The sequence below is a fragment of the Ruditapes philippinarum genome, unplaced genomic scaffold, assembly GCF_026571515.1.
Source record: "Ruditapes philippinarum isolate M1 unplaced genomic scaffold, ASM2657151v2 ctg1732_1_1_1_1, whole genome shotgun sequence".
Taxonomy (NCBI): domain Eukaryota; kingdom Metazoa; phylum Mollusca; class Bivalvia; order Venerida; family Veneridae; genus Ruditapes; species Ruditapes philippinarum.
In genome coordinates, this window is record NW_026853257.1 from 1 (window position 1) to 118,416 (window position 118,416).

At 33.5% G+C, this 118,416-nt stretch overlaps 3 protein-coding genes and 1 long non-coding RNA gene across 5 annotated transcripts; 3 read left to right on the plus strand and 1 right to left on the minus strand.

The window, feature by feature from the left end:
- The first annotated feature begins 26 nt into the window (after positions 1 to 26).
- On the plus strand, positions 27 to 10,217 carry LOC132736304 (uncharacterized). The gene is made up of 3 exons (XM_060723408.1): positions 27 to 500; positions 6,484 to 6,603; positions 7,188 to 10,217. Exons 1-3 carry the CDS (start codon positions 225 to 227, stop codon positions 7,353 to 7,355), a joined length of 564 nt encoding a protein of 187 aa, XP_060579391.1. The 5' UTR covers positions 27 to 224; the 3' UTR covers positions 7,356 to 10,217.
- A 7,748-nt stretch (positions 10,218 to 17,965) lies between these two features.
- Positions 17,966 to 89,810, plus strand: LOC132736306 (sacsin-like). The gene is made up of 13 exons (XM_060723409.1): positions 17,966 to 18,102; positions 38,229 to 38,828; positions 41,495 to 41,557; positions 44,571 to 44,981; positions 47,814 to 48,044; positions 53,516 to 53,602; positions 55,173 to 55,300; positions 55,709 to 55,834; positions 57,938 to 58,085; positions 61,517 to 63,091; positions 69,312 to 80,245; positions 81,836 to 81,955; positions 86,720 to 89,810. Exons 2-13 carry the CDS (start codon positions 38,240 to 38,242, stop codon positions 86,888 to 86,890), a joined length of 14,583 nt encoding a protein of 4,860 aa, XP_060579392.1. The 5' UTR covers positions 17,966 to 18,102; positions 38,229 to 38,239; the 3' UTR covers positions 86,891 to 89,810.
- LOC132736305 (uncharacterized) lies at positions 29,191 to 30,030 on the minus strand. Its single transcript, XR_009626563.1, has 2 exons — positions 29,601 to 30,030; positions 29,191 to 29,546 (listed from the first exon to the last, which is right to left on the minus strand). It is a non-coding gene; the product is annotated as an uncharacterized LOC132736305 (long non-coding RNA).
- A 13,580-nt stretch (positions 89,811 to 103,390) lies between the features above and the next one.
- On the plus strand, positions 103,391 to 116,815 carry LOC132736303 (uncharacterized). Of its 2 annotated transcripts, XM_060723406.1 has the most exons (5): positions 103,391 to 103,448; positions 103,843 to 104,253; positions 111,672 to 111,896; positions 115,822 to 115,911; positions 116,625 to 116,815. In XM_060723406.1, the coding sequence occupies exons 1-5, from the start codon at positions 103,409 to 103,411 to the stop codon at positions 116,735 to 116,737; spliced, it is 879 nt and encodes a 292-aa protein (XP_060579389.1). In that variant the 5' UTR covers positions 103,391 to 103,408; the 3' UTR covers positions 116,738 to 116,815. The 2 variants fall into 2 exon arrangements, with proteins under 2 accessions (XP_060579389.1, XP_060579390.1); XM_060723407.1 differs by lacking the exon at positions 115,822 to 115,911 and having other exon boundaries at positions 116,625 to 116,814.
- The last annotated feature ends 1,601 nt before the right edge of the window (positions 116,816 to 118,416 follow it).

Here is a 118,416-nt window from a genome sequence, read left to right on the forward strand (position 1 = left end):
GGGGGGGGTGGGGGGGGGGGGAAGCATGGCAAACCACAACTGAAACAGAGCGAAAAAGAATAATCAGACGCTTGCTGCATCGATGGCATCCTGATAGAAACAGCACTCAAAGAAATTATGCAGAACGAGTCTTTAATTACATAAATCAGATCGTTTTAAAACTAGAGAAAAATGAGACCATTGATGACACTGTAAATGATGACACAGGGAGGACAAGACCAGATATGTCTGGTTCATCATTTGGAGCAGAAATTTTATCTGCTTTTTCACGCGGTCAAATGTATGCTGCAGCATTTCGTGATAATATGCAAGAATACAACAGATCAACTCGAACCGGTAATTATTCTCACTCTCGAGCAGAAAAGGCTAGTGTTCGTCATATTGGTGAAGCAAAACGCTGGTATCGGCAAGCAATGTTTGATTTTATGGCGGCTGAGAATAATGTAGTCACAGGGGACAAAGACAAAAGTTTTAATTGGGTGTGTTATAAATGCCACCAGGTCAGTTTTTGTTTAATTTTGATTGTCAATATAATTCTCTTTTTTATGGTATAACAAATGTAAATGTTACTTCAAGACCAAAACTGTCGCAAACATTTGAGACTAATCAGCATATCGGTCACTACGGGGAATCAGACTTTATTAACTTTAACTGCAATTCAAACTGCTTTATTATTTTCATGCCCCAAATGACGGCATATTGTGATTGCACTGTCCATCCGCCGGTAATCTTTTCAGCGCTGCATCTCCAAAACCACTAGGGGAAATTCAGTAAAACTTCACAGGAGTTATCAGTACCATCACTAGTTGTGCATTTCACTGCACGTTTTGCTCAGTTACACAAAATGGCCGCCAGAGCAATATATTGGAAAATCTTGTCTGCGCTTTATCTCCAAAGCCGCTGGGGGGGGGGGAAACTCAGTAAAAACAAAGAAGTGATCAGACACATCTCTAAATGTGCATATGGCCTGCACGTTCCGCTCCACAGCACAAAATGGCCGCCAGAGCTATAAATAGAAAAAAATGTCCGTGCTTCATATCCAAAACCGCTAGGTGAAATTCAGTGAAACTTTGCAAGAGTGATCAGTACCATTCCTAGTTGTGCATATCGCAGGCAAGTTCTGCTCCGTTGCACAAAAAAATAGCGGCCAGAGCTATAAATAGTTACATCTTTTTTTAGTTAACTTTGTTTAGAATATTTTCCTACACTTCTAATGGAATAAGTGAAATTTTGGAATAATATTATCAAAGGGGGTCGGGTGTATATAACCGGTATTGTGGCATATATTGTGGATCTTATATCAAAGCTTCCTTTCGGGGGCATAAGTCACTCTTTTTCTATAGCTCACCTGTCACAAAAAGACTAGGTGAGCTTTTGTGATCAAAATTCATCCGGCGTCCGTCCATCCGTCGTCTGTTCGTCCGTAAACTTTAAACGACATCTCGTCATAAACTACTTTGCTAATTCATCCAAACTTCACAGGAATGTTCCTTTGGTGGGCACCTTAAAATTTGTTCAAAGAATTTAATTCCATGCAGAACTGTGGTTGTGATGGCAACCGAAAGATGAAACTTTAAAAAATCTTCTTTTAAAAAGCTTAAAGAGCTAGAGCTTGAAACATCTTCTAGTAAGTGGCTACCAAGTTTTTTTCAAATTAAAGCCCAATGTTCAAAATTGGCACCGCCCGGGGTTGTCATTGATTTTTCTTATATATATATATATATATATCCAAAATGTAAAGTTTAAAACAATACGGATAAAAATAGCGGGAAAAAAAGAATGAAGTGATGCCTTTTCCAGTTTACATTGCAATTGTTTATTAACAAAACTGTAATAAATAATTGAAGAGAAATATCAACCGGTTTCACCCGTTAAAGGGATCTTCAAGATAATGACGTTAATAACGTCGCTTGGTAACGACGTCAAAACAGTGTAAAGGGACGTTACTCTTATAACGTTTTAAAGGGACATAATAATAAGCTATAATATTATTGTTATATATATATCAAAGTTATTTTGAATTCAATTCTGGTTTAAGAACGTTTATTAAAACAGTTTCTTTCATTCTTCTTTTGAATGTGTCTGGTTCTCGCATTTTATAGATTGGCATTATATTAAACTTTGGAGTGATGTCTTTTGCGCAAATGGCAATGTGTCGACTGACTGGTAATAATGCATTGTCTGGATTTCGTATATGTTGGTTGTGTAATGTTACTCGATTTCTTAAATTTGAAGTTTCTCCAATATAATCTTTGGAACAACCATTACATTTCAATGCATAAATTACATTTCTAATGTCGCATGATCCTGAGAATTTTACTTTAAATTCGCGGCCATTCTTGAAATGGTATGTATTTCCTTCTATAATGTGTTTGCACAGGCCCGCATTTTAAACTGCTGCATCTTTTTATTTTATTCTTTCTCAGTGTTGAAGAAAATCGTGCCCTGGTCAAAAGTTTTTTCTAGATTAGCCGGTTGTCTTTTACTTTTAATTATATGGCTTCTGTCAATAATTCCTTTCATTATTTCATCATTTTTGTAATATTGGTAGATTTTCTTGTATTACTGTGAAAAATTCGGTATTCCTTGGATTATGTGTTGACACGTATGGTATAACTTTCTCGTCCGTCTTTAGTTTGTCTTCCGTAGTTCGGATTGTTCTATTGCTAAAGCTCTCTGGATGCCGTTTTCTATAAGTTTCTGAGGATATTTTAAAGAAGCCAGGAATTTGTTTAATTCATTTAATCTGAGATGTAATACGTCTCTATTTGATATAATTGTACAAAGTCGTCTAGCTAGTGAGAATGGGATGTTTTGTTTTGTGTGTTTTGGATGACAAGAGTTGAATAAAAGATATTGTTTACTGTCAGTAGGTTTATAGTAGATATCTGTTTCTATTTGGTCACCTTTTAATTTAACTAAAACATCCAGAAACGGCAATTTCTCTATATTGTTTTCCATTGTGAATTTTAAATCTTTATGAAGGTTATTCAGTAGAATGTTAAAGCAATTCAATTCGTGCTTAGATTTAGGCCATAAAATAAACACATCGTCTAGAAAGCGTTTCCAGTAATTGATGATATAAATTTTAAATTCGGTATTATAAATTTCTGCAATTTTGGGATAAAGCAGGTCCTCCTCCACATAGCCTAATACAAGTGTTGCATACACTGGAGCAAATTTTGTGCCCATGGCAGTGCCTTTTATTTGTCTGAAAAACTTATCATTAAAAAAGAATGTATTATCTTTAAGATGAATTCTGTGGCTGAAATGATGAAATTCTTTGTAAATCTAGTATGTATCACGTCCAAATGATTTTCAACCCAAAATTCTATTGATTTAAGGCCTAGTTCATGCGAAATGTTTGAGTATAAAGATTCAACATCAAAACTTGTTAAGATGATATCCTTTTCCACAGTGCCTGGCAATGAGTTTAAAAAATCTGTGCTGTCTTTTATGTTGCTTCTTACGAATTTGGTTAATGGTCGTAGAAGAATGTCTAAAAGGTTGCTTAATCTATGAGTTTGGCAGCTAGGACCTGCAACGATAGGCCTTACTTTCAAATCGGTGACATTTGAAATATTAATTATTGTTGATGATTGTTGTATCAAACACTTCTCATTTATCTGTTTACTTTTATGAATTTTAGGTAAACAAAGAAACTTTTATGGTTTACCTAAAATTCATATATATATATATTAAACTTAAAAATATTTTTTTAAACCAAATAGCTAGAGCTTAGATATTAAGCATGAAACCTCTTCTAATAAGTGTCTTCCAAGATTGTTCAAATAAAAGCTCTGGGGTCAAAATTGGCCTGCCCCCTGGGTCATTGATTTTCCTTATATGTATATAGTAGAAACTTAAAAGACATCTTTTGAAAAGCACAAGGTGCTAGAGCTTAGATTTTAAGCACGAAACATCTTCTAATGAATATCTACTAATTGTGTTCAAATAAAAGCTCTGGAGTCAAAATGGGCACAGCCAGGAGGCGCTCATTGATTTTCCTTATATGTATGTATATAGCTGAAAGTTTAAAAATCTTTTCTTAAAAATCCCAAAGCGCTAGAGCTTAAATATTCAGCATGAAACGTCTTCTCGTGAGTGTATACCAAGTTTGTTCAAATAAAATATGATAAACAAGATCGACAAGGAAAGACGGCATTCAATGAACGCAGCCCCCACCCGACCCAGCAACAAGCGCCAGCGGCAAGGAGCCCAGGAGGACCCCAAAGAAAAACAGGACAGGGCACAAGGCAGAGTACGGGCAGGCAAACCACTACATCAGAATACATAATAAGTAACTTATAAGGAAATAAAACAAAACAAATAAATGATTTAATATAAGGCCCATAATGTCAAAAGGCACATGGGAAGGGGACATGAGACACGGGGAAGGGGGTGGGAATAAATTAAATAAAAACTAGGGACAAAGGGAAGACACTTACCGTAGACGAGAAACAACAAGAGACACGAGCAAAAGTGTCACCAAAACAGTATAAAACAACAAAGACATACATCTGAGGAACACAGAGGGGCGCCGCCTTGGAACGGTCAGCAGCATAATAATGACTACTGGGGAGTTTAAACCGGTTAATGGTGCACCAAACCTCGCTCTTAGCCCCACCATGTTCCTATAAACGAGACAGTGTAAATAAAATGAATCCCCGCCAAGTGAAATTCTAACAGTTGTTATGGTTACAAAAGGTTAAATAAGTAAAACACCAAAAATGATCATGTAGAAACATATAAAAGTAAACCCAATGACCATAACAAAAGTACTCGATGTCTTAAAGGAAGACAGAGCAACAAGAAAATCACCTACAAGGGCCCGACGAAGCAAGACAGAAGACAAACATTAAGGCAATTCAGTCCCAAAGGGCTTTAAGAACTGTCCATCATATAGTCTCCCACTTGGCCCGTCAGATGTAATCAAAAGAGGAAAGCGTAGTGTCCAACTGTAAATGGGTTGAACACTAAGCATGCGGTATGTCTTAAAATAGTAGGGTCATAACCCCTTTTAATAAAACGTTTTATAATTTTAGTAAACACAACAGAAAAATTACAATGACCCAAGATCTTACGAAGTTTGTAAACAACATCACCGTAAAAATCAGGCTGGCTAATCCCTTGTCGCAGAAGTGTTTTTAGATCACTATTGAATTTTGAAAATTAAATCAAAGTTACGATTGTAGAATTTTGTAAAATATTTACGTAATTTATAATAGCGGTAGCCCTTTTTAGAAGCTTACCGGTAATGAAAATATTTCGCTCGTTAAAATCCTTTACGTTGCTACAAGCTCTAGCAAATCTAATTAACTGAGATATATAAACCCCGTAAGATGTTGCGTGCGGTACGTCTCCATCCAAATGAGGATAATTTACTATACTAAAATCAAAGTCATCTCTTTTATCATAAATTTTCGTGTGAATCGAATTGTTTTTTGATAGTGATATGAAGATCCAAAAATGATGTAGTTAAATTTCAAGAATTCGTTTTATAAGTTGTAGCTCCGTAGGATAAATATTAGACACACCATTTGATCAAAAAAAGAATTGTCTAAATTAAAAATGTCATCAAGATATCTGGAAGTGTTATTAAATGCTGATATAACATCTTGTTGTGTATTTTCAGAGAGACTTAACATAAAATCTCTTTCATAGCAATACAAAAACAAATCGGCGACCAGGGGTGCACAATTAGTACCCATAGGAATTCCTATGATTTGTTTGAAGCCATGGGGCCAATATAAGCCCTGTCCGGGGTGGTCATTGTTTTTCCTTGAAAATATTCTACAAGGAATGCTGATAAAATCTCATTATAATACACGTTGACATTCAAGAGATATTTAAACAGTCCACAAAGTTTTGTATAACCCCTCGTATCTTCTTTTAAAAAACCAATAGAGCTAGAACTTAGATATTAAGCATGTAATATCTAGTGATTGTCTACCTAGTTTGTTCCAATACAAGCCCTGGGGATAAAATTTGCCCCCTGGGGGTCATTTATTTTCCTTATATGTACACATCCTTTGGAACTGTTGTTTTCCTTTAGCAATGGCAACCAGTAATGTTTTTACACTTGCACTATTTCAGACACATATATGAACTTTGTGATATCAGTTTAAGATTTAAATTTTATATCTGCTTTTGTTTGTAGTTTACAATATTACTTGTTTCTTGTCATTGACAGTTCTCTATTCAAGTGAGCGATTTCATGGTTGTCATGGCCCCCTTGTAAATGATTAAGCTGATTGAGCTTCTGAACCATAAATATGAGTATTTATATATGTTCAAAAAAAACAGTTGTATAAAGAATCTTTATTTCTAGGAGTTCTTTCATTGTAAAATGATCTAAATTGTTTTCAATTCTTTTAAACTAAAATGATTAAATAATTATTTTTTTTATCAATCAGTATCAACCTGTTTGCAATTATTCCAAATCATTTTTTTAATTTATACAAATTTACTCTATTTTTGTAGGCTTCTGAAAAGGCACTTAAGGCAGCTTGGTTTGCAAAAAATGCAAATAAGGCAAGGCAAAAAGAACATTCTCTAACAGCTATTGCTATCGGACTTGATGAGGGATCTTTGTTCGATGAGGTATGATAGATCAATGATATTGCCTTTTATAATGTGATAGTTTATGTCTATAGAGAGACATTTATTGCCGAACCCAACCAAAAATAAATTTATAAATATTTCTAGCTCAAATTATTTGATGAAAAATATTAGCACTATTTTACGTTGCTGTTGCCAATGCAGTTGTTGTCGGACTTTCATGTTGGTCATATTTTTTGAAGATTGTTTTGAAGAAAAAAAGAGGTATTGTTACAGTCATGGGGTTGTTGCCGTTGTCGTTACTGTTCGCGAACTTTATTATAACTTTTAAAGTTTTTCGTGTATTGTTTTCATACTTGGCCAAACCAACCGTTATTGAAATTTTTGAATAAATTGTCAAACTAACAACACAACACTGTTTAAGATTAGACCTTAATATTTAGCAGACAGACCTTGACTTTCACTCATTAATGACTGTGTATGTCATATTATTTAAATTTTCTTGTGACCAAACGGACACGTTGAATAATTTAGATATGACCTTGACCTTTAAATAACCTAGACCGTCATGTACAAATGATTGAATTTTGCTTTTTTTAATGTTTTGTTTTTTACTGTTTGCGTAGGCACAAAATTTGGAAAGCCTGACAGGAAATTACTCATATTTGCGATATCCTGATGCTGTTGCTGGATGTACTCGGATACCTGCAGAATTATTTGGATCTGATAAGGCCACGAATGCTATTGACATTACAAAGCGCATACTCGACATGACATCAGACATCATTCATTAATTATCTTTACCTTAACATTCTGTTGTGAAAACACATTTTTTGATGTTTGTTCTTTTCCTTTCAATTACGAGCTATGCAGCTAATGTGTTTGTACAAGTTATTTTGTTTTGTTTAAATGACATTATTGTTTTATCAAACAAATGTGTATGTGTTATCATATTAAAATAACTGTCATTGACCTATGAGAGATGTGCATGAATTTAATGTACGAAAGGAAATACACATATATATATACATGGTTCCAAAGGCTTTGTATAGTTATGAAGTAACATTTATGTTTAATCATTTTAAAATTGTCATGTGACCTTTGCAGGGTTGGTAAATGAAAAAAAGAAAAAAAAGAAAAAAAAAAAGTTAATTTTATGTTGAAATTTTACTTATATAAATAACATTTATATTTTGTTTTTGCATCAAATTTATTTATGCATTTTCTTCGCACATTGGTGTATATACATACATGTATTTTCTTTGTACAATTAGAAAACATTTTTCATTTCAACTGCTATTTCTATTATATTTATGTTGTATTTGTTTTTTTTTATTTACTTGAAAGCTTTTGTTTTTATCATAAGATATTTAAGTCAAGCATGCTTATTTGTATGAAGCATATATATGATAAAAAGGTCATGTAAGCATTTACTATTGATAAGATTCAAACAGTTGAATTATTTATTTAATATGTTTTAGTATTGTGCAAAAGGAAAATTATCCTATATTTCTTGTATCTATATTTGTTAATGTTTCACTATAACTATACATGCCTCCATGACTTGATATGATTTAAATGTTTCTGATTTTGATTAATTTTATTTGCTGCTATTCAACTATGAGTGCCCCACAGAAAATGAGATGCTGCTTTTTTACATTTTAAGTTGTGTAAATTAGTTTTTTTTTGTGTGTGTAAATATGTCAAGTGGGGATAATTTGATATATTTTTGTGATATTTTGTTAAGTTCTTTTGTTATGTTTGAGTGTAATAAAAGACGGTTATTACATTATGGGTGAGTTTAATGTTTTAAAGGAGTAAAGATAAATGTACATAATTGCACTCAAAGTAATGTAATTTTTGTTTTGTGATATACGGCTGTGTTTTAAAGCATAATATGCCTGTATGATTCTAGCCATGTGACATAGAGTCTGCATAGTCATTTTAAAGTAATGCACGGATTTAAAAAAAACCTTCTGCCTTTATACTAGATTGATGGTAATGATAAAACCATTCAAAATTTGTATATGCATGCATGATTTACTTTTTAAGGTTTTTTTGTTTCACGATGATTTTATACATGTAATGTATTAATCCTTCATTGTCTTTTCATTCAAGAACAAAGAATTTTGTTTTTAGCCACTTTTTGATAATGTCTTTTTGATTACTTTTCATAATGTTAAAGTTTTAAACTACCCTTTTGTAAATAGATTGTATTTTGTATTTTTAGCTTGAATTTTCAAAAACTATCGACACCGGACTTTGGTGTTTGCGTCTGCATCGGCATTGGTCAGGTTCTTTTGACCACTCCACTTTTCTTGTAGAATAGGTCATTGACAAAATAAACAACATAGAATCCTACAATTCTGAACTTTTTTTCCACTTTTTACGACTTCCTTTTAAATGAGTTTTTTTTATGAACTAACTCCCTATGTATGACAATACTGTCGGGTCTTTGCATAACATAACTATTCAATTTGGTTTTGAATTTTTTAAAGACCTTCTCTTTTCATGCTATCAGACACTGAAAGAAGTCCTGAAGACTGCTCTTGAAAAAATATGCCCAAACTTAGTATACTACAGGAGTGTAGTATTTTATCATCATTTTAGTATGTACCAAATATTATGTTTATTGTTAAATTTTAATGCAAATATTTAAAACTAATACAGACTAGGACTTATAAAAATATTAGCTTACAATGTTTTAACGAAAGACTGATTTTTTTGTATATACATGTATATATATCATCAAGCTTGTCGACAATCTTTTCTTTATAGAAGACACTTAATAGCCTTAAGGCAATAAGTGAGTATAGGCTAAGTTACAGTATTAATCTTTTGTATGGCCCTTTAAGAATAATTTGCTGAAATTATTTTTCATCATTATGATTATCATTCTTTTTCGAGGGATATACTTTATTATTGAAAAGGCGAGCCCTTTAACGGTTTTCTTGTTTGGTCATTTTTGGAAGGAACTCTTTCACACTTTAAATAGTTATTTTAATCATTTTGATTATTATTATAACATTTTAAACAATTTTTTTATACTTTATTACTGCATTTTGTATTAAGGGTGAACCCTTAAATTCATCGAAATGTATATGTTGATGAAAAAATATTTGCATCTTATACTTAATATTTTTCTATACATATATATATATTTCAAGGGATATACTTTATTATTGTAAAGGCGAGCCCTTTAACGGTTTACTAAATGTCTGGTTATTTTCAGATGGAACTCTTTAAATAGTCCGGTATTTAAAGCTTTAAAATTAAGTTCAAGGGATACACTTTTATTGTTAAGTTTTATTATTATCATGACAAGGGATACACTTTTTTATAACATTATATAATAAGGGCGAGCCCTCTAATTCATTGAAATATAATCTAATAATTTATAATTTTCTACACATATTTTTCGAGGGATATACTTTATACTTGTAAAGGCGAGCCCTTTAACAATTTACATTTTTTGTCATTTTCATAAAGAACATTTTTAATTTTAACACTTTGATTTAAATTTAATTTCAAGGGATACACTTTATTTTCTAAAGGCGAGCCCTTTCCACACTTAATCAAACTAATTATTTGGTCTTTATAAATGTTTTGAAAATTTTGTTGTACATAATTTCTACTAATAAATTTGGAATACTGAACCTTACGTTAGTTTCTTTTCATTTGACTGTATAATAAAATCCACTGTTTTAAAAAAATAAATTTGTATTAAATTTGTAAAACAGTATTTGCTTTGAATTGCAAAGTATTCGCAATTAAGTCTTAAGTTAAAGCTCACAATGTATCAATTGAAATCCAAGAATATGTTTTTGGCAACGCCTGATAGGGTTTCGTCTCCTTAGGAAGTTATGGTCACCAAAGTGCATTGTAATAGCATGTTACGATCCAATAATATGACACAGTTAAGCCGAGTTTTCAGCAGTCATTTTTGTACGGATTATTTATCAAAAATAATCAACTGGATTTCAGCGAAAACTCATACGAATCGTTGCAGGCAATAGAAACTGTGCATATTAGCAGAATTTTCCTGTTCATTGATGCTCCGTAGCCTTTTGCCTTTGACAGTTTTGTCATCTTGTGTTGAAAACACAGCTCAAGAGCTATTCTGGATATTTTGATGAATATTTTCTTAATGGCAAACATTGTTTAAAATGTTCTCTTCTTGATGAAAATATTTAAAGGGTTGACAATATGCAAGAAAAATAACTATGTTAAACTACTTTTAAATTATCTCTCTTCAAAAAAAGTTAAGGTGTTGCTGGCAAATATAACGGTGTGTTTTTTAAGTTTTTTTAAGTTAGGGAAATGACAGATAGGAAGCACAAAACTCAAAGCTGCATTGATATCACCCGTCCAAAAATTCTATTCAGGAAAAACATTTGTTGTGAAATTGATTTATACATTACTAGCCATCTTCGTAATCATACCAATCACTTTGGAAGGATTTTGATTGAGTGCTGCTTTACGTTTTTGACCTCATTTGGCCAAAAGTGAGTCACAGAGACACTTAAATGTAAATTCCATGTCACATCAGTCACGTAAGAAATAAAATTTTAAATAATGGCAACCAAAGGTTATTGAACTTCGTAGAGACAAATTGCCTATGGCTGGCCTGTAGGAGACCCATATTGTTATGAGTTTGTTAGGTTAATGTCACAGTGATAGTAATTAGTTCATTAGGTCAATGTCACAGTGATAGTAATTAGTTCATTAGGTCAATGTCACAGTGATAGTAATGAGTTCATTAGGTCAATGTCACAGTGATAGTAAACTATCTTAAAACCTACTACTTCTAAACCACAGCTAAAGATGTAGCATGACGCATCACCTAGGACTTGCGGTCTTTCGCTCATTTGACCAAACATGATCTTTTTTCTTGAATTGAAAGACCCTGGATCAAATTAGACTTTCTCTAGTGGTCAAGAAGTCTATGTAGACTCGTATAAGAAAATACATGCAAGACTTGTTTGCCTGCAGCTTCGGTATGTTGCATCTAGCATAACCTGGAGGACCTTGCAAAGGTTATAAATTGCATACCCCGGGCGTCAGAAAATACCCTTCCTCTTAGTTAACACAAATATCTTAAACATTTGTTTCTCATTACCTTCAGTGCCCCGGGAAAAATATTTTAAATATACGCAAAACGTTCAAGTCTGCTAAACAAGAAGGCGCGAAAAGCCAAAACACTAAACATTTATTTTCTATAGTTGCTTAGGGGACAACACATAGTTTTCACAGTTTATCGGCAAACTATTGTTATCAGACACCTAAAATAAATGCATTTCATATTCTAATAAAATCATCAAGCGAAGGGCGACATTCAATGAACGCTTCCTCTTTCAAAGCCATCAACAAAGCACCATCGGCAAAGAGCCCAGCTAGGCACCAGAAGACACACTTTGTAAAGATGTATTAAACCTTACCCTAGGTCCCAACATGTTCCTGTTATATCAAACAGTCTAAATGAAATGAATTCCGCTCAGTAAACTTCTGAAAGTTATTATAAATTACAATTCATATGGTATTGACATTGTTAATGCATATATTTTGTGAAGTGGTCTGCATAAGGCAAGTTTTCCAAAAGTATTTCAAATATGGAGGAAACACTAAATAATGGTATCATTAGAATATTCATAGAAACTATTGCTTGATAGCACGAAATAATGTTGAATCTGTTCTTAATGATTTAATATGGACATTTTTATGATGGATAATGCTTTTTTGTTCTAGAAAAAAATATTATATGCTAAATAATTATATGAAATATATGATCATTTATCTCAAACATGCCAACAGCATCCATGTATAATTCTTTCATGGTTTGTCGTTATATGTGATAATGATTATTATCAACAACATTATAATTGTATTACAGACCTCCCATTCTTGGATATAAGAATGTTGTTTCCGTTAGATTAACCTTGCCGGAAATGTCATCTGTCATGGAAGGTGCCAGATGAGTCGCGTGCTATACAATGACGTTCATTTAGCGCATTTTATAAATATACCGCGTTAAAATGACGCAATCTCGTCGTTTTTAAGAATGAAACTGCATGCTTAGGATAGCGTCATTCCGCCGTTATATTAGTTCATACGCTGTTTTAAGAAAATAGTTACAGATGAAATGAAATAAATTTCCATGAAAAATGTTTTATATCAGACCAATACTCATGTCTGGTTTATGCTGATGAATTGGTTTAAAGGAGGACTGTAAAATTGTAAATCCACCATTTAATACACTCCTTGTTTCCGTCAGAAATATATATGACTGAAAAATTCCCTTTATTACATGCCACGTGCACGCTAATGCGGCTAGTAGATATGCGTTCGTGGGAAATTTTAGTCTTATGTTTATTTATTTTGTTTTAGCAACATTTCACTGCTTTCAGATTCTCTAACAATAATAGTTTTTCTGATGAAGAGCATGTCACCGAGTTTTAAGGAATTAAATGAACATTATCTCAAGTAAAAGTGCCATATCTGAGTATCATATTCTTTTTATTTTTATCTTTTTTTATTTATCTAATAAAAAAGTTGAGCCAGTCTATATACTAATGACGCGATCCAAATTTGGACAGGCAACCAGGGGTATGACTAAAATAGCAACGGAGATATTTTTGGCGCAACAGGCGCCACGGACATTGTTTTCTAAAAAAGGCACAACGTATGTTTATTCGTGATAATAATTATCATTTAAGAAATAAAAAAAGTTAAACTGAGTGAAAAAGTTAGTTTGTTTCAAAATGTATCACACATATTTACAAAGTTGTTTTGAAGGATTCTATGCTGGCAAATGGCCGCAAAATGGATATATTCTTGGTGCAACGTAGATACTTTTCTATAAAGGGAACAATGTTTGGTTATAAATAACAATTAAAAAGTAAACTAAATTACATTTATTAAATGTAGTATCAATATAAAAGTCTGTTGTTAATTTCAATAGAAAAAAAATCAATTTAATGTTTTTGAGGGCTAAACATTTCTGCAAAATGGACTTATTTGGATTTCAGCGCAACAGAGATAATTTTGTTTGAAGAACACAATGAATGTTTGTAAATCACAATTATCAAACTAAAAATATTTTATATATTGAATATAATGTCATAATGGAAGAATTAATACCGTGGAGTCATAACATTATGTCTCCCCTATACGTAGACAAATGACCTTCACACACTTGTCAGAATAGTGACTCCTGTAGAATAAAGACCCCCAACCTAAACTATAAAAATCCCTTACTGGTCACTTTCAAAAATACACTGTCAATATGTCACTTGTCTTTGCGTGCGTCCGTGCAACAATTTGATCAAATCTTTTCCCTGATATTGGACGGACTTGTTTAAAACTCTCGGGGATAGATATTATAACCGAAAGCTATTAAGCCTAGCCTCAGTCTGAAGGAAAATATAGATAGATTTGATATATACATAAAGAGTTATAGAATTGTCTAAAAACATGAATCTTAATGGTCACAAAATATAAAGGACATAAAACAAAGTCCTTTTCCATGCCTCAATCGCCTTTAAATGAAATAGCTTAAATGCGACCATGAGCCACTTTTCATTAAAATTTCGGACCAGTTCGCCGTTTCCAGTTTCCGAATACTACATAACACTGCACACATGGTATACATATAAAGCTTATATACCCTCTTAATGAGGATGAAGGGAAAAACTTCCAAATATCAACAACAACAAAATCACCCGAAGGCAGTTTACCTGCATTTTAAAAGATGCGTTATGTTACCGCAATTCGAAGAACAGTGTATTAAGGTATTTTGCCAGACCGACGTTTAATAATTGAAAAATTAAAAATATATATTTTATATAAAACAATGATAGTATTCATAAACAGAGAGAATTTTCCTACATTTTGTGCGACTCAGATATTTTCTTTTTCTTTAAATAGCAAATGGCTTTCTGTACACGTTATGACACATTGAAGTATCTGGAGTAAAAAGGCTTATTTGCTTAGGGCATTAATTTCAAAAACAACATTCGAGAGCCCTTAACATAGAAATAAAAGTAACCTGAGTGTCTTGTAAGGTGGAAATGTCATTATCACGGACGTAAAATGGTTTTAAATGTGTGTGATTCTTCCAAGTTAAGAGAAGTACCATAGACGATTTATTGATGGAAAACTACTCACGACTTAAGCAGTTTTTTTTCGGGGGTGGGGGGTGGGGGTTGGCAAAATGAAAAAGTTCTTTAAAACTAGCCTTGATAGAATATCAACGTCATTCGAACTGTATTTTTTGTGTTCATTTCCTCTTTTAACAATATGTGTTCATGCATTAAGAGTTTCACAAATGTTAATTCTTTGCTTATTTGAATTGCAGCTTTGCAGGTTTGTATCTACACATAATGCATTTCTAAAAATTATGTCATCGCTAAGTATCAGTCATTAATCACCTTTAGCTGACTTGCATTATGCTGAATACAAACATATCAGTGTAAAAGTACATGTTCTCAAATAGCATTGTGTTAATGAAATATATCATTCATTAAATTAAAAGTAACTAAGAACAACAACTAAATATTTGATCGAACTGCTTTTCCGGGGAAACGAATGCTATATCACTGCGCAATTACGCACTTAGCATATTTAATTGACTAAGTGTGCAGCTCGTAAAAAGTCAGGTGATAGATGTATGCTTTATATGTTACTTTTAGTACTAAAATTAAAATACTTGGTTTAAACATATTTATTTAAGCTCGATTGTGAAACAAGTTCTTGCAACTTATATTAATTACTTTCGAGTCCGCTTCCTGGAATCAACCAGTACTGGTGTCGTATTGAGAAACATGGTCTTGACCCGAGTAGGGCTCGAACCCATGATCTCTGGGTTGAGAGGCAGATACAGTCCTTAACAACTAGGCCACCGCCCCCTTAAAGTACTAAAAGTAAAGTGATAAAGAACTGAGGTTTTTTTCTCAGTAAAAATACCTAATTACCTATAAAACAATGAAGGCCTATATAGCTGATTTGTATAAATGATGGCAAAGTATATAGATATATATAAAATAAATAAATAAAAATAAGATAGTCTCCTCTGGGCTTTGAACTCACACCTTACCCAAACTATGTGTTCTCACTAAAAATGTAGGAGAATTTGCATTAAGCCTTTAATACTTTATTTCATTTTTATAAAATGTACGCTTATTCTTAGCGGGACCTCTAAGTTTTGCCGTTGTTTTATTAGCTGTTGTCGCAGCAGTAGCAGTACCAGAAGCAGCCACAGGCACAACAACAAGTATATGAATTGCAATGTGTCGTTGACGTTAAAGAGTATGTTAGGTGGGGGTCAATATTTTACAGATAAAATAGGGGGTCATTATTTTATATACATTTATAAGTGGTCAGTATTTTATAGAAGGTGGTCACTATTGTCTATAAAATAATGACCGGGGGTCATTATTCTATGGGGGTTACTTTACAGCGTTACACCGGCTAAATGGACATATGCGACAAATTCAACGTTAAATAGCGTCACAAGTTTCATTCGAGTATGTAAAATCTTGCTACTTTATCTATAAAAATACGAAAGGGCGACACATGACTTAGAACAAATCTTGCATGTCATCAGGTGTCTTTTAACTGGCCCAGAAAGGACACCGTTATCCCATTATAAATTTTGAGGTGCATTACATTACTGTTTTAATTTACTTACATTTGTGCCGCGTCACGACAAAACCAACATAATGTGTTAGCGACCAGCATGGATCCAGACCAGCCTGCGCATCCGCGCAGTCTGATCAGGATCCATGCTGTTCGCTTACAGACCCTATAACAAGTAAACAAACCGATAGCGAACAGCATGGATCCTGATCAGACTGCGCGGATGCGCAGGCTGGTCTGGATCCATGCTGGTCGCAAACCCATCATGTTGGTTTTGTCGTGACGCGGCTCATTTTATATTTTTGTGAAGTTTTCGTTTTTGGCCGTTACACTTTCCGGGTTCCCATGATTCGCGTGTGGATATTGGTTCATGGCCATTTTCCTAAAACAAATCCCGATTATGGGTGGTTGACTTATACTGTGGATGGGGTTTCGTTTACACAAAAAGTAAACGGGATATTTTTGTCTGCGTGGGAATATCTATTTATTTTTTTGTTTTGATATGCTGTTTTATTCATTGAAAGTACATTAACATGTGATAAACATTTCTGCTACTTTTTTGTCATGGTTCACTGGTAGGCGTTTTCTTAACTATGGAAAGCCGTTTGCACCGTTATAAAGCTGTTTACGGCGTTAGTTAGGAAAGTTGTCAATTAATAAAGCAGTATATGATTTAAATAAATTCAAGGTTGAAAGCAACATTTGAAGAATTGTTGATACAGATTATAAGCAATATTTCTGATGTAAAGCTACAAGTTAATTTTGACATTTAGTGAAAGAAAATAAAGATAAACATTTTTGTGTGTGTGAGCTGTATAGAACATACACTTATTTTGATGTATAAGTAATATTTCATGTTTAACTATTGATCATTTCATATTTAACTCGGTTAATTAAAAGTTAACTCAACTAAGACGTCCTCTATTGTGTTGTGTTATTAATATGTGTAGCATTACAGAAAAATTTATTGTATTCTTATAAATAAAAAAATGATGAAATATGCGTATTTTCATTTTCCATATTTTCACTGTACACATTTATTTTTCACTGCAGTGAAACTTATTTTCCGTATTTTCACTGATGTCTGGCCGGACAACTTTCTTCTGATATCAGCCTATGCACAAATTATTAGGGGACGTCTGTCTAATTGTAGTGCAAAAAAGGAAAAGATATATAATAAACAGAAAAATTCAGTTTTTCACTAAAAATTCAGGATTTATTTTCATCTTGTTGTATGAGAATTAACATGCTTCACACGTTCAACCGCCATTCATGAACAATTCATATTCATACCACTCAATGAAAATAAATACCGTATTTATAGAAAAATACTTGAATATCCTCTATATATATTGATTAAAGACAGCGACGTCACATGCCTAGCAAGTGACAATATTACCTTTTGTATTTGAGCCGCGTCACGACAAAACCAACATAATGGGTTTGCGACCAGCATGGATCCAGACCAGCCTGCGCATCCGGGCAGTCTGATCAGGATCCATGCTGTTCGCTATCAGTTTCTCTACTTGTTATAGGGTTTGTAAGCCCTGATCAGACTGCGCGGATGCGCAGGCTGGTCTGGATCCATGCTGGTCGCAAACGCACTATGCTGGTTTTGTCGTAACGCGGCTCATTTTATGTTTCACATTGCCTATCATACCAAACAAATAACGCAGTAAACATAATTTAAACATACTAAAAAAAGTACGATAAGGTGTAAATCGACCCGTTTTAAAAATAGATATCGATTATAAACTCTATGAATTGACAGTTGTGCATATTGTATAACATGACGGGGTATATGTATTTTTAAAGCATTGTTAGCCGTTGATGAGGAATTATGTACAAATGTACGAATGGCTAGAGATAGAGATAATAGAGATGGAAATGCACTGTATATATTAGAAGGTAAATGAATTTCAAATTCCAGTTCTTTTAACTATCATTTTAGTGTGTATAGCGTTGTGAGGCACATATCCATGATGGCGGATATTTTTTTTCTGTGCGGCAATGTTCTGATGAAAATATATGTCGTAAATTTTGGCAAACATATCGGGAGAAGTATTAGATATTCATCTGAAATATAGGTACCATATTTTATATATGAATCAGCAAATTATTACCTTAAAATGGTATATGTTTATTATTTAAATATAAAAAAGATATAACACAAATTAGCAACACCCATAACCCAATGATAAATGAACAAATGTCACGTGATTATCACTCTGTAATCACGTGGTACGGAATAGAATTATTATTATCTTGATAACGTACAGTAAATATAACCTCCTTCCTAAAGTTATTTTATATATACCCATATAATAATATAAACATGCATCTATAATTTCACAAATAATTTCATTCATGAAAAAAAATACATAAACATTGACAATATTCTCTGCAGGCCTTGTTATGTAGTTTATACTGGCAAACGAAGGCATTCCAAACCTTTTTTCCAAGCTGACACATTTTCTAACCTAATGATCAGCTGGATTTATCTTTTTCATCATGTACAAGAATATATAATAACAATGGCCCATCAAGTTTCCATCTTCTACTCTAAATGAAAATGCTAAAAGTTAGATATTTGGCCTGAATTTGACTAACGGAGTGTTTCCAAAGTTGTTATAATCATGACCCTATAGGGTCAAAATCATTTAATGTACAAGGAAATATAAAACAAAGGCCCGGTCTGAGGGTCTTCTTCTCTAAAAGAAACAGGCTAAAATGAGATATTTGGCCTGAACGTTTTTAATCATTGCCCTAGTGTCAAAATTTGTCAAGACTCGGATTCATTTGTTTTGTATATTTATGCAAAAAGAAAATCAATTGTTATGGAAATCACTGTTGGGGCCAGTTACACAGATGGTCGGTCCCCAATCGGTCATTTAATTTTAAATTTACTCGCTGTTATGATCGGTTGTCATGCGTGATTTTATTTCTGGTTTTCTGTGTAAACGGCCATCAGTGACAGAAAGAAAATTCAAACGGGGTTGGATCGGTGATAAAAATGCTGAAATACTATCGGTTTTTATCGTTTTAAATCGGAGCTAAATCGGGCGTAACGATGATTAATCGGTGTTTGATAGCTAGTCGTCAGTGGTTAAACACTTTCCGTCAGATATGGCCGGAGATTCATATTTGGTTATCTTTGTCCGATCGGCGATATCGCTGATTAAGAGCTTGCATATCTCGTGATATAGGTTGCTGTCGGCTATTTGTAAAATATTTTCACCGATCGAGAATTTTAAACATGTTTAAAAATCTCTATCGGTATTTTTTCACCGATAAAACATATCTTTCCCCAATAGCAGTTGATAGGTAGAAAACAGGTGACCAATAGGTGATATCGGTGTTAAATACGTTGTCATCGATACACTCCATCATTTGGCTAAAAACAACCGATCAATCACCGATGGCTCTGTGTAACACCCCAGTTACACAGAGCCATCGGTGATTGATCGGTAGTTTTTTTAGCAAACAGTTGATATTGGAAAATGTTAAGGATAAAAATATAAATCTGCCTAAAATTTAAAAAGACTGCCCCACTCTTTTTATAAACTAAGCATTATACCTAAATTCTAATGGATATTTTCATAAATTTCGTTTGTATCTGTGCCTTATTTATTGTTTATGCAAACTTAATTATTATATTAAAAGGGATTATGGCAAAATGAAAACATATTTTGATCTTCACCCGTTCACTCACAATATACCATTGGATGGGCATAATGTCACATTAACCCTTTCACTGCCATAGGGACGGCTGTCCTTGTTATTTTCGGCGTATTTGCCATATGGACGGCTTTAGCCGTTTCTATAATAATAATAATAGTAATAATAATAATAAATTAATAATAATAAAAATAAAAATAATAATAAATATAAAGAAAATTATACCAACGACAATAATTATTATTATACTCACAGATTTGGAAACATATATAATTATTATAATACTAATAACAAATAATAATTATATTAATTAATAATATAGTAATTTCTTAGAAAACCCTCTGGCAAAAAGGTGATCAATAAAACAATAACCCTCTGGCAGCGAAAGGGTATATAAGATATTTAACCGTGTCGTTTTGATTAAATAAGGTCTTGAATATTTGTGATTAGATTTAGAAAATGTCTAGCCATTTAATATCTATACAAATTATGCTGTTAAACTTATTACTTTCTAAAAATGTTCTGAGTGACAAATAAATAATGTAAATCAAAGAATAGATAGAAAGAAAAATGAATACATAAGTGTATTTTTACCGACAGCAATCTGTTTCAGATGACATTTATTCAAGTGTATCGAAATACTCTTCAAAGTTAAGAAAATGCATAAAGGGGGTTATACAAATGTTGTATATAGAAAAAGGGAAATAACCTAATCACTTTTGTTATGAATAAATTGTCCTTATTAATGATTATTATTTGTGTAAGATGTTTCATGCTTTGTATGTATTAGCTATAATTATCTTTCTATAGATCTATCAAAACATTTGTTCAGGTGGAAATTAAAGTTATATTTTAGCATAGGATATACGATGATGCTATTAATATTTGCATATCCCATATATAGTTTCAATTGATCTACTCTCTACAATTAGAACAAATCCCAAAAACCGTGTCTACAACTTTTAAAAATGGCAACTTTTCCTCTCTATTAAAAAATCTAATTGAAGGACAAAAAAGAAAAAAAAAAAGAAAAAGAAAACGATAAAGAAAAAAATAGTAGACGGGTATTGTTTACAATAAAACTAACTTTTCTTTGCTTTTACAATGGGAGATGAGATTGAATTACATATTACAAAGTACATGTGTTTATGTATTCGTTCTGTTCCATTTGTAAAATTGAATGCTCTATGTTATATTTAATTATTTAATCTTTTTACGTCAAATAGAATGAGCTGTAATAAAAACAATCATTAACGACTGTCAGATACAAACTGTTGGCAGAGTCTGTTAAAATTAATAAATTAAACGAGACTTACCTGGAAGTTGAAGTTCAATTATTATTCTACTGCTACTGGACCACAGGGTTTAATGAGATGAACATATGATCTTATCAGATGACCAAGCAGACTTTCAGAGCATACATAATTATGCAAAATGCGACAATGGCTTATACATATGGGAGGGGTAACCGGGTGGGCATTAAACCCTGTGGTCCAGTAGCAGTAGAATAATAATTGAACTTCAACTTCCAGGTAAGTCTCGTTTAATTTATTAATTCTACTGCACTGGACCACCTAGGGTTAATGAGATTTTAGAGACCATGCTTGCATTTTGACAAGTCGTTAAAAATACATAACCAAGTAAAATGATTACGTATTCAATCTACGACTATTAACTTTTCAAAAACTGAAAATATAATGCACAAAATAAAGTATGCAATAGCCATATACATAAAATGCTGTAAAAGTAACAATCATTATAAAAGAATACTATTCCCTATTTCTACTGTGTGGAAAAGGTCATTATATGAGGCTTGACCCCTGCTGCAATATGTTACATTGCATAATTTATATTGCTTATTGTAAACAAGTTTGACATTAAATGGTATACACATATGCGTGTAGCATAAAATTCTTTCACATGTAGTGATATTCGAAGTTTTCTATGGTTTAAAAGCAACACATTGCTGTGCTTTTAATTATAATTTCTTTAGGCATGATTTATGATATCTTGCAAAATAAGTGTCAGTGTTTTGAAATTACTGATCTGCCCATTAAGCCTTAACCTGCCATTATTCGTTTATATTATTTACATTCCTTTTTTTTTTTTTTTTTTCTCACATTCTGTACTATATTTACTTCAGATTAAAGTTAGATTATAAGTAAATCACATGTTTTTAATGCATTATGACAACAGTATAAAATGCATTTTCCTCCTTTTTTAATGGAAATCACATGTGATTATTTCTGAGGCTTAATCTGTTTCTTTAAAAGAAAGAGGTATCACGGGTTTCCATCACAAATATCTAATAAAGATTAGAATACCATAAAAACCACATATGATTTGTCATGTTTGTGTGTGTGTGTGTGTAAAAAAACAAAAACCCTTTCAAACATCTCTCTCGCAATTATATAATGCGAAAGACGTATATATGTGAAGAACTCACATTACATGTTTTCTGTATGTGAGAAGTTAGCAGTTAACAGTGAGCTAAGCAAAAAGGCATTACGATTTATATAGGGAAATCAATGATCTGCTGTTATGCTCAGCTGGGTAAGCAATCTAGCAGAGCATTCCAAAATAAAGTGTAGAAATGCTTTGCTGGTATGCTCAGCTGGCTAAGCAATCTAGCAGGCCATTCCTAAATATAGTGTAAAAATGCTCTGCTGGTATGCTCAGCTGGCTAGGCAATCTAGCGGGGCATTCCAAAATATAGCGTAAAAATACTCTGCTGGTATGCTCAGCTGGCTAAGCAATCTAGCGGGGCATTCCAAAATATAGTGCAAAAAATGCTCTCCTGGTATGCTCAGCTGGCTGAGCAATCAAGCGGGGCATTCCAACATATAGTGTACAAAATGATCTGCTGGTATGCTCAGCTGGCTAGGCAATCTAGCAGGGCATTCCTAAATATAGTGTAAAAAATACTCTGCTGTTATACTCAGCTGGCTAAGCAATCTAACAGGGCATTCCAAAATATAATGTAAAAATGATCTGCTGTTATGCTCAGCTGGCTAAGCAATCAAGCGGGGCATTCCAAAATATAGTGTAAAAATGCTCTGCTGTTATGCTTATCTGGCTAAGTAATCTAGCAGGGCATTCCAAAATATAGTGTAAAAATGATCTGCTGTTATGCTCAGCTGGCTAAGCAATCTAGCGGGACATTCCAAAATATAGTGTTAACATGATCTGCTGGTATGCTCAGCTGGCTAGGCAATCTAGCAGGACATTCCTAAATATAGTGTAAAAATGCTCTGCTGTTATGCTTAGCTGGCTAAGTAATCTAGCAGGGTATTCCAAAATATAGTGTAAAAATGATCTGCTGTTATGCTCAGCTGGCTAGGCAATCTAGAGGGGCATTCCAAAATATAGTGTAAAATGCTCTGCTGTTATGTTCAGCTGGCTAAGCAATCTAGCGGGGCATTCCAAAATATAGTGTAAAATGCTCTGCTGTTATGCTCAGCTGGCTAAGCAATCTAGCGGGGCATTCCAAAATATAGTGTAAACATGATCTGCTGGTATGCTCAGCTGGCTAGGCAATCTAGCAGGACATTCCTAAATATAGTGTAAAAATGCTCTGCTGAATTGCTCATCTGGCTAGGCAATCTAGAAGGGCATTCCTAAATATAGTGTTAAAAATGCTCAGCTGGCTAGGCAATCCAGCAGAGCATTCCTAAATATAGTGTAAAAATGCTCTGCTGGTAAGCTCAGGTGGCTAAATATAAATTTTGTTGGTCTGCAACTGATTATTTGGCACTCGTAGACTTTCTGAAATATTTAGTGCCAATGCAGATAATTACATTTTTGACTTCTACGGGACCCTCAAGTGTCTATTTCTTTGGTCTCCTACTGATTCACGGACGATCGCAGACTTTCAGGAATTTTTGGTGTAAATACAGATAATGACATTTGTGTATTTTTAGGACCATCCAGAGTCCATTTCGTTGGTCTGCGAATGTTTCTGGAACACTCGCAGACTTTCAGAAATTTTTGGTGCCAATGGAGATAATGACATTTTTACTTCAAAAGGACCCTCCTGAGTCTATTTCGTTGGTCTGCGACTGATTCTGAGTCACTCGCAGACTTTCAGGAATTTTGGTGTCAATGCAGAAAATGATATTTCTGACTTAGTGGGACCTTCCTGAATCCATTTTAGATTTTTTCAGATAATGACATTTTAGAGTAAAAATGCTCTGCATATGACTAAGGGTCCTTAAAAGTGAAAAATGTCAGGATCTGCAATGGCACGTAACATCCTGAAAGTCTGCGAGTCTCAAAGAATCAGTCGCAGACCCAAGAAATGTACTCTGGCGGTTCCCTAGAAGTCAGAAATATCATTATCTCCATTGGCATCAAAATTCCTGAAAGTCTGCGAGTGTCCCAAAATCAGTCGCAGACCAGCGAAATGAGCTCTGGTGGGTCGCTAGAAGTCAAAAATGTCATTATCTCCATTGGCACCACAGATTCCTGAAAGTCTGCGAATGTCCCAGAATCAGTCGCAGACCATAAAAAATGGACTCTGACGGGTCCCTAGAAGTAAAAATTGCCATCATCTCTAATGGCACCAAACTTTCCTGAAAGTCTGCGAGTGTCCAAAAATACGCTGCAGGCCAATGAAATGGACTCTTAAAGGTCCCTTGAAGTCAAAAATATGATTATTTCCATTGGCACCAACCATTCCTGAAAGTCTGCGAGTGTCCGAGAATCAGTCGCAGACCAACAAAATGGACTCTTGAGGGTCCCTAGAAGTCTAAATTGTCAATATCAGCATTGGCACCAAAATTCCTGAAAGTCTGCGAGTGTCCATCAAAAAGTCGCAGGACAATGAAATAGTCTCTTAAAGGTCCTTAGAAGTCAAAAATATCATTATTTCTATTGGCACCAAAAATTCCTGAAAGTCTGCGAGTGCCTCAGAAGTGCCTAGAAGTCGAAAATGTCAATAAAACGTTGGCAACAATAAATCCTGGAACTCAGAATCAGTCTGCCAGCTGAGCATTCCAGCAGAGCTTATTAATACTATAATTCAGAATGCACCGCAAGATTGCTTATCCAACACAGCATTTTCACACTATTTTTCAGAATGTTCTGCTAGGTTGCCTAGCCAGCTTAGCATTCCAGCAGAGCATTTTTACACTATATTTAGTAATGCTCTGCTAGATTGCCAAGACAGCTGAGTATTGCAGCAGAGCAATTTTACACTTTATTTAGGAATGCCCTGCTAGATTGCTTAGCCAGCTTAGCATTCCAGCAGAGCATTTTTACACTATATTTAGTAATGCCCTGCTAGATTGCCTAGCCAGCTTAGCATTCCAGCAGAGCATTTTTACACTATATTTAGTAATGCCCTGCTAGATTGCCTAGCCAGCTGAGCATTCCACCAGAGCATTTTTTCTCTATATTAAGGAATGCTCTGCTATAGTGCCTAGCCAGCTGAGCATTCCTGCAGAGCATTTTAACACTATATATTGTAATGTCCTGCTTGATTGCCTAGCCAGCTTAACATTCCAGCAGAGCATTTTTACACTATATTTAGTAATGCACTGCTAGTTTGGCTATCCAGATTAGCATTCCAGCAGAGCATTTTAACACTATATTTAGGAATGCCCTGCTAGATTGCCTAGCAAGCTTAGCTTTCCAGCAGAGCATTTTTACCCTATATTTAGTAATGCACTGCTAAATTGCCTAGCCAGCTGAGCATTCAACCAGAGCACTTTTACATTTTATTTAGGAATGCCCTGCTAGATTGCTGAGCCAGCTTAGCATTCCAGCAGAGCATTTTTTCACTATATTTAGGAATGCCCTGCTAGATTGCCTGGCCAGCTTAGCATTCCACCAGAGCATTTTTACACTATATTTAGTAATGCCCTGCTAGATTGCCTACCCAGCTTAGCATTCCAGCAGAGCACTTTTACCCTATATTTAGTAACACCCTGCTAGATTGCCTAGCCAGCTAAGCATTCCAGCAGAGCCTTTTTTCACTATAACTAGGAATGCTCTGCTAGATTGCCTAGCCAGCTTAGCATTCCAGAATCGCATTTGTACACTATATTTAGTAATGCCCTGCTAGATTGCCTAGCCAGCAGAGCACTTTTACACTTTATTTAGTAATGCCTTGCTAGATTGCCTAGCCAGCTTAGCATTCCAGCAGAGCATTTTTACACTATATTTAGTAATGCCCTGCTAGATTGCCTAGCCAGCTTAGCATTCCAGCAGAGCATTTTTTTCACTATATTTAGTAATGCCCTGCTAGATTGCCTAGCCAGCTTAGCATTCCAGCAGAGCATTTTAACACAATATTTAGGAATGCCCTGCTAGATGCCCAAAACAGCTGAGCATTACAGCAGATCATTGACTTCCCTATATAAATAAAAATGCCTTTTTGCTTAGCTCACTGTTCACTGCTAACTTCTCACATACATGTTTTCTTCAATAAACACATGTATATTATTTTCAAAATCAGCTCTGTATTGCAGTTACAGTACATGTTTCTATGGTTCACGTTTTCGATTCCACTCGATACAGGATAGAATATAATGAAACAAACAAATGAATTTGTTCATATTTCCTGAATTATTAATATTATTATTTTTGTTCGGAATCAATCAATCAATTAATTGGTTAATTAAGTCATCAAATGATTTATTTATTTATTTCAAAAATGATAACGAAAACTACCAAAACAAATGGCTTCATCTCTTATCACCACTTACTTATTCAGTTGTTTGAAAACAAAACCCCAAACAAGTAATTCTATGACCATGCCATTTGGTAGAATAATCTGCTTAGTGTTTTCCTTTCCCCGGGCAATGACGAGTACTGTACCACATCTACATATAATGACATATTATTAACTTATCTGCCATTTCTTTTTCAAATTTTATAACATTTTTAGTTGACTAATTAACATGCAGACTACAAATATAAATGCGCTCATCAACCGTAGAAATGTTTCATAGTCTAAATAGCAGTTTTCATGATATAATTAATATTTTCATTGAAACTTGTTGTTTCATTCAGTACCCTTATTTTTTTTATTTTTTTTTTTAAATCAAAATTTTAATGACACTTTGACAGCCCTAGCACAATCAAGATTTTGTTGATAGGTCCGACACAAATCCCTCTCTGAGTGATTTATAGTGCCATGGATCATAACACAGTGAAGGTTAATTAGCAACCCCTCCTTGCAAACAAACAAATCAAATTAAGACATATGTTTGACCTACAAACCAGGCACGGCTATTAGTACCTGCTGTTTTCCCAGGGATAAGTCTGATGATAAACCCTAACAAAAACAATTCACTGAGAGGGTCCAGTGAGAGATTTATCTGAAGATGTACTACATGTATACAGTAAATCCCAAATTATCAACCTTATCTAAACCATCTAAAATACTGCACATTAGAGCTTTGTATAAACTATCATTATTGTAATGAATGGTAAAACATTGGTTTCGTAGGTTTGTCCAAAAGTGAAAGACAAGTGCAAATGATTACTAAGATTTTTTTTTCCCATCTTATTAGTTCATTAATTCATTTATTTATTTTCTATGTTTTACTGTAGTAAGCTTGAGCAAAAATTTCAATACATGCAAACTACATCAAACATGTATTTAATTATGCATTTAGCTATGTCTATATACACCTTTCAGTCGAAGAAAATTCTGGATAGAAAAATATTTGAGTGATTAAATGTTTATTATCTTCACTAAAAACTTTTCATATCTTATTTCATGTTCTTTCATTTCGAATGACATGTCATTTTCTTAGAAATAAAAGCAAGTACTTTACAATCGACATTGTCAGTGAGATATACAGGTAAAGAATTATTCAATATAAATTTCATTATTGAACTGTCATTGAAAGTTATCAACTTACAATGTTCAAGGTATTTCGAAGTGTTTCTAGAGTATTGTAAAAACAGTGCATACTCACATTCTGTTTTCTTTCTTGTATATGTACTCACTCCCTGCTTTTCTAACCCCTCACTATATACAACCAATGTTATTTAATATGTGCACATGTTTACTTTCCGTAAGGAAAGTAAACAATTCCTTCATAAGATCAGCTCCAAACGTGCGTTTTCCCAAGAGCAAATTTGGAGTCACAGTTTTTGACATTACTATGCAAAACTTTTTCCAGCATATTTGATCTTCCTATATAACAAATTTGGAGTATTCAGGTTTTGACAATCTATGCAAAATTTGCTTCTTTTATGACAAATTTGGAGTACTCGCGGGTTTTGACATTTTTATGCAAAACTTGCTCCAACATATTCCATCTTATATAACAAATTTGGAGAACTCAGGTTTTGATATTTATTGCAAAAATTTCTCTAGCATATTCACTTTTATATAGATAACTAATTTGTAGTACACGGTTTTGACATTTTATGCAAAACTAGCTCCAGCATATTCCCTCTTATATAACAAATTTGGAGTACAAAGTTCTTGACATTTCTATGCAAAACTAGCTCCAGCATATTCCCTCTTATATAACAAATTTGGAGTACACAGTTCTTGACATTTCTATGCAAAACTAGCTCCAGCATATTCCATCTTATATAACAAATTTGGAGTACACAGTTCTTGACATTTCTATGCAAAACTAGCTCCAGCATATTCCATCTTATATAACAAATTTGGAGTACACAGTTCTTGACATTTTTATGCAAAACTAGCTCCAAAATATTCCCTCTTATGTAACAAATTTGGAGTACACAGTTCTTGACATTTCTAGGCAAAACTTACTCCAGAATATTCCTCTTATATAAAACCATTTTTGTGTGCAAATAAAATCTCTACAATACGCCCAAAACAGCAAAACTGAAAATGTTGCAGGCTTGGTTTGAATGAGCCTGTTCAAAGATGATACTGTAAAATGCAAGTTACTGTTCATCCGCCCAAAAGCATGTTAAAGATATACTATACTCATCTGAGAGTAAAATATTTTTATCCCAGAAATTATTTGAAATCTATGTATTTTTTTCTAAATATGTCTAATTTTAATAAAAGAATGTACAAACTGTGTGTGGGAAGCTGCATGTCCTATTACAGGTCAAGTAAAGTTGATCCTTTCTTAAAAGAAAAAACTGCCAGTATTTTTTTACATCTAAATTGTGTATAGTTTAAGACATAAGATATCTTAAAACATGTTTATTTTATATTTAAAAAGAGACTGTGCAGCAATTATCAATATTTAAAAATACAAAATTTGAGCATATTATATCTTTAAATCAAATAATTGTTATTATAACTTATCATACAGTTACCCAACTAAACACAATTGGTATCATAGAATTATATTTTGTTAGCAAGAGCTGATATTTTCTTATATCAAGTAAGATTTAAAACAGTGAGATACTGCAGATCTTTTTCACTAATAGAATAAGAGTCTTATAAATTATAAGCTGTGACATGTGCATTTCGTTGGCCTAAGAAACATGAATTTGGTATGTTCGCGGCTCAAGAAATTAAATTGTTAAATAGTATATTATTAATTTTATGTCTTGTTAACTTCAAGTTAAAGCAATATTGTCTTTGTTGTTGTAGTAGTAGTTGTAGCATAAAACTTGGAAGGTCAATCATCTGTGTTGCAGATGGCCAAGGCTTCATACTGTTGTCCATCATTCCATGATGACGAAACAGATTTTCCTAATCTGTTGCAGAGTTAATATTGGACCTACTGTCCGCAAACTCTAGACTTTCCAATTTTTGTTGCAGAGTTATATTGGACCTACTGTCCGCAAACTCTGGGGTCGTCGCAGTACGCCTCAGTACCTACTGTACTGGTTATAGCGACTGTTGGGCTTCTTGAAAAGTGAAATTCCCTACTGGAACTGAACACTTTGCCCATTCTTGTAGCAATCCATGTGGAAAATATAAATGGATAATCAAATCAAAAGCAGAAGGCAATTGTTATATCCAAAACATTGCCACTTTAAATCAAATTACAAACAAATCCGGTATTTAATCCATTTTACAAAAGTTATTACGTAATTGTATTAATCCATTTAACAAGAATAATTGAATAAATCCTAATTCTAATAATTAACACATAAACACATAAATTAAGAGAAGTTAACTGCGGCCACTCTGATAGGATACTTTTAGCGTTCTGCTTGGTCATCTGATAAGATCATATGTTCATCTCATTAACCCTAGGTGGTCCAGTGCAGTAGAATACTGTTTAATAGTTGTCTTGATATAGAAGTATGTCTGTATATGAAACGATATTGAACACAAAAGAGAGAATAGATGCAATATTTGTATAGTCTGATTTTATTGACCTGTCAATAATGAATACATTATAGCACTCATTTAAATATTCGATCCCACTTCGGTTTTGTCCGTTTATTTTACGAGAATTAATATGGAGTATATCACTAACGTTTGGAAAACTCCCACTAACTTAATGAAGGTTCTCGTAACACCCACAATAGCACAGTCGGTTAAGTATTTACCTAATGTATGAGAGGTCCGAGGTTCGATCCCTTTTTAGCTCACCTGAGCTTGCTCAGGGTGAGCTTTTAGGATCGGTGAATGTCCGTCGTCCGTCGTCCGTCCGTCCGTCGTCCGTCGTCCGTCGTACGTCCACAATTGCTTGTGAACACTCTAGCGGTCGCATTTTTGCCTCAATCATCATCAAACTTGGTCAGGATGCTTATCTAGTTGAAAGCTCGGATGATTTCGAACATGGCTCATCTCGGATGAAAAACTAGGTCACAAGAGCTAAAAATAGAAAAACCTTGTGAACACTCTAGAGGTCACATTTTTGACCCAATCATCATCAAACTTGGTCAGGATGTTTGTCTAGGTGATAGCTCGGATGAGTTCGAACATGGGTCATCTCGAATGAAAAAGTAGGTCACCGGGGCTAAAAATAGAAAAACCTTGTGAACACTCTAGTGGTCACATTTTTGAACCAATCTTCATCAAAACTTGGTCAGATTGCTTGTCTAGTCAATTGCTTGGATAAGTTCGAACATGCGTCATCTCTGATGAAAAACTAGGTCACAGGAGCTAAAAATAGAAAAAACCTTGTGAACACTCTAGTGGTCACATTTTTTGACCCAATCATCATCAAACTTTGTCAGGATGCTTGTTTAGATAATAGCTCGGATGAGTTCGAATATGGGTCATCTCGGAATGAAAAAAACTAGGTCACCGGAGCTATAAATAGAAAAACCTTGTTAACACTCTAGCGGTCACATTTTTGCATCAATCATCATCAAACTTGGTCAGGATGCTTATCTAGTTGATAGCTTGGATGAGTTCGAACATGGGTCATCTCAGATGTAAAAGTAGGTCACCGGAGCTAAAAATAGAAAAACCTTGTAAACACTCTAGCGGTCACATTTTTGCATCAATCATCATCAACTTTGGTCAAGATGCTTGTCTAGGTGATAGCTCGGATGAGTTTGAACATGGGTCATCTCGGATGAAAAAGTAGGTCACTGGAGCTAGAAATAGAAAAACCTTGTTAACACTCTAGTGGTCACATTTTTGCATCAGTCATCATCAAACTTTGTCAAGATGTTTGTCTAGGTGACAGCTCGGATGAGTTTGAACATGGGTCATCTCCGATGAAAAAGTAGGTCACCGGAGCTAAAAATAGAAAAACCTTGTTAACACTCTAGCGGTCACATTTTTGTATCAATCATCATCAAACTTCATCAAGATGCTTGTCTAGGTGATAGCTCGGACGAGTTCGAACATGGGTCATCTCGGATGAAAAAATAGGTCACCAGAGCTAAAAATAGTAAAACCTTGTTAACACTCTAGTGGTCACAATTTTGACTCAATTGTCATTAAACTTGGTCAGGAAACTTGTCTAGGTCATTGCTGGGAATAAATCGAACATGGGACATCTCGGATGAAAAACTAGGTCACAGGAGCTAAAAATAGAAAAATCTTGTTAACACTCTAGTGGCTACTGTTGTGATCCAAATATTCTGTTAATTGGTCTGAAAGTTTGTTTTGATGATTTCTAAGTCAAGATCGAACATGGGTCATCTTGGATGAAAAACTAGGTCACACCGCCCAAATATGGAAAAACCTTGTTAACATTCTAGTGGTCACATTTTCGACTCAATTATCATCAAACTTGGTCAGGATGCTTGTCTAGGTAATTGCTTGGATGAGTTCGAAATCGCAGTTGAAACTAGGTCACCGGAGCTAAAAATAGAAAAATCTTGTTAACACTCTAGTTGCTACTGTTTTGATCCAAGTATCCTGGAAATTGGTCTGAAAGTTTGTTTTGATGATTTCTAGGTCAAGTTTGAATATGTGTCACCTGGGTAAAAAACTAGGTCGCACTGCTCAAATATGGATAATCCTTGTTAATACTGTAGTGGTCACATTTTTGACTCACCTGTCATGAGACTTGGTCAGAATGCTTGTCTAGGTAATTGTTTGGATGAGTTTGATAAGTCAGGTGAGCGATCTAGGGCCATCATGGCCCTCTTGTTTGACATTCTTTTTAGACGTATTCTCTCTTTATTTTATGTATATTTTAAAGAAAATTGTCAAGCGCTTGCAAAATTGTCTACACGGAATGAAACAACTAAGAAACACTGAATTGTCACATTTTGTAATGTATTTTACCGCACTGAAATTACATTTATTGATTATAATCCGAATGAATTTTCAGTATCAATTATATACAAAAATATAGTATTTACAAAAGAGTACAAAACATATTAAAAACAGAACAACCATAACTTCAAAAATTTTGAAATTAGATATGAAAAAGAAAAAAACATGGACATACACTGTCTCGATCTTACATGATGCAGGACATTTTGATATTATATACCCGTGGTTTACCCTATTGCGCTATAACGGTCAGTGTAACTAATTCATGGAAACTAGATGAATTTAATCACATCTTACTGCGTACCTCTCACGAAATTTACCGAACATTTATCGAATATTAATATATTCTATGCATTGACCGTATAATGAGTATGGAATTGACAGGTTAATAAAATCAAACAATATTCTTGTGCAAATATTGCGCCAGTTTGTTTACAAACACAACAAAAGTCTGTATCAGAATATCTTGATTATTGAGCGATATTTTTTTTTGTCAAGATGTTAAATCCAACGCATAATTACCTATTTTGTTAAAATTGGCATTTTTGATAATGACAATGATAGCGTTTTGATAATTATGAGTGGAAGCAAGTGAAGAAAACAATATTTGTTAACTAAAAGTATCTCGCAATGCATATGCAATATAGTAAAAAACAAACGGTATTATAGTGTTCATTCAAATATAAATAGATATTTCAATCGTCTGCACAAACACTACAATGCTCTTAAGTGGCATACGGTAAAATGATAATGCACAAATAAACAATGTGTGTAAAAATAGCAAAGTCACGGTGTACACTCAAGTGTCCGCTATAACTTCGGCTTGCGAATGACAAACCGCGGATTTAGACTGACTAATCCGTAAAAATATTATATTATTTTACTCAATCAGTGCAAAAACAGTTTTAGCAGCATTTAGCAACTTTACATGTATACGTTAGTTTAATAAACATAGATGGTAGGGTCTACTAGCAGGACATTATCAAGAACGGGTTTGATTTTTTTAAGTTGACGTTAACTACTCGAAGTATTATTTCAATATTCAGACTTTTTTTACAAGTTTCTAAATTGCTTAAATTTATATGTTCTTTATTTAATTTTACGACATGTAGATTCTTATTTGATACTCATTATTTTCATATTTTGGGCCTGGCGTACTATTAAATTTCAATGTTGAAGAAGGTACATCATATCTTGATGCTGGCATGTATATAAAGTATATATGTAGTCAGATGTTATAAATAATCTAAGTCATATATGTGGATTCAATCAATCAATCAATCAATCAATCAATCAATCAATCAGTCAATCATTCAATTAATCAATACGAATTTCTAGAGCTTCTATGCTATCAAATAATAAATAAATAAATGAACTAATTCACGAACGAGTGAACAAATGAACTTACGAACGAAAAAACATATGAACAAATGAAAGCAAACGAATGAATCGACGAACGAATGGGCGAGATTATGAATGAATATGTGTTTTTCTTGAACAAAAGAATACAGCAACGAAAAGGTTTGACTTAAATGTTGTAGGTGAAGGTGATAAATGCCATTTTGATGTTTTTATTATGTTCCCCGAAAAATTTCGGGGGAGCATATAGTCGTCCGGTTGTCCGTCCGTCCGTCAGTCCGTACAAACCAGAGCTACATTATGGGGTTTGGTCTATTGTTCTCATAACAATAGATGTTTTTGATGTCATTCATTCCGTTTCTCCTGCGGGGTTATTTTCTGCATTATGGGGTTAAAAAGAACAAAAAAAAACAAAACAAAAGAAAACCGCATAATGTAGCTCTGGTAAGAATGTCCGTCCGTCCGTCAGTCCTTCCGTACGTACGTCCCGAATTCGTGTCCGGTTTCCGATCAATAAGGCCTAGGAACTTCAAACTTGGTATGGTGATTGGTCATGGCCAGCAGATGACCCCTATTGATTTTGGGGTCAAGGGGTCAAAGGTCAAGGTCACATTGACCTTGTAGGTAAAAACGGTTTCCGATCAATAACTAAAGAACGCTTAGGCCTAGGAACTTCAAACTTGGTATGTTGATTGGTCATTGGAGCAAATAGTCGGCGGGTTGTCCGTCCGTTCGTCAGTCAGTCCTTCCGTCCGTCAGTCCGTCCGTACGTACGTCCCGAATTCGTGTCGGGCCCATAACTTTGTTATTTGAAGTCGGATTTTAAAACTATTTCACAGAAATTATTACCATATTTAGACGACGTGTCGCGCGCAACATTTGGGTCGCTACCTTGAAGGTCAAGGTCACAGCATGACCTTGCAGCAAAATCATGTCAGGCCCATAACTTCGTTATTTGAAGTCAGATTTTACAACTATTTCACAGAAATGATCACCATATTGAGACAATGTGTCGTGTGTCGCTCTTGTGTTAATCAGACGCCACCGCAAGGGAAAAATTGATTCAAATTCAGAAAGCAAGTTGAATTTAAACTCAAACTACAGGGATACATTCTATTAACAATTATTTTTACTACTATATTTTGTAAGCACTCTCCGTTGCCATTGATGTGCAAACGCCCTTGTTCAGTCGGAAGGCGAACATGCGACTATGTATTTAAGTGGAAAAGCGAAAACAGTTATGTGTAACTAAGTGCATCTGCTTGCATTTCCATTCAAGTCCAAAAAAACAACAACAAAAAAAAACGAGAAAATATAACATGATGTTTATATGTCGTCTGTAAACCAGCGACCTTAACCTTTGTCTTTCATATTTACACTGACCTTTCAGAGTATCAGAAGCTAAAAACAGTTTATAATCATTGTACAATTGTTGTTATATGGGATTTTCTATCTGGGAAGTCTATTTCCCAATGAGTTCTAATGTATTTTCAGTATTGTAAGACTTTTTTTAAATTTGTTATCCCTCGTAAATGGAATCCGAATGGGGGCATTGTTTGGCATTGTCCAACCATCTGTCCTTATTTCCGTCTGTCCGTATTCGTTTTCGCAATAGTTCTTGACAACTACTGACTGGATTTAATTGAAACTTTGGTGAAACATTCGATTTTATTAGGATTTGCCTGTCCTGGTGGAACCATTCAATTTTTAGTTATGGCCCCTGATTAGTTATTCAGTATGAATGCATGGTAATATTTGTTTCCCAGCTATTTCTATGCACTCGTTTACTGGATTTCAACAAAACGTTTTTTAAAAAAAGGTGTGTAACCAGAGTAACTTTTGTTTCCGCCCTATTTCTAATTAATTGATTGCCTGCTTCCAACAAAACTTGAAACCACCAATACGTAAAAGGATATGCACATGTCATTGTCATGTCCGGGTCAGACAATTTGTAATCAATAGGTCAATTTATAGTTTTTTTTTTAATTTTGCTTTAATTTGCTGTAATTATTTTGCAATCAATAAACGGTTTATCTTTGAATTGTGATTACAACTGGCTATAACTTTGTCATTTATTTGTAGGTTTCATTCATACCCTGAGAAAAGAAAGCGTGTTAATAAAACAGACATTTTGAATACCTCAAAAATGACCTTGACAAGGTCAAATAATTGTCTTATTTGCTTAAAATTTTATAACTTTGTTATGTACTGACGGATTTGATCCATACTTGCACAAAATCATGATTATCTTGCAATCACCATTGCCAAATAAATGGTAGTTTATATCAAAATTATACTCATTACTTGGATTAAATGAAGGTGAGCATAATTATGCATGCTTTACTGCACTTGAATCCTGTCATTGTAATTGTTAAACACTTAAACTTAAAGACCAAATTACGTTTCACAATTTCCTATCAGAACTATTTTATTACGGAATATCAGTTTGTTTTTGCGAACCTCATTTAGTAGTTTAGTCAGAATATTCAAAGAAGGGAAAACTTTTGTTCTCACCTAGGCGGCAGTTTCGGTTAAGCTTTGCATGCAAGATGGCATCTCCAAAATGTTTAAAGCGAAAGAAGGGAATGGGTTGATACCTCGCCCACTTACTTTAGAGCATAGTAGAAGGTCATTTTTAAGGACCATATCTCAAACGTGAATAAAATAGAGAAAAACAGAATCCCTAAAGAAAGTCCAACACAACAAAATTGAAAATGTTGCAGGCTCGGTTTGATTGAGCCTGTTCATGGACGGTACTGGAAAGTGCAAGTTACCGTCCATGCCCCCTAGCACCTGCTTAAGCAGAATTCAATATTCAATTCGAAATAGGTGAAATTTTGAATTTAAACATCCGCAGATGTGTTCATTTGGTGGTTATCATGGAACCTTCAATGTGACACAGTAGTGCTCATTCCATGAAAAGCTGCGTATGGTCCCCATGTAAAAGAATGTTTTTGCCCTACACGAAAAAATAATGGGCAAAACTAAATAAAAATGGAATTTTGAAAGGGGATCTGAGGTTATTAAGCCTGCATATCACAGATAAAGCGTCAAAAGACAAATTTAAAAAGCAGGAAACATATTCTAAGCGTGATTATACAGTATTCAAGTAGGAATACTGGAACCACCAAAGTTGATAATGCCCAAATAGAAGAAACTTAAAGTACCACATAACATGTATACACAACAATAATGTTGTGCTGAACGATCTTCAAGGGACGTATATTATGGTCCTTTTTGAATTTACAAGAGAATATATTGCTTGTACCATCAGTCTTATTACTTAAGGAATTCACTTGAAACATAAGAAAAGTCTTTTGGGTGATTATTTGAGGTCACAATCCGAGGCCAATAACTCTGCAGTGAATTTTTAACGACATAATGACACTTTTTTGAATTTCTTACTTTATAATTTGCATGCAACAGCGATCATAAAAACTACTGAACGTATTCACTACAAACTTTTTCTTCTATTTTGCATTCTTTATCTAAGGTTTATGACTCTTAAAAGGATTTTGATTAAATCATTGCCCTTCTTGACTTAGAAAATGTTAAAATTGTTAAAATCCATATCAATATCATGTGTCTTGTTTAGTGACCTCTGGTTATGATCGCGGCGACATGTATAAAGATCATGTAACTCATTTTTTATGTTTTAATATCATAAATATAATGCTCAAATATAGATTTATCAATATTGTAAGTTCCAAAATGCAGTATTTGTAAAGATATGACCGAATTTACATTTCATTTTAATAAAGAGAAGGTAATTAGAAATTTATTTTCTATAAAGTCTAAGTCAAATTTTTTAATAAGAAATGAATGCGTATATTTTAGTGATTACATATAATGTTACAAATATTTGCAGTGCATATTTTACATATTCTTTGATGTCTGAAATTGTTTTAGAAGCATAATTATATACATATTTAAAGTTTCACTTATGTATGGTAATAACATCAAATATAACATACAAGTTTAAGTTTCAATGTGCATTAAAAACTTAAATCCACAGTCATATACATTTGTATATGAATAAACCTGCTTTTAGAAAAGATCAAGTTGATCGAAATTCATTGCATTCATAAACTCAATATTGATCCTTTAATCAATAAAGCAAAACACAGTTTAATTTTCTTGTAGAAATGTGGAGATTGGATATTTCTATATAGAATCAATGACTAGAACTAATATGTTTTGAACGTTGCGTTTCATAGGGGCCATCTAGATTTATTCTGAAAATTATAGGTAAAAAATTACAAACTTTATAACTCACTTTAACATTTGACAATTGAAATTCTCTTCCATCAATGCATCTAAGATGAGCGCCACCATGGCCCTCGTATAAGTAATTTTTACGAATTTTCTAACTAGTTAGTGAGAATATGCACTTTTTCATGTATTTTAGACTAATCAACCATGGTGAAAGAAGACGAAAACTTTTTAAGAGTTTCCTTATTGCTGCTTAAAGGGGGTACATTGGTGTCAAAAGAAATACTGAATATAGAAGTGAATAAGTCTGGCAAAAACATTGACGATCTTCTAAAACCGTTCGAAAAGAAACTCTACTATAGAACTTTGAAAAAGCAAAGAGAAAAGTTGTTTCCTCAATATGGCACTGGAACTAATATAGAAGTATGGGACATAGCAATGCTTGTCACTGTCCTGCTAACAGTCTTCAAAAACTCTTTTGATGATGACCAGAAAGATCATTTAAAAACAATTAAGACTATTAGAGATGAAGTTTATGCTCACAATCCATCCTCTTCACTAAGCAACGATGATTATGATGATATACGCGGGCAGTTAGAGAAAGCATATTTGTCTTTGTCAAATTCGATAGGAAACGACAAGAAAAATGAATGTGATGACATTATAAAGGAATGCACTAACGATCCTTTCAGTCCTGAAGACCTAAAGAGACATTTAGAGAACCAAGAGGACCTTTTCCAAGTAGTGCTTGACAAGATGAACGAACATGAAAAAAGTATTCGCGAAATGAAAGATGGTAACATTTTTCTTTCTGTTCTTTTTTAAATTTTAAAGACTTAAAACTCATCTGTAATATCTATAAAGAAGATAATTTAAATTGGTCCAATTAATTGAAATATTTTTGTAAGTATGAAAGTGCTTTCAAATTAGAAATATGTATATCAGATATCAGTTAGAGTAATTTTATGCTCCTCGAAAAATTTCGGGGGAGCATAAAGTCGCAGCCTTGTCCGTCCGTCCGTCTGTCCGTACAAACCAGAGCTACATTATGGGTTTGGTCTATTGTTCTTATAACAATAGATGTCTTTGATGTCATTAATTCCGTTTCTCTAGTTGGGTTATTTTCTGCATTGGTGGGTTAAAAAGAACAAAAGAAATAACAAAAGAGAACCCCATAATGTAGCTCTGGTAAGAACGTCCGTCCGTCCGAGCAATAAGAACCGTAACTCTGCCTTGCCTAATTTGTGAATTATTCCCCTTTGTTTATTTTACACTTTGAACTTTGTCCTGGACACAACTCTAAAACTATAAGAGGTATTCACATGAAACTTTGTAGGTAGATAGATCTCATTGAGTTGGTATGCAGTGCTTAAGAACCGTAACTCTACCTTGCCTTATTTGTAAATTATCCCCCTTTGTTTATTTTACTTTTTGAACTTTGTCCGGGACATAACTATAAAACTATAAGAGGTATCAACATAAAACTTTGTAGGTAGATAGATTTCATTGAGTAGGTGTGCAGTGCACAAGAACCGTAACTCTGCTTTGCCTAATTTGTGAATTATTCCCCTTTGTTTATTGTACACTTTGAACTTTGTCCTGTACATAACTCTAAAACTATAAGAGGTATTAACATGAAACTTTGTAGGTAAATAGATCTCATTGGGTAGGTGTTGATTGGACAAGGACCGTAACTCTGCCTTGCTTAATTTTTGAATTATCCCCCTTTGTTTATTTTTACACTTTGAACTTTGTCCGGGACATAACTCTAAAACTAAAAGAGGTATCAACATGAAACTTTGTAGGTAGATAGATCTCATTGAGTAGGTGTACAGTGCACAAGAACCGTAACTCTGCTTTGCCTAATTTGTGAATTATTCCCCTTTGTTTATTTTCACACTTTGAACTTTGTCCGGGACATAACTATAAAACTATAAGAGGTATCAACTTGAAACTTTGTAGGTAGATAGATCTCATTAATTAGGTATGTACTGCACAAGAACCGTAATGCTGTCTTGCCTAATTTTGGAGTTATTGCCCTTTGTTCATTTTGACACTTTGAACTTTGTCTGGGACATTACTCTAAAATTATAAGAGAAATCAACATGAAACTTTGTAGATAGAGAAGTCTCATTGGGTAGAAGTGCAGTGCTAAAGAATCTTAACTCTGCCTTGCCTTATTTTGAAGTTATTGCCCCTTGTTTACTTTTACTTTTTGACTTTTGTCCGGGACATAACTCTAAAACTATTAGAGATATCAACATAAAACTTTGTAGGTAGATATATTTGATTAAGTAGGTGTGCAGTGCACAAGAACCATAACAGTGCTTTGCCTAATTTGTGAATTATTCCCCTTTGTTTATTGTACACTTTGAACTTTGTCCTGTACATAACTCTAAAACTATAAGAGGTATTAACATGAAACTTTGTTGGTAAATAGATCTCATTGGGTAGGTGTTGATTGGACAAGGACCGTAACTCTGCCTTGCTTAATTTTTGAATTACCCCCCCCCCTTTGTTTATTTTTTACACTTTGAACTTTGTCCGGGACATAACTCTAAATCTAAAAGAGGTATCAACATGAAACTTTGTAGATAGATAGATCTCATTGAGTAGGTGTACAGTGCACAAGAACCAAAACTCTGCTTTGCCTAATTTGTGAATTATTCCCCTTTGTTTATTTTCACACTTTAACTTTGTCCGGGACATAACTATAAAACTATAAGAGGTATCAACTTGAAACTTTGTAGGTAGATAGATCTCATTAATTAGGTGTGTAGTGCATAAGAACCGTAACTCTGTCTTGCCTAATTTTGGAGTTATTGCCCTTTGTTCATTTTGACACTTTGAACTTTGTCTTGGACATTACTCTAAAATTATAAGAGATCTCAACATGAAACTTTGTAGATAGAGAAGTCTCATTGGGTAGAAGTGCAGTGCTAAAGAATCTTAACTCTGCCTTGCCTTATTTTGAAGTTATTGCCCCTTGTTTACTTTTACTTTTTGACTTTTGTCCGGGACATAACTCTAAAACTATTAGAGATATCAACATGAAACTTTGTAGGTGGATCGATATCATTGGAAAGAACTGCAATGCTTAAAGAACCTAAACAAAGCCTTGTCTAATTTTGGAGTTATTGTCCTTTATTCACTTTTCGCCCTTTATTCACTTTTCACTTTGAATTTTACCCGGGACATAACTTTGAAACTATAAGAGATATCATCAGGAAACTTTAAAGATAGATAGATATCATTGAATAGAAGTGCAGTGCAAAAAAACATAACTCCGCCTTGCCTAATTTTGGAGTTTTTGCCCTTTGTTCATTTTTTTTATACTTTCCTGTGTCCAAAACCTTCGCGGGGAGCATCACCCGGTTCAACCGGTTCTTGTGTAATTTAAACAGAAAAGTGTCCATAAAAATAAAGAAATTATATATTATTCATATGTCATTATATTTACAGCTATATTGGCTAGACTTGACTCTATGGAGAGGAAGGAGGATAGAAGTATAAAGAAAATCAAAGGTACGACAATATAATGATATCTAAATTCATTAAACATTTGATATAAAACACTTAAAATAGCAATATTTGTATGTCTGTCCTAAAAGTTCGCATAATTATTCTGCAAAATTTAAAACATTTAATTATATATGGGTTTACAAAAAAAATAAGCAAAACATTTGTAATGATGCATAATGCGGAAACGATGCAAGTCATTTCTAAGTTAATTCCATGGCAGTCTCACTCGACATGTAGACATTGATATCATTCCTATTGTCCTTTGATGAATATTATGGGCACCCTGTGTTCAAAAAATGTATGTCAATATTATGTATGCATAACCTTTACGGATCCCTAATCTGTCCGATACGCAACACACTTTCGCCCTTCTGTCTCTTTCTAGTAAATCCTGAAAACTGAAATCACGATGCCGCTTTGATATTCCCGCTTTGAAATCGCCCACAAAACTTATTTTCACTGTTGATAAACGCTCGGGCCTTTGCAAACCGTATATATTGATCACATTGTCATTTCCTGGAACGTTTTAATAATTTTGATTGTTTCATTTGATGAGCTTTAAAGAGACACGCGAAACCTTGTCATATTCTGTTTTCGTAAACATCATATTCACCATTTTTATGTAAGTCATTTGTGGTGTTAGAACGCGTTGATGTATGATGTCAAAATTTAAAATTCACTTGTCAACGATTCGGGAAAACTCACGCTAGGTGCTTGTTTTTTTATCATTGTAAAACAAGAACATGTTTTGTCAACAGAATTGTTGAAATTTTGACTTGAGACGGTTGGCAAACTTTCGAATCTTAGAATAGCTATTTTAAAAAAATGTAATGATGTTTTTTCGTAAAATTTGTCGTATGGCTTAATATTTTAAAAGTAAACATATTTGTGTTCTCATAATAGTTCATTATGTTTTTTTTATTCGAATTTTTATCGAACCCTTGTAGGTATTTATATTTCTGAATAAATCAATATCTGTCTTTATCTTCATATCGGTCTTGATTCTATGTTAAATTTAGTCTTTAGGGAAATTATGAATTAGTTGTGAAATGAGTAGTGAATATCTAAACCTTCGATTCTTTATTGGTGACACAGCCAAAGTGACATTTTTTAAAATCATTTATAGATACTAGATATTTTAGGAATACATTTGTATTTTGTGAGATCATTTTTAGCTCCACTTTTTTAATGAAAAGATTCGAGCTATTGCTTCATTATTGACGTTTACGTTTCTGTTGCCGATGTCTTTTTCGTCACAAATGTTAATGTCGTGTATATGAGATAAAATTATAGACTGTTTACACCGATGCTAGAAAAACCTGTCTTACAATCCAAATGTGCTTAAACTGACTTCATTCCCACTAGCCTTTTATAAAAAAATTGTATTCTTCACAAACGTCATTCTGCCGTTAAGAACGAAGTTGTAAATTCATACACTTCTAAAAGAAAAAAAAAATTAAATTGAAATATTAGTTTTTTTTGTAATTTATATTCGGAATATCATTAATTTGTAATATGCAAGAAAAAGAATCAAACACCGGCTGTCGTCACAGACACGCATATTTAAATTTCGGGTTACTATTTAGCGGAAAACTCGGCTGAGCCTCGTTACCGCCATAACCAGTTACCCTCGAGCTAGATTTTACTGTCTGTATCGGTAACCGGTGTAAGATATTTAAAGATGGCCAAATATATTGTATTTCTTCACGGATTACCTTTATACATGGACACAAACGACTTTGGACAAGACCTGAAAATGCATCAGATTGAAATTGCCCTTCACTCAAAAATGACCTTGCCCTTCAAGTACAAATGGATGAATTTTGTTTCATTTTAGACACAGAATTCTTTGATACTTCAAGAAAACCTAAAATCTTAACTTGACCCTGACTCATGTATGACCTTTACTTTGAAGGTTAAATTATTGACAATTGTTAGAAATTTACTTTAGCAGGCTATTACTTTTTTATTAATGAATGGATTGTCTTCATACTTGGTATACACGTTTAGGTCGAGTGGTTAACGCATCTGACATGTAATCTAAGGGTTTCAGGCCGTGTTGATTCAATCCCGTCAGGTGCAAGCCGTTGTTTCTTTGAGAAAACTTTACAGTCATTGCTAAGAATAGGTTGGTTCCAGCAGCGCATTCAATGCTGTTTCAAGAAGCATATAGCTTCCAACACATCTGAACTAATATTAGTTCATATAAACTTAAAAAAACCCGTAAGGACATGTTCTTTAAAAAGATAAATATAACTTGACATTGACTAGCTATTTTTTGTATCTTCAAGAAAATCTCACTAAACATGACCCTAACATATAATAATGAATAGATTGTCTTCAGTTTTTGTCACAACAACATTAAGAGCAAGTTCTTTAAAATAAAACTAAACTGTATTTGACCTTGAATTTGAAACGACCTTGATCCTGAAGGTTGAATTATTTTGTTTCACAGCTTTTTTGTTAGAGTTGGCGATAACTTATAAATGTAAAAGGACAAGACTTTCAAGATGCTTTGAAAAAACTTGAACCTAACCTATATTTGACCTAAAAAGTCAAGGTCAAATTATTAAATTTCGTTACAATTGACTGTCACTTTTTTATTTTTAGGCATATCTTTCGTTTTTGGACGAAACCATACATGTGACCAGGCAAAAATCTTACAAAAATTCTAAAACATAATTTTTCTTTTAAATGACTTTGACCATCAAAGTCAAATCATTTATTTTTATGTACATGTTTTATCATACTCTAATGGCCATTAACAATTACATTCAAGTTTGACATTGATCTGTAATTGACTTTTATTGTCAAAACCAAATATGATTTTTTAATTTCAATTCTGTGTATATATTTTAAAACACTCTACTACAAAGTCTCCATGTCCTCTGATGTGTCCTCCTTTAGAAGTGAAAAAAGTCGGACCGACGTTGTTGATGTGCATGCATTTGCAAAATAAATGTGTTTTACATCATGCTAATATTGAATCTTTAATATTGATACATACTTGTTTTAGTGATAGATACAGAGTTAACTTTGAGTGGAGCTGTAAATGAAAAAGACGACATAGATTTCGCTGAGAGTATAGTCACAACAATTATCAATAAAGCAATAAGGAAAGCTGGTGGAGATAAAGACGATTACCCAAAGATTCGAAAAGTTGTTGAAAAGATGCTGGAAGATATTAAAGACTTGCCTGAAGTAGAAGTCCTTCAAGCAGTGCATAAGTGCATCATATTGAAATTTGAATGTAAAACATATGCCGGTTTACACAGTATCCTAGTATACTTGCACAGCGATGCATTTAAGAGTATCCTTAAAGAACTTGCCGTCTCTCTAAATACAATTCCAAAACTGAAGGGCAAACAAATAAAAATTGATGCGGACGTGACCTGGGAATGCCTAAAGAATATCTTTGATACACTAAGTAAGTCTGTACTATTTAATGTTTATTTAACTGTTTAACTAAAATTATTTTTTGATATATTTATTGCACTTTTACTTAATGCCCCGTTGAAAAAAAATCGGTAGGGGGTTACTTAAATTCGCGTGTCCCCGATGGTTTATGAGCTGAATTCCGTGACTTTATAATGCTTAAAAGATATTTCAGATACACTATGTAAGTCTTTACCATTTAATATTTATTTACTTTTTACTTAATTTTAATATTTGAATTATTATATATTTTACTTTACTTAACCCCTGCCGAAAAGAAAATTGGAAGGGGATGATAAAATAAACTTGTCTTTCGGGCTATCATCATATGTTCTGTGAGCTTAATTCCGTATAATCTTAGTTTTTTTCATTAACATTGGTTTGATTGTGGGAAATTGTTTATACTTACGGCATTTACAGAGCAAGTAGGTAAGCAAGCGTGCCCCGTAGACACCCCTTTATGAGGATTTTTGTCCATTTTGTTATCATTTGATATAAAAACTCTGTTTTGATTGGCCCAGGGGTCACAGAGATAGAAAAGCTTATTTTCATGCATTCATTCTTATTATAAATGGATATCTGTTTAAAAGATATTTTTGATTACTTTAAATTTTAATTACTTAATACAATTTTGCATTTGAGCGTATATTGCCACACCTATGCGGTTCTCTTGTAATAATATATTTTTTCTGATCATTCAGGATTATTGATTCTTTTAAGTGTTGAACATTGAGTACCACCATAGCCGGTGCTGGGGGGCGTTAGGGATGCTGCACGTTTTCATTAACCCTCATGTACTGACTCAGGCAAACCGAGTCTGCATTTTTCATGTAATTTTGTTGTGATTAATGCTTCAGTAGGATCACACTTTATCCAGAGATTTTTATCCAAAGTTTTTTGCCTGTTTCTGACTTATTTTGGCACATACGCTTAAAAGACACAAGAAAAATATGACGTATATCCCCTTAGTGGTACAAATGATAGATCAAACATCATTTAATAAGGTACCAGTCAAACTATTAAATTGTGTTTCTTATGAACAAATCTCGAACATGGACTCTAATGGTCATTTCTCTCGCACAGCTGGTTAAGATATCATGTTGAATTAGCAGTCCAATCAGAGAAATTATTAGCATATACTTGTTTGTTAACCAAGAAAGTGGATGGGTCAATCGTTGAGATATGATCAAAATATAAGAAGCAGAAAAAACAAACAATTAGAAACGAAACCCTTCATACCATTGTAGGAAAAGCTATTATTTATTATTTTTAACTCGACTACACAAAGTATATGGGAGGCTGTCAAATGCATTTCGAAGTGTGTGTCGATGCCCGCGTCCAGTTTACAGTAAACTTGTTTTTACAATAATTTCTTTATCTTTTATTTAAGGGATTAACTTCAAATTTCAAATATATGTTCCTGATCATCACGCACATCTTATGTTAGGATGTTATACCTTTAGCTTCAGTAATTCCAGAATTTTCTGCATACCCCTTTCCTTAAAAATGGTTATCTTTTACAATAACTCTATTATATTTGCTGTAAAACATATGTAGCCTATCATCACCCACATAAGGTATAAATGTGTCAAGAAATATTTGACTGTCAGCCCTCATATGATGTATGACAAGGTTCATAACTCTAGGATATTTTATTCACCAGTTATTTTCTCTTTTAACTTAGAATCCTGCTTTAAAAAAGTATTTTACTGTTCTCATTTTTGTTACTAAGAGGTTTATTTCACGTAACATTATTTGGCGGAAAACGTTAGACATATATAGTATTGGCTTGGTATTGATACAAATATATACATGTATATAAATACTATAACTGCTGTTTTCATAGTTTTGTTTTTGTTTTCTGTACTGGGTCCTGTATCTAATTAAATATCTGGAAAAAAGTAATCCCTCGGAAGCATTATAATCAGCAAGATAACATGAAAATTGCAATCTCGGTTTGATTGTGTCTGTACATGAGGTAAAATGAATAAGTGCAATATTCCTCACGACCCCTAGCACCGATTGGAGCGGTACTCAATTTTCAACACTTAAAAGAGCTCGAATCAATGATTCCGAAAGACCAGAAAAATATAGCAACACTGAAGCGGAGCACGTGCAACGTTTAACGGCTGCAACATGACACGAACTGTTGTGATGTTTAAATATCCGAAAGTGAGCCCTCGGAAGCATCAAAATCAACAAAAATACAAAAAATTGCAGACTCGGTTTGATCGAGTCTGTACATCAAGAGCAATGAAAAAGTGCAGCATCCCCCACATCCCTAGGACCGACTTGAGCGGTTCTCAATTTTAAACATTCTTAATGTAACAAACCATTGCTTATTATCATATTTTTTATATTTTAAGAACAACATCAAATTCAAATGGTTTTACACCACTTATTTAGGGAGGGAGAGAGATCGAAATTGTTATGGTTTCTTTTTGAAAAGTGATGTTAAATATTTATTTTTCTAATTATGTATACTCTAAATACCAAAATATTGTTACTCATACCTAAGAATGTAAAATATTTAAAAAGGGTTTGCGGGTGGTAAATGAGGCTGAGGGGAGGTTTTCGTAAAAGAAACAGATAGTAAGGAAAAAGACAAAATAAGTATACATATAATGACATGGTAAACGTCAGTCTTTTGGATATCCTGATTAATCTACAAATATTTGTTACTTTCAAATCAATCAATGTTTATCGGGAAGACGAATAATATCATAGGCATGGAATAGAATGGCCTTCCTACAAAAACTGGTAAAAGTAATTGAAAAATAATTTAAGAAAAATTTTTAATTAAAAAACTACTATTACATTGTAGACTCCGAAACATCAGATAGGGATAGAACTATTTATAAACGAACCATTCGGATGCCGATAGAAGTTAAAACGGAAGAAGGGAGAAGACATCTATGGTCAATGTTTGAAAATGGTGGAGCTACTAATAGATTAAATGAACTATCAGAAGCAGTTTTTGAAGAGTTACACACTCGAATTACAGTGACACCTTCCGTTGGTTCAAGGGAGATTGAAGATGCCGTAAGACAGACAGGTAAGTTCATTGATATTATGATATGAAGCATTGTAGTTTAACTTATTTTGCCCCACTTTGGGTCATAAGGTTACTGGCTTTTGGCTATTCGAGTCGATACTTACTGGATCATATGCTTGCCTTTAAACATGAAAAACACGGGATATTATGAATGCTAGGTGGTCATCGTTGTTGTTGTTGTCGACGACGTCTCCTTCCATGGATCCTTCCATGTGATGAAGCTATCCAGCTAGCTTACGGAACGTCGGTGGTTCTACTCAGGTGCCTGGTCGTGACTGAGATAATGCACGGAGGGGCTTCAACAGGTAGGCTGGAACAAAGAAAAAAAAAACATCGTTGACTCGAAAACATTTTTGTAGCCCATGAGTAAATCACATACATAAATCTTCGAATACCTGTTTATCATGATAAGTTGCAGCTGTAAGACAAGGATAATTATTATGAAAGCGATTTTCATGCCCCCATATAGGGATACAGTTTTACAGTGTTACGATAATAGGTTGGTAACCATCAATAGAAAAAGAAGGAAAAATACTATCGAACGCTTCCCAACAAAAGCTAGATATGCGCGCAGAGAAGACAAAACCTGCTTCCAGTTATACATATTTTTGATTCCATATGTATATTCATACAATAGTTAAAACAAATTTCATCTTAGTTGATAGTATCTCAGTCTATCAAGTCTAGGCCATACATAAATGTAATAACATATTCAATGTGTTTGATCGGTTGTGTTACCCTTAATTATTGACAAACAAATTTGCTCCAGTCGTAGATGAACACAATGCTCCAAACCCGAACCCGCAAGGTGTTCACTTGCGTGTTGATTCAAAACTTAAACCACCGAATCCGCCTATTGGGGTTGGTTTCTGTTAAGGAGCGTCTAAAAATATTTTGATATATTCGCAGTTAGGCGACCACTTGTGCGTCGTCTGATCTTGCCCAGGCGCTATATTTTACGTGAAATCTGAAACTATCGCACATGTTTCATTTTCCACTGTAGTACAATCCCACACTTGCCAGTTAGTAGTTATCCCTAACATTTGTTTCGGGTTGGTGTCAAACGTCTTAAGTCTATTTTCGTTATATTTCATACTTTTGTTTAAGCGTACACATTAATTGACGTTTATCTTGTTTATGCCGAAGCTTCGTAGGGTATTCATTTATATAATATTTCTTATTAGACGTTAACTACAAATCTGGAAAAAGTGTGATATCTCGGAATACTTTCTATGGAAAAAACACGAAAAAATAAACACAAAAAAAAAACAATATCTAACTGTATATTACTTTAACAATCGAAATCAAAATAATTAACAAATATGATCGAACTTGAAAAAGTTTACCCTTTGGTTTCATATTCATCAGTGATTACTGTCAACACCTCAACTGAAATGATACAAAAATGTCTACATGAAAGTTATGATTAAAGTGCATTGTTCCTCAATATACAAAATTTTGCAATCACAAAAGTTGATTGTAAAGTACGGTTACATTTTTGCCGAGTTTAAATAGTAGATTTAATCTTTTTATTTAATGCATTGTCTCTCTAAGTCTATGAATTTACAGTAAATTTTACTTTTAGAAAAAATCAACAAAACATTAAATGGAGGCCAAATATCAATTTTGAAAATGCTCTTTTCCTTTTTTTTACTGTATATTGTCCCGTCAATTCAGGGGTGTAACAATTGCAAGGAAATACTTTTTTCAAGAGGCTGCGTGAAATTAAAATATCATGATTGTAGATTTACGTTGAAACATTACAGAAATGAAAGAAAAACATTCTGTAAAAATTGGTCACTGGAAAGATTAATCAAAACTCTGTCGGAAAATTAACTCCGGTAGCCTGTTCAATTTTCTTGCAGTACTAAACAACAGCAAATATATCAGTTCTGCATGTTTGAACAAAAGTTTAAAGTCACACACAGATTTATAAATTCCAGTACACTGAGCTTATACAATTGATGAAAGCAAAAGTAATATTTGCAAACTAAATCAAAAATATCAAATAAAGATTTTGTCTATAAACAAAAAATAAACATGAAATCTCAATGAGCTTCAAAACATACAGTACATCAAGAATTTTTTTGGTGCTGGAAGAAATTCATAGAAGAGTCGCAATTTTGCTAAGTTCAGACCATTATTGAATTTTATTTTTTTATAAACACACTACTGTAGTAAATGCTTGAAAGATGAAAAGTTGAATATCAATATTTTTTAAAACAGTAGATCTAGATTTCACTGGCCGTTCATTCTTTTCTTTTCAACAGACTGTCAGACCGACTTATCAATATAAAGTTTAACGTTAAAAACAACACCGCTTCTAATTAGATTGTTGACAAGAAAAAATCGTCAACAACGGTGCACTATTTCGATTCTTTTTAACGTCGCTCATGTGAATGTTTACTTTTTTCTTTACTGCAGTACATATAATGTACCACAGTAGATATCTACTCTAAAACGTCTATGTCTAACTTGAATATCTAAATCTTTTTTATGCCCCCACAGAGTGGGAGCATATAGCGTTGCACTTGTCCGTCCGTCTGTCCGTCCGTCCGTCACGCCGTACGTCTGTCCGTCCGTCTGTCCGTACGTCCCGAAATATTGTGAACGCAACTCCTCTTAAACGGGATGGCAGATTTTGCTTAAACTTTTAGGGATGAACAACCTTAATATGTAGATGGTAGTAAAGGAAGGAATTTTCGCTGCGACCAAATTGAACAGAATTATGGCCCTTTGTTGATTTTTTCACTATATACCATATAGAAATTTTGTGAACGCAACTCCTCTTAAACCAGATGGCAGATTTTGCTTAAACTTCCAGGGATGAACAACCTTAATGTGTAGATGGCAGTAAAGGAAGGAATTTTTACTGCGACCAAATTTAACAGAATTATGGCCCTTTGTTGATTTTTTCACTATATACCATATAGAAATTTTGTGAACGCAACTCCTCTTAAACTGGATGGCAGATTTTGCTTTAACTTTCAGGGCTGAACAACCTTAATATGTAAATGATAGTAAAGGAAGGAATTTTTGCTGCGACCAAATTTAACAGAATTATGGCCCTTTGTTGATTTTTTCACTATATACTATGTAGAAATTTTGTGAACGCAACTTCTCTTAAACCAGATGGCAGATTTTGCCTAAACTTCCAGGGATGAACAACCTTAATGTGTAGATGGTAGTAAAGGAATGAATTTTTGCTGCGACCAAATTTAACAGAATTATGGCCCTTTGTTGATTTTTTCACTATATACCATATAGAAATTTTGTGAACGCAACTCCTCTTAAACCGGATGGTAGATTTTGCTTAAACTTCCAGGGATGAACAACCCTAATGTGTAGATGGTAGTAAAGGAAGGAATTTTTGCTGCGACCAAATTTAACAGCATTATGGCCCTTTGTTGATTTTTTCACTATATACCATATATATGTTGTCAGTGGGGGCATCCGTGTCCTTTGGACACAGTTCTAGTTATCTACTGCAGTAGATCTAGAAGTTAAATAAAACTTCGTCGTGGCTTAAAATATTCATTTCATTTTTTTAGACTAGTCAGTTAACGAAAATGTTATGCCACTAATATTCGAGACAAGCTCAACGATTCGGACTTAAATGCCCATCAACATCATAAAGTATTTGTACAAATTTAACATGTTTTTCAAAGTTTCATTTTGTGGGCCAACAAACTAAGAAGATATATTTTTCAATATAGAAATTTAAAGCACAACTGCATAAGAACATTATTTCTTTCATTTTGAAGTGAAAACATCAGAAGTGAAGTTTATGTTCAATGTTGTTTTTTTCAGTATAGACATGTCCAATAAAAAATAACACAAGTTATACCGTAAAGCAATCTTAGAAGACAAATATACTTTCGCTCAGCTCTGAACATTGACAATCAAGTTAAGTCATTTTTTCCCAATCAACATGTTAATTTCATATCAAATCAATACAAAAATTAAACCACCCTTTTCCATCTGACAAAACATTTCGCTAAAATATTTGAAATCGCTCTTCAACTGCGCTCCGTAAATTTGACAAATAAGTGATCAATTAGAAAATATCCAACTTTTATCTAATTCTCTTTTTTAAGGCTAAAAAATAAAAATAACAAGAAATTAAATAAAATGAACAGAACTTTTAGATATTTGGCATATATTATTACCTTGTTATCTTCTACAAAAGTGATTAAAATCTGGAGTGTCTTGGTTGATATAGACTTATATTGGACAATACATTTTAGTTTTCTCCTCCGAAAATACAATTACCAAGCTTAGATTTTAAGCATATGACATTGCCTAATGGACCTCTTCATATGTTTACATTAGTTATTTTCCCACGGCAAAAATGGCCCGCCTTGAAGGAATCTTTATTTACAAAGAAATGTATTGTAAAATTATCTTAAAAGATTTCATTCGGAACCTAAAATGTTTTGCCTGTAGTACCACATTGTGGTCGTCTTAACACAAGTCAACTACATTATGCACATGGATTCAAGATTGGCGCCGCGCTAGGGTCATTGAATGGGTAAAATCAGACTTTAATAGTATTCTAAAATGCATTTAAGACTTTTGTGAAGTGAAACTGCAACGCTGAGAGCTAAGATGTTATCTATATATATATTTTAAAAATCATGCATCTTGCGTTAAAGTGACATTATGCTTATATTTGCATTGTCAAGTTGAGCTGAATTGACTATATATTTCAAAAGATTGACTGTTTTAATGGTGATTTACCAACAGTTGATATTGAAAAGTGTTTTGGATAAAACATAAATATGTCTAAAATATAAAAAGACTGCCCCACGCTTTTTATAATTTGAACGTGACAGGTAAATTCTGATGGATATTAACCTAAGTTTCCTTACCAAACATGCGTTATTTATCATTCAAACGAAGTAAATTATAACATTGAAAACTTGTTTAAACTATTACCTATTCACTCCCTTGATACCCTTGGATAGGCATAATGTCACTGTTAATTTGTCAAGTCTATGAAGTTACCACATTTATATAGTCTTATATAGAAAAATGTATCAATGTTTCTTATTATGCCCAGCGCTTAGATATTTGGTTTATGTTGCATTACCTTTATGTCCTCTAAAAATATGCAAATAATTCACCTTTGAACAAAGTTAGCTCCATCCCTGGGGCTCCTTAATTTATGTACACTTATGTAGGGAAAATATTAAAGGTATTCCTGTAAAAATCTATGTTGCCCAGTTATGGTGGTTCTTAACAAAAGTGAAAGTGTCTTGTGATCACTAATTTAAAAAGGTAATTAAAATTCGTTTAAGTTATCATGTGTAAAAACACAATGCATAAAGCTTTCATAATTGACATGTTGTATTTCCTTGTGGGCATCTACAAATGATGTTGCTACATATACCAGATGCACCCAACTTCATTTACAGAACAAAATAACAACAAATAATTTCGTACTTATAATTCGATAAGAATATTTTCAGATAACCAATCTAAAAGATTAATGGATATTCCGGACGAAACAGCGGCAAACGTTTTAACAGCTAAACATGGCAGATGTCAATCAAAAGGTATGAATACAATTGCAGAATTTGAAGGCATATAGTTTTTATAGCTTCCGTATGTCTGTAAGTATATTCATCCATTCGTCTGTCCGTCTGCCCTGACTTCGTGTGCAGTTCATAACTTTGTAATTAATGGATGAATTCGAATATCATTCTGCATAAATGTGAAACGCACATAATGTATCGCTTGCAAGGTATAGGTATGTAGCTCAAAGGTCAAGGTAATACTTTGACTTAAAAAATGATATAGCAATGCACTGTTGTTTGTGTCCTGACAACATTTGTCATTCCTGAGTGGATATAAAAATAAGTATGCATAAATGTGTTGAACATTATGATGATGTGTCGCACATAAGAATTAGTCTATAGCTCAAGTTCAAGAATGCACTTAAAGATCTAAGGTTATAATATTGATTTTTATATAAGTGCACTGATGTTCTAGCTCGGTCTATATTTCTGTCATTCATGTAAGGAATTTACAGTTACTATCAGTACGCATCAAAGGGTTGAACATTTTGATGGCAAGTTGCGTGCAAGAATCTGATCCCTAGCTCAAAGGTCAAGGTTAATTCATAATTTTGTGACCGCTCTTTAAAACCTTTACCTCAGATTTCTTTCAAACTTGGCTGAATTTTATTTAAACAATGCAATATGTAGAAGGTATGCCACAGTTGCTCCTGTTTGAAGTCAAGGTCACTGTTGAAGGGTAACGGTCAAATATCAGAAAACTTGTGTCCGTTGCTCTAAAAGTCTATACCCCTCGAAGTATTTTCTTCGAACAGTTCAACAAGGCCGAAAATGATCTGATGCATAAATAGATTACAAGACCTGAAAATACAATAAATGTAAAGTTTTGAAATATTTTTTTTCTACGACATGTAGTCGTTAAAATAAACACAAAAATCCTATATATGTACATTTACTAAAAAATGTGTTGTATCGTTGACCTGAATCCAGGTGGAATGACGGAATCACACATTCGTCAATTATTTCTAGGTAATATAGCTTAGTTCTATACACTGTACGGAACTTGTTACGTTAGTGGTCTTCTAGTACAAATATTAAGTTGTTTTCAAAGAAGCAAGAATGTTAAACATACCCTAAACATTTATAATAGAGTTTGAGGTCTAATGCTGCTAATTAAATCATATTGGGTTTGTGAGTTTAAATACAGAACTCTGCAATAATTTCTAATGGATTAGTAACTTAAAGGATTTGTTATATTTGATTTGTTGTTCACTATGATTTTAAGTGTAATGGAGAAGTTAATTACTTTTATAGATTATTGTTCATTATTTGTAAAAGTGTAACGGAAGTTTAACGATGACCAGAATACGTTCCAATATTGTAAAAAATGCATCAGGCAGGTAGTATTTAAATAAAATTTAGATATTTGCATGCAGGTTTCTGTAAAATGTCATTTTAATCGTGCGTCTTACAATAAAGTAAACAAATAGTATGTATAACAAATGGTCATAAATTTGGTAAATCATTTGTTAAAGAAGGTCCTTCTTAAATGTATTTTTGTCAGTCTATATTTAATCATATTTAAAGATCAATTTGTATGTATTTCTAGCGTCTGCAAGTAGTGGCAGCGTCAAGAAGAGAAAGAATATCCGATATTCGGAGATGAAACAGCCACCATTGATCAAACAATTGAAAGGAATTTTATCTGAATACCCAGATGGTGGTCAAATACTGAAGGTATTTTGAATATATTTAATAATATATTTATGTTTATAAATTTGATATGAAGCTGAAGCCATTTATATAATATTCACTTCACCTGTATTCTATGAAGTTTGTTGTATCAAACACTATTTTCAATCCTCTTTAAATGAGGTTAAACGTGCATGTAATTGTCGTTTAAGGAACCCTTTTCAAATAGGTAACCATAATTTAAATTAATTAATATATCAGCATCTACTGTGACGTAGTTAATTATCTCTATGATGAGCTGTTTGAGTTAGCATGTGACTTTGTTTGAAAGTACACATTATATTTGTCTTTGTTCTCTATCGCTTACTCTTCTTATCTGTTTTAAAACATGCTATTAGAAAAGAATATCAGATACGCATTTTATAGATAGCTTAAGTTTAAATTCATTTTTAGGAGTTGATCCAAAATGCAGAGGACGCTGGTGCCAGAGAAGTTAGAATTCTTCATGATAAAAGGAGAATAAACCAAAATACCAGCAGCCAATGTGAGACAACTCCAATTTCTACGAAATTCTTTAAGGTAGGAATTTTGGATTCTCTCCCTTCTCTTAAGTTATGGAACTTGCATACAATTGTGCAGAAACTACTTATTTTTTGCTTACCTGAGCACTTTGTACACAAAGATTAGCTTTTGTTAAAGCAATGAGTAAGTTATCCATCAGCCACCATTCACCATGTTTTCTTTACTACAATATAATCATGCCCTAGGGTGCAATATTGACCTACGCTCACGTATATGACATGTGACCCTTTACAACAGTCATTTTGATCTCTCTATAAACTATTATATCCAGGGCATAGATATTTGGCATGTGATGTGGCCCTTTACAACAGTAATTTGGATTTGGATATTTTAATTTAGACTTATACATGTACATGTATAGTAAACACATTTTTGTCATCTAATCGGAAACTTTACTGCGCGGGACTGAATTATTTTTGGTTTAAGCATTGCACTGTTTACCTTAACGAAAATGATATTAATTATTACCTTTGGGTCAAGAATGGCCTTTTAGTTTATATAGAGTTGTCTAGAAAATATGTCGTAAAAGGATTCTCCTCTAGAAATGATTCATACGTGGACAAAAGAACAAGTTTGACTAGACAGACTTATGATAATAATAAAACTGAAAAACTCTTTTTCTTTAATGTTCCTGCCTTGTGATGCCTCTTTTTCAAATTGACTTCAAAAGAATATTTTTTATATTTTCATTGCTTATCTCGCTTTTTAACCAATTTTTCCAAAGGAAAACGCTGGTTATTGTATTGAGGTTTGTTGGCAGGCTAGCGGGCGGATGTAAACATTATCTTCCGTGCAAAAACTTTCCTACCTTTTAAAAAAGGTTTTGTCCAAACTTTACAGAAGCTGTGACAGCATTCTTCTGTGCGCAACCCATACATTTCTTTATCGGATTTTAGCCAAACGTTTACAGAAGCATTGTCATCTTGTGTCCTGGCGCATATTCCAGGGGTTTTGTGATTTGATAATTTTTAACCTATTTATAGTCTTTTGTTTTTCCCGTTTTATGGAATATATAGTGAACAATTTCTTCTATGCGCTGCCTTTACATTTGGCAAGAGACTTTGCCCAAACTTTCACAGTTGCTTTGTCCATAATGCCATGACGCCTATTTTCGCTGTTATTTGTTTCAATAGTTTTTGACATAAGTCTGGCCCTTTTCTTTTTTCCATATATGTAATATATAGTGTAATATCCTATTAATCACAACTACTACATTAAAACAAACTTTATACTGTTAATGAACAGAAACCATCTAGTTTGATGCATATCTGCCAGCTCATCAGTCTGATTTTGTGTCCCGCAATGTCAATGTCACTTTTTCTAAAAGAAGAAAACTGTTTCAAGTCAACAACTAGAGAAAAGAGTGAGATATTTCAATTAAACTTAGTTTAAAGTAAGCTTATTTTATTTAGGACCAGGGTTTGTTTTGCTTTTGTTAGTATATGTGAAGACTTTGCTTGAGTTTGTTTTTGGCATCCCCTAAGTGCCTCTGTTACTAAAAATAGAAACATGAAATTCGGTCAGTAACTAGTTAGGAATAAGATATCTCAACAGAATTTGGTGTATCGCATGCTTACGTGAAAACAGTGATTGAGGTTACATTTGGGTCAGCTATGGTCAGCGGCACTATGATTAAAAATAAAAGAGCGGTTTTTGGTCAATAACAAGCGTTTGAAAAAATATTTTTCATATATACATATAACATTGTGTATAGCAAGGGATTACTATGGGAAACATGAAAGTTGAAAGCCTGGTTTTGTGGCATTGCGATGTTTCTCGTCTTTCTGTTTTTACTAAAGAATGGTTAGTAGATGATTATACATGTATATAAGTAAGGCAATTGATTTGTACACAGATGAAACATTATAGAATACAGGTCCAGTTGCAATTCGGCTTTAGATCATTTCATACATATAGTTAAGGTTGGGTTTTAGTAATAGTTCTAGTCACATTCTGTTGATTCAGTTAAATCTCTTGATGACATTTGTTATTCCGATTTGTTTCATGATTTACAATATACAGGTAATGACATGTCGTCATTCATTTCAATTATGCAGTTATTAGCTGCACATGACTTGTATGTTTTTTGTTACTTTATAGGGTCCAGCACTTTGTGTGTACAATGATGCAGTGTTCTCAGAGAATGACTGGGAAGGTATACAAATGATATACAGTAGTAACAAAGAAGAAGACCCAATGAAAGTGGGACGGTTTGGTTTAGGATTCAAATCTGTTTTTCACTTAACAGGTAATACTTACAAATGCTTCTAGCATAATATAGCTTTATTTTAATTGTCGTATCGCTGTTGTTATTTACAGATTTGATTAATACTTTGACAAAAAAACATATGTGTACAAAATGACATGTTCAATTATTCTAATATGACTTTGACCTTATTTAATATTGACCACTGAGGTCAAATCATTGAAATTTGCTTAAATTTACAAAAAAATGTTATTTATATATCCTTCTTAGACAAAAGATTATTCATGTCAAAACTGACGTGACGAATAAATAAAATGTGACATTGACATTTAATGACCCTGACTATTAAGGTCAAAATGAAAATTGAATTTCGTTTGTTATGTCACGGATCAGAACTGTTTGGGGGAGAGTTGTGAAAGTGGCTGAATTGCTCAGTCATAGAGCAGGGTCCTTGGATCGAGTCCCAGTCATGCTACCCATATCTCACGCTGTAATATCGTGCGCCCTTTATGAGGTCGTGACTGGATATAGCTCAGATTTTAATGTTCTTTGCTCTGTAAAACTGAGAAATTCGAGGACCAATTTCAGCAAAGCGAGGTGGTTTCTCAGATTCAGAACTGTTCACTATTTAGGTGAGAAGATATAAAATTGGGCGGATAACTCAAACAGTAGAGCCGCGAAACGGTGTTCCGCGGGTTCAGGATTCGAGGCCCTGTCTGGCTGCACATTCTTCTTATCCCCTGTGACTGTATTGTAGGAATTCACTTTACTATAATATTCTTCTTCTCATTTGTTTTATTTAAGAAACAAGAAACACCAAACATGGTATGGTTGTACATCCAGTATTTATTGGGTTTTCGGGTTGAATGATTGCATGTGGCTGAGTGAATGGCTCTTTAGTAAATCACTTCTCTGTCTATCTGTTCATCTGTCGGTCCACCACCAAAAATGAAATAGGTGACCATATAATTGTAAACAGAGGAAAAAAGTACATAGAGTACTTTTTGTAATAGTAGAATACAGCGCCAACGGCCTTCCAAACACAAAAAAGTAACGCGAGAAATGACCCCTCATTCCATTTCGGTTGCGCCTCTCTCCATCCTTCAGAAACATTGTCTTTACTGCTCCAAAAATCTACTGGTACAATTTCATTCAAATGTACACACTGCAGGGTACGTAAAACGTTACAGAATCTCCGTGTTACGGTGCTTCCGTTCAAGATGGAACAAGAAGGTACGAGTCAATTTAATTCTATGCATTAAGACAAATCCGGTTAATATTGTAAAATAAGAACAGTTGAATAATTATATCTGCACCGTTTCACGTACTCGACAGTGTTACAGGAATGATAAGTACCAAATCTAAATTTGCATGTCATCGATGATTTTTGTCATAGTTGTGACCCTTCATTGATTTTTCTGCTCCCATTATGGGCCTTGGGGCATTCAGGTTTTCCCTTGTCCGTCCGTCCATCCATCCGTCTGTCCGATGTCCTTCCGTACGAACTTTGTGCTGTCCATAACTTTGTCATTTATAGATGGATTTTTAAATAATTTTGTGTAACATATTGGGCAATATACCATGTGCAACATCTAGGCCTGAGGTCACAATTTGACATCTAGGGATTTGTTTCGTGTCCGATCAACAGTTCTGTCAAAGATGGATGGATTAAGAATCATTATGCATAAATGTGTTTGTTATAATGACAGTGTGTAGCAAGCATGAATCAGGACCTTATCTCAAAGGTCAAGGTCACACTTATATTCCAAAGTCATGATATGATTTTCCTCAATTAAGTACATTGTCATAACGATTGTGAATACATTGTCTTCTTTTGTGCATAGCTTTGTCATTCATAGATGGACATATTTATAATTATGCATAAATAATGCCGCTTATTGATATTATAGTCCAAAGATCAAGTTCAATTACTAGAATGTATAAAGTCATGATATGATTGATAGTCATGTCCAGTCCATGACTTTTTGTCATCATAAGTGACTGATTTTATTGAAACATACTTTAAGAATATGATTCTTTAAAACAATCTCAATCTGACAAAAGTTCAGATCTACTTATTTCTTCCATGTAGATCTTATGACGACCGTAAATGTTTAACCTTCTTTATTATTCGGATTTCCCGAAAAAGCTATTTTTAGCCATGCAACCTGTTTTACTGACAGGCATTAAAAAAGTATCAAAATACCGTTATCTGTGGAAGTTTAAGAAATTGTTGATTTTTGTTAAAAAAATAATTGAAGTAATTTTTAACAAAATAACTTGAATAAATTGAGCCAGTTTTGAATGGGCAAGAATGTTTTGCTAGTTTACCTGTCGTCTATATGGACAATGTCATGTTTGGTTTCGAAATAATGAAAATTACCAACTCTGTATTGGTTTTCCAAGGGTTGAAATTAGAAGCCGCATCGCTTTCAAAATAATGAAAGCTCAATAATTGGTTGTTTTAAAGACCACGAGATATGACTTCCTATGGGTGAATGTTTGATCCTAATGCGTAGCGCAATTTAGGAGCTGATTTTAATTAGATTGGACCAATCTGTGATAAGTTTGTAGCTTGAAGATCAAGGTCAATTTACGACTGTTGAGGTCTATAGGTTCATGAAGTACATTGATAGTTATATCCATCTTTTCTGCCATCCTTGAATGGAGTTTAAGTATCTAGGTATATGTCTGTGGCACATAAGGAAAACTTGTCACAATTAAAGTCCAGGCCACTAGTTTTAAATATGATGATTATACAATATCAAAATACTTCATTGATTGTTACAACTGTGTCTAGTCATATTTTGTCATTCAATCAGGGATTTAAAAATAAAAAAAGGCTAACTGAGAATATGAGAAAAAAAATTGGTATAATGTTTCAATATTAGTGAAACACGCTTTTTATAGATACCATGCCTTTAATGCAAGTCAATGTCATGGTAATTCCCCTACTCGACCCTGCTTGATGGGCATTTGCCTATTTCAAAAATCAGTTCTTGATTATTTGTCCCCTACTGGTTAACTGGAAGGGACTGTAGGTTCACCCTCCGTCCGTCTATTTAAAGGTGGTGATAAAGTTTAAAATAGTAATAAAATTTGAAAAAAGTTATAAACTTTTTTTAAAAATTCTATAATTTTACAATTTTATGGATTAAACCAGCTTCATATATTTCTAATCATGTCTTAAACGATTGAATTTTTATGTTTCTACTTTTTTAGATAATTCCAAACTTCTTAATTCCTGAAACTACCATATTCCGAACATTTTAACTTGTTCCACAGATGTTTCGTTTTCAGAAGGTACACTGTATTATGTAAGCCATCTGCAATATCAACAACATGCAATTAAGTATAGAAAAGTTAACCCAAAATAATGCATTCATATGTTGTCATTTAATAGAAACCCTAACTGTTAATCATGTAAAAAATTTATTTATATAATTTAATTTTATTTCATAATGTAATTTCAGACTTTCCTTGTGTCATAAGTGGTAAAACAGTACTTTTGATAAACCCCCAGAAATCTGGAAAGAGAGTTAACATTTCACTAGACCTGTGTACGCTTGAGGATTATGAGGAGGAGGGACTAGATGCAAAAGCATTTTGGGAAGCCTTAGAGGATACATTCGGTCTTTGCAGAGCAACTCTGCCAAAAGATGGCTTCCAAGGTACCATATTTTGGTTCCCACTTCGTGAAAACCCGTCCGTTCTCTCAGAAACTTTGTACAATGAAAGTAAGGTTAAAAATCTATTTGATTCATTTGCATCGGATGCATCAAACATATTACTATTTCTTAAAGATATTGAGAAAATATCATTGCATACCAGGGATAAGGACAGAAAAATAAACGAAACTCTCCGACTGGAAATTGAGGACAAAGATGGTGCTGTAAGATGTACCCGGCAAGCTTTTAAGGACCAAATTCAGAACCAAAATATAACCGCTGAGTGTCCAGATATACATTTTACAATACACCTTGTAATACACATGTTGTATGGTGATAAAGAAGAGCGTCAGGAATGGCTGGTTGTAAACTACTTTGTAAAAGACAGTGCATCAGCTGGTTTCCGAAAATTGATACTAGATAAAAATCTAGGATACAGCCCATATGTTGGAGTTGCAACACCTCTTAAAGAAATTGAAGATGACTTTGAGGGACATGTTTTTTGTTTCCTGCCGTTGCCAAAGGAAGGTGAGCGGTTGACTGGGTTACCTGTGCATGTAAATGGTTTCTTTGCACTCAGCCAAAACCGACACCATATGAAATGGGAGACCGAGGAACAAGAGGGAAGGCCAATAGATGACAAGTCAATTCTTTGGAACAAAGCTCTGATTGAGGAAGCCCTTCCAAAAGCATATGAATTACTTGTCTTGGAAATTATAGAAGTTTCCAAGAAGAATTCAAATGATGAAATGTCTATAAAGGCCGTATATAACACATTGCCAACATGTAAATCATCACCAAGAAAGACCCACAAGAGATGGATGCAGTTAGAAAATAAACTTTATGAATATCTTTGTAAAAGAGAAATGGTATATGCAATGCACACAAGGGAATGGATCGGCGTAAGAAAAGCATTCTTTGCAACGTTTAGGACATTGTCCAGTAGTGAAGGTGATTTTGCACTGCAGGAATCTGTCGTGAGATGTTTTCAGAAAATAGGCGTCCAGTATATTGACATTCCATTTTCCTTGTTTGACACATTGCAAGCACATTTTCCATACATAAAAGATCTCACCCAGGAATCATTAGCTTTGCAACTGAAACAACAACAACAATATAAGGAATTGACACACAAGGACAAAATTAATATCTTTATCTATTTAGTAAGAAACAAGGAAAATTTTGCCATTCTTCAAGACCTTGAGTTATTACCCCTGGCTTCTGACAAGTGGATTGAGTTTAGGAAAGGTAGTCAGCCCGTTTACCTTTGTTCTGATGCAGCTGTGAAGATGTTTCCAGGCCAAGAGAATAGAATGGTCATGAAATCTGCAAAACTTGGACCACAGCTTACAGAAATCATTGAAAAAATATGTAATTCAGGTAAAGTTAACCTTTATTATTCATAGTATATGTTATATAGTTTGAGTTGTTGACTTTAAATCACATCCCTGTTATTGCTGTGCGTTCAAATTATGTCAGGGACTTCTTGCATGTGAGGAAGCTATCCAACAAACATTGGTGGTTCTTCTTAATCACGTTTCCATCATCGTACCATCGCATTTTCACCAATGTGCCATCGTGCCATCGTACCTTCGCCTTTCGGTCAGTATAATCAGTACATATACAGAAAGAGTCTGTTACGGTAGATAATCAAAACAAGTTTAGAAAACCTGATATTTGATTTGAATTATAAAAAATAAACCTGTTATCTTTACATTATATTTTCAATTTATGTCGTGATACTGTATATAGATCAACAACTATTCAATATATGGTTATATATGCTATATATATGTTTGCATTTTTTCTCTTGCTTTATTTAATACATGGGGCGTCCGTAGCCGAGTGGTTAAGGTCGTTGACTTCAAAACACTTGCCCCTCACCGCTGTGGGTTCGAATCCCGACAGGGACTTTATATTCTTTCATGTGAGGAAGCTATCCAGCAAGCTTACGGAACGTCGGTGGTTCTACTCAGGTGCCGGTTCATGCCTGAAATAATGCACGGAAGGGCACTTGAGGTCAAGTAAAGCGGGAACGTCGCGATATGACCTATACTGTGTCGATGTGACGTAAAACGCAAAACAAAACAAAAAAATTTAATACATCAACTTGAAACTTTATATGTACAGTGCACAAGGATCACAACTTTTTTTCTCAATTTTTGAGTGATTGCCTTTTGTTCATTCTATGTTCCAAATATTAAGATCTAAAAGATACACCAATAGAAAAGGCGTGGTTCAATAATGAGAAGGCATACATTGTTGATAAAAATATAACATTGTGCATGACCACCGGAAGACGATGGCATGATGGTGAAAATGCAATGGCACGATGGTAAAAACGCGATGGTACGATGTTGAAAACACGATGGTATGATGGGTAAAACGCCATGGCACGATGGTGAAAATGCGATGGTACGATGGTGAAAACGTGATGGAACGAGGGTGAAAACGCGATGGTACGATGGTGAAAGCACGATTGTACTATTGTGAAAACGCGATGTCACGATGATAAAATCACGATGGAGCGATGGAACGATAGTGAAAACCCGAGGGTACGATGGTAATATCGCGATGGTATATTTATGAAAACGCGATGTAACATCACGTTTTCACCATCGTAATATCGCGCCATTGAGATTTCACAATCGTACCATCGCATTTTCACCATTGTACCATCCTGATTTCCCATCGTATTATCGTGCATCGTGGGTACAGACTTAAATAAAAAGTCATGCTTGTCAAAACGGAACACCGTACTGTGGCGATGTGCAGAAGGCATGAGTCAGCCATTTGGGCTTAAATTCGAGGTTGCACTTAAAAGGCCAAATATTTGAGCCTTGGTTTCATGTCTCCCACATTCTTTGAAGGATTTGCACTTTGCTTAAATGCTAGGCTTACTGACCTGTTTAGCAACCAGTGCCTTTCCATAACAACCTGTACCTTTCCATAGCAATCAGTGCCTTTCCGTAGCAACCATTGCCTTTCCATGACAACCATTGATTTTCCATAGCAACCAGTGACCTTAACTTTCCATTTTTATCAAGTAAGAAAACTTTTGAATTTGTATTTTGAATCAATTACTATACTGTGGCTTTTGTATCTGAAATAAGACACATCTGCACATTGTCTTTCATTTGAAATGCGAAATATCATTGGACACATCTGCATTATGGGAACCTTCAATTGTATAAAACAAACAAAAAATCAACTTCTGTTTCTTTTATTTAGTGTTGTATTGATACGATGGCATATATTTTTTTTTCAGAAATGCAATCTTGTTATTTTTAAAATTGCCCAGACATTTCCTCTTATACCACTAATGCAATTTCAATGAAACTTTACAGGATTGATTCATAGGTCAAGTACTTTAGTTGTTGTCCAGTTGAATGATTTTTGGCTTAGTAATGAGTCTTGAATAAAACGCCTTTTCCCTGTTAATGATTTTTGTGTCTCCTGCTACACTATAGCCACAACATGCATTTGGTGACACATGTGATCATTGATAGCTCTTGTGTTAATTAAGTACGGATTTGATTTTTTAATTGACAAAACAACGCTTGTGACCAAACAGATATTTTAAATAATAAAGATATGACGTTGACCTTTGAATTCGACTGACAAGGTCAGATGATTGTATTTTGCTTTCATTTTCTTAACTTTGCCATTTATTTATGGAAATTTTTCAAACTTGGACAAAACAACAAATGTGACTTGACAGACCTTTCAAAATAAAAATCGTGTTTATGCCCCCACAAAGTGGGAGCATATAGCGTTGCACTTGTCCGTCCGTCCGTCTGTCCGTCCATCCGTCTGTCCGTCCGTCCATCCGTCCGTATGTCCGTACGTCCCGAAATCTTGTGAACGCAACTCCTCATAAACCGGATGGCAGATTTTGCTTAAACTTCCAGGGATAAACAATCTTAATGTGTAGATGGTAGTAAAGGAAGGAATTTTCGTTGCGACCAAATTTAACAGAATTATGGCCCTTTGTTGATTTTTTCACTATATACTATGTAGAAATTTTGTGAACGCAACTCCTCTTAAACCGGATGGAAGATTTTGCTTAAACTTCCAGGGATGAACAACCTTAATGTGTAGATGGTAGTAAAGGAAGAAGGAATTTTTGCTTCGACCAAATTTAACAGAATTATGGCCCTTTGTTGATTTTTTCACTATATATACCATATAGAAATTTTGTGAACGCAACTCCTCTTAAACCGGATGGCAGATTTTGCTTAAACTTCCTGGGATGAACAACCTTTATGTGTAAATGGCAGTAAAGGAAGGAATTTTTGCTGCGACCAAATTTTACAGAATTATGGCCCTTTGTTGATTTTTTCACTATATACCATATTGAAATTTTGTGAACGCAACTCCTCTTAAACCGGATGGCAGATTTTGCTTTAACTTCCAGGGATGAACAACCTTAATGTGTAGATGGTAGTAAAGGAAGGAATTTATGCTTTGACCAAATTTAATAGAATTATGGCCCTTTGTTGATTTTTTCACAATATACCATATAGAAATTTTGTGAACGCAACTCCTCTTAAACCGGATGGCAGATTTTGCTTAAACTTCCAGGGATGAACAACCTTAATGTGTAGATGGTAGTAAAGGAAGGAATTTTTGCTGCGACCAAATTTAACAGAATTATGGCCCTTTGTTGATTTTTTCACTATATACCATATATATGTTGTCAGTGGGGGCATCCGTGTCCTTTGGACACAGTTCTAGTTTTATTTAAATCCTTTTTGGCTCTTGTTTTGCAAATAAAATCATATTTGATATTGAGAGCTACAACTTTGGAATGTCAAAGGTCAAGGTCACAGGGGCTTTTACTACAATGAGCTTGTCTGCTCAAAGGCTTAAGAATGCCTGTCCACAGTGTATTGATTTTGACATTTTCTCATTTGAAGCATATAATAATGTTCTCATATATTCATTATAAAACACTCCAGGAAAAGCTGCATGAATGGGGGATGGGGGTATTCAAGTCATGCAGTAGTAGTTCAGTTTTGAGGTCAGTAGGTCAAAGGTAAATGTCACTTTGATCTTTGCCATAAAAAAATGTAGAATACATAACTTAGCAATTGCATTGCACTGGCTTACTAGTCACAGATTTGGAAGGGAGGTTGTCTTTAAGCACTAAATGACCACTGTTGATTCTGACAAAGTGGTATGCGGGTTTATTCACACCATGACAGTGGCAGTTCTAGTTTGACCAAATACTGTGGTCACTTTAACTGAATATAGAAAAATAGTTTCTTGAGTCAAGAATTATGTAATCAAATTCCATATGTAGCAAGCTTATTTGTAGGTCTAGCTTTTCGGTTGCATTTTAGATTCTTGGGTTCAAGGTCACTGTAACTGAAAATGAAAAAGGGTTTCCGGTCAATTACTAGAATGGTGAGGCAATGTATTGCATATATTGTGTACACTAGACTCGTGTAACATAATTAAATATTTGTCGAGTGGGGTAGGAATCATCTTTAGTGGTGGCAGTAGTTTTGTTTTCTTTTATTAGCAAACCATAATATTTACTTTTTAGCTCACCTGACCACGAAGTGATCAAGGTGAGGTATAGTGATTGTGCTATGTCAGGCGTGCGTCGTCCTGCATCGTTCGTCATCAACAATTGGGTTGTTAACACGCTAGAAGTCACAGTTTTGATTGGATCATCATCAAACTTTGTAAGAATGTTTTTCTCAATAAAATACAGGTCAAGTTTGCAGATGGGTCATGTCCGGTCAAAAATTAGGTCACAGGAGCTAAAAATAAAAAAATCCTACTAACACTCTAGTGGCTGCAGTTTTGAACCAAATTTCATGGAAATATGTCAGGAAGGTTGTTTTGATGATTTTTAGGTCAAGTTTTAGTATGGGTCATATCCTGTCAAAAACTAGGTCACAGGAGCTAAAAATAAAAAAAAACAATATTGTTAACACTCTAGTGGCTGCAGTTTTGATCCAAATATTTTGAAATATGTCAGACTATTTTATTGTGTTAACACTAGAGGTCACATTTTTGACTCAATTTTCATCAAACTAGGTCAGGATGCTTGTCTAAAACATTGCTCAGATGTTGTTGATAAGTCAGAGGAGCAATCTAGGGCCATCTTGGCTTACTTTTTAGCTCACCTAAGGGGAAGGCTCAGGGTGAGCTATAAGTATCAAAGGGGGATGCTCCGGCGTCCATCGTCCGTCGTCATGTGTCAACAATCGTCTTCTTCTCTGAAACTAAGCAGATTTACTTCAAATTTGGCCTGTAGCATCCTTGTGACAGTATTTAAGGGTCGCTAGGGCTATAAATAGAAAAGCCTTTAAACACCTTTTTCTACAGAACAAATGTATGGATGACACCAAACTATGTCTGTAGCATTCTTGGGTAGTGTTTTATCAAGTTTGCTCATATAAATTTGAAGCTAAAAATAGAAATACCGTTAAATGTCTATTTCTAGAGAACTAATTGATGGATGATCAACAAACTTTGTCTGTAGCATTCTTGGGTAGTCTTTTATAAAGTTTGCTAATATTATTTTGATTAGCCCCTTTTAGGGGTCTCTAGGGCTAAAAATAGAAAAACCTTTAAACATCTTTTTCTACAGAACTATTGGATGGATGATCACCAAACTTTGTCTGTAACATTCTTGGGTAGTGTTTTATCAAGTTTGCTCACATTAATTTGATTGGCCCCTTTAAGGGGTTGCTAGGGCTAAATATAGAAAAACCTTTAAACATCTTTTTCTACAGAACTAATGTATGGATGACACCAAACTTTGTCTGTAGCATTCTTGGGTAGTGTTTTATCAAGTTTGCTCATATTAATTTGATAAGCCCTTTTTAGGGGACGCTTAAGCTAAAAATAAAAAAAAACCTTTAAACAATTTCTATTACAGAACTAATTGATGGATGATCACCAAACTTTGTCTGTAGCATTATTGGGTAGTCTTTTATCAAGTTTGCTCATATTATATTGATTTGCCCCTTTTAGGGGCCTCTAAAATTAAAAATAGAAATATGTTTAAACATCTTTCCTACAGAACTAATCAATGGATGATCACCAAACTTTGTCTGTAGCATTTTTGGGTAATCTTTTATCAAGTTTGCTCACATTAATTTGATTAGCCCCTTTTAGGGGCCGCTAAAGCTAAAAATAGAAAAAACCTTTAACATCTTCTACTTCAGAACCAATTGATGGATAATCACCAAACTTTGTCTGTAGCATTCTTGGGTACTCTATCACGTTTGCTTATTTTAATTTGATTAGCGCCTTTTAGGGGCCACTAAAGCTTGAAATAGAAAAAAGCTTCAAACATCATTTTCTACTGAAATAATTGATAGATGATCACCAAACTTTGTAGCATTCTTAGCTAGTCTTTTATCAAGTTTGCTCATTTTAATTTGATTAGCCCCGTTAGCTAAAGCTTAAATGCCCCAGGTCATGGCATTTCTTCAAATTATTGTTTAAACATATTCTATGCTCAAATTTAATATTAGAATATATTGACATTCCAACACTGAAAAGCAGTTGTTTCTGGTGAGCGACTCAGGGCCATCATGGCCCTCTTGTTTAAAATTGTTATATTTATGCATTCCAGGAAGCTACCAAGTTCAAAGATTAGATGTTAAGTTGGAGAAGACGTTAATGATGCAAACACTGAATTTCCACTTTGGATCTGGTGAAAATGTCCGATGGACAAAAACGTCGAGTCTTCCAAGTCAGTGGATGGAAAATGTATGGCATGTTCTCATCAACAAAAACATGGTAAAATGTTTCAAAGATATACCTTTAGTGCCGATGCTGACTCAAGGAAGCTGGACTGATCCAGATGTTATTGAATTGGTAAGATTGTCAGATTTCATTATTATAAAAGAATATGAACTTACTAGAGAATGCATTCTAAATGATGGATTAGAGAATTGTCTTAAAGTATTGAATGTAAAGGTACTGTCGAGTCTTCCAGAATGGATACAGTTTGAATCAGTTAAAGAATTTGTTAAGCGGCCAACAAAGGAAGATATTATTTATCTATTCTGTGAAGTGCACAAAATGATGGGAGAAAATGCAGTGTCTACATTAAACGCTGCTTTTGAATCGAATTTCCAGTTGAGAGAATCATTACTTCAGTTTGCATTTGCCTTGGCATATATTGAACCAGATATGGTAAAAATGTTTCAAAAGCTTAGAATGTTCAAGGGTGTGAATTCAATGGAAGATGATGGTAAGTTTTCTGCCATTGCTGATGTTCGTAGATTTATATCTGGTGATATAAACTTCCCTGCAGGAATCAATTTTCCATTTAAATGTTTAAAAGTAGATAGTCAAGAAGAGAGTTTGATTACCCGATTGGATGCTGAAAAGGTTAAACTTGAAACACTAGTTTCACATGCAATCATGGGTCTACGTGCTTCCAAAACGGATGTTCAAATTTTAGACTTTATGAATTATTTCATTGAACATTTCCACTTGTTTGAAAACAACAAAGCTATTTGTGATGCTGCCTCAAAACTGCCGTGTCTAAGGGTAGGAACAAAGCTATGCTTACCGTCTGACCTTTATGATCCATCAGATTCATCACTTCAAAGGTTGCTCATTGGGGAGTCATTGTTTCCAGAACCGTTGACTGAGTTTTGTGACACAGAAATACAAGCACTAAAGAGACTAGGCCTGAAAGGTATAGACAATCTAACTGGAGATGTCATGCTGAAAGTTGCCAACACATTAGATATTTGGGAAAGAGAAAAGCGGAGTTCTGAGGATATGTCAAAGAAAACGAAGGAATTTGTTAGTGTTTTAGAGAAATTACCAAATTTATTGAACCAAAAATGTTCGAGCGGATCATATCTAGGTAATGCTTTGATGTCAGTTCAATGTATGCCAGTCATGCGCACTCCACCTACAGATTACCCGAACGGGATGCCTTGGTTTTCAGAAAGCATTGATCTCTGTAAACCAGAAGACGCAAAACATGTTAAGTGGAGCCTACTGACTGGAGGTACAACACCAATGGTTAATTGCTCCTCAGACACAGTTATAAACTGGTTTAGATGGAAAAAAGCCCCTTCAATTGACATAGTGATACAGCAGCTTTCCTTGATTAATCAAAACTATAACCAGAAACACAAACCGGATTATTCGAGAGCTATCCAAAAAATTTACCAATATTTGCATGAAGTGGACGGCAAAGGTTCAGATGTCAAATGCTATTTGGATAGAGCAATTGTAATATGGACTGGTGAAGGTTTTGTACAACCACAAAATGTTATCATTAAGAAAAGGAAATGTGATTTAGATATCCGGCCGTATTATTATTTCTTACCTGAAGAGTTGCAAGAAATGGATGAATTATTTTTAAAATTGAATTGTAACAAGGAACAAGATACTGTTATACTCATTAATGCTTTACAAAGCATTAAACAAAAATACGATTCACATGATTCATACTCAAATCCATTGTCTTCAAAAGACTTGGATACCAGTATTGTGTTAGAAATTTTAAAAGTTCTTGCAGAGAAGAAAACAGAAGGCCTACTTCATATTGATGAGTCAGAACTACTGATGTTAGTGGAAGATCACTCATTAGAAAAGCTTAGTTTACAGACAATGTCATTGTGTTTATTTGATGACGACTTTGATGAACTTGATGAAGAAGAGGAAAGAAAATTTTACATTGTAAACAAAGAAGTACCAATATCTATAGCAAAGCAATTGGGGGTCAAGTCTGTTAAAAAGAAAACAATTTTAAATGCTACAAAAGGATTTAGTTTCAAGGAATCAGGCCAACATGAGTCACTTACAACCCGAATAAGTACATTACTTAGAGATAGTTATAAAGATGGCTTTTCTGTACCGAAAGAGGTTATTCAGAATGCAGATGATGCAGGTGCATCTGTTGTGAAATTTCTGTATGACGAGAGAGTGAATCATGATGCAAGGAGAGTAGACAAATTATTTACTTCAGAATTACAGGAGTGCCAAGGTCCTGCCTTATGGGTTTATAACAACTCCGTGTTTACGGACAAAGATCTCGTAAATATAAGGAAACTTAATGGAGCAACCAAAGCTGATAACTTGGACAAAATTGGTAAGTTTGGACTTGGTTTTTGCTCAGTGTACAACCTCACAGATGTTCCAAGTTTCATATCCGGAAATGACATGATTATATTTGACCCACATGAGTATTATATAAAGGAGGCTTTGCGAAAGTCTGACACAGGATTAGGGGTTGAATTAACAGAGCGTAATCTAATACGACGGAATGTTGACCAGTTTAAGCCTTACCATAACGTCTTTGGCTGTGATGTGCTTGAAAAATCATTCACTAAATTTGATGGCACTTTATTTAGACTACCCTTGAGAACAGACTATCAAGCAGCAAACAGTGAAATCTGCAAAAGTGTATACACTAAAGGAGAAGTTTCTACACTGCTTGGTCAATTTGTTGAAAATGCAGGAAATGTACTGTTGTTTTCTCAAAATATCAAAACTGTGCAGATTTTCCATCTTTCAGAAAAGGAATCTGATCCTTCCAATGCTAAGCTCATATTCAGTGTTGAAAAATTAAGTGAAACAAAGTACCAACAATTACAAACGGGACAGTCAAAAAGCATTTTGAATCGTATACCTACTATAATGAAAAATAGGGAGGAGTTTTCTGAACTCGAGCATGTGATTATAACACAACATTTTTATAAAAACTCGTTCATATCCTACTCTGATGAACAATTGCATAAATCGTTTGAAACAAAATGGCTTATATCTTGGGCTCTTGGTAAAAATGAGTCTCTTATCCTGTCAAGGGAAACATCTGAAAAGGCTGCAGTGCCACTATCAGCTGTTGCTGTACCAGTGGAAAATAGTGCAAAGTACCCTCGTATGTTGAATGATGTTACAACAGGCTTTTATAAAGAAGGCCATTTATTTTGTTTTCTACCTCTTCCGATAAAAACCGGCTTGCCAGTGCATCTAAATGGGTGTTTCAGCGTAACATCAGACAGGAGAGCTCTTCTTTCCTTTACAGAAGATGATAAAAGAAAAGGGGATAGCTATGTTTGGAACAAGGCTTTGATGGAAGATGCAATGGTCTTAAGTTATATAGAGCTATTAAAGAGTCTTTGTACAGACTGTTCTGATAAATATATTTATCATTCTCTTTGGCCATTAGAAGGATCTCGTGACGTTTTTCCTCTCGAGCAAAGCTTCTTTAAAAAACTTATTGCAGATGAAACAAAGCTTTTTAAGGGAGACGGTAAATGGCTTTGTCTTGGTGAAGTCCTTTTCCTAGATCCAACTGTACGATGTACTGAGATAGGAACTATCGCGTTAGAATTTCTGTCATTTGTTCCTCCAAGATCGCATAAAACTGTAATTGAATTACCTCCGATTGTCTTGAAAGGTTTCATAGATTGCGATTTGAGAAATACTATTGAACAAATAATTATATCGGAGGAGGAACTTATCATGCATTTCTTGAATACGTTAAGTACATCTTTTTGGGATAATCAGTTTGATAAAAGGAATGCAATGATACTTTTTGCTCTCAGAACTAAATCTAAAGCAGTTCTTCAAAAAATGAAGGAAACGAAATGTATTCCTTCTGAACCAAGCAATAACCTTTGCAGGCCAAACGAATTAATAAACACTTCATCAGATATAGCTGAAATGTTTGATATTCCAGAGGGATATTTTCCATGGAAAGCAGACGGTTTTTGTGATAAAACAGTCATAGATCAACTTATAATTCTTGGAATGAATGATAGGTATATTCCTAATGAAATGCTTTTTGAAAGATGTAGGTCGCTAAGAGAATTGTTGAAAATTTGTGGTTCCTGTGCCCGAGACAGATGTCTAAGAATATTAAAGTACTGTGGAAAATATAATGTGCTTAAAAAATTGGAAAAAGATATAAGTTCAGTGGAGAAGCTTAAATGTATGCTTTTGATCCCAGTCCTTCCAACACCCAAAGACTGGAAATTCAGTTGGAGAGCAGACGAATTACAAATGCATAACTCAAATGAAGAATGTAATAAACATTGTAGTAGCATTAAACGTATCATAAGGTTTGATTGTCCAGGATCCTTGTTCAAAGAATCACTTTATATTTGCTGTGGAAGTGTTTGCAGTTTTATACATGAACAATTTTTATCAGAGAAGAACTTACTATCGGAACATTTACTTCAAATTTTAGGGGTGAAGAGTGAGGTATCAGTACAGCTACTTATTTCTCAGTTGAAAATGTTGTCAAATCAATACACTGACCCTCAACAACAATGCAACAATTTAGAAATAATTTGTAGAAAGATATATGAAAATTTAGCCCGGTTAATTGATGGGAAATCTGAGGCGGAAATTTCAAAAATATCTGATTTTTCAAACCTTACTGGGACACCTTTGATACATATTGGTAATGAACTAGTTATGCCTAGTAAAGTAGCATTTGAAGTGAAGGCTGAATGCCGCCCTGAGTTATATTGCCTACGAGATACCAATCATGATAGGAGAAAAGTATTCAAAGCGCTTGGAGTTGTTGAGTATTTTTCAGTAAATTTCCTTATAGAGGTGCTCAAAAGAATACACAAGAAATGGAACCAGAGTGTATGTGAAGAAGTAGAGTTAGTCTCACTTGTTCTTCTTAATCTACACAAAAATATGGAAAAGGAAAATAAGGTTTATCAGGACTTAGAAGCAGAGCATGCAAATATTGTTGCTCCTGCCACTGACGGAATTCTTAGACCTACCAATAAATTAGTGATAGAGGATCCAGCTTATCAAACATCAGCCAATCTTCATATACTACATGGACAAATATCACCTGATACTGGTAAAGCATTAGGTGTAAAATCAAAACAACGAGGTATAGTTGAATGCTTTACAAGTGGATTTTTTACACCATTTGGACAGAATGAAAGCTTAGTGACAAGACTAACTGGTATTCTGGAAGACTATCCATGCGACTCGAGTATCATGAAGGAACTCATTCAAAATGCAGATGATGCAGGAGCTACAGAAATACATTTTATCAAGAACTATGAATCCCATTCGTCAACAAAAATGTTTGGAAATCAGAACTTACTAGGGCCATCGTTATGCATCTTTAATGATAGTTATTTTACTGAAGAAGACTTTAATGGAATACGAAATATTGGACTTGGAAGCAAACGAAATGATCCGTCAAAAACAGGACAGTATGGTATTGGGTTTAATGCAGTTTATCACTTAACAGATGTACCATCATTCCTAACAAAGGGTCCAGGACTAGGAAATTGTGGACAAATGTGTATATTTGACCCTTTGATGACATATTTAGAAGGCTATGTTACAAAAGAAAACCCAGGAATTAAATGTGAGGTAGAACAAATGGCAAAATCTTTTCCAGATATGCTTCTTGGATATCCTGATATATCACTGATGAGTAGTTCTGGACGAGGTACAATTTTTAGACTACCTTTTCGTCAAGTAAGGTCAGATATCAGCAGAAATGTTCTTTCCGTCAATACGATGAATGCTCTTCTTCATCAATGCAAGGAAGACATGTCTGAATGTTTGTTGTTCCTAAGAAATGTTAAATGCATAAAAATATCTACCTACAATGATGGAAAGTTAACAGAAGAGTTTAAGGTGGAAGCACAATTGACAGGAAACGATAGTTTATCCCGAACAAATTTTTTTTCAAGTGTACAGGAACGCGTAAGTGCAAATCGGGAATGTCGACACAATATGTTTTATCATCAACCAATAGAGTCTTCCTATTACCTAAAGATTATTGGAAAATCTGGGAAGAATGAAAACTGGTTAATTATAAATAGATTTGGCATTGATCGTGTTGATGAAAAGTACAGTGATATTATGTCAGCTGTTAAGGAGAAAAGAATTGGTTTGTTACCTTTAGCATCTGTAGCTCTACTGGTACCAAAAACGAACATCAAACCAGTCAGTGCACAAGTTAAACCTCGAAATACTTTGAAAGGAAGGGCTTTCTGCTTTCTTCCCTTGCCAGTTGAAACTGGGCTTCCTTTTCATGTCAATGGTCATTTTGCACTAGATAAGGCAAGGTCAAAACTGTGGAATGAAGGAATAAAGAACTTATGGAATATATTTGTTCTAGATGAAATCATTTCTGTAGCGTCAGTAAAGGCAATAATGCTTCTAAAAGGAGTTTTGCTTCATGAAAACTCACTCAACAGGAAAGTGTGTGATCAAATTTTAGGAATCTACCATCACTATTTTCCTGTATGGGACAAAGCTTCAGATAATTTTTGGAAGTTTCTTGTCAGCAGTTTCTACAGGAAAGTTATTGAAGGCAAAGCAACAATATTTCCGTCCTGTAGTACTAGTCTTGTTCAAGATAATTGTCAAACATCAGAAGATACAGATATTAGATGGGTATATTTGTCTTGCTCAGAAAATGATTTTGATGGTACATTTAATGATATAATGGGAAGAACAGATACGATATCATTCATAAGAAAGGAAAGCATCTTAGTAGAAAATGCCTTTAAGAGAATGGGTATGAAAATAATTGAAACCCCAAAAGGCATTTACACTTCAATGGAAAAGTCTAAAATTGATTATTTGCCAAAATGTTGTCCAAAATATGGCATGAAGTTTTTGAAAACATACAAAGATTTTGATAGTAACAGTAACTGTTGTAATTTAGGAGGAATTGATATTTCTATATCAGAAACAACAGTTTCAGATGTAGGTACTTTAAAAAGTATTATACGATTTGTTCGGTTAGATGAGAGTTTCAATGAGCAGGTATGTGGACTTCCTTTGTGTCTAACAAGTGACAGTATATTGAGCAGATTTAAAGCGAACTCGCCAGTTTATTGTTCGGAAATGTGTGATGTACTTACTGGATCAGCTAGTAGGTTCATAAATTCACATTGTATACATCTTATAAACAATGATGTGTTTTATGACGCAGGTGTTGCAAAGCGGTTTGAAGTAAATGATTTCATTTCAATAATTGCTGAGACTTTTGACCGGAATACATTTGCAACTGGAAATCACATATTATGGGACAAGGAAAAAGGTATTCCAATCAAACAGGATGTTGTTTATAAGATATTTCAGTTTATTTACAATAAATCTCTTGATAGTGATTTGAAGCATCTTAACCAGCAACAGTTTGAAGTAAACGTGAAACAATTCAGAGACTGGGCATTTTTGCCATCTTGTAGTAGTTTTGGCTCTGAAACAACTAATCAGCTTGTACCAATTGGACAAACGTGTAGTTTACTCTACAAATTGCCAAGAAGCAACGATATTGATATCATTCTTTCAAAATTTAACATTCCTTGTCTAGACAAAATCCTATTTCTCAACAATGATACAGGTTTACTTTCTCCTTTACTGAAAATGTTGCCTTCAACAGAGCGACCATTAGAATTGTTAGAGTGCTTACTGCATTACAAATTGAAAGTTCGAAGTACTTCCCTTTTGCCCCAAGAAAGTATAACATTGCTAAGCTTCTTCAATAACAATCTAAATGTACTGAAACAGGAGATTGCAGATGAAAATAACTTAGACATGAAATTGAGATGTTTACCGCTTTTTGTTACACACTTTGGACAAACCATAAGTATTGACGGTTTTACCGATGTAATAGTATTACAGCGAGGGTTACCGGAAGATGGGTTAAATATATGGGCAGAAAGAACAGGAATTTGCGTTCTCAAGACGACTGATCTACTCGAAAAATTGTATGAATTCTTGAAGCTTTCAAGAATGAGTAATATCGATGTGTATATAACTAAAATATTGCCAAAAATACACAATTTACCAAGGGAGACCTGGAAAGTTCATATAGAGTTCATAAGGGAAAATCTACTTAAGCTTTATTTTCAACAAGAGTTAGATGACAAGCAACGCCTGTTAGTTCGTCAACTAAGTGATTTACCATTCGTAACTGTTTCTGGAATATACAAAAAAGTTCATGATCTTTATGATTATCGCAATCGAGTCTTTGCAAGTATGTTGTCACAAGAAAACTTTCTGCCAGATGAATATAGAGAATACAAATGGCGATCTTTTATGGAATTCTTAGGACTTATTATGAAACCTACAGATAAAATGATTGTAGAGTATGCCTTGGAATTAGATAGACAGTACAGTAGCCCTGTGTCAGATATAATTCAGGAACAATCAGAAGCATTGACAGAATGTGTGTTTACTGAAAAATGGCCACCCCCGACTTTGAATCAACTAAAACGGATACGTTTTGTTTTACCCTATGTTGTAAATGAAGAAAGGAGAACAATATTTCAGCAGCCAGGATATGGAAGAAATTTAATTCGCTTTTCGGGATCAACTTCATTCGAGAACGAAGACCTATGCTGGTCAAATACTGATCTTCTGCAATATATGCCAAATGAACAAAAGTTGCGAAACGCTCTAGGTATTATAGAAGTTCCAAACATTGACACAATAGTTAAGCATTGTCAAAATATATGTGATGTTATGAAGAAACAGCTAGAACAAAAACTTATTTCAGACCATTTTGTCAAATATCTCATGCTCAAACTTTACCATGTCCTACAGAAAAAATTTCATATATCTATGCAACAGTCATTTCAGGTAACCCCTATTGTATTTCATCCAGAAGACCAGGTAATGCTGCCGTTGAAAGCAGTGGTTGTAAACCTATCTGATGACGAAGAAGTAAGGCCTTATTTGTATAAGCTTCCGAGTTGTTTTGGAGCATATGAAGATTTGTTTTTAAAGCTCGGGTCAGACAGAACTGTTAATTCATCTCAATATGCGAGGGTACTGGAAATTATCAAGGAACATTACGGAGATGAGCCATTGCCTGCAAATTGTCTTGCAAATGTGAAGAGGGCTATTGAAAATATTGTTCGGCTAATCGAAAAAGAAAATGAATTATTTAATAATGTCAGAAAATTATATTTTCCGAATCATAGACAGTGCCTTGCTGATGCTACCACTTTGACAGTTTCAAATAATGATGATATAAAGGAACGTCTTCATGATAAACTAAAATTAAATTTTTTCATTGGATTCAGGGAAATAGAAATTATGTCAGTGTCAGACCCAGAAGAACCTTTCGTAAAATTTCCACAACACTTAAAACCAGACATACTGACAGATGTTGTTGTTGAAGAAATTTCTCTGGAGGATATTCAACGGGAGGATTGTCCAATAGCTAAAAGAGTGGAAAGTTTCTTTCAAGTCCCTGATTTTGTTGAAGGTGTACTGCGGCTTGTTAAACATCAACTGAAATACAGAGGTCCTTTCCTGAAAGAAATGTCATATGATTTTATGTTACGGCTGACAAATGTTAAAATTACAAAAGTTTCAGGATTAAAAACATTCCTTAACTATAAAAAAAATAGAATTGATGGGACTGAGAGAGATGCAACTTGCTTTATCCAATCAAACGTTATTCAATATACTGAAAAAGAGAAAGTAAAGGAAAATGAGCTATTTTTTCAGGTAAATGAATCTGATGACATTGTTCAAGATTTAATCGAAGATCCTGACGGATTGGTGAAATTGGTAGACCTTTGTACTGATGGTATTCTTGAAAAAGAAATGTCACAGCATCTGACAGCAATTCTCCATATGCAGAATAACCCTACCCAAATAAAGGCCAAACTAGATAAATTGCGAATTGCTGCATACGATCTTCCAGCTTCGTTTCCAGTATCAGTTTTTCCAAGACCTGGTACTTATGTTGAGGAACGATTCCATCCATTCATGGAACAAAGTATTGTGCCATTCAAGGCTCATGAATTCAGGTTTGTAGCTCTTGAAGTTGAAAACGATGATGAGTCCGATGATTTAGTTTACATATATGCACATATAGTACGTGAAAAAAAAAGAGGACCTGGAGGTGGCATTCTTCAAATTTCATACACAGTTGATGTTGGTAAAAATGATAACGAGTATATTAGTGTACCATTACACAGTCTTTATAAATTTACACCAAGGCAAAGAGAAGAAGAACAGGCATTAGTTGTCTATGATATTGAACCAATAGGTTGTATACCTATTGATGAAAATTTTAGACGTGTTCGTCAGATTTTGAGTGAAGCATGGCTTACCAAAACTGAAACAGAGCGAAAAAGAATAATCAGACGCTTGTTGCAACGGTGGCATCCTGATAGAAACAGCACTCAAAGAGATTATGCAGAACGTGTCTTTAATTACATAAATCAGATCGTTTTAAAACTAGAAAACAATGAGACCATTGTTGACACTGTAAATGATGACACAGGGAGGACAAGACCAGATATGTCTGGTTCATCATTTGGAGCAGAAAGTTCCTCTGCTTTTTCACGCGGTCAAAGGTATGCTGCAGCATTTCGTGATAATATTCAAGAATACAACAGATCAACTCGAACCGGTAATTATTCTCACTCTCGAGCGGAAAAGGCTATTGTTCGTCATATTGGTGAAGCAAAGCGCTGGTATCGGCAAGCAGTATTTGATTTTAAGGCGGCTGAGACTAATGTAATCTCTGGAGACAAAGACAAAAGTTTTAACTGGGTGTGTTATAAATGCCATCAGGTCAGTTTTTTGTTTAATTTTGCTTGTTAGTATAATTCTCTATTCCTATGGATGGAATTAAAAGGTGACATTCATTTCAAACTAAAACTATCACAAACAGCATATCGGTCATTGTCTTGAATCAAACCTTAATGTCTACGACTGCAGTTCAATCTTCTGTATTGACTTTTTAGCTCACCTGACCATGAAGTGGTCAATGTGAGGTATAGTGATGGGGCTATGTCCGTTGTCCGTCGTCGTGCGTCGTCAATATTTGGGTTTTTAAAACTCTAGCAGTCACAGTTTTGATTGGATCAAACTTTGTCAGAATGTTTGTCTGAATGAAATAAAGATCAACGTCGAATATGGGTCATCTTGGGTCAAAAACTAGGTCACAAGAGCAAAAATAAGAAAAGCTTGTTAACGCTCTAGTGGCTGCGGTTTTGATCCAAATATTCTGGAAATTTGTCAGAAAGGTTGCTTTGATGATTTATAGTTCAAGTTCGAATATTGGTTATCTCCGGTTATAAACTAGGTCGCAGGAGCTAAAAGAAAAGAAAAAAATCTTGTTAACACTCTAGTGGCTGCAGTTTTTATCCAAATATTCTGAAATTTTGTCAGGAAAGTTGTTTGATGATTTCTAGTTCAAGTTCTAATATGGGTCATATCCGGTCAAAAACTAGGTCACATGAGCTAAAAAAAGAAAAATATTGTTAACACTCTAGTGGCTACAGTTTTGATCCAAATATTCTGAAAATTTGTCAGTAAGTTTGTCTATCTTATTTCTAGGTCAAGATCAAATATGGGTCGTCTGGGGTCAAAAACTAGGTCAGAGGATTTAAAAATAGAAAATTCTTTTTAAAACTCTAGTGGCTACTGTTTTGATCCAGTTATCCTGGAAATTGGCCTGACAGTTTGATTATTTCAGGAAAATGTGGTTAACTCTCTAATGGTAACATTTTTGACTCAATTGTCATCAAACTTGTTCAGGATGCTTGTCTAGTTAATTGCTTAAAGGAGTTCGTACGTGGGTAATCTCTCATACAAATCTAGGTCACTGGAGCTAAAAATGGAAAAAATATTGTTAACTTTCTACTGGCTACTGCTGTTATCCAAATATCCTGGAAATTTGTCTGCAAGTTTGTTTTGATGATTTCTAGGCCAAGTTCGAATGTGGGTTACCTGGGGTCAAAAAACTAGGTCACACTGCTCAAATATGAAAAAAACCTTGTTTACACTCAAAAGGCCACATTTTTGACTCAATTGTAATCAAACCTAATCAGGATGCTTGTCGATAAGTTTGATGGATCAGGTGAGCGATCTATGGCATATTCCCCCTCTTATTTTTATGATTTAGCTGACCGAGCATCTTAACCGCAAATTTGAGTATTTATAAAGAAAACGAACAATAAATGACTAAAACATTTGCATGTATAATCTTTATTTCCAGGAGTACTTTCATTGTTAAATGATTTAAATTTGCTTCAATTCTTTTAAACCTGAAGTAAAATGATTAAAAAATTAAATATTTTCTATCAAACAGTATCAGCCTGTATCAGCAATTATTCCAAATCATTATTTTAATGAATACAAATTTACTCTGTTTTGTAGGCTTCTGAAAAGGCACTTAAGGCAGCTTGGTTTGCAAAAAACGCAAATAGGGCAAGAGAAAAGGGACATTCTCTATCAACTATTGCTTACGGACTTGATGAGGGATCATTGTTCAATGAGGTACAATAGATCAATGATATTGCCTTTTATAGTGTGATAATTTATGTCTATAGAGAGGCATTTATTTTTTACACTTTTTTAGGGCCGTCCGTAGCCGGGTGTATAAGGTCGTTGACTACAAACAACTTGCAACTCACCGCTGTGGTTTATAATTCCGACAGGGACATCAGATTCTTAAAGGTGAGGAAGGTATCAAGCTAGCTATCGGAACGTCGTTGGTTCTACTCAAACCTGAAATAACACGGAAGTCGTTCTCCACCTGTAGAGCTGGAAAGTTGTCTTTACATATATCCTGCTGAATCCAACAAAAAAAATGAATAAATATTTTTAGCTCAGTTTATTTGATGAAAAATATCAGAACTATTTTATGTTGCTGTTGCCAATGCAGTTGTTGTTGGACTTTCACGTTGGTCACACTTTAGTGGCGGGCATTTAGAATTACCCTTGTCCGTCCGTTCGTCCATCCTTCCGTCCGTCCGTTCTCTTTTGTGTCACAAGTATTTGACCTAGAGTCCTGAAACTTCACAGGAATGTTGATCAGCATGTGCAGTTGTGCATCTGTGGAATCGTGTGGATTTGTTTAGTATTTTTAGAGTTATTGCCCTTGACTTAATAAAAATTTGCAATTTTCAACTTGTGTCGCATGTAACTCAAAAAGAATGTGACATAGAGTCATGAAACTTGACAGGAATGTTGATAGGCATGTTTAGTTGTGCACCTGGGTATTTTCGTGTGCATCTATTCAGTATTTTTAGAGTTATTGCCCTTGACTTAGTAAAAATTTGCAATTTTCAACTTATGGCGCATGTAACTCAAAAAGGATTTGACATAAAGTCATGAAACTTTACAGACATGTTGATCAGCATGTGTAGTTGTGCACCTGCGTATTTTCGTGTGGGTTTATATAGTATTTTTAGAGTTATTGCCCTTGACTTAGTAAAATTTTGCTTTTTTCAACTTGTGTCACATGTAACTCAAAATAGATTTGACATAGAGTCATGAAACTTTACAGGAATGTTGATCAGCATGTGTAGTTGTGCACCTGGTTATTTTTGTGTGGATTTATTTCGTATTTTTAGAGTGATCACCCTTGACTTAGATTTTTTTTGCAATTTTCAACTTGTGTCGCATGTTACTCAAAAAACGATTTCACATAGAGTCATTAAACCTTACGGGAACGTTGCTCAGCATATGTAGTTGTGCACCTTGGGTTTCGCTTGTTGATCTATCCAGTATTTGTAGAGCTATTTCCCTTGACTAAGCAAAAACTGTTCCATTATGTTGTTATTTGTTCCTTGAGTGCTTGAGTAAGAATCAACCAACTTTACAGGAATATTGATCAACATCACTAAATTACAGGAATAATGATCAACATCACTGTGAAGCTATGCATCTGGGACTTTGCATGTGGATTTTTTTTCAGTTTTGTTAGAGTTATCGCCCTTGACGTACAGTAGTATGCAATTTCCAACTTGTTCATGCATAGCTCAAAAAGTATTTGACCTGTATGCCTGAAAGTTTACAAGAATGTTGGTCAGCATGTGTTCTTATGCACCTTGGGTTTGCTTGTGGATTTATTCAGTATTTGTAAAGTTCTTGTCCTTTACTTAGTAAAAGATTTTTAGTTTTTAACCTGTGGCACATGTAGTGGTAGAATATTTGACCTAGAGTCATAAGATTGACAGAACAGTGACGTGTGGGGCACCCGTGTCCTATGGATACATTTCTAGTTTGAAGATTATTTTGAAGAAAAAAAAGTGGTATTGTTACAGTAATGGCGTCGTTGCTGTTCGTGAAGTTTAACCTAAATTATAACTTTAGTTTTGTTGAATAATGTTTTCATGCTTGGCCACACCAAAAGTTATTGTTATTTTTGAATAAATTGTCATCAAACTTGAACACAACAATTTTTAAGTATAGACCTAAAAGTTAAGCAGACAGATTTTGACTTTCTCCATTAGTGACCGTGATCGTCATATTATTGAAATGTTCCTCTGGCTATAATTTTGTTATTAATGAAGGGATCTACTTCATATGGAAGAATATTAACGCCAAAATTACATCTTGCTTTCTTACGTTACATCGTGCTTTCTAACTTATACATCTTGCATTCTGACTTGTACATCTTGCATTCTGACTTGTTCATCATGCATTCTGACTTGTACATCTTGCATTCTGACGTTATATGTTGCTTTCTTACATGCACATTATGCTTTCTGCTGTGTGCGTTTTGCTTAATTGTATGTTGATATCGTTATTTAACAATCAATTATTATTCATTTGTTGATCTGGTATATTAATTCAATAACTTAACTATTTGGGTCTACGAGCTTGAATGACGAATGTCATAAGGTAGAATGACGCATAGCCGAAAGCCGAATGCAGCAAGCATAATACGACGCGACATCTGGTGTAATAATATGTGACACCCAAATTATGCTAACAGGTGGCGCTACAGTTATATTCTCGGTAAAGTCCGTATTGCGGTTCGGATTCAGTTTACCAAATTACGTCCCTTTGTTTTAAAATTTCCATTTCCACTATGGAGGAAATAAGGTAAACATATATTCAAAACGATTTGACCAATTTTTTATTTATTACTGAAACTCTGTGGGTCAAATTATATTTCCAGCTGACAATGACAAGTTAGGCTGAAGATGCCTTTTTATAAAGAAAACTACTAAAAAGGCATCTTCTACGGTGGCACAAAGGTGACATGTGTGTATTTTTATTTATCTCGTGGCCACGAGTTACTAAGTCATGGCCACGAGAAAGCTAAGTCGTGGCCACCAGATACTTTGTCGTGGCCACGAGTTACTAAGACTCGTGGTCACGACTAAGCTATCTCGTGGCCACGACTTATTACCCCGTACATAGTATCTCGTGGCCACGACTTAGCTATCTCGTGGCCACGACTTAGTAACTCGTGGCCACGACAAAGTATCTCGTGGCCACGACATAGTATCTCGTGCGCACGAGATAAATAAAAACATACACAAGTCTCCTTTGTGCCACCGTAATCTTCAGCCCAACATGCAATATTCATTTTATAACCATTTCTTGGGATCTTTTTTGTACATTTTGTTTTTATGTACTCATCAATTAACATTATGAAATCATTCGTCTTAAAGCTGCACTCTCACAGATTGACAGTTTTGACATTTTTTTCTCAGAAGCAGCTGATTTTGGCAGCAGTTCCTTCAATTCAGTTTTAAGCTGACACTGTGAACAAGGTCCCGTATTCATAAAGCATCTTAGTGAATAATTTCAACTTAGTGAAAAATGATTTTTTTTGACAAGTTGAATTTAAAAAAATCTACAAATTTAGTTTGAAAATAGGCAAGAAAATGTCCAAATTAATAAAAACACATTAAAAATGTTGTAGATGGAGATAAGCCATGTCAAAAATTAGGAACTTTTCAAGAGGATGAACTATTTTACTAAGAAGTTCTTTTTATGGCCCAAGCACTTTGAACAACTGTTCTATTTTATAATTATTTTGTTGATAGAAGATGCCTTTTTAGTAGTTTTCTTTATAAAAAAGGCATCTTCAGCCTAACTTGTCATTGTCAGCTGGAAATATAATTTGACCCACAGAGTTTCAGTAATAAATACAAAAATTGGTCAAATCGTTTTGTATATATGTTTACCTTATTTCCTACATAGTGGAAACGGAAATTTTAAAACGAAGGAACTGAATCCAAACCGCAATACGGACTTTACCGAGAATATAACTGTAGCGCCACCTGTTAGCATAATTTGGGTGTCACATATTATTACACCAGATGTCGCGTCGTATTATGCTTGCTGCATTCGGCTTTCGGCTATGCGTCATTCTACCTTATGACATTCGTCATTCATGGTAAATAGACCCAAATACAAACAGTTGCAGGTTAAGTTATTGAATTAATATACCAGATCAACAAATGAATAATAATTGATCGTTAAATAACGATATCAACATACAATTAAGCAACACGCACACATCAGAAAGCATAATGTGCGTGTAAGAAAGCAACATGTAAAAGTCAGAATGCAAGATGTACAAGTCAGAATGCAAGATGTATAAGTTAGTAAGCACGATGTAACGTAAGAAAGCAAGATGTAATTTTGGCGTTAATATTCTTCCATAACTTCATATTAAGACATTGTTTAGCATAAGACCTTATCAAACTGAAATTGACCTTGGCTCATTTTGAACCTTGTCATTCAAGGGTAAATTATAGAATTTTTATTGGTTTTTGATATAATTGAATTTAACTGGATAATTGATGAAGTTATTATCTTCATAATTGGACAAAACAACTTTATGGATGACCAAGAAATTATTGAATTTCGGTTAAATTGCTGTAATTTAATTATTTATGTATGTATTTGATTCATACATGGGCAAAACAACACTTGTGACCAAACGGACAAGTTGAATACCGGTAATTTAGATATGACCTTGACCTTTAAATAACATTAACCGTCATGTACAAATGATTGTTTCTTAAACTTTTCATTTATGGAAAGTTTTGTCCATCCTTAGACAAAACAAAAAGTACTATTAAGACAGTTATATTAAAATAAAAAAGGAAAAAACTCAATTTCTTTTCTTTAATTTCTTTTTTTTTTAATTTCTTTTCTTTAATATTCTTTTTAAAGATTTATTAAAACCATGTGATAATCAAAACTTTTCCACCACTTTACTTTTCCAATAATGCTATTTTGTTGGTTTTTGTAATATTTTTTTATTGTGCTGTTTTTATACTGTTTGTGTAGGCACATAATTTGGAAGGCATGACAGGAAATTACTCATACATGAGATATCCTGATGCTGTTGCTGGATGTACTCGGATACCTGCAGAATTATTTGGATCTGATATGGCCACGAAAGCTATTGACATTACAAAGCGCATACTCGACATGACATCAGACATCATTCATGATTAATTATTTTTACCTTAACATTCTGTTGTGAAAACACATTTTTTTGATGTTTGCTCTTTTACTTTCAACTACGAACAGTGCAGCTAATGTGTTTGTACAAGTTATTTTGTTTTGTTTAAATGACATTATTGTTTTATCAAACAAATGTGTATTTGTTATCATATTAAAATAACTGTCATTGACCTATGAGAGATGTGCATGAATTTAATGTACGAAAGGAAATACACATATATACATATATACATGGTTCCAAAGGCTTTGTATAGTTATGAAGTAACATTTATGTTTAATCATTTAAAATTGTCATATGACCTTTGCAGGGTTGGTAAATGAAAAAAGAAAAAAAGAAAAAAAAGTTAATTTTATGTTGAAATCCAATTACAATAAAAGTGTATGTTTAGTTATATAAATAACATTTATATTTTGATTTTGTTTTTGCATCAAATTTATTTATGCATTTTCTTCACACATTGATGTATATACATACATGTATTTTCTTTGTACAATTAGAAAACATTTTTCATTTCAACTGCTATTTCTATTATATTTATGTTGTATTTGTTTTATTTATTTACTTGAAAGCTTTTGTTTTTATCATAAGATATTTAAGTCAAGCATGCTTATTTGTATGAAGCATATATATGCTAAAAAGGTCATGTAAGCATTTACTATTGAAAACTTTCAAACAGTTGAATTATTAATTTAATATGTTTTAGTATTGTGCAAAAGGAAAATTATCCTTTATTTCTTGCATCTATATTTGTTAATGTTTCACTATAACTATGTATGCCTCCATGACTTGATATGATTTAAATGTTTCTGATTTTGATTCATTTTACTTGCTGCTATTCAACTATGAGTGCCCCCCCCCCGGATAATGAGATACTGCTTTAAACATTTTAAGTTGTGTAAATTAGCATTTTTGTGTAAATATGGCAAATGGGGATAATTTGATATATTTTTGTGATATTTTGTTAAGTATTTTTGTTATGTTTGAGTGTAATAAAATACGGTAATTACACCATTGGTGAGTTAAATGTTTTCAAAGAGTAAAGATAAATGTACATAATTCATTCAAAGTGATGTAATTTTTTGTTTTGTGATATTCGGCTGTGTTTTAAAACATAATATGCTTGTATAATTCTAGCCATGTGACATAGAGACTGCATAGCCATTTTAAAGTAATGCATGGATTTAAAAAAAAAACGTCTGCCTTTATACTACATTGATACCATATCAAATTATTATTTACTTTTAAACGTGTTGTTTCACAATTATTTTGTATATATAATGTATTAATCCTTAATTGTATTTGCATACAAGAACAAAGAATGTTGTTTTAGCCACTTTTTGAAAATGTGTTTTTGATAACTTTTCATTGTTAAAGCTTCAAATTACCCTTTTGTAAATAGATTGAATTTTGTAATTTTAGCTAGAATTTTCAAAAACTAGCGACACCGACACCGGGCTTTGGTGTTTACGTCTGCATCAGCATTGGTCAGATTCTTTTGACCACTCCACTTTTCTTGTAGAATAGGTCATTTTCTTAGTTTTGTTGACAAAATAAACAACATGGAATCCTACAATTCTGAACTTTTTTCCCACTTTTAACGACTTCCTTTTAAATGATTTTATTTTATGAACTAACTCCCTATGTATGACAATACTGTCGGGCCTTTGCATAACATAACTATTCAATTTGGTTTTGAATTTTAAAGACCTTCTCTTTTCATGCTATCAGACACTGAAAGAAGTCCTGAAGACTGCTCTTGAAAAAATATGCCCAAACTTAGTATACTACAGGAGTGTAGTTTTTTATAATCATTTAAGTATGTACCAAAAATTATGTTTATTGTAAAATTTGAATGCAAACATTTAAAACTAATACAGACTAGGACTAATAAAAATATTAGCTTACAATGTTTTAACGAAAGCCAGAATTTTTTGTATATACATGTATATATATTATCAAGCTTTTCGACAATCTCTTCTTTATAGAAGACACTTCATAGCCTTAAGGCAATAAGTGAGTATGGGCCAAGTTACAGTATTAGTCTTTTGTATGGCCCTTTAAGAATAATTTGCTGAAATTATGTTTCATGATTATGATTATTTTTTTTTTCGAGGGATATACTTTATTATTGTAAAGGCGAGCCCTTTAACGGTTTTCTTGTTTGGTCATTTTTGGAAGGAACTCTTTCACAATTAAAATAGTTAATTTTAATCATTATGATTATTTTTATAACATGTTAAACAATTTTTTATACTTTATTACTGCATTTTGTATTAAGGGTGAACCCTTTAATTCATCGAAATGTATATGTTGATGAAAAGATATTTGCATCTTATACTTATTTTTTTCTATACATGCCTATAATTTTCGAGGGATATACTTTATTATTGTAAAGGCGAGCCCTTTAACGGTTTATTTGTTTGGTAATTTTCGGATGGAACTCTTAAACTCATTAAATATTCCGGTATTTAAAGCTTTAAAATTAAGCTGAAGGGATATACTTTTATTGTTAAGTTTTGTTATTATCATGACAAGGGATACACTTTATTATAACATTTTATAATAAGGGCGAGCCCTTAAAATCATCGAAATATATAAATGAATATTTCGATAACAATAATTTATTACATCTAATGATTTATATTTTATTCTATATATATTTTTCAAGGGATATACTTTATATTTGTAAAGGCGAGCCCTTTAACAATTTACATTTTTTGTCATTTTCGAAAAGAACATTTTTAATTTTAACACTTTGATTTAAAATTAATTTCAAGGGATAAACTTTATTTTCTAGAGGCGAGCCCTTTCAAAACTTAATCAAACTAATTATTTGGTCTTTATAAATGTTTTGAAAATATTGTTGTACATAATCTCTACTAATAAATTTGGAATACTGAACCTAGTTAGTTTCTTTTAATTGAGTGTATAATAAAATAAACAGTTTAAAAAAAAACGTTTTATTAAATTTGTAAAACAGTATTTGACTTGAATTGGATACGCATTTAAGTCTTAAGTTAAAGCTCACAATGTATCAATTGAAATCCCAGAATATGTTTTTGGCAACGCCTGATAGGGTTTCGTCAAAACTCCTAAGGAAGTTATGATCACCAAAGTGCATTGTCATAGCATGTTACGATCCAGTAATATTACACAGTTAAGCCGAGTTTTCAGCAGTCATTTTTGTACGGATTATTTATCAAAAATAATCAACTGGATATCAGCGAAAACTCATACGAACCGTTACAGTCAATAGAAACTGTGCATATTAGCAGAATTGTCCTGTTCATTGATGCTTCGTAGCATTTTGCCTTTGACAGTTTTGTCATCTTGTGTTGAAAAAGCTCAAGAGCTATTCTGGATATTTTGATGAATATTTTCTTAATGGCAAAAATTGTTTAAAATGTTCTCTTCTTGATGAAAATATTTAAAGGGTTGACAATATGCAAGAAAAATAACTATGTTTGTTTACCTTTTAATTTATCTCTCTTTAAAATAGTTAAGGTGTTGCTGCCAAATATAACGGTATGGTTTTTACGTTTTTTAAGTTAGGGAAATGACAGAAAGGAAGCACAAAACTCAAAGCTGCATTGATATCCCCCGTCCGAAAATTCTATTCAGGACAAACATTTGTTGTGAAATTGATTTATACATTACTAGCCATCTTTGTCATCATACAAATCACTTTGGAAGGATTTTGACTGGATGCTGCTTAGTGGATGTCACCTATTTACGTGTTTTGACGTTATTTGGCCAAAGGTGAGTCACAGAGACACTTAAATGTAAATTCCATGTCACATCAATCACTTAAGAAATAAAATATTAAATAATGGTAACCAAAGGTTATGGGAAATTGTGGAGACCCAAAATTGCCTATGGTGGAGTAGGAGACCCCCTATTTTTATTTTTTTTTAGGTTTTTGTCCCCTTGAATAGTAAATTCAGGTCCAGTCCATGATAGTAATTTGTTCATTACTCAATGATGTACTTGACGCTCACCTAGGGGTTACGGTCCCTCGCTTTTTGGACCAAACATGGGTTTTTTTTTTTGAATTTTAAAAAGGATCAAATTACTTTCTCTAGTGGTCAAATGTCTAGTTACTCGTAAAGAAAAAACATGCAAGACTTGTTTGCCTACAGTTTTGGATGTTGCATCGAAAAACCGGGGGGCCTTTGCAAGGTTTCAATTGCATACCCCGGGCGTTACAAAATACCCTCTCTCTTAGTTTACACATATAAGTATAATATCTTTAACATTTGTTTTTCGATACCTTCAGTGCCCTGGAAAAAATATTTTAAATACACGCAAATCGTTCAAGTCTGCTAAACAAGAAGGCGCGAAAAGCCAAAACACTAAACATGTATTTTCTATAGTTGCAAAGGGAACAACACATAGTTTTAACAGTTTCTCGGCAAACAATTTTTATCACACACCTAAAATAAATGCATTTTATATTATAATAAAGTCATCAAGCGAAGGGCGACATTCAATGAACGCTTCCTGTTACAAAGCCATCAACAAAGCGCCAAGCACCAATCAAAAACAGGAGAATGCACACTTTGTAAAGATGTATTAAACCTTACCCTAGGCCCAAACATGTTTCTGTTATATCAAACAGTCTAAATGAAATGAATTTCCGCTAAGTAAACTTCTGAAAGTTGTTATAAATTTCAATTCATATGATATTGATATTGTTAACTGAAAGTTGTAATAAATTTCAACTTATATGGTATTGACAATGTTAATAGCTCTACACATATTTTTCTGTGAATTGGTCTACAATAGGCAAGTTTTTCAGAAGTATTTATAAATATGTATGAAACACTAAAGAAAAGTATCATTTGAATATTCCTATAAACTATTGCCTGATAGCAAAAAATAATGTTGATACTGTTCTTAGTGTTTTTATATTGACATTTTTAATGATGGATAATGATATTTTGTTCCAGAGCAATTTATTATCTGCTATATAAATATATGTAGTATTGGATCATGCATCTCATACATGCCAACAACATCCACGTATAATTAGTTCATGGTTTGTCGTTATATGTGATAATGATTATTATCAACAACATTATTATTGTATTACAGACTTCCCATTCTTGGGTATAAGAATGTTGTTTCAGTTAGATTAACCTGGCCGGAAATGTCATCTCTCATGGAAGGTGCCAGATGAGTTGCTTGCTATACAATGACGTACATTTAGCACATTTTATAAATATACCGCGTTAATTCGTCATTTTTAAGAATGAAACTTAATGCTTAGGATAGCGTCATTCGCCGTTATATTAATTCATACGCTGTTTTAAGAAAAAAGTTACAGATGAAATGAAATAAATTTCCATTAAAAAATGTTTTATATCAGATCAATAATCATGTCTAGTTTATGCTGATTAATTGGTTTAAACACGGATTTATAAATCCGTGGTTTAAAGGAGGACTGTAAATTGTTAATCCACCATTTAATACACTCCTTGTTTCCGTCAGATATATATATATGACTGAAAAATTCCCTTTATTAGATACCGCGAACACTCTAGTGAGGCTAGTAGATATGCGTTCGTGGAAAATTTTAGTCTTGCTTATGTTTATCTATTTTGGTTTTAGCAACATTTCACTGCTTTCATATTCTACAAAAATAGTTTTTATTCTGATGAAGAACATGTCACCGAGTTTTAAGGAATTAAATTAACATTTTCTTTAGTAAAAGTACCATGGTTGAGTATCATATTCTTTTTATTTTTATCTTTTTTGTTTATTTAATAAATAAGTTGTCAATGAGCCAGGCTATTTACTAATGACGAGATCCAAATTTGAACAGGCAACCAGGGGTATGACTAAAATAGCAACGGATATATTTTTTGGTGCAACAGTCACAACGGACATTGTTTTGCAAAAAACAAACCCAAAAAACAACGTATGCTTTATTCATGATAATAATTATCATTTAAGTAATAAAAAAAGTTAAAACTCGTGAAAAGTTAGTTTGTTTCAAAATGTATCACAACTATTTACAATAGTTGTTTTTAAGGACTCTATGCTGGCAAAATGGCCGCGATATTGATATATTCTTGGTACTACGAAGATAATTTTCTATAAAGGGAACAATGTTTGGTTATAAATAACAATTATCAAAGTATACTAAATTACATTATTTAAATGTAGTATCAATATAAAAGTCTGTTGTAAATTTAAATAGAAAAAACCATTTTGATGTTTTTGAAGGCTAAACATTTCTGCAAAATGGACTTATTCGGATTCCGGCGCAGCGGAGATAATTCTGTATAAAGAACACAATCAATGTTTATAAATCACAATTATCCAACTAAAAGATCTATATATTGAATATAATGACATAACGGAAGTATTAATATCGTGGAGTCATAAAGTTATGTCTCCCCTACACGTAGAAAAATGACCTTCACATAGAATAGCGACCGCTGTAGAATAAAGACACCCCAACCTAAACTTTAGAAAGCCCTTACAGGACACTCTCAAAGAAACACTGTCAAAATAATTATCCTCAGATGAGAAATAAGGTAATGCCAGTTGTCTTTGCGTGTGTCCGTGCATCCGTGCAACAATTTGACCAAATCTTTTCCCTACTATTGTACAGACTTGTTTCAAACTCTCGGGGATAGCTATTATAACCGAAAGCTATTATGCTAAAGGAAAATATAGATAGATTTGATGTATACATAAAGAGTTATAGAATTGTCTACAAATGTCTGCACACGTAAATCCTATTGGTCAGAAATATAAAGGACATTAAAGAAAGTCCTTTTCCTCAATCGTCTTTTTACAATCCAGAAAATGATATACTTTAAATGCGACCATAAGCCACTTTTTTAAAAAAAATCTCGGACCAGTTCAGCGTTTCCAGTTTGAAAATGCTACATTACACTGCACAAATGGTATACATATAAAGCTTATATACCCTCTTAATGAGGATGAAGGGAAAAACTTCGAAATATCAACAACAACGTTAACATCAACTGAAGGCAGTTTAGCTGCATATTAAAAAGATGCGTTATATTACCGCAATTCGAAGAACAGTGTATTAAGGTATTTTGCCAGACCGACGTTTAATAATTGAAAAAATAAAAATTATATATATAATATATTACACTGATAACATTTATAAACAGAGAGTACTTACCTACTTTTTGTGTGACTCAGATATTTTTTAATAGCAAATGGCTTTCTGTACATGTTATGACACATTGAAGTATCTTGAGCAAAAAGGCTTGTCAGTATTTTATAGAAGGGGGTAACTATTTTCTATAAAATAATGACCGGGTTCATTATTCTATGGGGGTCACTTTACAGCGTTACACCGGCTAAATGGCCATATGCGACAAATTCAACATTAAATAACGTCAAGTTTCATTCGAGTATGTAAAATATTGATACTTTATAAAAATACGAAAGGGTGAAACAAGACTTTTAGAAAAAAATCTTGCATGTCATCAGGTGTCTTTTAACTTGCCCAGACAGGACACCGTTATCCCATTAAAAATTTTGAGGTGCATTACATTACTGTTTTAATTCACTTACATTTGATATTTGTGTAGTTTTCGTTTTTGGCTCTGTTTCACTTTCCGGGTTTCCATGCATTGATTCGCGTGAGGATATTGTTTCATGGCCATTTTCCTATAACAAATCCCGATTATGGGCACTGGTTGTCTTATACTATTGGTGGGGTTTCGTTTACACAAAAAGTTAACGGGATATGTTTTTCTACGTGTGAATATCTCTTTATCTTTTGTTTTGATATGTTGTTTATTCATTGAAAGTACATAAACATATTTAAAATTGACAATGCTAAACATTTTTGCTACATTTTTGTCATGGTTCACTGGTAGGCGTTTTCTTAATTATGGATACCCGTTTGTTCCGTTATAAACCTGTTTACGCCGTTAGTTAGGAAAGTTGTCGATTAATAAAGCAGTACATGATTTAAATCAATTCAAGGTTGAAAGAAACATGTGAATTGTTGATACAGATTATAAGCAATATTTCTGATATAAAGCTACAAGTTAATTTTCACATTTAGTGAAAGAAAATAAAGATAAACATTTTTGTGTGTGTGAGCTGCATAGAACATACACTTATTTTGATGTATAATTTTTAAGTAATATTATATGTTTAACTATTGATCATTTCATTTTTAACTCAGTTAATTTAAAGTTAACTTAACTAAGACTTCCTCCATTGTGTTGTTTTATTAATAGGTATAGCATTATAGCGCAATTTATTGTATTCTTATAAATAAAAAATTGGTGAATTATGCGTATTTTCATTTTTCATATTTATACTGTACAAATTTATTTTTCTTACTATTTTTCGTGCCTAGAAAGTGACAATATTACCTTTTGTATTTGAGCCGCGTCACGACAAAACCAACATAATGGGTTTGCGACCAGCATGGATCCATGCTGGTCGCAAACCCATTATGTTGGTTTTGTCGTGATGCGGCTCATTTTATGTCATACCAAACTAATAACGCAGTAAACATAATTTGAACATACGATTAGGAGTAAATCGATCCGTTTTAAAAATAGATATCGATTATAAAATAATGTAAACTCTATAAATTGACAGTTGTACATATTGTATAACATGATGGGGAATATGTATTTTTCAAGCATTGTTAGCCGTTGATGAGGAATTATGTACAAATGTACGAATGCCTAGAGATAGTGATAATAGAGATGGAAATGCACTGTATATATTACAAGGTAACTTAATTTCAAATTCCAGTTCTTTTACCTATCATTTTAGTGTATATAACGTTGAGAGGCGCATATCCAAGATGGCAGATTTTTTTTCTGTGCGGCAATGTTCTGATGAAATTATATGTCGTAAATTTTGGCAAACATATCGGGAGAAGTATAAGATGTTCATCTGAAATATATGTACAATATCTTATATATGAATCAGCAAAATATTACCTTAAAAATGGTATAAGTTTATTATTTAGATATGAAAAAGATATAACAAAATTAGCAACACCAATAACCCAATGATAAATGAACAAATGTCACGTGATTATCCACTCTGTAATCATGTGGTACGGAATAGAATTATTATCTTGATTACGTACAGTAAATATAACCTCCTTCCTAAAGTTATTTATATATACCCATATAATTATATAAACATGCATCTATAATTTCACAAATGATTTTGTTTCATGAATAAAAAATTACATACACATTGACAATATTCTTTGCAGGCCTTGTTGTATATGTAGTTTATACTGGTAAACGTAGGCATTCCAAACCTTTTTTTCCAAGCTGTCACATTTTCTAACCTAATGATCAGCTGGATTTATCTTTTTCATCATGCACAAGAATATATAATAACAATGATCCTTCAAGTTTCCATCTTCTACTCTAAATGAAAATGCTTTCAGTGACATATTTGGCCTATATGTGAGTAACAGAATGTTTCCAAAGTTGTTTTTAATCATGAGCCTAGGGTCAAAATAATTTAATGTACAAGGGACAATGAAACAACAGCCCGGTCTGAGGGTCTTCTACTTTAAATGAAAAAGGCTAAAATGAGATATTTGTCCTGAACGTTTTAAATCATTGCCATAGGGTCAATATTTGTCCTAACTCGGGGGTCATTTATTTCTGTATATATATATGCAAAAAGAAAGTCAATTGTTATGAAAATCACTGTTTGCTAAGGAAGTTAATGGTTGCGTAATCAGTTAATTCTCAAAGCAGCCACTGACTTCATTAAAAAACGAGAAATTCCATGGCAACCATAAGCTTTCCTTAACGAACAGTGCTATTCATAGCAACAATATTGACTTTCTAAAGCAAACTTTTACTTTCTTTCGCACACAGTGATATCCATAGATATTCAGTTGCTTGTTAAAGCAACCAATGCCTTCCATACAAACCATCGACTTTCTTTAGCAGTCAATGACTTTAATAGCAACTTTTGACTTTCCACAACTATAGCAGCCATTGACTTTCTTATGCAACCAGTGAACTCCAAAGTAATCCTTGACTCTCCACAGTAACCAGTGACTTCCAAAACCATTTATTTCCTTAGCTACCATTGATCCTCATATCAACGCTTGACTTACCAATCCAACTGATAACTTCCATATTAACAATTGACTTTCTATAGAAACAAGTGAATTCCTCACCAACATTTTATTTTCTATAGTTATCATTTACCTTTTAACGTGTGCACGAAATCAGATGCAGATTTGAACGTTAATATCAGTTAACCAGTGATCCCCTTAATGTTAGTTATGCCTTACTATTTTAAAAATATTTTGGTTGATATTGTTAAATATAAAATATTTTATCGTGTTGCTTTGATTTAATAAGGTCTTGAATATTTGTGATTAGATTTAGAAAATGTCTAGCCATTAAATATCTATACAAATTATGCTATTAAACTTATTACTTTCTAAAAATGTTCTGTGTGTGACACATAAATAATGTAAAAACAAAGAATAGATAGAAAGAAAAATGAAGACATAAGTGGATTTTAACCGACAGCCATCTGTTTCAGATGACATTAATTCAAGTGTATCAAAATACTCTTCAAAGTTATGAAAATGCATTAAGGGGGTTATACAAATGTTGTACATAGAATAAAGGGAAATAACCTTAACACTTTTGTTATGGATGAATTATCATTATTATTGATTGCTTTGTATGTGTTAGCTATAATTATCTATCTATAGATCTATCAAAACATTTGTTCAGGTGGAAATTAAAGTTATATTTTAGCATAGGCTATGGATATACGATGATGCTATTAATATTTGCACATCCCATATATAGTTTCAGTTGATCTACTCTCTACAATTAGAACAAATCCCAAAAACCGTGTCTACAACTTCCTAAAAAATGGCAAATTTTCCTCTCCATTCTCCAGCAATTTTTGGAATGAAAATGTCTCAATCTAGCTAATATGTGACAACACTATATAACATCATAACCTAAAAGAGATCTCACATTTTATGTTTTTCTGTCCCATTCAATATCAATAACATTAAACTATCAAAAGATTGCTAATGATATGTGAAATTGTTTGCTAAATGTAAAACAGACAGTTCAGTCCTGAAAGGTCCGATTGTCATTAGAAATTTCATCGAGCTGTTTTGTTCAAATTTGAAATATTTTTCTCTCTATATCAGAGCAAACATGATTTTTTTAAAGAAACTTTTTCTGTAAAATAAGAATTGCGTGTATGCATGTATTTTCTAGCATAGAAACACAATATGTAAAATGTAAGATCCATATCATACAATGCCGTATTCATCCTCCATCTTGTACGTATACACCACACAGAATGTTTGCGCAAGACACCATTACACACCGCGGTTTTTAATTAAGTATATAACTATGCATTTTTAACTGGGAACAAAACAAAATGTACACAAACTAAATGCATTTATTAAAAAAAATCTAATTGAAAGACAAAAAACGGGTATTGTTTACAATAAACCTAACTTTTCTTTGCTTTTACAATGGGAGATGAGATTAAATTACATTTTACAAAGAACATGTATTCGTTCGGTCTGTTCCATTTGTAAAATTGAATGCTCTATGTTATGTTTAATTGTTTAATCTTTTTACGTCAAATAGAATACGCTGTAATAAAAACAATCATTAACGACTGTCAGATACAAACTGTTGGCAGAGTCTGTTAAAATACTGTTTAATAGTTGTCTTGATATAGGAGTACGTCTGTATATGAAACGATATTGAACACAAAAGAAAGAATAGATGCAATAATTGTATTCTTGTGCAAATAGTATGCCAGTTTGTTTACAAACACAACAAAAGTCTGTATCAGAATATCTTGATTATTGAGCGTTATTTTCTTTGTCTAGATGTTTAGTCTAACGCATAATTACCTATTTTGTTAAAATTGACATTTTTGATAATGGCAATAATAACGTTTTGATAATCATGCGTGGAAGCAAGTGAATAAAACTATATTTGTTTACTAAAATTATCTCGCAATGCATATGCAATATATTGAAAAAACACTGTTATATAGTGTTCAGTCAAATATAAATAGATATTTCAATCGTCTGCACAAACACTACAATGATCTTTAATGACATACGGCAAAGTGTTAATGCACAAATAAACAAATGTGTGCAAAAAATGGCAAATTCACGGTGTACACTCCAGTGTCCGCTATAATTTTCGCTTGCGAGTGCGTTATACACGACAATCCGCGGATTTCGATTGAGTAATCCGTAAAGATATTATATTATTTTACTCGTTCAGTGCAAAAACAGTTTTAGCAGCATTTAACAACTTTACATGTATACGTTAGTTTTATAAGCATAGATGGTAGGGTCTACTAGCAGGACTTTATTAAGAAGGGGTTTGATTTTTTTGAGTTGACATTAACTATTCAAAGTATTATTTCAATATTCCGACTTTTTTTTACAAGTGTCTATATTGCTTAAATTAATATTCTTTATTCAATTCTACTACTGTAGATACTTATTTGATACTCATTATTTTCAAATAAGATACGAAAAAACATATAAACAAACGAAAGCAAACGAATTAAATCGACGAACGAATGGGCAAGGGAATGAGTGGATATTTGTATTTCTTGAACAAAAGAATACAGCAACGAAACTTGAAAGTTAGTGGGAGGGGAGGGGAGGGGGTTGATAAATGTCATTTAGATGTTGCCATGTTAATCAGACACCATCGCAAGGAAAAAAATTATTCAAATTAAGCAAGCAAGTTGAATTATAACTCAAACTACAATGATATGAATAATATAAACATTCTATTAACAATTATTTTACTACTATATTTTGTAAGCACTCTCCGTTGCCATTGATGTGCGAACGCCCTTGTTCAGCCAGAATGCGAACATGCGACTATGCATTTAAGCGGAAAAGCGAAAACAGTATGTTTAAGTTAGTGCATCTGCTTGCATTTTTATTCGAGTCCAAAAAAAAAAAAAAACATACGACAGATGTAATCCAAAAATCAAATTTATTTGGTGAGAAAAAATGACATGGTGTTAATATGACGTCTGAAAACCAGCGATCTAAACCTTTGTCTTTCATATTTACAATAACCTTTCAGAATATCAGAAGCTAAAAACAGTTTATAATCATTGTACAATTGTTATTATATGGGAGTTTCAATCTGAAAAGTCTATTTCACAATAAGTTCAAATGTATTTTTAGTATAATAAGACTGTTATAGTTTGTTATCCCCTGAAAATGGTATCCTCGTGGGGATATTGTTTGGCATTGTCCATCCGTCTGTCCTTATTTCCGTCTGTCCGTATTCGTTTTCGCAATAGTTTTTGGCAACTACTGACTGGATTTAATTGAAATTTTGGTGAAACATTCGATATTATCAGGAGATGCGTATGTCATTTGCCTGTCCTGGTCGAACGATTCAATATTTAGTTATGGTCCCTGATTAGTTATGCAGTATGAAAACACGATAATCTTTGTTTCTGAGCTATTTCTTAGGACTCGTTAACTGGATTTCAACAACATTTTATAAAAAAAAAACCCATCAATACCAAAAGGAGATGCGTTAGTTATCATTGGCGTGTCCTGGTTGGAAAATTCAATGAAGTTAAGATCACTGATTGATTAGTTATGACGTATGTAACCAGAATAACATTCGTTTCCGCCCTATTTCTAATTTTTTGATTGCCTGCTTTCAATAAAACTTTATTGGAACCATGAATACTAAGAGGGATATGCGCATGTCATTGTTATGTCCCGGTCAGACAAGTTGTAACAAACAGGTCTATTTATTGGTCTATTTATTGTTTTTCTTTCTTGAATTTTGCTACATTTGCTGTAATTATTTGCTATCAATAAACGGATTGTATTTGAATTGTTATTAAAATTGGCTATTACTTTGTCATTTAATTGTAGATTTCATCCACACTTGCTTATAAAACAGACATGTTGAATACTTCAAATATGACTTTGACTTTTAATTGACATTGACTTCCAAGGTCAAATAATTTTCTTATTTGCTTTAAATTAAATAACCTTGTTATGTTCTGATGGATTTGATCCATAGTTGCACAAAAACATTAATATCTTACAATAACCATTGCCAAATAATGGTGAGTGTATATCAAAATTATGGTCATTACTTGGATAAAAATAAGGTGAGCATAATTATACATGTTTTATTGCACTTGAATCATGTCGTTGTAATTGTCAGTTAAACACTTAAACTAAATGACGTTTCACAATTTTCTGTTAGAACTACTTTATTACGAATTTTTATTTTGTTTTTTTTGTTTAGCTCGACTATTCAAAAAAGGGGAGCTATTGTACTCTCTCCCGGTGGCAGTGCCGGATAAGCTTTTGCATTCAAGATGGCATCACCAAAAATTCTAAAGCGAATTAAGGGAATAGGATGATACCTCGCCCACTTCCTTTAGAGCATGATTAAATGCTATAACTCAAACGTGAATAATTTGACGTATATTATGGTCCTTTTTAAACTTACAAGTTCTTGAGAATATATTGTTTGTAACATCAATCATAAAAAATACTGAAGGCTTCACTTGAAACATAAGAAAAGTCTTTTGAGTAATTATTTGAGGTCACTTTCCGAGGCTCATAACTCTGCAACTGATTTTTAACGACATAATGACACTTTTTTGACTTTCTTAATCCATGTTTTGCATGCAACATCGGTCTTAAAAAACTACTGAACGTATTCACAAAAAACTTTTTCTTCTATTTTGCGTCCTTTATCTAAGGTCTATGACTCTTAAATGGATTTTGATTAAATCATTGCCCTTCTTGACTTAGAAAATGTTAAAATTATTAAAAATCCATACCAAATCCGGGTTTTTTTAGTGACCTCTGGTAATGATCGCAACGACATGTATTAAATATCCTTTAACTCATTTTTTTATGGTTTAACATAATAAATATAATGCTCAAATATAGATTTATCAATACTGTAATTTCCAAAAAGCAGTATTTGTAAAGATATAACTGAATTAACATTTCATGTTAATAAAGAGAGAGAATAAGAAATTTATTTTCTATAAAGTCTAAGTCAAAGTTTTCAATAAAAATGAATGCATATATTTTAATGATTACATATAATGTGACAAACATTTGCAGTACATATTTAACATATTATTTGATATCTGAAAAATGTTTTAGAAGCATAATTATATACATATATAAAGTCACTAAGTTTGATTATAACATCAGATATACGTACAGGATCTTTAAGTTTCAACACGCAGTCACAACTTTAACCCACAGTTATATATACATGTAAAAAAAACTAATTTTAGAAAAGAACAAATATATCTAAATTTATTGCATTAATGAATTCATTATGTTTTGCACGTTGCGTTTAATAGGGGACATCTAGATTTATTCTAAGAAGAATGCATTATAGATAAAAAAAATACAAACTTTATATCTGAACATTTGGCAATTAAAATTCTCTTCTATCAATGTATCTGAGGTGAGCACGAATTTTCTAGTAACTAGTTAGTGAGAATATGCTCTCTTTCATGTATTTTAGACAAAAACCTGTCTCTAAAACAGCGCAACCATGGTGAAAGAAGACGAAAACTTCTTAAGAGCTTCCTTATTGCTGCTCAAAGGGGGTACATTGGTGTCAAAAGAAACACTGAAGATAGAAGTGAATAAGTCTGGCAAAATCATTGACGATCTTCTTAAACCGTTCAAAAAGAAACTCTACCATAAAACTGTGAAAAGGCAAAGAGAAAAGTTGTTTCCTCAAAGTGGCGATAGAACTAATATTGAAGGATGGGACATAGCCATGCTTATCACTGTTCTACTTACAGTCTTCAAAAACTCACTTGATGAGGACCAGAAAGATCATTTAAAGACAATAAAGACCATAAGAGATGAAGTTTATGCTCATAACCCATCCTCAGCGCTAAGTAACGATGATTACGATGATATACGCGGGCAGTTAGAGAAAGCTTATATGTTTTTGTCACATTCGATAGACGATAACAAGAAAGATAAATGTAAAGACATTATACAGAAATGCACAGTAGATCCGATCAATCCAGAAGAACTAACGAAACAGTTAGAAAACCAAGAGGACCTTTTCCAAGTATTGATTGACATGATGAAAGGACATGATAACAAATTCGAAGAGAATAAACGACTTCTCAAGGGTAGCACCCTTTTCTAATGCTTTATTTCGATTTTCGTTTTAAATTTCAACTTCAACCCCAACGTTATTATTATTATTATTATTACAAAAATAATAATAAAATAAATAAAACAAATACACAATATTTTTATCATATCATTTATAATTTAATTGAATGTTTTTTTAAGTATGAAATAAGTAATAACTTTTAATGAGACATATGTCAGTTATTTTGATGAGTCTTTTGTAATTATCATATAAAAAGGACATTGCCCTTTGAAAATAAAGAAATTTTATATAATGTCATATGCCGTTATTATTTCAGAAATATTGGCTAGTATAACTAGTATGGGAAAGACGGAAGATAGAAGTACAAAAATCATAAAAGGTATGAGAAGATAATGATATCATAATACCGTAATACGTTGCAACTTGCACATTTGGAATAAAACGCTAAAATAACAATATTCGTAAATAGATATACATGTATCTGGTCGTCCATATCTGTCTTGACAGACCTGTTTCTATTCTTAATTCTGTTTGGAAGGGAAGTTAAGAACAATCAGAATTGAATATTGATACTACGATTGTTTATTCGCATGTCGTTTTATCTCATAGTGTTTGATGACACAAAAAGGGTGACACTTCTCAAAATCGTTTAAAGATATGTATATATTAAAAAAATATCGTGAGAGAGCATTCTTGAACTACACGTATTTATACAAATGTTTTCTACATGATGTAAGTACTGTATGCGTAATGTTCATACATAATGTTTTCAGTGATAGATACAGAGTTAACTTTAAGTGGAGCTATAAATGAAAAAGACGGCATAGATTTAGCTGAGTCTATAGTCACAACAGTTTACAATAAAGCAGTAAAAAAGGCAGGAGGAGATACAGATGATTATCCAAAGATTCGAAAAGTTGTTGAAAAGATGCTTGAAGACATTGGTAACTTTCCTGACGTGGAAGTCCTTCCAGCTGAGCATAAATGCATCATATTGAAGTTCAAATGTAGTTCTTATGCCGCTTTACACAGTATCCTGATCTATTTGGACAGCGGTGCCTTTAGGTGTATCCTCACGGAGCTTGCCGTCTCTCTAAATACAATTGAACAAATAAAGAGCGAATCAATTACAATTGGTGCGGATTTGACTTTAGAATGCTTGAAAGACATCTTAGATACACTATGTAAGTCTGTTCTAAGTTCTGTAAGTTGAATGTTTATTTACTGTTTGACTAAAACTATTTTTTAATTTATTGATTGCACTTTTACCTAATCCCCCGTCGAAAAAATCGGCGGGGGGATACTAAAATATACTGGCCCTTTGGGCCAACATCCAATGCTGTATAAGCTTAATTACGTGACTTTAGAATGCTTGAAACACTACGTATGTCTATACGGTATAATGTTTATTGACTGTTTTACTTCATTTTTTTTTACTTATACGTTGTACTTTTACTGAATCCCCCGGCAAAATTAAAAATATCAAAATTATTTATTCATCAGTTATCTGGTGATCAAAAATGTGTTTAGATATTTTATGTAAAGAAAATAATTAATATCGGGACCACATTACAAAAAAGCGAAAACTGACTTAGAAGAAAAAAACAAAATACCAGCCAAAAGGCGGAAACGTAAACAAAGATAATAATTGGATAAGGAAAACGGACCAACCTATCGGTAATACACTCACAATCAAATAATACCCCTGGCCTCAATCACAGTTATTGTCTACCACGCACTCTCCTCAAATAAATATTCGTACAAGCCCCTACCCAATTATTGGACAAATGTACATATGTAACTCATTCAACAATCGCCTATCCCGATATGCTTCATTAAATCAGTTCAGTGTGTATCTACTTGATCTTTGTAAAGCAATCACTTAGCAAATAGCGAACGATCGCGATCGTGTTAACTTTACATATCTCACGCATAATTTTTGAGGGTGAGGTAATTTAGTATAGTTTCAAATACTACATTGTATTGATAATATAAAACACATATTGTATTATAACAAGTCGTTACTATACACATATTAGCTGTAATAAAAAGTAGACTTATTTTTGAGATAGTGTACGTGTATCTGAATTCGCGGAAGGTCCATTTTGGGGTTCTATACAAATGTTTGCACTATTTTGATTTCGCGGGTATGACTTCCGAAAATCATAAATGCGCGTAGACCGCTCAGGTTAAAAACAATAAGGGAAATTACTCTTACAGGAATTTGGAATGGTGTAAAATACGGACGAATGCAGACGATGTTACTATCAAAATAAAGTTATTTTCAATACCTGGTGTCCATTATTACGCTATTGCATATACCAAAAAACCTGTCTGGCGGACAGATTATGGCAAACAAAAGAATGCCCGTTAACGTTCATGATTTTGTCACAGTGTTACAAAGTTTTACAATCAGTTTGCTTGCGTATTATTGTTTGACTGATACGATTATCGGATTTCTTGAATGTGTACATAGATGTTTGTACAGCACCATTGCATCAAGCTAATTGTTTCATAGTTTGCGTCATAAACGTCTTGACATCTAATCTGATCAGGTTGTTTTTTAAAAACAGACAATATAAACAACAAAAACATAAACGATTTTATCAATGAAAAACTTGGAAAACAAAACACAATTACACAGTAAACATTTTAATAAAGCCGTATGTATTGAAAGCATATAACACATTGATGTACATTGTTCTATAGAAGCCCGAAAATATGACTAATAAGCAATTATTGGTTTAGACATTTTCGCGCTAAACATGAACTCGCGGATCGAATGTCAAGGTGAAGATTGCGTAAATTTGAGGCCCGCGAATATTTCTACACATACAGTATGTATATCCAAGGATTGTACTCCCTTGAAAGTGATTTACGTTCGGAAATTAATGGAAAAAATAGTGTTGATCATCTCACTTCTTTTTTTTTTTACTTCGTTTTCGTGTGAGCATGAGGATAAGCATTGCAAGAAGGCTTAGTCTGTAGAAAGTGAAGTATATTTTAGCAATAATAACAAAAAAAAAAAAGAAATTGTTTAATTATTTATGGTAACACATTTCGGATGTGTATATTGATCTGGTTTCCAAATATAATTATGCCCACACACTTCAAAGAAGAGGGGGTATATTGTTTTGCTAATGTCGGTATGTCGGTCTGTTTGTCTGTCGGTCTGTCCGTCGGTAGACCACATGGTTTCCACGGATTATCTTGAAAACTGTTCATCACAAAATCTTCATATTTCACATAATGATTGGTTATAACTAGTAGATGACCCCTATTGATTTTTGTGTCACTAGGTCAAAGCTCAAGGTCAGCGGGCCTTAAACGTCAAAATGGTTTTCCGAGAGCTATAATAGATCATGGTAATCCTCTCTTTTAACAAAAGCAAAATGTTCATATAATACATGGCTTATTATAATTTCGGGGTCATTGGGTCAAAGGTCAAGGTCACAGGGGCCTTAAATGTCAGAATGGTTTCCGGTCATTATCTTGGTTACAATTCATCGCAAAGTCTTGATATTTCAAATCTTGATTGGTCATAACTAGTAGATGACCCCTATTGATTTTTTGATCACTAGGTCAAAGGCCAAGGTAACAGGGGCTTGAATTAAAATATGATGTCTGCTTATTAACTTGATTACTATTTATCACAAAGTTGTCAAATTTCACATAGTGATTGGTCATACCTAGCAGATGACCCCTACAATAGTTACAATTTATCACAAAGTCTTGATATTTCACATATTGATTGGTCATAACTTGTGAATGACCCCTATTGATATTGGGGTCACTAGGTTTCAAAGGTCAAGGTCACAAGGGCTCTTGAATGGTTATATGATTTCTGCTTATTATCTTGGTTACTATTTATTACAAAGTCTTCATATTTCACATATTGATTGGTGATAACTAGTAGATGACCCCAATTGATTTTAGGGCCACTATGTCAAAGGTCAATGTCACAGGGGCCTTAAATATCTGAATGGCTTCCGCTGATTATCTTGAAAAGAATTAATTACAAAGTCTACATATTTCACATATTGATAAGTCATAAGTAGTAGATGACCCCTATTGACTTTTGGGTCACTAGTGTAAAGGTCAAGGTCGCAGGGGCCTTAAATGTCAGAATGGTTTTCGCTCATTATCTTGGTTACGATTCATCACAAAGTCTTCACATTTGATATATTGATTGGTCATACTTTGAAGATGACCCCTATTGATTTTGGGGTCACCAGGCCAAAAGTCAAAGTCACAGGGTCTTTGAATGGTAGTGTGATTTCAGCTCATTATCTTGAAAGATAATTATCACAAAGTCTTCATATTTCACATAGTGATCGGTCATAACCAACAGATGACCCATATTGCTGTCACTAGATCAAAGGTCAAGGTCACAGGGGCCTTAACTGTCAGAATTGTTTCCGCTTATTATCTTAAAAACTTTTTATGACAAAGTCTTCATATTTCACACAACCATTGGTCATAACTAGTAAGTGAACTCTATTGATTTGGGGTCACTAGGTCAAAGGTCAAGGTCGCAGGGTTCTTGAATGTTAGTATGGTTTCCGCTCATTATTTTGAAAGCTATTTATCACAAAGTCTTCATATTTCTAATATTGATTGGTCAACTATTAGATGACCCATATTTATTTTGGGTCACTAGTTCAAAGGTCTAGGTCACAGGGGCCTTAAATGTCTTATTGTCCTGAAAACTATTTATCACAAAGTCTTCATTATTTTTTTTTCCACAATTGAATACTTCCATGTACCCAATTATGGCAAGTTTCTTTAACAAAATTACCAATAATGTGAGTCAAGGGCTAGAAAGTGTGGGTGGGGGGCATATGTGTAGTTCGACATTTCTTGTTTTTTTTAGTTTTCAGAAGATTACAAATATCACTTTAGAAAAAAAAACTTTCAATAACTCTCGGTTTATTGAAGGAGGAAATCACCAAGGAGTTAGTGGACAACACATTTTAATCAGTGATTTTAAAGATCATTTTTGCAATTAAATATCGAAGATTTTATCAATGATTTATGTGAGGGAATATATAAGAGTTGTGCATTAGAGCCGCTAGATAAATGTATGGAAATGAGGGAAGCATTTAAAATATCAAGAAGCTAGGATAAAACAAAACGTCTTCATTAGAAAATATCCTCTAACAATACTGTATCTGTCTCGCAGATAATAACCCCATTAAGTTTATTCTTTAAAAGAAGAAATTCACCCAATCATGGGCGACAGGGGGTTATTATTACCTTGTTTAAGAAGGGCAATAGTTCAGACAATTATTCATGGATCACACTTACTATCCGTTTTTCTAAATTGTAAACTCGTATTAAATGAAAGACTTAAGGCATGAGCTGCAGATAATAGTTTCTTGCGATTTGGTTTAAAAATTAATACAGCCTTTATCTGAATATTCAATGATAAAAATTGATCATATTAAGAAACTGTTCTGTTGGTAAGGTGGATTATAGGAAAGCGTATGACTTCATTGACAGGACAAGGTTATTTATCAACTTATACAATTTGTAAAGATGACAAGTTCCTGTCACAAATAAGGCCAATGCATAGTGAGGTGAAATTGTGAGTGAAACACCTAGGTACATTATCTAATGTTTTTAACAGCAAGACATTTAGTAGCAGGCATATGAAATAGTTTGGAAGTTATGATGCTTTGGTAAAATATGGCAAACCCCAATGTGACCGTATCACTGAAATTGTGACCTTTTCTAACAATGCATTTCAGTGAACGATATAGATTTATCATTGTCCTCTTGTTTGTTTACTTGTTTTTTTGCAAATTGTTTGTATTCAATATTTTTGTAGGTTATGTATATATCGCAGTTAGCATTTACAAAAAGTCAGAGTTACTGTGATTAAGATCATGTTCTTCCCTTGTGTTATTTGAGTAAATGAATTTGATGATTTGTACCAAATTTGCATATTTCCACTGCACTTTAGTCCTGGAAATTGCAGTTTGCTTTTGGGGTCACTAGGTTAATGTGTCATTTTCTTTTTATGTCAAAACGGATTCCAACCAGTAACTCAACAACAAAGGTAGATTGGCTTTGGCCAGTATATGACCCCTATTGATATAAGGGACAAGGGGTCAGTGGTAAAAGTCACATTTGACCTTGTATGTCTAAACGGTTGACGACAAATAACTCGATCACCAGTAGGCCATCAGCTCGTAAACTAAAGGTCTATTGGTTAAGGCCAGTGAATAGCCCATATTGAATTTGGGGTTAATGTTTCAAATGTCCACGTACCTAAAAACGATTCCCAACCAATTATTCAAAAACCCGTATGTAAAACAGTTTCCAATAAATAAGTTGGGCCATCCAACTTCGCAGGTGCATCGGTATTATTGAATTCGGGGTCAAGGGGTCAAAGGTCAAGGTAACATTGACCTTGTATGTTAAAAATGTTTCGGACCAAAATTTCAATAACCCATAGACTCTTGGTCAGACATACAATGTATGTAAACTGTTCCCGCCAATAAATGGACAATCCATGTGCACGTCATAGGTGCATTGGTCATGGCCAGGGAATGACCTCAACAGATTATGGGATCAATTGATTAAAGATCAAGCTGACATTCACCTTATATGTAAAACTACCAACAACCAACAGGCCATTTAACCCGCATTGGTATATTACTTTGGGCTTCGTCAGTACCCAATCCCTACTGCTTTTGGCTTAAGGGGTCGAAGGTCAAGGTCACATTGACCTTATATATAAAAACGCTATCCGACCAATGACCTGTTAACCTATGGGCCTTGGTCCTCCAGCTTCTGCATTAGTCTCTGTCAATAAATTACCTCTTCTATTGATTAGTAAGGCAAAATGAACAAAGGCCAAGTCACATTTATCTTGTATGTGAAAATGGTTTCCAACGAATTACTCGGTAACTCATGGATCACCCTAAGTCTTCATATGTGCATAGGGTTTGACCAGTGTCTGACCCCTATTTATTTTCAGGTCAAGAGTCAAAGTTTAAGGTCTCATTGACCTTGTATGTTAAACGGTTTCCAATCATTAACAACCGATATGCCCTCACACATCCGATGAGCATTGGTCTTGGCCAGTGATTGACTCCTTTTGACTTGTGTGTCCATCGGTCAAAGGTCAAGATACCAATTGACCTTGTTCTTTTTAATTTTTCCTGTAAATATCTCGATAACGCGCGTGTCCCCAAATTTTGCATGTGCATTGGTTACGGTTTCCGACCAATAATTTAGCAACTCATGGGCCTTTACACGTGCTTAAGTTTTTAGATGAAACCTTATTAATTATGGGATCAAGAGGTCAAAAGTTATGGTCACATTGACGTTGTATGCGAAAACAGTTTCCAACAAATAACTGGATACCGATGAGCCCTTAGCCACCAACCTTCACAGGTATATTGGTATTTGCCAGTAGATAAGCACAATTGATTTCTGGGTCAAGGTGTCAAAAATCGAAGACAAATTCAACTTGAATGTTGAATCCGTTTCCATCTTAAAAACGACACTTCATAGATGCATTTGTATTCGTAAGGAAATGAGCCGAAACAATTTTGGGATGAAAAGGTCAAATGTCAAGGTCACATTGCTGTTTAATGTTAAAACATGTTTCGGGAAAGTACCCGAACCAAAACCTTGACAACGCATAACATCTTAGCCCTCATACTTGATGAATGATACCTATTAATTTTGGTGCCAATGTGTCAAAGGGCAAGGTCCCCTTGACCATGTGTGTCAAAATGGTCCGAAAAAAAGCCCTCTGGGTCTTTGCTGCTCAAAGATTACTGTTGCATTTGTTTTTGGCAGTAGAAAATTCCTTTTGACCAATACCAAAACGGTTTCAAAGCAACATTGTATACAATTTTCGACATGTTGACTAAGGGGCGGGTCTTACATTTTTCACAAACATCTCATGTAGGTATGGAGTAAAATACTTTACCTGATATCAAAAACCCTGTTGTTAAATCTATATAAATTATCAAAAATGATCCCGATCGCCAATTCTTAAACATAAGTTTGCTAATAAGATTAGGCAATTTGTTTTATTTGTATCTCAAATTTTCTCCAAAATGTTTCAAGCATGAAGCAATTTTATTGACCAAATCCACATATTTCTTTCAAATGACAAGTTTCTTCTACATTTAAAATCTCTAGATATTTTGAAAAGTGCGTAGAAGTCAAATGCACTCTTTTTCTATGTAAGCTTATAAGTTGTGTATTTGTATTGTATCTCAAACTTATTGTATAATATTTCTAAAAAGTAATATATCTCGTTAAGTAAAATGCCAGAGTAATTTGGCGCATGTCTTCGGATGACGGAACTTCCACATCAGGTGAGATAGTTTGGCAAAAGAAATAAAGTGGAAAAGATAAAAAAACAATTTATTTTTTGACATCCATTATCATGGTAGGCGTATGAGTGTTGTCATGAATCTATGAATATAAATGACATCACATCAAATATGTGTTGCTTTACAATCTTAGCAGTAAATGTTTAAAGACAATGAAAATTATGCTACATGAATGGAATGGAATTTCTTAAAAGTCAAATAAATTAACGTTGAAGTACAATCATCACCATTAACTATTTTAGGCTCTGACGCATCAGATGAAAACGTTTATAAAAGAACGATTAGAATGCCTATAGAGGTTAAAACTACAGATGGAATGAAGCGGTTATGGTCAATGTTTGAAGATGGCGGGGCTACAAACAGATTAAATGAACTCTCAGAAGCCGTTTTTGATGAATTAAACACAAAAATTACAGTGACACCATCAATCGGATTGAGTGGGGTTCAAGATGCAATAAGACAATCAGGTACAATTCTTGATATTTTATGAAATGAACAAATGTTACTCATTGTGTCATAGACCTGACCAACATAAAACTCAGGCTGTCTGGGTAATGAGTTTACATTCTTAAGCTTGCTTATTTAGCTCACCTATGCTAGCTCATGGTGAGCGTTTATGATCGTTGAATGTTCTGCGTAAGTCGTTTATCATCGGTCACAATTTGTTTCGTAAACAATCTAGTGGTAATAATTTTTGCTTCATTTGTCACCATACTTAGTCAGGACTTTTTGTCCTATTAATAGCTCAGCAGAGTTTGAACATGGGTCATTTCGGATGAAAAATTAGGTCACAGTAGCCAATAAACATTTTTGGTAACACCTTTTTGTCTAAATATCTTCGAATGCGGTCAGAAAAAAGATTGTTTAGATGTTTGCTAGCTCTTGTTTACTATTTAGAAGAAAATTCAAGGATGCTAATTAATTGTTAGAAAAGTCGCTTTGATCGAATATGTGTCACTTGGGATCAAAACTAGGTAGCACTTACGAAATATAGAAAACCTTTTTTAAATTAATAGTCAAGAGGTAGTATTTTCAGCCCAAACATTTTCATCATAAGTTTCCTTGAAATTGTTCAGAAAAATTAATTGCATAATTTCTAGTTCAAGTTCGAATATAAGTCATCTGGGGTCGAAAATTATATCACTCAGCCAATTTTTTCCAAACCTTTATTTACATTCTTTGGGTAAGATTTACAAATAAAATATCAAGTAAATATGTCAGAATGGTTGAATGAATTTCTGTATCGGTAACAAATTATATTACAGTGTATGGTATTTGTTTCATAACTCATGCTGTAGAAGAAGATATGTTCAGTAAGGCAACTGGAAAGGCTATTTTTAAACTTTACAAAAGATAATTTTAAATCAGCATATTCAATTAGCGTTTGCGCTGCTGATACTGGTGCAAATTTTTAATATTTGCTATTTCACATAATTCAATTAGGTAAATTTTTATAATTGAAATAAAATAAGAATATATTAGTCATGAGTTTTATCCTATTAATTTGCTGAGTGGAGTTCAAACATGGGCCAGTGCTGATGAAAAACTAGGTTACGATAGGCAATAAACACATTTGGTAACACCCTATAGTCTGTCCCATTAAAAATGGAAATGAACTTTTGCCTGGTATGAATTAAAAAAACGACATTGAATAGAAAATAAAACTTTTTTGTAAACTAAAAAGAAGTCATCCTAAAGATTTTTCAGGATTTTACTCTAAAGTGACTACTTTTCTTGTGAAAGCAAATTTTTATTTCTCTATGGTAAATCTCTGTTGTTTATTTTCCGTAGCCATTGCCGAAGTACTCTTCATTTAACGATGAACGGGAGAAAGCACGTGTCATGTTTCTAAAATATACATGCGGTTCTCGGGGTCGTTTCATGATTATTTTAAATAGCTGGATCTACAAGATGTAACAGTTTAGTTGCAATGCATGATGGAAAACTTTAAAAAATGAAAAATAAGCAACAAGAACACCGATTCACATGGAGTAGATCTAGAAATTGCACTTACTTTTAAGCTGAATAGAATCCCTATGAACTTTATAAACGTCACGGCAAATTCGCATTCTGAAGATTCCTTCATTGCCAGTTTCTATCCAGTTCCGTAGATCCCACTTTTTTACTTAAAAAATCCTGAATGACATGAGTCATGACCCCTACACTTTTGATGATCCAGATTTTTTAAACTGACAATCCGTCTCATTATTAAAACATTGTTCAATTTATGGAGTTATCTGGGTTAGCAAATGAAAAATGTAAATGAAACACATCATAATTCAGCATGTTCCAAACATAGGTGTTCGGCGCGTTGATTGGTCACTATCCCCGGGCCAACCCCCCCCCCCTCACCCACTCTACAACCCTCCTACCTCTCAAAACCATGTAATCTGCAGTATTTTTCATTTTAAACATGTTTTAATATTTGGTATATGCTTTTAATTCAATTACCTGCATCTCCCACAAAAAATAAAAAAATGATATCTATATATTTAGTAAAGGTATGCAACTCGCCGCTCATTTTTCAGCACTCATTTTAATATGAACTCCATAACTCCAACATTTTTTCATCAATTTTCAATATCTTGGTACCAAATGGTAGGGAATTGATTACTTTTAAAGGAATTTAAGCTGTCATTACAATCATTTCAAGTTTTAAGAAGATATGTAATATCGAAGTCACCGCAAGTGTAACTCGACAGAGACCTGACCGCTGGGTTTTTGTCAAAATTACCCGACTAAACGGCAGTTTATTCGAAATAAATGAATATTTTTTTGTATTGCGCATATAAATATGATCAAATTATATTATTATTTGTAATAACTGTCCAAAAAGTCTGAAAAGTTGCTTCCATGATTTCTAGGTCAAAATCGAATATTGGCCACTTTAGATCAAAAACTAGATCTAACCAAATATGGAAAAATCTTGTTAACACTCAAAAGGGCATATTTTCAGCCAATATATCTTAGAGATTTTGCATAAAGATTGTTTAGATGTTTTCTAGCCCTTGTTCACTATTTAGTAGAAAGATTTTCAGATCAAATATCCTGAACTTTTTTTAGAAATGTTACTCCATTATTTCTAGATCAAGATCGAATGTTGACCACTTGGGATTAAAAACTAGGTCACATTAATCAATCATGTTAAAACATTGTTTACACTCAAGAGCCTAAATATCCAGAAAATTGTTCAGATTATTCCTAGCTGAAAATGGAAAATGGTTCATCATAGATCACACCGCCGAAATATGAAGAAAACCTTGTCAACACCCTTGATTTAAAATTTTCAGCCCAAATATCTGGGAAATGTGTAAGAAAGTTGTTGCAATGATATTTTAGCTCACGTTCGAACATGCGTCACCTAGGGTCAAACAAACCTAATATTGAAAACTATTCTTAACACCTAAGAGGCAATATTTCTGGTTAAGTTTCTTTGAAGTTGTTCAAAAAGGTTGATTGCATGATTTCTAGCTTAAGTTTGAATGAATATCATATTGGGTAAAAAACTACGTCACTCAGGCAATTTATTGAACAAATTTGTTGACTCTATTAAGGTAAGATTTTTAGACAAAATATCCTGGAAATATGTCAGAATGGTCGATGCAATGATTTCAAGCTTTTTTTGGTTATTTTAGATAATTATTTTGGGTAATAAACAGGGTCAGACATCCAAAACATGGAATAATATTCTTAAAACCCTAGAGATTACATTTACAGTAGAAATATCATGTAATGAATCAGAAATTTTGCGTCTATGATTTCTAGGTCAAGTTCGATTATGGGTCATCTGGGGTCAAATACTACGTAACACAATCCAAATTATTGAAAACACTTAGATAACACTCTAGAGGCAATATTGTCAGCTGAAATACCCTAAACATTGGTCAGAAAGGTTGTTATGAACTTTAAATATTGGTCATTTAGGGTTACAAAACTAGGACAATATAATAGAAAAATCTTGTAAACACTATAAATGTAGTATTTTCAATCTAATTTCCCGGCAATTTTTCAGCAACGTTGTTTAATTGATTGTTATATCAGGTTTGAAAGTTGGTCATCTTGGGCCAAAAGCCAGGTCGCTTAGCCTCAATAAGGAAATGCCGTGTTTACATTTGCACTAGTTCAGGTTCAAATATGAACGTTATGATAGCAGTTTAATAGTTCTACCATATATATGATTTTAATTCATATCTAATTTTTTCAATTGTTACTTGTAATTTAGAGCTTTAATAATCAAGTGAGAGATATATCATGACCCATCTTTTCCCCCATTTATTTATGTGGACTTAACGTTTTACATCATACCAACAGCCGAAACAGTTTCAATTTAGATCAATAAAATATCAATAACAACTCATTAGGTTTCATATAATTTGACAAAAATCATTTCAGACGAACATTTAAAACGATTAACGAATGTTTCGGCCGTTAAAGTGGAACATGTCATTCCAGTTGCTGAAGAGGACAGATATCAAGAAAAAGGTGTGAATGATTTTCTGTATCGATTAAGTAAAATTATATTACAGTGTATGGTGCTTTTATGACTTACGATACATAAAATATCAAACATTTTGCTTCTATGATTTCTCGGTCAAGTTCGATTATGGGTAATCCTGGGTCACATACTAACGTCACGCAACCCAAGTTATGGAAACACTTAGATAACACTCTAGAGGCAATATTGTTAGCTCCAATACCCTAAATATTGTTAAAAAAGGTTGGCCATTTAGTGTTAAAATCTAGGACCATATATTGGAAAACCTTGTTAATAATATAAATGTAGTATTTTCAGACAAATTTCCTGGATTATTTTACAGCAAGGTTGTTTTGTTGATTGTTATATTAGGTTTGAATATGGGTCATCTTGGGCCAAAAGCCAGGTCGCTTAGCCTTAATAAGGAAATGCCGTGTTTACATTTGCACTAGTTCAGATTAAAATATGAACGTTATGATATCAGTTTCATATTTCCACAAAGTGCTTTTTATTCATATCTAATTATATAAACTGTTCCTTGTCATTAAGAGCTTTAATAATCAAGTGAGAGATATATCGTGACCCTCTCTTTTCCCCCATGCATTTAAGTGGACTAAACAAATCGCAACATACCAACCACCGGAAAAGTTTCCATTTAGATCAATGACACATTAAAAAAAACAGATAGAATGTAATATAAATTTTTCAGAATTCATTTCAGATGAACATTTAAAACGATTAATGGATGTTTCGGCCGTTAAAGTGGAGCATATCATTCCGGTTGGTGAAGAGAACAGATATCAAGAAAAAGGTATGAATGATTTTCTGTATTGATTAAGTAAAATCATTTTACAGTGTATGTTATTCGTTTAATGACACATGCTACATAAAACGTCAGACATTTTGCTCCTATGATTTCTAGGTCAAGTTCTATTATGGGTTATCTTGGGTCAAATTCTACATCGCATTTGAAAGGTTGTTATGAATTTTAAATGTTGGACATATAGGGTTACAAACTAGGACCATACATGGAAAACCTTGTTAACACGATAAATGTACTTATTTCTAGTCTAATTTCCTGGATCATTTTACAGCAAGGTTGTTTAATTGATTGTTATATCAGGTTTGAATATGGGTCATCTTGGGCCAAAAGCCAGGTCGCTTAGCCTTAATAAGGAAATGCCGTGTTTACATTTGCACTAGTTCAGATTAAAATATAAACGTTATGATATCAGTTTCATATTTCCACAATGTGCTTTTCATTCATATCTAATTATATAAACTGTTCCTTGTCATTAATTAAGAGCTTTAATAATCAAGTGAGAGACATATCGTGACCCTCTCTTTTCCCCCATGCATTTAAGTGGACTAAACAAATCGCAACATACCAACCACCGGAAAAGTTTCCATTTAGATCAATGACATATATTAAAAAAAACAGATAGAATGTTATATAAATTTCAGATTTCATTTCAGATGAACATTTAAAACGATTAATGGATGTTTCGGCCGTTAAAGTGGAGCATATCATTCCGGTTGGTGAAGAGAACAGATATCAAGAAAAAGGTATGAATGATTTTCTGTATTGATTAAGTAAAATCATTTTACAGTGTATGGTATTCGTTTAATGACACATGCTATATAAAATGTCAGACATTTTGCTCCTATGATTTCTAGGTCAAGTTTTATTATGGGTTATCTTGGGTCAAATTCTATATCGCATTTGAAAGGTTGTTATGAATTTTAAATGTTGGACATATAGGGTTACAAACTAGGACCATACATGGAAAACCTTGTTAACACGATAAATGTAGTATTTTCAGTCTAATATCCTGACGCAATAGTTCAGCAAGATTTTTTAATTGGTTGCTATAATGTGGATCATTTTGGGCCAAAAGCCAGGTAACTTAGTGCAAATAAGGAAATGCCGTGTTTACATTTGCACATTGTTTAATGACTTATGCTATAGAAGAGGATATGTTCAGAAGGCAATTGGAAAGGCGGTTTTTAAACAATTCAAAAGATAGTCTAAAATGAACATATTCTGAGTTGTAAATTTTCAGCATTTGCTAATTTACATATTCAATAAGGTATATTCCTGTTATAGAAATAAATTTAAAATATATTTATAAATGCTTTTGTTAGAGGACTAAATGCTATATTGACTATCATTATCAGATTAAAAAGTATTGGCTATTATAATTATAGTATCATCTTTACACTTTGATAGTTCCTAATTGATTTTGCTGTTTAAGAAGCAGATATTACAACCATGCCACAGGAAATGACTGAATATGAATCTAGCCATTCAAGAAAGCGCTTATTTGGCAGATACACTGATGAAGGTAAAATACTTAAGATATTATCTTTTGTAAGTTCGTTCCCATTTAAAATATATTATGTTTTGTAAAATCGTTATTAAAGAAGTAAAAAAAGAATAATAACTTTCAATTATTTTTATTATGTTGCACTTTTAATACTCAAACAGTTTGTTAAATTCTATTTATTTTGGG

What these genes read in the sequence shown, in the direction of transcription:
- LOC132736303 (XM_060723406.1), top strand. Translation starts at nt 103,409, where the DNA reads ATGGGAAAGACGGAAGATAGAAGTACAAAAATCATAAAAG. An exon ending in AGATGCAATAAGACAATCAG is followed by an intron (nt 111,897 to 115,821) that starts GTACAATTCTTG and finishes AAATCATTTCAG; the next exon opens with ACGAACATTTAAAACGATTA. An exon ending in GGACAGATATCAAGAAAAAG is followed by an intron (nt 115,912 to 116,624) that starts GTGTGAATGATT and finishes AATTCATTTCAG; the next exon opens with ATGAACATTTAAAACGATTA.
- LOC132736304 (XM_060723408.1), top strand. Translation starts at nt 225, where the DNA reads ATGTCTGGTTCATCATTTGGAGCAGAAATTTTATCTGCTTTTTCACGC. An exon ending in TGTGTTATAAATGCCACCAG is followed by an intron (nt 501 to 6,483) that starts GTCAGTTTTTGT and finishes CTATTTTTGTAG; the next exon opens with GCTTCTGAAAAGGCACTTAA. An exon ending in AGGGATCTTTGTTCGATGAG is followed by an intron (nt 6,604 to 7,187) that starts GTATGATAGATC and finishes CTGTTTGCGTAG; the next exon opens with GCACAAAATTTGGAAAGCCT.
- LOC132736306 (XM_060723409.1), top strand. Translation starts at nt 38,240, where the DNA reads ATGGTGAAAGAAGACGAAAACTTTTTAAGAGTTTCCTTATTGCTGCTT. An exon ending in ATGGTGGTCAAATACTGAAG is followed by an intron (nt 55,301 to 55,708) that starts GTATTTTGAATA and finishes ATTCATTTTTAG; the next exon opens with GAGTTGATCCAAAATGCAGA. An exon ending in AGGGATCATTGTTCAATGAG is followed by an intron (nt 81,956 to 86,719) that starts GTACAATAGATC and finishes CTGTTTGTGTAG; the next exon opens with GCACATAATTTGGAAGGCAT.